The sequence below is a fragment of the Platalea leucorodia genome (assembly GCF_965183815.1).
Source record: "Platalea leucorodia genome assembly, chromosome: 3".
NCBI classification, from domain to species: Eukaryota; Metazoa; Chordata; class Aves; order Pelecaniformes; family Threskiornithidae; genus Platalea; species Platalea leucorodia.
The window spans coordinates 22,800,328-22,922,223 of NC_138825.1; the positions used below are offsets into that span (position 1 = coordinate 22,800,328).

Genomic DNA, 121,896 nt, shown 5'->3' on the forward strand with positions numbered 1-121,896 from the left:
ATTGTTCTGCTAGAAGGGGTAAGCTCATGCTGTAAAGAAAACCTGAAGATGGAACATCAATATATCACCTGGTGACGTGACAGGAAAGAATAAATAAAGTTTGGCAAGTCATGAGATCTGTACAGGGATAATATTTTTCCAGCAGTCTATGCGATGCAAAACCAAAATCAGAAGGGAATATGTAGTTATTTCAGAAACATGGATTCAGAAAAAAATATTGTCAGATAGCTGAAAGAGAAAGTGTATTGTCTTGCTCAGTTTCTAAGTGGGAGCCTGGATTCCTCCCACCCAACTCCAGGTACCAGATTGTCTTTGCTTTCTTCATAGCTAGGAGAGAGACAGAGGCATCTCTTGAGGGTGGCTTGGCCCCGCTAACTCCCGACTCCTCTGCTGGACCCTGCCGCTAGGTGGGAAGTTCTCAGGAAGGCCTCTCCACACTGAAATGCATCTCCAAGCAGCCGACGCTTTAAGACCCTCACTGGAAATGAAACCAGTCTGTTGAGATGATTCAGAGAATGGTTATTTAAGTTGTGCCTCAAGGACCAGTAAAAATTAAACTCACCATCAGAAAAGCAGAAACGCAGTTTCTAAAGTACAGTTCTAAGACTTTTCTTCCCCCAGCGAGAAAAGAGGGCAGAATATATTGCAGTATAATGTACTTGCAGTGCCTGTCTGTGGATATGTAAAGCTCTACTTTCTCTCCCAGGTCATCATTAGAAACCCTCCAGTTGGTATTGAAAGAGCTGGGTGCTTTCTGGATTTGCAGGGAGCAGAGAAGTGTATTTGGGAGAATTTGTAAGGCTACAGGTTGCATAATACGGGCGGCCTCTGTCACCAGTTTTATTATACATTTTTCTTAGGGTTCAGCAAGTGAATTAAAATGCTGTAAAGTAAGGAAAGCACATAAAACCTTAAACCAGTAAACGCCTGATCCTCTGTCCATTGAAAATGATGGCAAAACTTCCACCGACACATGGGGCTGGCAAATGCACAGTAAAACAAAGAGTGGTGTGCTTGTGGACAGCCCACAAGCAGCACACGGGAGAGGGAGGTCTCTTCCAAGATCCCAGCCAAGAGAGTTGCATTTCCAGTAATACCAAAACACCTAAACAGGAAGGGGAGCAAAGCAAAGCTCCCTGAAACGTTCAGCCAAGGGTGATCCGAGCTCCAGTAACAGCAACAGAGCCCTGACAGGTGAGCAACAGCAACTCTATTCAAATGTGGTTTTAAAGCATATTTATACTTTATCAGTGATTTAAGATCTTAACTTTTGTATTTATTTAAAAAGCAGCAGCACTGTCAAGCAGCTGACAGTAAGAGTAAAATGCAGCTTTACTTCTTGAACATCTGGAAAAGGATAGGGGTAGAAGAATAGTTTGCTGACAACTGTAGAGCTAGCACAGATTTAGGACCCAGTGTTGCCAAATGCAAAGCGTCTCAAGGCAAGAGTGAAGGATCCTCAGCTGGATCTGTCCTCCGGGATGCAGCAAAGGACATCAGTCCCTCAAATTAATGATTCCCTTTCCTGGAAACCTACACTTTGTTATATTTATGGGAGCTTAAAGTTCATGCACAGTCCTAAGACAGACTAGAGAGCTCATGCTGAATTCTTTTATGTGTGAGAAGTTTATGAGTTTTGTAAGATGGACAAAAATGGGCAGAGTTCAGTTCATTTGCATTGAAGTCCCTTATAGACACAGTGCTCATGTATCCACACAGATGTCCTAGTGAGCAGGTACACGGCAGCAGACTGCATCAGGACTTCTTGGCTGTGGACTTCAGCTGGAACAGGTCTCGCAGCAAAAGTGCTACGTTTCCAGTGCCCCATTTTTGTACATAAATAACATGGTAACAAAAACAGGGATGCTCCTGTGTGGAAAGTTTATCAGTCTAAACAGCTCACACAAAAAACAGAGCTCTGAAGAAGCAGCCACACAAATCCCTGCAGTATTGTTCAACAAAAACATCTTGAAGAAAAGAGAAAGGCAAAGATCATCTGTAGCACGCTGAGATCTCAAGTCAAATCCTACTCACCTTATTCAGGTGAAATGACTCTTCAGTTTCAGGTCTCACTCTTGGATATGCTGGGTGTATGGCTTCTTAGGGCTTACAAACCCTTCACTTTAACAGTTCAAAGAAGATAACTAAAAATGCCAGTGATTAAAGCTGTGTGTATTCAAATGAAGAGCTACTGAAATGTGGAACATGTCAGGAACCACAAAAAGAACACAAATAAGGAATGAGTCACTCTAAAAGCAATTTCCAGTGGAAATTGAGGGTGAAAATGTACCATATTGTGCTGTGAGTTTGACAAGTATAAATGAAAACTGAAGTGAAACCATGCAGGTTTGTTGTGCTCTCTGGATACGCGAGGCTCATTAAACTTTTCATTGTGTCCACAGATTACGTATGCCCTAGGTTAGCTTTTTTTTGGTTTGCTTTGTTTTTCCCAGAAGGTGCAAGGAGAGTTCAATAACAATCTAAATCACTCTTTGTCTAGTCTTTGTACAGAGTCTGCTATGCAAAGTTACTTATTCCAGCATAGGCAGGAATTAGCATTGGTTTTTAATGACTTAAAATGCCAGATCTATAATGCAAGCGGCTGAACCCATAGGCTGCAGTGTTTTAAACTCCTTTCCAGGCCTTGCCCACTGTGCTATACCTATGCACACATTTTCCTTACATCCCCCAAAGACCACTTCTGTTTGGGAGAGTGCATCAGCACAGGCTAACATGTTTTTATAAGCAGGGAAGAGGGAGGTCGTAACATGTCTATGCTTTGGAGAGAACATCAACTACTGTAGGTGCTGCACTTGCACATATAGAAAGAATTTACAGACTAAAGTAGCAATGCAAAAAAACAGAGCAAGGGGGCGGAAAGGACTGTGATAAATCATCCGATTTAATCCCTACCCTAAGGCAGGATCGGCTACTATGTTATTTCTGGGCAATATTTGTCCAACTTGTCCTTAAAGATCTCCAATAGCAAAGCCTCTCCTCATGCCTGCACAACCTGGTCCAGCTTCTCCCCCTCTTTGTCACTCAGAAAGGTTTTCCCAATGTCTAACCTGGACAAGCTCTGCCGCTCAGCTACCCACAAACTGAGTGCTGCCGTACATACGGGTCTGCTCAAATCCTATCTGTTTATGAGGGCAGACTGCTTAGGCTGCAGTAAAATTAGGAAGATAGGATGCCTCGCAGAGAAGCCATTCCTGTTCCAGCAGGCAGCATTAAATCCTGGATGAGCCTTTTGCCCTCCTCCTCGAAGGAGCGAAATGCAATTTTGCCTCCATTGCAGAGCAGCTGTGGATCAGCCCTGGCTACCTGCAATGATAACACACCATTATCACCAGCCTTCGCTTCAGACAAGGAGACAACTACAACCCGTACCTCAAGGGAAGAGGAGCTAAAGGTGTCTCTACCTCACAAAGCCAAGCACAGGACAAAAACACTCCCTCTAGCACCAACCCAAGCTCCTCACAGCACAGCCAAGCACCAAGCAGAGACAGTCCTCAGCAGGATTCATGTGTTACCTCCATTCTGGATTCAACCTAGCAAAGCCCTGGGTGCCAGCCTTCACCCACTGCTGCCATGGAGTCCCTTGGCCCGCAACCACCATGGGGCTTCCAGACCTGGGTTACGTGCGGTCTGCCTGCCGGGGGCTCCGGGACGCCGCAGGCTCACTGCGCACGCTCTGCGCGGCACGCACGGGCTCCTGCCTGCCTCTGAGAAACGCCTGGCAGCCCTCCCGGAGCCACCGCTTTCTGACTGCGAAATGCTGGCAGCAGCCCACTGTCATTATCAGAGCATTTCACCTCTCGTGTTTCACTCTGCTCCTCTCCGAGAAAGAGAGGACGATTATCCATTCCCCTTGGGGTTTGTAAGAAGCCCGAAGCCTGCCAGGTGCTGAAATAACACGCCCGAGGTGCTGCAAGCCCTTCACGAGGTGGCCACCAGAGTATTTTATAAGTGACTCCTGGCTCTAATTCAGAAGCAGTTTCCTGCTCTGCCAGTTGGCTGCAGAAACAACACTCAACAACATTTTCACGAGCTTGTTACCACCGAGATAAAAAAACAAGAGAGACTGGAGACTCTCGGTGCCCTCCACCACCTACCAGTGCCACCTCCGTGTCACACAGCGACAGCAGCACTGCCGGGCAGCAATGCGAAGCAGGCCAGTGCCCGGGGCTGAGCCGCAGCACCCTGGTGCTCGGAGGAGGGATTTCCCTAGTGCTCTTCCAAAATGTAGTGGAAGTGCACCGTTGTTTTTTTTTTTTTGTAACACACGAAGAGTGCTTTTTTCCATTTGTTCTGATCCATCAAAAGGATGTTAAAAGAATGATGTTAAAAATACTGAATTTCTGGCCAAAAGGAAGGCATATGAGAAGGAAAACCATTTCCAAGAATCTGTGTTCTGGAAAACAGGAGCTCCCTCTCCCCTGCTCGCCAGTATCGCACACCCCAGGAATGCCATTATCACAGCACCCTCACTCAGGGTGTGCTGCCCAGTCATTACATGCCCATGTGTTCACAGAGAGCTTCTTGGTTATTTCAGCTATTCACGTGTCAATTCAGCAATTGTAGGTTACAACAGATAAATCCCACCCTAACTTTAGAAAAGACTCCCTGAAACAACTGCTTTGTTCAATGAAGCATCATTTCTGCGATGTCACTTATGCCTGCCTTGAAAGGGGCTCCCGGGGATTTCCTTTCCAGCTGATTGTTTTCCCACTTATTTAGTCCCTGTTGCACAATTTGCAAGGGCATCTTAAAGCAGAGAAGCAGCTTACAAGATTTTGCCTAACGTAGTTATTCCTTCTCAGAGCCTGACAGCGTGCACAGCACTTTCAAGAAGCTGATCTGCACGAAACCTTCATGTGTTTATTGTCACCCTTGTGTTCCTGCCTGGCTTGGGCTTGTCCCATGCAACCGATGGAAGGCTCCCTAAAGCACAGGCTGCTGTTCAGCCATGCCACTGGCAGGGACTGGATCCAGCCACAGATGTAACCGAAACAAAAATAATCATGCACAAAACTTCACTTGGGACAGGTTTGAAAAGAGAATCTCGGTCAGTTATTTATTTCTTGGCACTGCTGATTGCCAAGACTTTTAATTTCAATATGGGGTGAAGATTCAAAACAGAGAAGCAGAACTCCTGACACCAATGGGATTAGACATGAATACATTCACTCTAACCCAATAAGACTGGGATGTCCTATATCCCAAATTGATTTTGCATCTTTCTTTCTCAGTATATCATCTTCAAGAGGTTAGATATTTGGCATGCATCTACGGAAAAGCCAGCTGATAACATTAATCAAAAGCTTCTGCGACAGTACAGGCACAATCAACATGTAGGAAAGCGTATCACACTGGAAAAAACCACATGTCCCAGCACAGTGCACCTAAGAGATCACTTGGAGAAGACAGATAGCGAAAGATTTACTGAAGTTGCAAAACCAAGATAAGCAACATTATTCTCCAGAGAAGGCCAGAACAGCCTTCAGCAGAGTACCTCCCAGTCACAGCAAAAGCTAAAGCAGACTACGTGCTGCAGTTGGTCACTAACACACACACAAGGCTGGTTTCCAGTTCCACTGGATACCTCAGGGGATGCCACTGATGCCATCCAGCACGCAGAGGCTTATTTTATAAGGCTGCATAGATGCGCACACATCGGAGCTGCCATCGGCTCCGCGGCACGGGGGAGGCTGCAGGGTCAGTTCCCCACCTCCCTGCGCAGTTCCCTCACAGAGGCTGCTGGTGCAGTTGGTGAAAACCCTGGCTCACCCCAGCCTTACAGACACCCTATAAAGTGCATATACCTCCGATGCAGCCAGGTGCACCCCACCACGTGCTGCAGATTAGTGTTTTCAGGATGGGGCTGCCTTTATGACCATGCACCGGTCTCTCTAGGAACCTGCTGAGCACACTGGGGTAAAATGTGGAAGCACAGGAGCAACGTCGAGGGTACTGCGTTCTCACAGAACTTGCCCTTATGCAGCAGAAACATTATCCCCTGGGCCTTGACAAACAAAAATCCCAAACTATTTATCATTCTAATGAATTATGATAGTTGTTCTCCCTTTCTTTTCCCTGACTTGACTACACACTAAGGTGAGCAGAGAGTCCCAATGCCATCCCATCACCTGCTTCCCATCCAGCTGCACTACACCCCAAAAGGCTACACAAGCACCTGGACTAAGAGCCACTGTAGGTCTAGGAAAGATGTTCATCCTGGAAAAAAGGTGACCAAGTACCCAAATACACTAAGGCATGCACCATCTGTATGATAGAGAGGGACTTAAAGTGCAGCAGGGAGCATCAAGGCTGGACATTTAGAAAAAGCTCCCTCTAAGGTCCCTTACATAAGGTCATTTTCCAGTCACTAAAGATGGAGAAAGAAAGGAGAAAGAAAACTAAGCCAAAAATAAATAAATAAATAAATAAATAAGATAATTTTCAAAGGTTCAAAAGTTAATTATCACAACTTCATCTAGGGCTGGGACACTACATACCATCTTGCTTTATTCCACTGATGCCAGGAGACTTTTAGTTCAGAGGACACACCAAAAGTGATGCCTCCCTTTTTCAGTGGAAACCTGCCAGGGAAGAAAACAAATCCATGCATGCATCTGTAATAGGTTGTGGTGAGCATGAAACAAGAATAGCAAGCCAGGGAACCTTCACATTTTGCAGGAATGGAGCTTCCATTCCCTTACACAAGTTAAATATGTAATTCAAAAGGATTTTCTCATGAGAAAAAGTAAGCAATCAGGAATGGAAATAAAGTGGTCAGAGCCAATTATCTTGCCAACTTGGGATGCCTTCAGACATTTGTTTGGGGCAGGGGAACCTCACAAAACAAAATATTTGAGTATAAATGCAAACCACACCATTTTGAAACAAAGGTTGATTTCTTATACATTCAAGGATAAATATGCATACGTATGTACATATATATACACATAGACACACACACTCTTACAATAAACAGCTGACTACTGCACAAGTTGAAGAGTGAAGGAAATGCAATGTCCATATTGTACTACACCGTAACGGAAGCGAGAAAGGACAGGAGGAATTGAATTGATTGCAAATGCATTTGTATTCTGTGATTTTTGTGGAGAATTTCAGGACTTTGTAATTTTGGGGAGACTAAACATTGACACTCCACAAATAAACTTTAAAAAAACCCAAAGCATTATCTGAAATCTATTATAAATACTGCACAATCATTTTTTTTTTAAAGAATAAGCTTAGTATAAGTGTGGTTATATTCAGACTCGCCTGTGGGCATGCTTCCCCCTCTTTTAAATTTACATATCTTCATGTCTTCTAATCCAGCTCCAAATCCACTTTGACAGCTCCCTCTAGATGAATAGATAAAATACACTGACCTCTCCTACTCAAATTAACTGAGGATATATTAAATAGCATTTGTGGGAGACCCCTTCAGAATGGGCATGCCAGAGACACATACTTTATCCAAACCTACTCCATTTAAAAAGGGCAAACGATCCCGGGGGGACTGGGGAGGGCAGGAACTATCTGTGATGCTAATAGCTTTAAATATAGTCTATTTTCTTCAAATGTAGCTGGCATCCAATGTATTTATGTACATAGAAAGTTCAGTGGGGTAGGAACAGCTATTTTTGGGTTGCAAAAAGGTCAGAGGAATGCAAGACAAGCACTGGCGCTCCAAGGCTCTTGTAAGAATGCTAAACTTGACAGGGCTTTTTAGGAAAACACATTTTTAGTGAAGAAATGCTGGCAGATGGCTCCATAGTGATTGCACATATTAAGTAAAGGACTGCACTTGTTGATCAGCAATACAGCTTTTCTACTGCTTGGAGCTGAGGTGTTGGGAATCTTTTTCAAAACAAACAAAAAAAAATCCCAGGGTTTTTTTCAGTTTTAGGGTTTGGGGGGGGTTTGTTTGTTTGTTTTCTTTTTTTGGGGGGGGAGTGTGTTTCTTTTAAAGTTAAGTGGAATCATATTTTAACATACCTGGGCAAATAAAGAAGTGGTAATTTTCTATTGCCCTCTTGAAAAGCAAATAAAAAAAAAAAAAAGCTTTAATGGCAGTGAATTACATAGTCAAGTTAAGTAACTAAGGCTTTGCGTGGAAATGAGATACCATGGGAAGAGGTGTGTACCAGGCTGCCCCTTTTTAGGTCAGAGTATAGTTGGAGTTCAGCCTCCTGCCCCTCTGGAGGAAACCTGCTGTCCAAAGCAGCCCCAGCTGGGACCTGCCTTGCACGCACCCTGCCCGCAGCTCCCGTGGCGTCTGGGTCTGAGAAGCTCTCAGGCAGGGCCACGGACACCGAGGCCCCAGAGTATTTCCAGCAGCACCAGAGCTGCAGGCACGCTTTGGAAGCACAGTGCTTCAGGCACGCTGCTACCTCTAACCTCTCTGGGTGCGGGAGCTAACGAGAATATTTAGCCATGCCATCCATGTTTGTGATTTCTCTGCAGTTGGTAGGTGAAACAGAATAAAGAGGGGAAAAGCACGCTAAGCTTTTAATTTACTCTAGCAGCTTTCCATTGCCTGCTGCACTGCCTGCGTTCCCTTGGGTCCAGCTGCATGTTCAGGTTAAAGAAATCTGATGGACTTTGCTCTTGCTGGCAATCTTAAAATAAGTACACGTTGCTTATGTCTTCATGGATGCACAACACTGACTCCAGCACTGCTGCCACCACTTCCAAAGATAGACTCCACGAGGCTGAGCGGAGTCCAGAAGAGAAACCAAGCCAGGTTCTCAGCAGCGCCACAGAAGCCCCAGCAAGCTGTTCAACCTGTATCTGCTCTCAGCATCCTCCAAGGGGCTGATAAATCACAGTGGCTTCCTGGAGCACAGCAGCTCCCAGAACAGGTCCTCCCAGAAGGCACAGCCAACATTGTCACCCTACTTAGCAGAAGACGAGTCTTGCAATGAGGGAGATCCCAGCTGACCACTTACACCGGTGTTTTGGTCACACATCATCGTAGTTTGCCCACGTAGAGAGTAGTTACACATAGGGTTGCATACAAGTGAGGTTCAGCATAGACCTTCTGCTCCATCAGACACGGTGCCCAAGAGCCTTCTCTTTTTTGAATTGGTTGTCGAAGGGCTCAAGTTGCATGCCCTTCCATTTCAAGTAAACACAGCCTTTTCCTACAACCACTTCCAGGGCTGAGCAGATACTTTTCGTGGAAGTCTGAAAGGATCAGATATTTTTCCAGACTTTTTACAACTAAGTTTAGATTGATGGATCTATTTGGCTTCCTGGTGCCCTTCCAGGATTAATTACATAGCAACCCTCACACCTCCAATTCGGATGTTTGTGACTCACATTTCTGAACACACGAACATGAGCTGGAAGAGAGTTAGTTCTGTTAAAGGCCATGCAGCCTGGGATGCAGTAAACCATTATCAGACAGCTTTAGGTCTATTATTCAGAAATAAAGAAATAAAGCAGAGCTGAGGGAAATGAAACTTCATGTCACCTGTCTCTTGAGCTCATTGGAAAGGGGTTGGTATTCTGCTCTACCTTCCATAAACCCGAGGAATGGAGAGTTAATATTGACCACCAAACTGCACAACTGTAAACACAGTGGAAGATACATATTTTGAGGAGCTCAGTCTTTACCTTTGAAAGGATCTAGGACATAGGTGGTACTCTTGATCTCTCCCATGATCTTCTTGTAGTCCAACTATTACTGTGGCTTTTGATCTTTTACTAAAAATCTAAAGTTTTCGAAGCATAACATGAAGTGCCCTGTGGCCCATGGTATGTGAAGACAGATGAAGCAGGTATTCTCCAAGTCTGAATTTAATGTCTATTGCTTTGTTTTCTGCAGTTAGTTAGAGAAGACTGCACTCTGTGACCCAGCTGGCTTCTTTCAGTCCTGCACTTCTATGAGTGAAACCTTGATAAAATCAAGTAAAGAGGTTTAGCCATCACCTTTTACTTACACCAAGGTGATATAGGTAGGTTTGTCAAAAATAACTGTCCATAAGTTAGTGCATATAATTGTGCCTGCTATGACTGAAGAATCATCATCCTTCATAATCTCTGGAAGACAAACCTCAATTAACAGTGAATGCAGACGGTTTTTGGAGTTCAACAGCAAAGAGGGCATGAGGGTTAGTACATCAATGAAGCACAATAATTGTTTCACTGTGCTTATTATCTAGCCCCTAAAGAAAGCGAGGTCAGCTGGTAAACAAGCAGTGATAAGCTGTCAGAGCAATTTTGTGCACTACAGGAGATACGATTCTTCTCTACAACACTGATCCTGGAGGAAAGCGAAATTTCAGTCAGCTAGGTACCTAGGGCATCATGGTCCAAGAACAAAGGGGAGATGCTTTAGCCTTATGTAGGGTCAGAAAAATGAGAGAGGTTCCCACCCAAACTCTTCACAACAATGTACCACAGCCTTCTCTGTGTCTATGGTCTGCACAGGTAGAAGATAGTCTCTACCTGCTGTTTAGCTCAGGCTACAATTACTTGTGTTGTGATTTCCTGAAGTTAACGTGATGAGCTGTTGCCCATTGGGGAACGCGGCATTCCTCAGGCCAGGCTACAAGTGGCTGTGACTGATATCAGAAGTTGATGCTACCCCACAACTAAGGCTCATTCTCAATCCATCTGCACAGAAATGCCTTGAGAACATCCAGCCACCCAGTTCCCTGCCTTGATTCACAGCGCCATCTCTTGCAGCTCCAGCCCTAACACACACCCTCTACAGACCTGAGCCTTGCTCGCCTCCTTTCCTCTTCCAGCCATTCCTGTTCCCTGGTCTGCCTGACCAAGCAAACTGCCACTTGCCACGCTGACACCATCCTTCCCTTCGCCGTAGATGGGCACCTCCTCAGCTCTCTTTGCTTCATGGCTTCATGCCAGTCTCAGCTGTGGCAGATGATACTCACCTTCACCACAAGCTCAGTCCAAGCTTCATTGCTAGGCTTGACTGCCCACATCCTGGCTGTAACAATCCCGGGCATGCATTTACCAGCTCAGGAGCCAAGAGGTATTAACCCCTGCTTCACCAGCACTGACCAGTATCGCGTGCTCCCACGCAACACGATGCAGTCACGCAGCAGCATCCAGCACTCCTCTCTCCGCTGTGGGCATCTTCTTCACACACTGCCCAGGAAGCAGCCTGGCTAGCAGGCAGGCATGGCACTCTTTCAAGATACTTGAAAAGGAACACGAGTAAATAAAAGTGAAGAAAATCAGAAGTACATCTATAGGTGAAAACCCTTGTCTCACACCAGGAAAACCAATACAAGTGAAGATTCTGGCTCCAGAATCCAAATATTGTCTCGTTGAGTAAGCAGATTTGTTTCAGAAGAGGCCCAGTCTCAGAAACCCTTACTGACTTCACCAGTGTCTCTGGGTAAAACACAGAAATAATTACTAGTAACAGGGACATTCTAAATAGAGATTGTTAACATTAACACAATGGCTATGTAGAATATGTAAAACCAGGAACCTTTATGAGGCATGAATGCTGCCTCTCCTCCAGCTGAAGAATGATATGCGTGGTTTCGATGCCTGCATTGTTTTTTAAGAACCTTCTTTCCAAAAGAAACAAAGACTTTGCAAGTGTAGTCCTCAGCCCTGCAGCTGCCAAGTACAGGGAATTTCTTATGGATCTCAAAATGAGAATAAGGCAATTTAAGGTCCTAGAACAGACCACAAACGAACACCCTGTGGCAGCCCTTTTCGAAACCTTAGCCATTTCGAGTGCGAAGGGCCAGGAATCTCTTTTCTTCTTAGGGAGAAGTGGAGCAATGCCTTTGGAAGGTTTTTTTTCTCCTTAAGATGAAGAAGCACGGATCTTTCTCTTGTTTTGGGGGAGCAGTCATGTACCCACCTCAAATCTTAACAACCAGGAAATTTCTGCCTGCAAGAACTGTCCTTCTCTCACACAATCTTCTGCAAGAATTATGTTGGTGCAGTAAGTGCTGTAAAACAAGTTTTGGCTTTCAGAGACCTGGAATAGGAAACATGACCTTGTGTTGACTTGAGTGTACTAAACTTTCCTATTTTCAAACCCATTTTTCCCTATTTTCATATGTCTGTGGAAAAAAAAAAGATAGTCTGTAAACATCTTTTTCATCATCTAGATCATACGGGTCATAAAATTCAGTCTGAAGACCACTTACATCTGATGGTTCTGCTCTCTTACATTTATAGCTTCCTCTGGTTAACTGCATATTTTCTGAAACTCAGAGGTAAGATTAAAAAAAAAAATCATCACTGTTAATTATATATGACATCCTGGAAACAGCAGCAGAAGTTAAATAGCGAAACAGAAAACAAAGAAAAAGGAAGATTCACAAATTTTACACCTTACAAGAGTTTGGATTCAACAGAAGTTTATACTTTGATTTCTTCCTCTAGAGTTAAAAAAAGCAATTAACATTTTTATGTACATAATTTTAAAAAGTGTTTTATGATTAACACATTTTCAGTCGATTTCCTAAATGGCTTCAGCAAAATCAAATACAATTCCGACAGTTACAGCAGTTCAACATTTATTTCAAGATATTTATATTGTAATGTTCATAAGTTATGCTCTCCACTTCCCAGAATGGCCCTCTTTCATCACATAATTGATTTAAGTGTCATTTGTGAAATGTGTTGTACTCAGGTGCATACCTGTTTTAGCATTCCAGCCAAATTCTCCTACGGGGCTTTTACACAGATAAGGCATTTTCTTAACAGGAATGTAGATGCAGTTTCTCATTGGAAAGACAGCCCCGTTTCCAAATTAGCCCAATCAATGATAGCCTAATGAGAAGCAACATGATCTATACCACACAATGTGTGTTATGTAAATCCTAATGTGCTGCTAAAAGAACGGTGAAAAAATACGTTTGGCTAGAGGCAAAAATTCAGCTCTCTTTCCTTCTGCTTCTTTGACTTAATGAAGAGACACACACTTAACTAATTGCTCTGGCATGCCAGCAGGCTGTCTTTGCTTAATACATTAGGAATTCCACAAGGTTTCAGCTGCTAATATTAAGGATCTTCAAAATATGCTTTTTAAAAGCGAACCTCAGGATTACTTTCCTTTTTAAAAGATGCTTTTTCTCTCACTTCCTCCCACTAGTTGCTGCATCAGGCATAACAACACACAAATACGTAACGTGCAGTCCAAACTGGGCACTTGTCTGTCACAGGAAAACTTAATATTTACAGAGAACTTGGCTAACGAAAAGGATATTTGGAGCAACTCCTGAGTTCACAAACAATAGAAAACTGCCTTCCCTATATGTCTGCTTCAGGCTCGCCACATATATCCATCTGAATTTGCTCAAAGGCACGATGGCTCTTCATTTCACAGGTCTGAGTTGTGATCATGCAGCAAAATTCCAGTTTCATATTCACAACAGAAAACAGAGAATCTAAACACCAAATTGGGTCATGATTTGTCCTTCTTCACACTTAATTAGATTCCTCTTTTTGCCTAGTTCAACACTCATTCTAGATCTAGTAATCCGTAACAAAGCAACACGCAGCAAAGCATTTGAAAGATGGCTGGATTTTGTCTTGGAGTCCACTTTTTTTTTTTTTTAAATAATCATATAATATTTAAAGAAAAGATACTACTGCCATCATCCAACTAGTTTCCTCCCCTAACTGTTTTATGCAGTATAAAATATAGCGGAAAATATAACTATCAGCTTCATATAAATGGCTGACACTTTCGTTAGAATAGGGGCAGGGGTGGGGGGCAACCAGAGATCCAAGTGCGTAACCAGTAAGGATGTTAACATGCTCAGTCCAAAACTGCAGCTTCCCAAACATCTGCTTAGCAGCCTACCTTTCTGTAGTCAGAGATTCACTGAGCCAGAGAGGAACTGTGCATGAACACAGGGCCCTACAATATTGGCCTGGACGTCAGCTGGAACAGTGCAGGCTCAGAATCAGATCACTCCCAACAGCTTTTCTTCCCCTCCAACGTGCGTAAAGTCTCTGATCCAGTGAACACTTAATTCTTTTAGTCAAACTGGAAGTTCTACTGATACATTAGCAAGTGCATCACTGCTCTACAGCCTAGCTGTTAGGTATGCCTCACAGGAGAAAAAATTGATGGTTCAAACTCTTATCAAGCAGAGGTCATAAACTAAACGAACCCCGCAGTCTTACACATCACTAACCAGTGTTCCCACCTCTAGATCTGAGTAGCATTTAGTCAGCTCACAACCCTTCTCTTTCTGATATTGCTCCAATCTTGAAAGACAGCAGCAATCTTCAAGAAACGACTGCAGGATAAGAAACACTGCAAGAAAGTACTTCCAGACATAGACAGGGTGAGATGCTAAGGACCAAAGAACGGTGGAATCTAAGACAGAGCCTTGCCATCTGCACTCCCTGTTCACCTGTAAAGGCAGCTCTGTGACCAATATACTTTATGTTTGGCATGACTGTTTTTGTGATTCTTTACAGGCACTGAATGTATCTAATAAATGATGCAAAGCCCTTGTACATAATTTTGGATTCCAATACTGAGCTTGGCATCAAATTTTAGGAGGTGTGATACTCACAGTAGTGCTGTGAAGTCTGTCTTGGATTAGAGATTCTTCTATCACAGCCTCCAGAAGAACTAAAGATGTGATTGCTACAGGCATGCTAGTAGATGACATGATTTTAAATGACTGGCACTTCATAGCCTCAAAGACCCCCCTGCACCTTACAAAGGAACATAGCACAGAAAATATTGCAAGGAATAAGAAAAAAGTTATGCTGGTGACCGTGTTCATGGGAAAACAATTTGCGTATCAAAGTGAAAAGGCATCTTCTCATCAAAGTCTCTCTCATTACTGGACCATCTTGTACACAGGGTCTCCAACTTGAATCGTTCCAGTTTTGTCAACAGCAAAGTATCTTCCAAAGAGAGGGCTGGATTTGTATATGTGTCGCTCAGACGGATCACATAAGCGGTAACTGCAAAGAGAGAGCACTTCTTTAGAATCAGTGATAGCAAATTCTAAACATCAAAACTGCAGTGATGAGAGAGGATATATGAATAGTGATGCCTTGTTTTGGTCACCATACTAGACTAAAAACTAAATAAATATTACAATTAAGAGAACCAAGCAGTTGAAATAGAGAAAAAAAGCCTGATTGTATTCACACGTCCATGTATAAAACTCATACAAAAGACTTTATAAAAAGAAATGCCAAAGTTGCAAAGTTAGACCTTTAAATACTTTAAATACCTGTTACCCCAGGCATTCACCCTAGCAGAGATGAAAGAGACAGGGAATGTAAAGTTTGCAAGAAAGAAGAGAGAACTTCCTGAATTTTCTTACCATACAGAATTGCAGAAAGTAGAACGGAAGCCAATATACACAGACCTTTACACTGCATTATGTCCCACACATACTTCAAACCACTTTTAAAACACTAGTCTAACATCTGTTGGGATCTAGCCTAAATCCACTCTCACAGCCTAAGCAGCACTGGTATTTTTACAACCTTTTCAATGTTTCCAGGGGCTCCTTCCTGTCCAGGACCCCAGTGTCTGGGTTAACAGTTGTTAAAATACACCTGCAATGACAGACAGTGCCAAATCAATAACGGCTTCTCATTATAAATCTCTATACATCTATATAAAATAACAGTCTCAGATGTTTACCTGGCACAACACACTGTCCCTTTCATCTCCACATCGCCAATAAGAATCTCCTCCCAGGTGTCCTGAGGGAAGGTAAACATTATGCAGAGATTAGTCATATCCACATGCAACCATTTTTCCAGGAGTGGCACAGTCATTCCTAGAAGAAGCGCTACCATTCCAGATGATCACCTTTACTTGCATCTTCAAAATAAGTACAATTATATTATGGTACTATTTTAATGAAAAACCCTACAGTCACTGCATTCATCCAATTCAGGACCCACTAGTAATTGTATCTGGAAAGAAAGATACACAAGTAATAAATCCCGTTCTGCAGCATGCACTTGTCCAAACCTAAAGCAAGCTTATTCTTACTGTACGTGTGATAATCTCATCTGTGACCTCTGGTAAGTCACCATTTTTGCAGAAAGGAAATTTTTAGTAGAAAAAAGTTTTCACTTCTCATCTACACAAGCTTCCTATTGCAATCCTTCTTGGAAGACAAAAACCCATTCCCATTTTAGGAACTTCTTAGATTTGGGAAATTATCAGATCTATCCAGAGCAAATTATTTGGAAAAAATGGCAACATGACATAGAAACACTTAAAAGCCACCATCACCAGTTCACCTCATCACCAGATACCTTCCTAGATTGTTTTTTGAACTACCAGAATATTGTCAGAGATGCAGTGATAAACTGCAGTATTGCAAGGGTTGGTTTTACTCTTGTGCCAAAGGCTAGAAAACATCACACTGTCAATTTACAAATTGTTCATTTGTATCACTAATTGATGAATTATTGCATGCATAGCTTTCCCTACTTTATACTTAAAGATGAGCTTTCAGTAGCAGCCTGTCATTTAAACACACTTATTTTATCCTTTGCCAAGCTAAGTAAGCATTCACAGACCTGTCTCCTCCCTCAATGTTTCACATGCACTGATGTGAGCAGAAACTGTATCTCTCTGGAATCCAGTTGTAAAAATCACAGAATAGCAGCTTTCCTCATCCTTGTAGGCACCATCACACAAGGAAATTGAGTTACAAAGAAACATAACCACGGCTCCAAAAATACATTTAAGAGAGTTATTTTACCTCCTCAAAAGCACTGCAATCTGTCACAAGAATATTTGGCCTGAAGTTCTCTATCTTAACTTTCTTTTCCATCCTGGAATTTAGATCTTCCAGTGAAGCTTCTGAGAGGATCAAGACTGGGCTACAGTCAGGATAGGCAACCTACATAAACAAACACAAACAAATCCTAAGGCCACTGTAACAGCACAGGAGCAAAGTTACTGAACAGCAAAAGGACAGATATGTTGGAACCAGTGGTCACATATTAGCCTGACTGTTAGGCTGCTGCATTTGGGTTTTCATTCTCCTGGAAGCAGGTTAACAAGCAAAATAACATGCCCTTTCCTATTTCAGTAACCTCAGCAAGTCTCATTTGTTTAAATTGTAAAATCAAACTTCCATCTACAGAATTAAACCAAAATTATATAAGCTACCACAACTTCTTACAAAATAATACTGTATGCATGTCCCAGACATGTATTTGAGGTGTTACAGATGGAATTAAACTTAAAATGTTTTACTGATACACTAAGTTATGAAAGGTACTTAAGACATTTATGGAACTGCTGAACTTACCTGGTTAACAATAATCAACTAACTGGATTTTTCTATATAATAAACCTATCTTATCACAACACCAGAGGGAGTTTCACATACAGAACAGCAATACTAAATTGCAACTGTCCATTCGTCAGTCTAAGTTTGCCTGGAAGTGGGAAGGCTGCCATTTTAGCAAACAGGGCCAATGAACAGTCTTAAAAGAAAACTCCTATATAGGCTAGTTCCTCATTAAAAAAAAAAAAAAAAAAAAGAGAAATTTTGGCAAGAATTTTAGTGTATAGCCCTCCTCCTGCCCTTCTTTTGTATTATCCTTCCCCCGCCCTTGTACATGCCTTTACAACCAGAAGAAGATGAGTGCTGAAGTAACTATACGAACAATTCTGCCCTCTTTTCATGCTAGGATTCCTGAACGTCATCCCTCCTATTCTGACAACCCTTTTGCTGAAACCTGGTCTTCTGTATTGGTCTCTGTGTCCTTACATAATAAATGCATATGTATAAAAGTCCATAATTGAATATACCTTATTCTCTTTGTGCAACAACAAGCAAAACACTGATGCCCTATAGATAATAACGTCACATCAGTAAGGCAAGGTACTCACAATCTGCATTTACTTAAAAAGCTTACACGGATCAGGTACAGTTCAAACTGTCCTCACGAGAGAGAGTTGTTCAGACAAAAAGAAGGGCATCAACGGCTCCAACGATATGAAGACGTCCGAGCACAGCATCTCCTTTCCCTGCCTGCATTAACTTTCTCTAATATCACACCTTCAAGCCTCTTCCCACAGAAATAGATGAAACCTCTGTAACCTTCTTTGGATTTTAATACCTAAGCCCACAACTATAGAGCCCTGGGTTAAGCATCGTTCCTTTAAACAAAATACAAGGTAACATAACCCGTATCAGTACACTCCTAGACCTAACAAGGGACAGGGAACAGAGGTTTTCTACGGAACACAGATTACACCATCAAAACATCTTTAAAAACGTAACTTTCTTCTGTTCACTGAGGCACAAAAGGAATGCTATTCTGCAATGTAGTAGTTCCTCTTCAAATATCAGTATCAGACCCTTTAGCTGTGAATGGTCAATAGCTTAGAACAGACTTAAAATAACATTTAAGCAAGTCACTTCATCATCAAAAAGGAGAATATTCATGTGGTTTAAGTACATGACCACACACCTTGTTCAACTGGGCTTAATCACCAATGACGGAATGGGCATGTTTGGGTGAGTGGGTGGGAAATGGTTAAAAGAATGTACTTCTGAGAAAAAGAACATTCATTTACCTCATCTGTGGTTCGGAAAAGGTTTATTATGTCCTTTGACTTTCTTGGCACCATGGAGGGCTCAAAGTGCACCAGTCGATATGGCTCCGAGTTCAGGAAAGTGGTGATCCACTGAGCCACTTCATCTCCACAGTCCCTGCCTTGGATATCCAGTCCAAACACCCTGACAGATCACAAGACACACCAGCAAGTTAGTTGGAAAGCCGAAGGCTCAAGCATGCTTATTATTCAAAGGCAAACAACTTGTTTTAAAGTAGTAGCAAGATATAGTAAACAAACTGCCTGAATTATAACGAGGTGGAAGTTGGTTTCTGAATTTGACGCAAGGATCATTCCCAGCGCGCACTCTCCTTATGGTCACCTTGTTTTGGAAGCTAAGTAATATGGACATGGCTGGACGATATCAGCTGGTGAAAGAATGAGCCATGAAATAGCCTTTAGGTGCCCAGAGCTAGCTGTCACATCAATGACCAGTAACAAACCTACCCGTTTGCCATACTTTCAAGCAAAAAAACAGTCTACTCTTGCATTTGCATGTGACTGCAACACCAAAAGATTTGCCCAGAAATCAACTGAAAGGTAATTAATTTCAGAAAATGAATGATAGTTTGAAAGGATGTGGTTAGTTACTGCAATTGGCATTTACAAATGTTATTAATTGTTAATGTCCCCAATTGTTACGGAAGCTTTCCTTCAGATTTTAGTGCTCTGAAAGTTTAGCCAGAGCTGAGTGAAACTCAAGCTCAAACTTAAGACACTGAGCTATTCTATAGGCTAAGAGAAGTTAAAAATTTATAATGGAAGCAAAGTCCACGGCGCATAAAAAGTCACTGGCAGCGGAATACAAACAAGTTTACACAAGAAACACTTTCCTGGCAAGAAAAAGTAAACCTCATTCTTCCAATAAACTTCAACACCAGTCATTAATCGTTTCACCATTCAAAGTAGCAATTTTGATCCAAATACACTGCAGTTTCTTCTACCTCTACAACCATACCCGGGACAGCTTAAAGCATAGAGATACCCAGGCAGTCCACCTAGCCTGAGCCCAGCTCCTAGGAGCCCTCCTTTACGCATCTGGGGGAGAGATGAGCCATCAGGGTGCTGTCAGCAACATTCCTGCTCTGTTTGCTGGGACCCCTCTATCAACTCTGCAGCATAGGCTGGGACTAAATGCCATTGCCCCATACAGCATTCAGCTGCCTTTCTCTTCCCTCCATTCTCTCAGTCCCTGTGTGCCTTCTGGCTGGCCTAACAGAGGTGAGGGTCTTACAGCTTCCAACACTACTGTTTTCCACCCACAAAGCAGATCTATCCTAAGCACTTGGTGGTATAGGGATCCACGGAATACATCATGCAATTTAAGTATCACAACACATACAGACAAAGGGCACAAATGACGAACACAGAGGCTTCTTAACCAGAGGACTGTAAAAACCCTCTAGCATATTATTTGCACAAACAGAAACTGTGCCTACACAATGGCTTCGGTCCTACATTCGGCTCCCCAAAACACAAGATTTTTAAATACCCAAGTAAGATCTGGAACTGGACTCAGCTATTTTAAAGATTAGCATCTGCACAGCCTTTTGCAGCCAGACGCACTGTTGCATCGCCTTAGCTCCAAACTACGGGGCACAAGCCAGCACCAATATGAAGGCATCGTGCTCGCCCAGTGGCAGAATAAATACAAGTCTGCGCAGAGGGCTTTGCCAGCAGAGCGTACCGTGCAGTAAGACAGCTACTCCCACGCTCAAGCTGGAAGGGAAGAATCTAGAGCAAAAGCCACATCTTCATTTGCCTGAATACAGTACTATTGCCAAACCTCATTCTTACGAATGGCTGAATGGATCAGAAAGAATCAGCCTTGAGCTGGCAAACGGCAAATTGTTTAAGCACAGCAGAGTCATACAAAACCTCAGGATTCTTCCTGAGAAGTACACGGCAACTATGGGTATTGCTAATTTCACAACCTATGACACCACCTACAATACCAGGCAACTTGGTAATTTTTAAAGTCCATTTACATGCATCTAACTTTTGCTTATTTGCACTCCCAAATTCTAGCAGTTTTAAAGCCAGAGAGTGCAATACTTTATTAAGGCAAAGAAAGACAAAAATGAAGAGAAGAACAAATCACTGAGATCTAAAATTGGAAAATCCAAGGTATTTTTTCATTACTGAAATGTATTTAGTCTATTTAAATATGTTTGTAATGGCACAACAAATTTTAGAAAAATAACATCTTGAAAACTGCATGTTTTTGTAGCGTGTGTGTCATTGGCTAACATATACACATTATAGACAGATTTTTGAAAGACTGTCCTATTTCTCCATGAGAAATGCTATCATCTGTAACTTGCACCTGCCTTGTATAAACAGAGATACTGAGCTATGCTGATCAAGGGTTTCCACAGCAACAGATTTATGCTAAAAGCTAGCGAATGCAGTTCCTTTACAGCACTCTTTTAGTTTTAATCATAGCAGCTGGTATCAACCTTCTTTGCTATCCAAAGGAAAATCACTTATCAGTGCTTATCTCTGTAGGGGCTAACACCATTTACAGTTACTAAATAGTCTTACGTATTAATTGACATTTTAGCAGAGAAAAGGTTTTCTGCTTCCCCCTGGCAATTTTCCAGCACGGATTTCAATACATGGATAAAAACCCTTTTGAGATAGCACCTACAGGGAATGACCTGCTCTCTGGGGATGCCTGTCTTTCCCCTGTGACCATCAAGCGAGCCTCAGGCAACCAGGTTTTTAATTTAGGCACCTCAGTTAAATGCCTACAGACAGGGGTGAGGGAATCTAAACTCCAACATCTCGCCAATTCCAAATGGCCAGTGTGTATCCAAAAATGTCGACGCCTATACTAGTGGAGACCAAGAAATACCAATATGCATGACTGAGGCTCTGAGATGCAATTGCTCACCCAAGCAAAAATGAAAACACTAGAAGTAAACACAAATGAGTAAACATGACAGTCTATGAAGACTGAAGATCACAGGTCATTTGGCAGATGTATAATGTAGGTTTCTTGAATACTGTGTCATCTTTTCCTGAGATTCGTTTTCACCAGTGTTTAGCAGATTAAAACTGGAGCTTTTGTTATGACAATCAATCCTGGCCTCCTGTGTAACACACAGCGGAGAATTTCACAGAATGGTTTGGGTTGGAAGGGACCTTTAAAGATCATCTAGTCCAACCCCCCTGCCATAGGCAGGGACATCTTCCACTACATCAGGTTGTTCAAAGCCCTGCCAATCTGGCCTTGAACACTTCCAATGATGGAGCATCCGCAATTTCTCTGGGCAACCCATTCCAGTGTCTCACCACCCTCATCATAAAAAATGTCTTCCTTATGTCTAATAAGGACATCTTCCTAATAAGGAAGACATTTTTTTCCACCCTCCTTCCTGAAAGGAGGCTGTAGTGAGGTGGGGGTCGGTCTCTTCTCCCTAGTAACAAGTGATAGAACAAGAGGAAATGGCCTCAAGCTATGCCAGGGGAGGTTTAAGTTGGATACTAGGAAAAACTTCTTCCCCGAGAGGGTGGTGAAGCATTGGAACAGGCTGCCCAGGGAAGTGGTTGAGTCTCCATCCCTGGAGGTATTTAAAGAACAGATAGATACGGTGCTCGAAGACATGGTATAGATGGACTTGGCAGTGCTGCGTTAACGGTTGGACTCGATGATCTTAAGGGTCTTTTCCAACCTTGATGACTCTATGATTCTATGATTCTATAATCTAAACCTACCCTCTTTTAGTTTAAAACCATCGCCCCTTGCCCTGTCACTACAGACCCTGGTCTGAAGTCTCTCTCCATTATGCAGATGGGGAAACTGACCCGCACAGAATAGGGGCAGAGACACCCGACTTTTACCCTCCAATTTCTGCATAAGAAAACGCAAACTATCACACGGTCTTGAAAAGCAAAACATGGACATGAGAGGCAGTATTTAGAGAGAAGGGAGGGAAACCCCCCCTTCTTCAGTACCTGCAGTTCTGCACGGGATTTTTCCTTGGGAGCTTTATAGGCAAGCACAGCTTCTCCATTTCTGGGGCTTCCAAGGTCAAGTGCCCATTTTCACAGCTGACAGAAATGAGGACGAGCCGTGGCTCCTGGCGAGCTGTAACCATGTGCCCATCTTCCTTGGTCACCAGCCAAAACCTGTGGCGTGACGGGGGACAGAAACGCGTTGAACAACGTTCAGGGCCGGCGCCGGGGGCCGGGTACTCCCGCAGCACAACAGGTGCCTCTTCACAGGCGCTGAAGGAAACCTCCAACAAACGTGGAGGCCCGGCAGCGCGGCCTGCCCCCGCCTCGGCCTCGCCCCGCTCCCCAGCCCGCCCCCGCCGTACCTGTCCCGCAGCTCCCCGCTCCGCAGCCCCATCGGCGTCACCTGCGCCCGCCGCACCGCCACCCCCCGGCACGACTTCACCGGGTAGACGAAGAGCTTCAACACCGTCCCCACCCGCTGCAAGCGGCGGCGGCGGCGGTTCTCCGCCGCCCGCCGCCGCCCGCCGCCCCACCGCCAGGCCCCCAGCAGGCCGCCCAGCGCCAGCAGCGCCGCCGCCCCCCACAGCCAGCCCGGCCGCGCCGCCCGCAGCGACAGGCCCAGCGCTCCGCTCATGGCGACCGAGCCCCCGCGGAGCTGGCGGCGGCGCGGCGCCTGACGGGGCCGGGGCCGGGGCCGGGGGCGGGCCGAGGGCCGGCGGCCGCCCCCCTCCGGCCCCCCGCGCCTGGCGCCTCCCGGGCCTCGCTGCGGGCGGCCTGCCGGGGCTTCCCGGGCACCGGCCCGCTGCCCCCGGCCGAGGCCGCCGCGGGGCCAAGACCTTCGGTGGAAGAAAGAGTGAAAAGATTTGAGTGCACGCTGCCGCGGTCCCTCTTGACGAAATACAGGCAGTAAATGCGTTTCTTTTAATATCTGGGCTTTTATTAAAAACAATGTTGCAGGAATAGCATGAACTGCGTAGAAATACGTGAGTACGTGAAATGCAGCTGTTCGGGTTAACTACTGATCAGCAGAGCCTTGTGCTGCTGCTGGGCTGTGTGGGAGGCACGTGCAGAGGCGGCCTGCCACCTGTGCACCTTCCGCATCCCTTGAAACCCCTTCTTACACTACTTTACTGAGCAAATTGGGGTTTTTTATGAGATAAGTTACCTGCCTTGCGTCCGTGGCATGGGGATCTTCTGAAGGTTGCTTCCTTTCCATCCTGCTCCGTCACACTGTCTGGCCTCAAGATCACGGGAGTCCCCGTAAGCCTCCCAGGACGCCCGGGAGGACACGGAGCTGTACCGAAGCGCTGCAGATTTCCTCCTCCGTTCACCAGTACAGCCCTCCCCTCCTGCTCCCACTCGTAACCCTAAACGGCCAGTCTGAAATGAGGCAGAACTGGTGCGCTTGAGATGGGACTGACGCAGGGAAGGCTGGAGGGGTATCTCCGGCAGGGCCGATCTCCTCACACGCGGGCTTGCTTTGCTCCATTGCTTCTGGCAGCTGTGGCAGCTGCCTGGCAGCAAGCCTGAATCCACCACACGCCGTCCCGCGGCAGCACAGGCGGGTTGTGACCGCTTATCCACGGTGAGACGCCCCATCTTCCATACCCCTGGGACCGCCCGATTGCGCCAGGTAAATCATAGATGCTAAATTGCTTGGTTTGGTTTGACCAGACCTCCCCCACCACCTTCAAATCGCTGACCCACTGAGTCAAAAATAATTACTTGTGATGACTTTTATGATGCTGCCACAGACACGAGAGAAGAGCCAGCCCTGCTGAGCAGACTGAGAGCACTTGTGCGCTGTCAGTTAATCTTCTCATTTGACATGGAGTCAATATTTTGTAATTTAATTGAATTCACACAGAGATCTTTAATCTGCAACCACACCCACAGGAGCAGAAGAATGCTGTAAGGGGAACCAGACACCTAATGTATTAGCAAATGTTCAACAAAAGTGCAATGACTGTCTAATTAGTAAGCACTGTTTGATAAGCATGAATCAAAACAATTTAACATAGTACTAAAGGGAAAAAAACACAAAAACGCAAACTAGTTTTCAAATCTTAACAATAAAAGCAATGCATCAAATGAAATAAATAAATGAAAAAAAGTTAATATTTATGCTGGCTACAAGTTTTTCAAAAAGCAAAGGCATTCCTAATGAACATTGCTGCTTATTTTCACAAGCTTAAGGCAAAAATGAGTAACTATCTTCTGTGATTTCTTGAGCACTGGTAGTATTCTCCACTGTGCAAACCACAAAATGCAGAAAGCTTTCGCCCTCCGGACTTCAGTCTAAGAGACATCAAAATGACAGGATTTGGAATAAGGGAAAATATTTTTGGACGATTTACTGCTTGCTCCCTTCTTCAGGGTGCCAGAAAAAAACAGGTCTGGAATGTATATATACACTTACCAACATGAGAATTTGGAGCGGTATGGACCTATATAGTGTGGTGGTGTTGCAAATAGCTACAGCTCCTCCCTAGTTACACATTATGGGCAGCACAATGGTGTACAAACCCAGCATCTTTCTGTTTGAAGGATTTGTTAACTAAATTCAGAAATAACTAGCCTTTGCTAGTGATTGCATATTAATTTAGAGACAAAATGATTTCTAAATCCAAGAAGGACCTTAAACTTTCATTCCCTAAATCTACCAGCCTGGAGCCTAAGGAGATTTTGTTCAGACCAGCCCTGAAAAGCAGCTGTTATGTTCAGCCCTGGCTCTTCTTGAAGACTATGGCATGAAGGAGCTTAAAGGGAATAACAGAAGGCGGCAGCATCTGCATAATCTCTCCTCTCCTGCTGTGGTACAAGGAATGTAAAATTAGAAATAGCTGCAGAGAGCATGGTTGTGGCTTAACATTTCAGGTCTAAGACTGCAGCCTTTGAGAAAAGCCTTCATCACCCATACACCAGGCGCCTCTCAAAAAGCCTCCAGTAAATAGCTTGACCAGCAGGTTTGTTTAATCCTCCATCCCAGGCACACCTGTGCTTACTTAGGAGCCACCAACTCCTTCTGCTATAAAGCAATGTGAATAGAGCCATTCAGACAAAATGTAGGTACTGCTCTTGTTACACTCCACAGCCTCTTGTACAACAGGACTGTATTTGCTGTAGCCAGAGTAGGCATGGTAAACCTGCACTTGAAAGGAAATAACCGTGTTTTCAATTGCTTATAACTGCATCAAACTTCAGGACAGTTGTGCTGAAATTCTGCACCAGGTTCTTGCCTCAGGCTCCTTAAAATGTGTCTGATCAGGTGAAGGATTTGCAGTGTCAGTCCCACAGCAAACCGGGGCTGGGCTCTCTTGGTCATGAAAGCGGGTGATGCTGGCATATCTTGAAAAAGCATGGTGTCAGCTCAGAAGCATCCACGTGACAAATTTTCAGGTGGAGCAAATTTTATGGAAAAAGTAATAACATATCTGCCTTCAGATGCAGTGGGCAATTGGAGATAATTCTGCTAGAGGTAAACCTAGACTCTCTTGTAGCAGCAGCTCAATCAGAGGTCTAAGATGAATGACGAGGAAAAAGTTGAAGAATTTTACTTGTTTCTACTAAAAAAAAGACAAGTGACTGTGGATCTTGTAGGTCTTCAGTATGTGCACAGTGCACTGTACTTCAGAAAGGCATAAAATACTGCACTGAGGGGGTGATTTGGATGGACATTACAAAAAAAAAAACCCAGTGACAAAGACAGCAAGATGCTGGCCTAGATTTGGTGACAGGGTGTTAGGACGGAGGTAAATGTAGGCTGGGCTTGTCTCAGTGAACGAATAGGGTTAAATGCCCACATGAGGGATATGCCAGTTATTTTTCCAGTGACTGTCTGATAATTCAGCAAAAGGCAGGAATGAGGGGATGACACAGCCGAGTATGCAATCCTCCTATGCTGATTTCAACAAGATATGATAAAAATTATATTACATCCACCCCCACCCCCCAAATTATATCCTTCTTCCAAACTTAGAACAAACAATAAATTCAAAAGATTCCTTCATAGAGAGGAGGGGAGGATAAAAGCATTGCTCTTTCCTCTTACAATTTTCAAGGAAATCGGAGTTTAGTGAGTCATGCACTAGAAATGAGCTCAGTGAAATTCATGTACGGAAAAATCTCAGGCAAATAATTGGCAATGACAGAATTAAAAATAGAGACATTAATGATAGATGCCTTTTAATGGAGCCAGAGCAATGAGATAAAGGGATCTTTTTTGTGATGCTTTCCTACATAGGGAATCATAAATACATAAAAAGCTGGGCAGGTCGGTAGGCTACTTCGTTCACTGGCCAGTCATATAGGAAGATGAATTGAAAAGTGTCTTTTTCCTTCAGTCAAATGTTAAACTTCAGTGTCTCTAAATTCACCAGGACAATACAGAAATGGTTATTCCAGGCTAATGTTCGGCCCAGTATTAACTAATGCAGGCTAATGATGTTACAAGTTCTCCCCGTGTTCCATAATTGCAATTCTCCAGGTGAATATAGTATTAGTCAGGCAGCTTTAGGAATTTGAATAGGCAGGGTACAGCTGCATGTCACCTGGGAGAGCAGGTAAGGACTGAAGGAGAGGCGTTACTGGGGAGCAGTGCATTTATTCTACAGAAGGAGGAGGAACACACTTGTGCAGCTATGGTTCAGCAGCCATCACAGGGGAGGATGGGATTCACCAAGGGCAGGAAAGTCCCCACCCTAATTGAGGCACAGCTGAAAAAGCAATCTGATGCTAGCGTAGTGTCTCAGGAAAGGAAGGAGCAAGGATTGCTTCATGGGCAGCAGAAGTAGGGGAATACAGAAAGCATCAGGAGGCAAGCACAGACGGCATGCTGGAGCTGGGCTCCAAGGCAGCTCCTGGGAGGGTGGTTCCAGTCTGCTGACCGCCGTTCCTGCTGCATTTGAAATTACACATCCTGCCTTAAGCAGTTGTGATCTCTCCAGCAGAGGACGAGATTCAGAAAGAAGAAGTAGCGGTGGCTCATCCCCTCTCCTCCAGTGAGGCATCCCAAATGAATGTTTTCAAGGCACAGCAAGAACCTCAGGGCAAAGTGTAATGCATTTTTAGGTGTTGAAGGAAAAAAAACCAACCAAACAAGAACCATGTTCCTATGGCTTTGCGTTTGAGACGCTTGCAAACAGGAGGCTCAGGATTCACCTGGGTAGAAAACACTGGTCTGCGGAGACACACGTTACACTGCTGGGACCCAGCACCCTGACGATGGGCCTGGACAAACCAGGAGGCCAGCCAGGGGAAGGGAGGGCAGGAAAGCCCTGCAGGAGATGAGACAGGACAAAGAGGCAGGCTGACAAGGCTGGAAATCCGTTTTTTTCCCAGGAGATGGCACTAAAGGACAATTGCCTTTCAGCCGGCACCGTGCAATGCAGCGGAAACTTCGCTGGGGGCCAAACGGTTCCTCAGGCAGTTTGCACTGCCATCTCCACCAGTCGCTCCTTGTTATCAGAAGCAAAGCTTTATTCTTAGCATCTGTGCTTTTAGCAGGGGTGAGGATATCTGCCTTTTACAGCTCCATGCAGTTGGTAAATGTAAGCTTTCTGCTGATCCTGGCAGGATCCCACTCATAGCCTCAGAAAGTCACCCAGGCTGGAAGGACCCCAGGAGGTCAGAGCTCACAGCAGGGTCAATGCTGAATTCACACCGGGTTGCTCTGCTCTTTGATGCCTTGAAAGCCTCCAGGGACAGAGACTCCCCAGCCTCCCGAGGCAACCTCTTCCCATGCTTAATTATCATATTAGTGATTTTTTTTCTCCCCTTATATCCAGCTGGAACTCCCCAGTTTCAATTTATGACCATTGCCCCTTGCTGTCTGGCTGTAGACCTCAGTAGCCTGACTCCATCTTGTTGGCAACCCCTTCTTAGGTATTGAAAGGCTGCTGTCAGGTCCCTCCTAAGTCTGCCTTCCTCCAGCTGAAGAAGCCCAGAGCCCTGAGCCTCTCCTTGCAGATGATGCAGGATTCAGAAAGGAGCACCACCCTCTCTGAGCTCAGGCTCAACTTCACCCCAAAACAGGCCTGGCAGCCTGATACTATTTCCTACAAGGAGAAGAAAGGGGAGAATTTTATTCCTTTAATTTAATTATGTCCATTAATCTACAAGCTCTTTAGGCTCTCTACTGCTCCTTGAAGAAAAAGGATTTCCAAAGCACACTCTGTACAGGTAATTGCAGCAACTTGCTACACATTTTAGGATCAGTTTTGTCTCAAAGAGGCCAGTGGCTAGCTAACAAGGGACTCAGGATACGGAAAAAAAGACAACTGGTTTTACAGCAACCCAACACAAAACCTGCTCCCCTTGCCAGGCTTACAGACAGGCAGAGGACAGAAAGGTTGTTCATCCCTGAAGCAAACCTTGGCCCGGGACTGGCAAAGCCCTGGGAGCACCCAAGTGACGTGGTGTGGTGCGGTATGGCTCTCCTCAGCTACAGCACTTCAAAAGCAAGCTGGGCAAGGGTGCTTCCTTGCTGCTCATGTGGCAGGACAAAGGACAATAGCTGTGCATCCTCTGCCATTTCCTCAGAGCCTACGGTAAGCCAGAGTAGTAATTAAATGCTCTGGCAAAACCAGCAGAAATAAGCTTTATTCTGCTCCGTGACTCATTGAGCAGGCACTAGGAATAGCCAGGGATTTAATTTAAAGGTGACTTGCCAGGCTGTCAGATTAGTGGAGTTCATTCCTGGGAGAAGCTTGGACGAGTTGATTACTTCTTGCCACTCTTGCATGTATTCAGCTTCCCGAACTTATTTATCCTGCCATTTGTTATAAAACATGGTGAAAGGTGGGTAGAAATCTGAAGGGAACCAGATAGCACAGTAGCACACCACTGAAAAAAAACAAAAAACTGTGAGGTGAAATGATGGGTAGAGGTGCCAAGCAAGTGCCTGAAGGGAGGAATGCATTTTTTCCAGCTCAAACGTCAAATCAAATCTTCCCTGTGTACCCGCTGTACCGTAATATCCACCCCATCCCACCTTTCTCTATGAGAGGGTCAAACGTCTGGTTTGTTCCTCAAAGGAACCAGGAGATAAGCTGCAGACAAGCCCATTTTAATAAAAGAGCCTGCCTGCGCCCGTGGGTTGAAAGCTGTCCCTGCTGGGGCGGCTCCTCCAAGGCCAGCCTCGCCAAGAGCACATAAAGCCCGTGCAGAAGCCGAGAGTTAATCCTGGACTGCCCTCCTGGCTTGGCACGCAGTCAGGGCTGCCCTGCAGAGCCCAGCCTCCCTCACCGTCGCCGCCATCTCGCTCTGCTCTGAGTGACTTGCAGACTTCCAATGCCACAGCTCTGCCTCAGATGGAGGCTGGCATTTCTTGTCAGCTGAGCAGACAACCTGCCACCCAATGCCGAGTGGGTCGGGGAATATTTCCTCTTGTCTCTCGTGGCACCGAGACATTTAGCAACAGCGCTGCAGGATCTGCCCTGCCCCACCTGTTTCCATTGTAGACCTGGCACAGCAGCAGGGATGCTGCCACGATTGACAACAACTACAGCCCTCTGCCATCCACCCCACTGAAAAATGAACCTCACTCCCCAGATTCAGATTTCCTAGATGCTGCTGTGTCAGCTGGACTGGTGAAGAAAGTAGCAAACCCTCAGGACAAGGCTTGGCCTCACAAATTTGCTCCACCAGCTGAGGAGTGAATTACTGCTCAGGGAAAACTGATAAGCAGCACTAATTGGTAGCCTCGGTGAGAACCATCAGTTCATTCCGAGCAAGGAAAATAGGCTGGCATGAATCACCAGCTGTTTTATAGCAACAGCAGAGGTTACTTGCTTACTTTCTCTTTCTTCTTTCTTTCTTTGTTTTTGGTCTATTTTAGAAACACCGTTCAGCAGAAGCTGACTCGCCAATATGCATCAAGCTTTTCTTTTCTCAGGCTCACATAGAAAGAGCACTTACATATCATTCTGGTTCTGTATGGATGGCAATCAGGTTATTCCCTTAAAGTTGCACCAGGTGAGCAGAGACTATAGGTCAGCAGGCAAAAGTCAGTGGCAACCACTGCGCTGAGTGGTTCCACAAGCTAAAGTTCATGTTTACCTTTGTGGAAAGTCCCTGCACTGCATGGGTTGGACCCTGGATGTTGTAAGGAGGGATCAGCCTTGCTATTCAGAGGACACATGGACAAATAGATGGACACTCATTTCACACAGAAAAATGGAGACAGAAATCCCCCCTGCATTGCTTTAGTAATTAAAAAAAAAAAAAAAAAAGCTCTAATGATTCACACTGTAAAAGCACTGTTAAACAGAGTAGTGTAACAAAATTCAAAGTTAATCCCAAAATATGCAAGCTGGTGTGGCATGTGAGCCCCCGGACCCTGTACACTCGGTCTTGCACAAACAACATTAAAGGATGACTCATGGAGGTATTTAAAAGACATGTAGACGTGGCGCTCAGGGACACGGTGGACTTGGTCGTATTAGGTTAACGGTTGGACTTGATGATCTTAAGCGTCTTTTCCAACCTGAATGATTCTATGATTCTGTGTGGGTGTTAGGACAGCCCCGTTCTTACTGCGGAAGACACAGCAGCTATCAATACCCTCTGGCATGGTGGTGGGGCAGATCGGAGGGACAGGTCTGTCCCCACAAGGAAGCTCAAGAGAAACAACTAAAGGGCATGAAATCAATGAGCAAAATCCCTTTGTGGCTCTTCCTACCCCAGCTCGTGCAGCCTTAGATCCTCTACAGCCTCATCTCCACACCTTGCCTCTCCTGAGCATTTCCATGCAGTCTGGGCTACAACCGCATCCTTCTGGAAGAGCGCTGAGGCCACGGGCAGAACAAAACAGGGAAGTTTACACTGCAGCTTCCCCTCGCTGCTTGGCCACCGCTGAGAAACGCCTCCTTTGTGCGCTTACTTATGTGTGTAGGTAAACACGTGACATGAATCACGTTACTTTTATTTACAGTCTAATTAGAAAAGAGCATTAAAAAAAATCCACCTTTGTTTCATTTGCTACATTTAACAGAAATACAGTCTGGTTTGCTAAGACGTGGAAACCCCTTCATTCAAAAAAAGGCAAAGAAAGCAAATGAACAGCATTTTTTTCCAGAAAGCAAGTCACCTCCTTGATTACAAAAACACCATCAAAACCAGAAAGATCTATAACGCAGAGAAAGCGCTAGCAGGGAAGTCCTTTACTGCTACCACAAAAGACTGATACAAAAAAACCCAAACAAAACCAAAACCCACAGAATTTTGAAGGCACGTAAACCCCCTTGTTCCTTTGTCATCAATACAAGATTTATATCCCTGGAGGTGCGACACGGAAGCTGCTCCAACCGCACCGCTGAGCTGAGCCATCTGACGTGGACATTCTCTAGCTACAGCTTCCACATACAGAAACGAAGATGGAGCTGGCAGGTTATTTGGCCCCATTCTTATACAAGAATTCTTGGTTGTACATTCTTATACCAAACGCTGTATGTAGTTTTTTTCAGATGCAGCTGGTAATCCATTTTCTTTTCTGATGAACACCACAGAACTGGGTGTTCTTCCAGCCCCAGCTTCCAGAATCAGGTATGGCAGATAAAAACTCCCTTCTCAGTAAGACAAGTATATGCAGGTTTCACAGCAGCAGAGGAAAAGTTTAAAATATTCATCACAGTGAACCTTTAATGCCCCAAAATCGGAAGACAAACACACCTCATTTTCTTTCTGGATTTTTAAATCAGTCTTAAGATTTAAAGGCCCATGATTTCCAGTGTCTGAGATGAACAACAGCGATGCAGCAAATCTCACCATGTCTCAGACTGCAGTCCGTTTATATCTGAGTATATTTTTAAGTATATTCATAATCTGAACCCTCTTGGGGTGAGGGGAAAGGACACCAGAAAACCAAAGACTACCTTTTCCTGATCCCTCGTGACCTGTTTCCTCCACTGCTTTGACAATTCCTCTCAGTAGCCAGACTCAGAACTCCACCTCCCTAGCTGCACCCCCCATCTTCTACTTCCCTTCATTTCTCTCTCCCTCATCTACTTGCTTTTCCATCTGTCCTTGGCTCCTTTCCACACACAGCCCAAAGCTTCAGAAAACCAACTCATGTCCGAAAACAAACTTCAGCTCCATTAGTCAAAGATTATTTCCTCGTCCTTGCGTTTCTTCAACCCGATCTGATTTTATAAAGCGCTGGAAGTCTTTGCAGAGAAGAGCACTCAGTCCGGAGGAAGGGGCTGGCGAAGGTGTTCGGGGCTGGGACCGTGTGTACAAGAGGTTTCTCAAACGCGGGTCTCAGATTTAATCCTAAGAAAGCAGCAATGGCCTCGCGTCCTCCCCGGCTGGGTGCGCGGAGCCACGCTAGCGGACGAAGGATGCCACCTGAGCTGCCACCCCAAAGGGAGCGGAATAGGCCATCGCTAATCCTTGCAGGCCGACCACCAAGTAGCGGCATCCCTTCTGCAGAGCTTTGCCGACGTTCTGCGGAGAGAGACGGGAGAAGGGGATAAAAAAGAAAAGGAGAGGTGATAGAAAGTACCTTCACATACAATCGCTCCGACAGCCAACGCCACCAACCCAGAAAATGAACTTCTCCCACAGCTAATGAGGGCTCGAGTGTGGAACAACATTTTGCCATCTATTTTTCTACAGAAATACACACCCACAGAGTACAGTTAACCTGAATGGATGCAGCCTCCACAGGAAGCCAGGCTTTTACGTGGGCTTCTATTCAAGAATAAAATTAGTTTAAATTCACACCTAGCTTGTAGAGGTATGTGTTTCCCATACATGCATGTTCTAAGTATGTCAGTAACCTTAAAAGCACATAACCTGTTAAAACTGGTGCTGAACAAGAAGGCAGTAAATCACGGAGAACACTTTTATGAAAATTTCATTGTTTTTTCTCAAAACAAGATTTTTTTTTTATCAAAATAAGAATGTTTTGACCCACTTTCACGTCTGTACATGTTTAAGAACTCATCTGTGTACTGCATGAGAGATAACTTGCTACAGGTTATTTAAACTAAAAACCTTAATCTAATTTTAATTTCACTCTTGATAGTTTTTGCTCATATGGCTGGTCATGACTGGGAAATCAATACAAGGTGGTTAGTTTGGGAGGAATATCAGAATTAGCTGTTAGTAACATTTTATGGTTGTGTGCGACTAAATCAAAATCATTTCTTGTAATATGGAAAACACTGAAACGGGATATATTTTCAAATATAATGAAATTGGTGAAATCCAGTCAATATCTATTATATTCCTAGGATTTCTTAAAGCTGGATTACAGTGGTACTGGCACATGAAAACATTCAGCTGTCATGATGCCACCGCATAGCTGAATTTCGCTGTATTTACTCCTATGGAAACTTACTCAAAGGGAGTTAAGACGGCAAAATAAAAAGGCAGCTGAAAGCCAGGGATAAAGCCTGGGGATGGAGGAGGAAACACAGGCCCCTCCCTTCCCACATCTGCCCTGTCCCACGGGCAACTTCTTTCCTCCTCCCTGCACCGTAGGGGGGTTACCTACCCGGACCTCACCAGCGCTTTCACGAGTGGTCCTTACTGCCAGAGCTAAACTGGCAAACCTTCCCCGTGGGGATGCTGGCTGGCCAATACAAAAGGGAATATGCAGCGTTCAAGAACTACCCTGTGCTCTAAACGCTATTGTAAGCGCCCTTATACCAACAGCACATAGAGCAATAGCACATCAGCAAATTTATGAACGGCTGCGACGTGACCATGCTGGCAAAACAGCTCTGTATACATCAAGCCTACGCTGGAAGCTCTTCGGACTTGAGACTGCTTCATACAGCACGAGTTGACTGTGACTTGGAAATCACACTGTTGGAAACTCAAAGTATCAAATCCATCAGGAAAGAATGAAGTATTCTATTCATCTCTTTATGAAACAGTAGCATTTGTGAGGCAGGTCATGACCCTGCTGTCATCCATAAATTCTGTGAATTTCAAAATTAAGTAACTTTGCCAAGGTAACTGGCATTTTGCGAATGTCAGACATCGCAAGCATATCCTTAACAAAATCATCTTTTTTTTTTGAAGAATGCCCTAGAAAGTCAGGTCTCATACTGACATCTGTAATCTCTCCGGTAGGAAAAGATTCCAGCCAGGTTCTTCCTGCTACCACAGAAACTAATTTTTGCTACAAATATACGAGACATACCTAAGCTGTATTTAAGTGACACGAACAACAGAAGAATAACCACATTGTTCCAAACAGCACTTTTGTAATTAAAGGCACCCGCCCTCCGGGGGAGGCAAAAAAAAATGATCACCAGGCTGCAGGACTTGTGACTTTCCACACAGGAAAGGAAAAGAACAATTTTGAGCCAAAACAGTCGTTACACAATGAAGAACATGTTGCATTTTTTCTTTAACTCATACCGGTGGCTTTCGGGGGACACCTCGAAGGTAAACTGGCAAACGAGCGCACTGGAGGTATTTTATTACCCTTTCTTTGGGTCACTTAAGCAGAAGAGAATAAAAAGCAGGCCAATTAACTGGAAGTGTTAAGAAGCGGTGTCAAAACAATGACGGCGAGGGAATCGCAGGCCAAAGCCAGGCAAAGCCCCCGCCGCACGGGGCAGCTTCGCGTCCCCTCCGCTCCGCGGCGGCAGATTTCGCCCCTTCGCCCCGGGCGCGGGCGGGCGCCGCGCCCTCCCCCGCGGGGCCGGCTCCTCCCGGCAAGGCGCGAGCACGGCGGCGGGCTGGCCCCCGCCTCGGGGCCGAGCACCGGCGCCTACAACGCCCGAGGGACACGGGGGGCTGCCCGGAGCCCCTCGGAGAAGCCGGTGCCCGCAGATCCTCGCCCCGGGGCCCCCGCTCCGGCTGCCCCGGGAGCGCTCTGCCCTCACCTTGCCGTACTTCTTCAGCCGCTTCCCGTAGGGCCGCTTGCCGGCGGCCGGCGGCGGCCGCAGCGGCTCGTAGGAGTCGGGCAGGAGGGCGAAGCGCACCTTCCTGGAGGCAGCGCCCTCCTCCTCCGCCGCCGCCGCCGCCGCCGGCCGCCGGGGCCCTGCGCTGCCCCCAGCCGCCGCCTCCTCCTCCTCCTCGCCGGGCAGGATGGAGACCCGGTCGTCGCCGGGCCCGCGGCGGGAGTACCTGCCCCTGGCCTTGGCGCCCAGCCGCGCACCCACCGTCATGGTGCCGCCGGGCACCGACCCGTCTGCGCGGAGCTGCGGCCGCTTCCTCCGCCCCCGCCGCGCCGCAGGTGTGGCCGGAGGCGGCCGCTGCCCCCTCCCCGGGGCGGGACGGCGGAGGGAAGAGGCGACCCCGCCGCCGCGGGAGCCGCGCCCGCCGACACCGGCCCGGGGCAGCCGGCTGAGGGCTGGCGGGGCCGGCGGCGTGAGGCACCGGCCGCGGCACCCCCGGCCCCGCCGCGGCAGCGGTGAGGAAAGCCGTGTCTCGCCGTGCTGGGGAGTTGCGGGGGGAAGCCCGGGACTCGCCCCCCGTCAGCGCGGGAGAGGGGAACCCCGCCGTCGGTAGCGGTGGGACGGGGGAGGCAGCCCCCGCACTGCGCCCGGGCGGCGGCGGCCTCCCCGCAAAAGACGGAAAAGGTTCCTTCCCCAGCGCCGCTCGCACCGCTCCGCGCCGGCAGCGGCGCGGGGAGATCGCACTCTCCTGCCGTCCAAAAAAAAAAAAAAAAGCCAAACTCCCTGGTAATCCCTCCATTATAGGTGTTCCTACCTACAGCCTCGGGTGAACGGCATCTCCGGCGTACAGGGCTCCGTTCCGCTACCCCCGGCCAAGGGGAAAGTACCAAAACCTTCATCTGAAGGCACGGTTTCTCAGTGTTTTTCGCCCAGATGCAGGGGGAGGCCGAGCGCCTCGTGCCCCTGCCGCTGGCTGGGCTGCAGGTCAATGGTCGCGCTTCCTAAGCAGCGCTCGTGTACCGGGGGCAGATCAAGAAAAGCAAAACTGTATAGGGAGCATCGATACCATTTATTAAACCAGCTGGTATATTTCTCGACATTTGATACATACACAAATACTTTGGACAAGGAGATGAAATAAGGGGACAGACTAATCCTTTACTGCGGATTTTTCTTACTGAGGAACAAAGCCTTGAACCTGTGTCTCCCCGAGATGCGCCCGTAACGTTCAGCAAGTAAATCCTGCACCTGGCGTAGTTCTCTGCCCCAGGGACGTGGTTTCGCCATCGTCGCAGCTGCAGCCAGAAAGCCGTGTCACGGACGGCTTGGCCAGTCCTCTGAAGGGTGAAAGATGTGAGCCAAGTCTCAGGTCTGTCGCTGCGGCAAAAGTGCTCTATTCCTTCCCCTATTTTATGTTACAGGTGTCACCACTCCTGCTACCATCGTCAGGTCTTTAATCTAAATCTCCAGAAGGCTGAGGTGGAGACCTAAAGCCAGGACAGGATTTCACGCTCCAAGTACCGGCCCCAATGGACACCTACCACAGACACGCGTGGCCCTCGGAGCTCCTCCGGCTGCGGCAGGGCCCTGAGCCGCCCGGTTCTCTCCACCGCCGGGAGCCGGGTGCTGAACTCGCCTACACCCTGCAGGTGCGGGTACGTCCTGAACGCTGCAGAGACAGCGAAACAGAGCAGCACCATTGGTCCTGTCCCACCTACCTGTTTTAACAACAATCACATGGCCTCAAGCTGCACCAGGGGAAGTTTAGGCTGGATATTAGGAAAAACTTCGTCACCGAAAGGGTGGTCAGGCACTGGAACAGGCTGCCCAGGGACGTGGTTGAGTGCCCATCCCTGGAGGTATTTAAAAGACGGGTAGACCTGGTGCTCGAGGACATGGTTTGGTGGTGGACTTGGCAGTGATAGGTTAACGGTTGGACTTGATGATCTTAAGGGTCTTTTCCAACCTTAACGATTCTATGATTCTATGTCAGGGAGCCTGAAGCAGCAAGGTATAGGAGTTAAATTTTGCATGCTCCGATACATTGCTGTAGATTTTCATGTGATACTTTCTTAGATAGTTTAAGGGATGAAGTAATTGCTTGATGCTGATGAAGTAGTAGCGCCAAGAAATAAAATATCAATAACCTGTAAGTGGCTGTTGAATGGGATCTTTCATCTTGTTAACCTCAATCCACCTTGAAAAATTTTAAACAAATAAGAATGCACTAAATGTTTTTCTGGGGCTTTGAAAAGTGTTTATGTCTACGTTTTCTATTTACAGCTCCATTACTAAATGTATACTTTGCCCCTAAATGAGAAGTACAAAGATAGTGAAAGATAATCTGCCTTCTCAAAAGGGGCAGGCCTTTCCCCACAGGCTGGGTTTGTACCTCACCAGTTGGTTTCATTTTCCAGAGTTCATCTACAGAAACCTTGGAGAACACATCACTCAGTTGAGATTTACTGTCTCCGTTTGCGTGGCGGCAGGGGAGCCACAACACGTTCTGAGATTGAGAGGCCCAAGGTACCTCTTAGGTGTACGACACTGGGTATCAAAAGTCTCAATTTTAGCATCACCTGTATGACGGTAATAATGCCACTTGGTTCTCGTACATTGTAACTATATGGCATTAATGACATCACTTGGTTCTCGAGCATTATTTTTCATCCACAGAAGCAGGAGCGAATGTTTATAGTCCTTTCATTGACCTATAAACATTTTAATGTTTTAAACTGGACTGCATGAAAAGGGGTCTATTTAGTTTGGAAGTGTCTGTATACCTTAAACAAAGAAAAACAAAAAAACCAACCCCAACCCAAACCAGCAGAACCGTGCCGTAGTCTAACTGTTCACCCCCCGCCCACCTGAAACACCCCCTAGAAATGCTGCCAAGAAATTACAATCAAATACGCAAGCCCTCTGAAGGTCTGAGACATCCCTGTCCCTTCCTGGAGCTGTGGAACACGATGTGCCATTTGACCCTCTTTCGGATTTCTCAAGTTAAGGCTGTGCTGATAAAATGCCACGCTGATCCCCTCCCACGTGAAAGTCAAGCTGCATTTTGGATCCAAATGTTCTTAACCCACGCTTACCTGAGGAGTAACTTATACGTAACAGGTACATAACAAGGCAACTGTTGAGGGACTCAAACAGGCACTGAGGATTCAGTATGCAACATCTTACTGATTTCCATACTGAGTACACTCCGCTTGCTAATACAACCAGCGGTTCTGAAAGCCTCTTTCTTGGATCTTCCCATCTTATTCCTGCCAGGAACAGGAGATTTGGAAAGCCAAACGCTGTGTTTGGGTGCAGCTACACCTTTCGCACTCGGATTGTGCCCTCGCTGAAGCGCTCGGTGCGTTTGCTACAGAGCGCACGAGGTGGTTCACAGCTCATCTTCCAACAAGGCAAAAGGAGGGTTTGGGAATCAGGGCAATTTCACACTGCTGGCAGCTACTGGAAGTAATACCATTTGCAAACTGTCCGTACATAGAAACATTAAATTGGCACTTTGGGGTGCCGTGTTTCATGGGAGAGTTGAACTAAAATTTGTAACCTCTGTCCTCCTGAAATGCTGCCTGTGCTTTGCGGAACATTAATACATCTCTGGTTACACGAAGTGCTGAAAGCCAGCGACAACCTAGGGCAGAGTTAGCCATGTAAAAACAGGGCCTGCAAAGCGGGAAGCTAGCGTAAGTAACTTAATCTACCATCTCACAGCATGACCTGTATTTTTTCCACCGAAGCTTCTGAAAAGGCAAAGGGTTTTGTTTCATGACTAAGTTCATATGTGATCTTGGATTAACATCACGGTTACGTTCCAGTGGTGTATTTTCAAGGATAACTGAACAGTCATGGACACATACAGGTAAATTGAGCAGACACACCCCCCCTCCCCCCCGACCCCGAGGCTGATTTCAGGTGAATTTCTGGAAAAGCTCCTGGACATCCATTTCTAAGTGCTAAACCATTGCTACTTTCTGGACAGCACAGGACCACAGAACCAATGCAATGCTAATCTTGAATTCACACAACATTGAAGATGAAACCTGTACAGCTTTAGACTATTCTACTACCTGCAGTAATTACTGCGCTTTTATAAAGGGCAAACAACAAGTATTTTAGTATGAGAACTGTTCAAGTAAGTTTTAATAGAGTGCACCAGTGAATCAAGATGACTTGCATCAGATTTTGTTTCAATGAACATCAGATAAAAAAAAGAAAAGGGGCTACAGTTCTTTCTTTCCAAACACCACCCTTTTTCTAAGGCAACAATACACGTCCATTTCCGAACATAACTGTTACAGAGGAAAGCTACATCACAGTACAGTATGTAAAGTCCATCTCAGTCAAGAAGCCATTAGAGAATGGCACATTTACTACACTTACAGCCTTCTAACTTAGGGTTACAGAGTTTACCACAGCTTTTTTTTTAGTTTTTATTTTTTAAAGTGACAATTTCTTAATGAACTTTCTATTCTTCACAAGAGTGTGCAGATGGGGCCCATATGTTGATATTACAGTAATTACGACATTAAATAACATTGCACAACCAACCTCTATGGTTAATTCAGTACAAAATAACAAGTATTAAAATGTACCAGTACTAGTGGTTTTACATAGTTATAATCATTAATTATGAAGGAAAAAAATGTGGGTTTTTTTTTTTTTTCTTTTCTTTTCCGTAGGCAAGTGCCTAATTACAAAGCTGCACATTACAGGCATAATGATGTGGAATAAATACAAGAAATCTGGTAAAATATTAAACACAAACAGGTTACATGGGAACAAACTGTACAACCACAAAAGCATAAATCAACAATTTATCATTATAAACAATGTATGTTTAGCTGTAAAATATTATGTGGAATTGCATGTACTCTTTGGAGGCACATGTTCCAAAAGCCAAGCTAATTCCTGAGGTGGTATTATTAACGTATACAATTGGTCAACACTTCAGATTACCTTGTGCTATTAAACAGTCCCAATATTAATATATTTCCATAAAATGGAATTTATAGTATTCTGAAGGCAGCAAACAAGTGATATTTTACACCATGATATTCAAATGAAATAGTTGCGGTTCTCCATTTTGGTGCTACATTTGTTAATGGGCCATGGGAGTAAGCACTGTAATTTGCAGACAGAACATCACTTACGCCTGGTTTCTGTTCCCCCACAGCTCTGAGCTGGCCCAAGGCAAGAACAAAGTTTTTAAACGGTAAGTGCCAACACTGTAAACATGTATTTTTTTTTTTTTTTCCCCAACTAAACACTGTCCAATAACAAGGATAAGAGCCAAAGATAAGCAGAACAGTCTCGTGTAGAACAAAAGCCGATTATTCATCGACTTTTGGTTCAAATCATGAACAATCTTTAAATAATTAAAAATGGTCATGCTACAGTTGTGAAAACTATTTTTGTGCATTTGACTCAGGACACAAGTTTTTTTAAAAAACGCATGATAGAGGTAAGACTTATAAAAACCACCAAAAATGTAAATGATAGGGAAGAACTTTTCCAACTGAAAGCATCAAACATACATTTCTGTGCAGAAATCTAGACAACTATACAAGATCTGAATTTAAGCAGTCATCTTTTTATTATACAACTCTATGAACATAAAATGAACAGAATGCTCTATATACTTACCTGTACATGTGAACATAACTTCTTTAGCTACAGTTATTTAATATAGGTCATACTGGATTTAACTTTACAATTCTGAATAACTATGTATAACCTTATTGCAATAAGGGCAATTTCTACATGGGGAGTTTCACAGGCCAATCACGTTAGGCGTAACCAGTACATTCAAAGTGTAGATCATGTATGAATCTTCCCTGATCCCAAAAAATTTAGGTTCTCTTTACAGCTTAAGCTCGTTTGCTATCTTGGATGCAATGTTCTTAAATGCGATAGAAGTCCCGGATATTCTCTTGAAACGAACTCCATTGAGCGACAATCGTGGCAGTTTGCAGACTTCCATCTCCCACTGAACAAGGCTATCTTGTCGTGCATCACCATGAACACAGAAGAGCAAAAACCTCTCTTTTTGTTCGTAATCACAGTTATTAGCGTCTAACACTTTCCGAATCTCTCTCATCATATCGTTCGGGTCCATAGAACTAGTGGTCTTCATACTCCACGTGAACCGCAAGGAGCGTGGCTTCGAATCTTTGCTATCCTCCTTCTCCCTGTCTTTTGGCTCCCCAGAAGCACTCCTGGAAGAAGTGACATACAGAACAGTCAAAAATAAAAGCAGTATAGCCGAAAGACAGAAGAGAAATACAGTTCTAGGACAGGGGTTTCTAAACTGCGACTGACACACCACTAGTCACACGCAAGCTAATTCAAAGAGTTAGATGGATACTGTGGGAACAGTTGTGCACCATCTCCTACACTCGTGCACGCTTCGGCACAGCACTGGGAGCTGCTACCAGCACTGGTGCAGCTCCCAGCGGTGGCACACAAGCAAAGCAAGTTTGGAAACCCCTGCTCTAAAACTTTCTGATGACAACATGTGCAATGGTAACTGCAGCAGACACACGTTACTCCATACTGCTCCAAAGAAAGTGGAATCTATGTAAAAGCATGACTGAAGTTCTGCTGATTTCATGATCTGGAGCATGCCATACACCAACAAAACTGAAGTTGAGGGACACAATCCTGAAGCATAAATCATACTGTAAAAGCAGCAGAGGAAGAAACCCCACCCTGCGATTCAAAAGTCTTCAGTTAATTCCCTCCCCTCTTTTCCGCCTTTCCCGCTTTTGCATTTGTTATGTATTTTTGACCTCTCTCTGTGTAAAAAGACCTTATAATAACATGCTTTATTTTAACTGATGAAGCAGAATTTTGTGCTGTAATACGGTCGTAAACAGCTTGTTTGTCAACCAATTGAGTACAGAGCCAGCAGCTTTTTCACCAAAGAAACAGTGACATGTAGACACCAAGTATTTTAGTTGATAAAATGACTCGGACAAAGTTTCAAGGGAGTAGTTTCCAATGAATGTTCTTACTCTAATGCTTCCTTACTGAATAGATTACTTACTCCATTCTAGAAAGCATTTTGAGAAACAGCACTAATTATTTTAAAGTAGTTCCACAGCCAACTATTTGTGTTCTTGTCCCAGGTACTTAAGACGCCTGATGCCTCCCCATCCATCACTGGGGAAAGGTGCTGTTCTCATTTCGATAATCTATAAACTGTCACTATTCAGAGAGGAGTCAAAACAAGCATTTTTAAATTCACTTTCAGTGTGTTCCCCAGAGAACCACATCGATATTAAGGGATAGAGCATGGCAGGGATAAGATCTCAAACAACTTTTAGCCCAAAACAGACACTGTAGGATGACAAAAAGTAGAGGAAGCTAGAGAATGAAAGCAAGAGCTGAAAGCAACTTCACACTTCATTTCATTTGAACATTTGATTACTCTTTTCCCTTTCCATGTCAAGAATTTGACAGCTAACAGACTTTGAATTGAAAAGAGCTAACGTACATAAAATGCATTATGTATTAAACAATGTATCCTGTTAAGAATGTGCTGCTTTTTTTTTTTTTTAAATAAAGGCTTTCTGTTTTGAAAACTAAGTTGATACTTTCTGTACGTAACCAGTTTAGAATGCAAACTACAATGCCTGTTCATTAGAGAGCATAAAAATAAAAAGTTATGCACTGTGCTAAGCACACCAAAGATGCAGAACCAAATGCTGAAACATGGCAAAAGAGCAGATATACTGGAAAACGAGCATATGAAGGAATGCTTTATTACTAACAAAGCATCTACAGATTTGTGTACAGCAGTTGCCATACAAATTCAATATTTAGCAGTCACCAGCCTTTTTGTCTGAATGTCACTTATTTTATTCTCAGAGCAAAGTGACATTCATTTCTCAGGGACTGGAAGGTGTTTACTTCTGGCAAACAGCAGCTTTAGTAATGAACACAGTATGTAACTATAGTAAAAATTTAATATATACACACGGGCACACACAAAGTATACTACATTTTCCACTGAAACCAAAAGTAAACACCATTAAATATTTATAAGCCAAAACATGATTTTAAGTGCCTAAATGATTGGTTAACTCCTACCCTGGGCTTTATTATTCAAAGGAATATGCTTAAATAAAGTTTTATATTAAATACTTCGCAGGAAAGCAAAAATGAGGGATAAAGGACCTCACCAAAACCCCCTCCCCCCCCAATAAAAAACATTTTTGAAATGCAGATTACTTAAGCACTATTCTATTTTACATCCTGATTAAAAATCTTTAAGAAATCACTTAAACCTTGATGCGAAAGACCTAGGAGCGAAGTATTAATAGTGGCTCCTCACCTTGAGGTGTCAGTTCTGCCACTGGCTTCGCCTTCACTTGGATCCCTCAAAACAAAGTTAAGGTTGAGATTCAATGATAAAGGTGAAAAATAAAAGTTAAGAAAACCTACATCTAGAACAATGTTAAATAGCTACCGAACAAAAAAAAAAAAATCAGTAATGTCAAGCCTAATACTGTTTAATAGTATTTTTTCACAGCTGTAATTTTAATTCCCGTTTATGATACCTTAACTTCTTTCAGCTCTGACATGTAATTGTTTAAAGTTTTTTTTTTAAACTGATGGTAAAATTAACATGTTCTCAACCGACTGCAGACAGAGCAATGGCCACATGTAATTCCAGCAAGCACAGAGGAGCAGTCGATCAAGGTGGTCCGGGGGGCTCCACTCTGCACCCTTCTGGGCCAGGCCTTTAGACCTCAGTCCTGAAAGCACCGAGGTACATGCCCATGCTTAAGCACACTCAAGTAATTAAAGATAAGACGTGCCTAAGAGTTTGCAATACCAAATGTTTGGAGCCCAGTTCAGAAAGGTTACTTCAACATCTGCTTAACGTTAAGCAAATCAGCTGTTACATTGACTTCGGCAAGATTACTGGTGAACTTGAGGTTAAATATATATTTTTTATCTTGTTGAATTAGAGCTGTACTTTACCAAGGAACTGTTTTGTATTATGCCTTTTTAGTCTGAAGCAACTTGAAAAATATCCAGAAATTGTATAAGCCACCCAGGTACGTTCCTAGTGCTGCTGTACAAACATTTTAGCACCCAATTTCAATTAGCTAATTAATTTAATACCTTCAAAACACAAATACTTTAGTAACTAACATCAGAGAAGTATCATCTGACATAAACCATTGATTAAAAAATACTTCAATACCCTATTCATTAAGCATTCTCATTATGCATTTATTTTATATACTTACCAGAAAAGGCATTTACCTTTGCCAAAAGATAGTAAAAAAAGTCTTTCATGACACCTTCTAGTCAAAGTATGCTTTAAACCATTATTTCCTGAACAGTACAGAAGTTAAAAGGCATGCAGTTACGTGATCCAACTAGAAGAGCAAAAAACCCCCCTGAACCTCCACCCATGTAATCCCAGCCACTAAAAATCTCAAACAACCCAAAGTTTAAAAAAATAAAAACACAACAAAACACCAACAAACACATGCCCCCCAGCAACAAAACAAACAAACAAAAGCCCTACAAGGCCTTCACTATAGGAAAATGTATTTTTAGCAGTATAAAACATAATAGGATATTGTATAAAAAAGTTCTATTGTAAAGATAATTTTAAAAAACATCAATTTACAATATGTTAATTCTAAATACACAATGTACAATATTATTTTAATATTGTAGTTTAACATAATGAAAATATTAATTCTTCGATCTGACTCTCCAAAAAAATTCAAGATACCATTCCTTGCAAATAACAGTGAGCTATAAAGCAAAAAACCAGCCTGTGCTCTTGAAATCGGTTAGTTACTTAACAGAAAATACCTTTCTTCCCATTTGGAATTCTACACTGACACACCTGACTACGCTCTAACTTTTTTTTTTTTTTCTTTTTAAAACCAGAGATCAAACTCTCTCCCCCCAACTATGTAAGTGCTGGAGATACGAATAATGGAGGATCATAGTCATGTATCTTCAGGTTTCTGAAAAAAGAAAAGCATTCACATACTTTTTTTTTTTTTTTTAGGTCATCACAGGAGGTATTACTTAGACAGACACTGATGCACTATCAGCTCACCAGGTTAAATCCATTTTATGAGGAACATAACTGCATTTCTAGCTTTCTCTCTTCTTTTCCCTTGTAATACCACCTTACGCAATTCATATTTTACTTACAAATTTGCAACTATTAGCTTAACCTAACTTTGATTTTTTTTTTTTTTTTTTTTACACACAAATCCGAGAATTCACTATGTAACAGCATAATTCTGCAAAGAAAATAGAGGTTTCCAAGATATAATTCTGTTGTAAAACTGACAATAATGCAGTATGGACACATCCATAAGTAGGCTTAAGAATTATAGGTAAATCACTGTCAGAAAGAGGCAAACTGATAATTAAGTCCCCTTTTGGGAAAGCTATTGTGACTGTTGAGTCAACAGTCATTTGATTTTAAGCAGCGTATCTGAAAGTCTTTGCCAGCACCTCTCCTCACAGTATTACTACTGTTAGCATCATCACAGGAATAAACGTAGGTCCAGGGTGTGTGGGTTTTCTTCTTTCAGAATCCTGAACTTACATTTGAAGAAGCTGGTAACATAATATGAGAGGCTGCATGATACTGAAATATTAGTATATCCAGACTTCTGCCCACTTCTAAGCTTCTCATTTATTCACAGACTTAAGAATTCCCTGAAATAATGTTATACCTATTCCCTCTAAGCACAGCAATAAAATCGTTGTAAATATAGTCCTTGCAACGAACTGCACCCAGTTAAAATACTGTTAACATTAAGCAATGACTTATTTTTAAGTCACTGCTTCCAGTATTTAAGTTCATTTGATTTAAACTCAATTGTAGCATCTTTGTATTTTAGCTGAAAAGCATGAGCAAAAAAAATTTTGAGTAGCGTTCTCTTGCTCCTTTAAGACAAAGAAGCAGAATAGCTGGTCAAACATAAGGGTTACAATATACACAGAGAAGTAAAACAAGGCAGGTTCTGGAAGGAACACACAAACAAGCAGCATTCTAACTAAATTTACATTTACTTCAAACTTAAAACTAGAAATTCTCAATGACTTCGCAATTATGGCCCTACTTATAGGCTGGGCTTTTTTTTTTTTTTCTCTTAAAAATCGAGGTACTAACCTGCGAACAAACTTGGAAGTTATCTTGCTTATTATACCAGTTGATGTCCCTCTTCTAGCATGTGCAAAAGCACCGGTTTCATGTGATGGTGAGGCGGGCGGTCCATTGTAAGTGGCATTACGCCGCTCCCTTAGCTGCTCACCATGGAAAGTGCTTCGACTTGAACTCCCCCGAGGAAAGCGGGTTCGGTCTGGAGTGGTAGTGCTAATACTATGAGCAGATGGGGAAGCAGCAGGCACTCTTTGAGTTGCACTGCTGGGAAAACAGAAGCATAAATAAAGACTATGCTAGAAACCCTCCTACACGACAACCATTTCTCAAAGATAGGAAAAAACCCCCGCTCTTGATTCTTTTTTTTTTTTTTTTTTAAAAACCTGAATCCACTACTGATTTGCTTTTATGATTCATACTTAGAAATAATCAAGAGATATTTTCATTGTAAAATCAAATTATTTCAAGTATTAAGAGCAGTTAAAAAAGTATACACAGATGATAGGACAAAAGGTAGAAAAGTCTGTAGTAAGATCTGAAAGTGTTCCCAGCCCTCTTCTGGAAAAATATGTTCATCAAAACCTTTAACACACAAACACTCCAAAAACTTAACAGATATTTCTTAAGAAGTAATCATCTGGCACAAATAATAAATGTATAAAGCTATCTGGGCAGTTAATAGTAAGAGCAACTATACTATGCTGCTTTTAGACAGAAATGAGCCTAGCAATCTACAAAACCAAGAGGTTAGCATTTCAGTATTTCATTTGAATGGTGGTCTGTGCTGCACGGTCCTTTCTAAATTAGTTAAATTCTTAAGTTTTCCAGAAGCTTCCAGAGGGAGGCAGTCAAGGAACTTCTTTAACTGTATGCAAACATGTGAGATGAACAAAGTCAGGCTTAAATCATCTGTAATACCCACACTACTTGAGTAAGCTACTGTTAGAATGCAACATGACAGTTTTGAATAGATTACAAACATATTGAAGCATATCATGAACTGAACAACAACATTTTTAAAGTGCACAGCATTAAAGAAACAATAATCAATTTATTACCTTGGTCGGTAAGCTTCAGTGCCATCTTTGATGGTTGGCAGTGTAACTTTTATAGGGTGTCCAGAGGCAGACATGGACTTTTGATGTCGAGGCCGTGTTGATACAGCAGAAGCTACAGTAGAGCCTGCAGAAGATGTGCTACTCGCAGACATTTCTGTTAGGCTTTTACCATGGCAGCAAGGCAGGAGGGATGGACGAATGAAAAGGGAAAAGAAAAGTTAGTGTAAAACCCTATAGAAAACAGGGAAAACAACAACTAATTTTCTTTTATAACATGGCAAGTGCTGTTTAAATAACCAGAAGACTGAGTGACCAGGCTGCCTTAGTCAGCTAAAATACAGAATTCTGAGAAAATTATATTCATCCATAAATCAAGTCACCACATATGTTAAATTAGGCCTTTCCACTCCTCCCAAGATTAAAGCTTACACACACATTATTCAAAGTAATGAAGAAAGACTACAAAGAGTACATGGAAATAGTGAAAAACACTGAAAAAGAAATTTGCCAAAGACTTAAATAGATTGATTAAATAGACTCTCTTTGTGTGAAATGAATACCCTTATTTTCAGTTAAAACTCAAACACCTAAAACTTGGAACATTTGGAACTGTTGTCATATTATCACTTGGAAGTGACTGTGTTTTTAAAGTACCAAGTTGTACTTCTCCTCTGGACTTTTCCGTAGTGTTTTAAGGGAAAGGTAGCTCCATCAGAAAGCCCCGAGCTCTGGAAGAGAAGGTCAACAGGCAGCAACCACTCAACAGCCACGAAAGCAGTTCTGAATTATTTTTTCCCCTTATTTACCAAAAAGGTTGCCATTTTTGAACTTTTGGTAAGTGGTCAAAATATTCTCAGGAGGGGAGAAAAATTCCCTTCCATTCTGATTAAGTTCTTCCAAATGTTTTCAGCCATTGAACAGTTAGAGGTGTTATATCACTAAGGAACAATGAAGACAAACAAAACAGCCTCCTGTCTATATTTCTAATCATTTTGTTTTCTACCATGGTAACACCTTGGAATGTTATGTATTTGGAATTACTTGTACCTTATTACATGGCTACTACACTTCTTCAGCAACAAAAAAAATTGTATTCATTTCTGAAAGACATCTTCAATACCTTCGAGAATGTCAATATGCCATAAAATGCCTCTAACAGTGACGGCATTGCAATTTCAAAAAAATCCTCTGGTTATCAGTACCTGGGGCTGCCATGCTGGATGTCTTCCAAAAGATAAAATCCCTACAGGCACATGATAACCAAAACTCCTCAACCTGCCTTCAAATAAGCACTGAAAAGTGAAATAAAATTTTGAAAAGCTGTAAAAGCTCACTCAGGAGCTTACCTCTCTGACAGAGACATGATGTAAAAGCCTGCCCACGACCCCAGGAAGAAGGCAGTGCTCCCCCCAGGCGAGGGGAGGCTTCTTCCTGAGCCTGGCAGAGCAGCACCTGCTGCGGACAAAATGGTTTGCTCTGCTTCAAGCAAAAATATTCTCCTCCTGTACCAGGTCTCTATCCCAGCCACTGCTAGGCTAGGCCAACCCTTTCAAGATACAGTTCCTTCCACCGATACTTTTATTTCTGCTTTGCCTAAATGGCAAGGAAGGGATGAAAGTAGCGGCAAAACTACCGTGTTATTAATTTTTAAAACAAAAGTCAAATGACTTAAGCCAAACTACAGCTTTGCCTCTACAAGCATAAATGAAATTGCATTAATAATGTATTAGCAACAACAGGCCCAAAGCTAAATAAAATCTGTAGCAAAGAGGTAAAGATTTTGGATGAATAATCCAATGACACAAGATGTTCAGCTACACCAAATCCAAACTGAACTGCAACACGATGTATGGTAGGAAAGGCAAAAATACAACTCAAAAGAAAATTCTCGTCCTTAATTTTTCAGAACATGCTCAAAGAATTGAGCATATTCATTGCACTGATGAAAGGAATAGGGATTAAGAGTCGGCTGTCTTTTCAGTACTATTAATCTATTTTAGTATATATTTTAACCCTAAACAACCTGTGTTATCTTTCTTTTTAAAAAAGGATTGTTACAAAAGTTGTTCAAATATTTTAAATATATAATATTTTAAATGGTACAAAAAAAATTTGGAAAGACACTTTCGAAAACACCCATCTAATAATTTGAAATTAATATTGAAAATTAGTTTTGTGCTTTTTAACATACCTCCTTAAAGCAATTTAAATAGCTGTACTTTACATGTTCCATAGTTCATCATTTAAATATAGATCCACAGCCACTTTTCCTATTTCCAAAATTAAATGCATCATTACTAGATTATGTTATTTCATGCTAGGGATTTTTTGGTTCATTTTACCTTAACCATTTTATTTAAATAGCTTAAAAAAATCAGAGTAGGATCTATTGCTTTAAACTAGAAAAATCCAGGTTTTTTTACTCTCTATTAAAGCCAATGCTTTATTTTTCAGTCAGGTACAGGGGTAAACTAACACCAAGGATGAACAAAGAACATACTTCTTAAAAAGTAATTGTGGCAATGTTAAATACAATAGTATTTAACAAAACACACTAAACCGAGTGTAATTATTATCCCACATACAGATACAAATTGGTTACCATCACTACTAAAATATTATTTAGGCCAAAAAATGGTATCAAAAAGGATTGACGAGTCTTAACAATTTCAACTTTTTGAGTGATTACTAGGAGAAATGAAAAAGGATCAGGCTACGCTGTTAGGGCAATCCATCTGAAGTTCTCGACAGTTGAACTGCCTACTTAGTTGTGAGCATAGTTACTCTGTGTTGGAAGACACCCCTTAGTAATAAATGTGATTCCATAAAAAGAGGCAAAGGCAGATATACACATTTAGTTCTAAGTTTCATCACAAACATAGAAACTGCAGTGGAAGACAAGATGAAAACATATAGTCGGACTTTATGTATTTCACACCATGCTTCGTAACAGTACTGATTAATTGCATAACCTACTTCTTCTATGCCTCAGTTCTTGTAGCAAGAAAAGTTGAAGCATACCTGTTGTCCTTCCCATTCTGTATCGCAGAATAGCGATCTGAAGAACGTTCACAAACGTAAGTGTTCCTCCTTGTCATTCCACTACCAGAAAATACATTATTCTAGAAGAAAATTAAGACTAAAATTAAATTAAATACTTTATTCTACTATATATTATGTTGTACAAAAATGTAAGCATTGGAAGCAAATCAAAATAGAGTTTCAGCTGTTTATATATATTCTTAATGTCTTCAAATGAACTAGGTTAATCTGTTGACACAAATCATTTATATCATTAGCTATTTTTTTCCAATAGCTCATTCACCATCTCATTACTGTACCGCTGAGAGTACGCTAAAAGTGGAGAAATTTAATTTTGCTGACACTTGTTTTACTAAGTATTATTATCCAATTCCCACATACTATGTTACTGAATTATTTGGCTTTGGGATCAAAAGAACGAACTGGAATCCCAGAGAACACAGCTATCTGGCAGGCTGAAAGGCTTCCCTGTGCAGATTAAGTTGCCAACTAGAGCTCCAGCCTTACAGTTTGTTGCCCCCGTCAGAGGAGTTTTCAAGAGAAAAATGAAAAGATTATCGATCTGCGTCAGTCAACCCAGAAATTATGATGCAGATAACATGCCAAGTAGGTCTTGGAGCAATGAATACTGATGGAACTTTCTGTTACTAATTTCAGTTTGCACACGCTTCATAAAATACCTGCAAACGTGCTCTTCCTCCCCCTGCCATGCACAGATTAGCTGCTCAAGATTTCCTTTCAGTACATGACGTACCAGTCTCAGTTTTTAATACAGTGCATATTGAATTTGGGGTGGGAGAGGTTTGCAGAGTGCTAACATTACATATTGATGCATGTTGACAAAAGATTTCAAATACACTAAATTCAGGGTACTGTAGGACATCATGAACTCTGCAAGATTTACTGTGTGTTTAGGTCTCCCTCATCTACAGCTTTTCGGCATTAGTATCACCCTGCAGAGACTACTGAATAAACTGTTTCAAACCCAATTTGTAAGGAAGATTAATGACTGCAGTAACTGTTTTTGAAATTAAACTCTTGTAAGTTAGGCTAATATGACTGAAGGTGATAAATGTTTTTAAGAAATTCTGCCTTCTCTAACAATGTTACCCTCAAAGTTACACAAAAGTATTTTAAAATTGTGCACATTAAATTAGCTTTGTTCATTTTAAATGTTTGAGTTTTAAAAAACTTAACTTTTTTTCTGTGTAAGCTGCTCAACCTGAACTGTTGTTGCAATATCAGACACCGCTATTCCTTTATTGTGCCTATCACAAAGCCTTTCGAAGTCCCCAAAAGAGTAACAGAGCTAAAAATGTACAAATACTGAAGTTGCCATTAGCAAGTAAATAAATTTCTCATTCTTCATAGCAAAGATACTCCATTTAATTAGTTCTCACAAAGCAGAGAAATGCTTTTGACATTTCAGCGTGTACCATACATGACTGTAATCAGCTTTGGGGCAATATAGTTTTGGGAAAGCTCAGATATGAAATCTAATCTTAGAAGACTCAGTGCATGCAATCCACACAGCCATAATTTCAAAGACTCTTGCAGGGGGGAGGAACGCTATTTAAAATTTGAAAAAAAAAAAAAAAAAAAAAAAAAAGTTTAAAGCATCTGCAGATATATTGCAGACACAGCCTGCAGAACATTAAGAGTTAAATGAACTTCAGCATTTATTTTGTTTAAAGAGAATTCCAGCAGAAACACGAATCATCTATCATCTTCCCAGAATATCCAAGATGGGAGCCAGCACATAGAATCCCAAAGGACAATGAGAATTCCTGCTGCTCATCTACTGTTTTAAAAGATGGCCAGAATTTTTGTATTTAATACAGCACATCTCTTAAATAGCAAAAAGTATGCTTGAATCTTAAATTACGATTCATGTGTATTCCCCCCCCCCCAAACTCTTGCTCCTAAGTAGCTGTTTAAACACCATAAAATACTTTTTCATTGTGTATCGTAAAACCTGATACCACTGCACATGAACTTCCACAAGGCAACGTAGATGCTTTCATATTAGGAGAGACAGACTCTCCTATTTGGAACAAAGCTGTCTGAGGCAGTAATATGATAGTGGTTTACAAAACTACAAATGATATCATAACAGAAGAACTAGCAAATTAATAATTTCTTAACATAAGAACCAGGTTGTAACTCATAACATGAACAGGCACATACACCAGGGAATAAGTGCGTTGTTCCCCCTCACCTCACCCCATTTCTGAAGTCCAAAATGAAGTGGTTTCAGAAAGCTAAAAGACAAATTCACAGAGGAAAAAAAAGTTCATGAGGGATATCATGTAGGATCATTCAGATGAAATCTCCACTTCAAGAAGTCCCTTGACTTCCCTGTAGATATTACAAGCATTAGAAACCAGAAAAAGAGCACTCCATGTTAGCTCTGTTCTTATGTTCTTTCATGTCCACTATTTGTCTTGACGGATCTTCACTTTGCCCAAATGCAGACATTCTCGTGCTTACTGTTATGTTAGTGTTAGAAAAAGTAAAGTTGTGGGGGGAAGGGAAAGGTTTATTTTAAAAGACATCCACTGTAGCCTATTTCTGTCTGCCAGTAAAAGTTACCAGAAATAGACTTAGCGGCTTATTCAGTAACCATTATGTCTATAGTAACCTTATGCTGCAGATTTTGTTTAAATAGGGAAAAACAAATATAACAAGCCAAAAGCTCACACACTCACACTGGGAACTGTAGTTGATTTCTTTCTTTCTGGACCCACAAGTGGACTTGCAGCCATCTCTCCTTTGGATCCCACTGTAGTGCTGCTAAGTTTGCGTGAGACATCTTTGTCCCAGTCTTCTTTCTGTTCACTTTCCACACTATTTGCCTGAGCCCTTTTTGTGTATGACACAGCAGGAGGAATTGAGGGACCAACTGCCAAATAAAAACAGTATTAATAATACCTAAAAATAATCACTGCATTTTTCTTGGCCAAAATAGTCTAAATATAATTCTCCGAGTCCAAAAAAAGCATTTGAACAAGTATGACTGCAAACTCAGCACATGTACCAACCTATTAAATTGAGCTTTGACAGCCTACGTTCTTTTTACCCACTCTCTCTTCATTACCAATTTGCAGTTCAGAATTAGTTTCCATTTCATATCAATATGTAAAACCTAGAAGAGTATTGTAATTCTCCTTTCAAACCCATGTAATTTATGCAATATTATGAAAAAAGGAATTAGAGGATACTTTTCAAATTACTTTTTTTAGTACTTTTTTTGCCGCATATCTTTTCTTCTAAACACTATGAAAGATCTTTTTCTCCTGAAAACCCTAGAACTACTTTGTTTAAAAGCATGTTTGTACTTGGAAAAATTACAGTTCTTCCCCCCTCATCATTCTTTAAAATGCTTTGGGGCAAATCCTCCATCAATAGAATTTTTACATTCCCTTGAAATAAAATTACATCAGCTGATGATCTTCAGACTATTGGTTACTTTTTTTGGAAAAAAACACCACCACACTAACATGGGGAGAATAGTATTGGGGGAAAAAAATTAGAAAGAACAATGTAAATTAGGCAGAGAAAAGGGCCAAAATTTTAGAAATATTTCTAGTCATTTGATAGTTCTCTTTTGGGGGGGGGCGGAAATCACCTTTCATTTAATGTTTTAAATACGCACTCCTTTTTGATGTAATCACTTTCACCTGAAAATGTTTCCTGAATACTTGGTAAAATTGTTGTCTCCTGGAAACAGTTTGGCCCCAACTCCAAATGCACTGATAAACATAATGGTTTGCAGCCTTTGAGTTTATCCAGACCAATATTTTGCCATTACTTCCTAAACAGGAAACATCCTCAAGTTCTTATTTAGTGAGTCAACCAAGTAACAAGTCCAAAAAATTAAATCTGCAAATTACATTGACCCAGATTTATGATAGAAGCGTTCATACAAATAAAAGCATCACAGCAGAGCACGATATGATACACAACAAATGCACAGAGTGGTGGACCTGCCAGGTTCACAAAACACTGCACATTCAGACTTAAATTGTGTTTGTTACTTTACTTGTTGGAATGTCATCCCCACCATGATCACTGAACCGCCGTTGTTTCTGATTAGTTGATATACTCCGCTGGACCTTCAGGTGAGCAGGAGACTGCACAGAACTGTTGTTGAGGTCACTGCTAGGACGAGATCTTTGACCCAAGTTGCTGCTGGACAAGGACTCGCCTCCTTCAAACTACAAGAAAAACAGTTTTTCAAAGCATAAACAAAATTCAACATTACTGGTACTTTTATGGCATAATAAAGTGAAGAGTTCCAATCAAAGGCATTTTTTAAAAATTTAAAATTGTATCCAGAGTTTAATTTTCTTCAAGATTAATTTTATCACTTCATCTGTGTTTAATGTGCCTTAAAACCACAGAGCTAAAGCTAAGAAGTTAATGAATGCTCAAAATAAAATTAGAAGAATCTTGACACTAACAAAAACTGTGCTATTTTAAAACCTAAGCCAAAGAAAGAAAGTCTCCCCCGCCTTTTTTTTTTTTTTTTTTTTTTTTTTTTTTAAGCTTAAAGAGCATTTATAGCTTCAGAACAATTTCAAAATGCATTGGATTGAGTCAGAAGAGCTAAAAAAGCAAGTACCACTGACTCAAGGATTGTTTATGGCCTTCAACACATCTTTATAAGGTATGTAACTCAGCCACTGGTTTGTTGATATCCAAGAAGCATAAGTTGTAAGTAAGAGCAGTGGAAAAGACGAATACCCTCTTCCAAGCAGTTTAAGTCAAAATCATTTTAGACAGATTCCCTCCATGCTCTGCCATCACAAGGGAATTCTGGTTCAGAGATGTTGTGGGAAAATGCACTCAAGGATGCACATATCAGATCCACACTATCTTAGAAATGAAGTAAGACCAATGAAGCAGCAGGAAAAAAATTCCTTCAAAAAGAAAGCCTTGGTCTCGGCTTGATTTCTTGAAAATCCCTGTGGTCCCAAAAGATCTACAGATCCCTCTAGTTCCAAAACAGTCAAAAGATTTTCCATTACAAATTTATTAATGACTACGATGCAATTATTTATTAAATAGTAAAATAGACTATAATATAGTATATGAGTGAGAACGGATGTGTACGTTTCTGAGAAATAAAGGATGTCACATCTTAGTGGGCAGAAGAGTAATTGCTCTAGTCAAATTAACTATTTCAGATTTTAACTGTAAACACACATGACAGGAAGAAGACTCAGCACTCAAAAGCCATGCTACTTCAGATTAACAGCTAGCTTTTTAAAAAAGCAGTTCAATGTATTTACAAGCAAATGTGAAAATACTATATTCCATCTATTTCTTCATATGAGAACTAACAAGATATCCAAGAAGATATGAAAAGGGAAAAACGTTAATAAGTTATCGATTACAATTTTTTAAAAAAGATGTTATAAAATAGTTCATAAAAACATTGACAACCAGAATATTCAACCCAGCCACATATAAAGGCCAAAACAGAAGCTGTAAATTAGGTAGCACTTACTTCAGGTGGTTTTCTACCTAGAAGCAGATAGGTAGCCATAACTTCATCGTACTTTTGGTTTACTAAAGATTCATGGATTTCTTCTCTTGAAAAGCCCATTGTGACCATAATGTCTAAAAGTAAAAAGAGCTAGATACATTAGCAGAATAAGTGCTTGGGTTTACTGACACCTTAAGAACAATGAAAATAGAAAAAACCCTTATAATTTAACAGGTAACTAGGATTCAACTCAACCAGCATAATCTTTGCTGTGCGAAATCAAAAAGGCTACAACTCCCTTCTTTCATTGTTATTTTCTTCTGGAAAACTCAACTATGTCATTCAACATAGTTCAACATTATTCAATATTAAATTTTATTCAACAAACAAATAAAACACTGGCAAATAGAAACTATGAATAGCTACAGGGCCAACACAGTATCTTTCTCTGACCACGGCGGATAAAAATTGTTGCCCTCATAACAAAATCTGTTTCCTTCTCCCTGTTGAATTCTGTAATCTTATTTGTGTTTTGATGTGCTTGTAGATTCATGTCAGCTCAGTGAAGTCACAACAGTAGTTATAAGGAGGACATTGTAATGAAATTTCTCATTTAAATAAAAAGAAAACATTTTACTTGTACAATGAGATTGTATCTCAAATTTGATAAGAGTCTAGTTTGACTTACAAGATAAAATTGCTTATGTCATCAGATGCAACATCCTTGTAAAAGTCTTACCTATTCTCTTGGTGTCATTAAAATCTGGTTCAGGCTCAGTATACGGCTTTAGTTCTTCTTCTTCATGGCCAACATTCATCCACCGATCCTTCATAATTTGCTAAGGAAAGAAATGAGCTTTTGGTCAATATGCCATTTACCATACCTGATTAAATCTGTGCTAGATGGTCTGGGGAAAAACAACTTAAAATTCATAATAATCTGAATGCTGCTCTTTCCCTTCCACCTTTTCCCCTCACATCATACAGTTTCTTCTTTTCGTTCTTTTGTTTCCATTAGTTCATTCTCCCCTACTATTTAGCCTTTACAATACACGCCCCCCCCCAAATACCAGAAAAAATACTGAGAGAAAAAACCTGCACTTCCAACACACAAAAATCTTTCATTTTGTACCCTTCGCTTCCACCATCTCTTAATCTTGTCTTGCTGAGTGCCTGACACTCGTGCCCTAATCTTGGTTAAGATCCCTAGATATTGCTAGCAATACCAGCTCTATCACAATATAAAACTCCTTCAAACAACAACAAAGGAAGTGTTGAGAAACTAAGGATTATTTCAGGAGCGTGCCAATGCATCCTACAGTCATTTGTTTCAAGATTGTGATGCCAACTGGTCATTTTTTCCTATGGATCTTCTCACTGCACTTGACCTAAATATGTTCACAGTTTGGCTGGAAGGAGAAATGCCTCTTAACTCTCTCTATGCCATGCAGGTATTTACTTTAAGAATTTCTCCTGCATTCTTTGGAAAATTTCCTTCTGCTGTGGCCTGGATCTTTTACATGCCTGAAAGATTGATCACCTGGAATCCCTAACCACCACCACAGTTTCTCCTTAAGGACATATTAATCCTTTTTAAAACAGCTAAAAACATTTTCCCTCCTACAGCAACAGGCACACATGCCTCTTCAGGGACAGATGCTAATATTGCTCACTAGATTGACAGAAGAGTGAAACAAGTGCCAGCAAGTCAAGTTTCCCACAGGCTCCAAATATGCCTTGCAAACACCGAATTAAGTTATATCTCACAAAGAGCAAAAGACTCAATTTTCCATTGATATAACCAAATTCTTTTTATGTGGTGCTGCTGCCAAATTACAGACCCAAATAGCTGCATCCTTACAAGAACAATACAGAGCTTTGTACTTGAGCCAGTTAACATTTTGCTGACAATAAGACTTAAAGATTTCTTCAAAGTTCTGCCACAGAACAGATTTTTTTTTTTTTTTGGCTTTTGAGGGGGATAAAGGGGAAGGGATTGTGAACACATATTGCTATATTGCATTTCTGGCACACAGTAGACTTTGGTTACATATTCGTAGCCTTGCAGTAACATGACAGACTCCCCAAAGAGTACTATGCAGTATCTGCAATTACAATTTTTTAAAGATACCGTTAATTAAATCTAAAGTTTAAGCATGATGAGGTGTTTGGATGACAGGAATCACACTGCTCAAATCTGACCTCCCCTTCTCGATCCTTCTTGCATTAATAGGCAAACCCAACAATTCCCACTTACAGTTTTTCATGTCCTTCAGTAGGTGGATCTATAGTTCAATGTAATCTGCTCTAGGTTTCCATCTGTTAAATATCTAAACTTTTGCTAGCTTCTGTCTTTTAAATACATGATCTCACAGGCATACTGTGTTATTGTACAACTCTTAAAACAGGCTCTTACAATCAAGCATTTTGAAGTGACACCCATGATCCAATTCCAGGATCAATATTACATCTGTGTAAGTTCAGCTGGGCTTCCAGTCAGCTGACTGAAGAGCAGCTGCCTCGGTCAGGGTATTTACAGATCTGACCCAAACTGTGTTTCTTAAAGATCAACCCAAACCAAATTTCAACCAACTAGATACTATTCATGAGGTTTCCCTCAATTTTCAGGAAAACTATCTAATAAAAATCTAGCCTGGCTCAAGACCTGCCTGGCTCAAAATTATTTGCTTTATTACTCTTTGTAAGCATAAATCTGCTCTGTGGGAATTTCACACAGTGTTGCTTTGCAAAGAACTGGGAGGGGAGGAGGAATTTGTTAAAATCCTGTTAGAGAGATTCACATATTTTCTGACAATGCTTTTTTCCCCATCTCCTCCTGCAAAGATTTACTGTTTTACAACAACATTCTCTTGCTTCTAAAATGATTTCTCTCTGCTGCAACCATGAAAAAGTCTAGATGAACCACTTTAATAAAAATGTGCTGGGTCCTTACCAGAGGAAAAGCGCTAAGCCTAATCCATATGGTGCTGATCCTGTGTCAGTCTCAGCTTTGATGCTAATGTCACTGACAAACATCCTATTGGATGGTCTGGGAAAAACATGCATGGGAACTGAGCGGGTGTATTGCTGGGACTGTGCAAATACTTAAAAGACAAAGCACAAACAAAAATCCTCCCCACCTAAGATGACACTGTCTTCCCACTTTTAGAAACTTCTAATATATTCTAATATATATATATATACACACACACACACACACTTTCATTCTAAATATGTATTTTTAGAAGTGCTCAGACAGAAGAAATAGTTTCTTTCCAAACCATATACCATAGCTTTCTAATTCAATAAGCGTGATTTCAGGAACATTCATTTTAAGAAAGTTTGTGATGTCTGTCTCCCTCAGATTACCATACTGATCAATGCCTGTTATCATCAGTATTTTGATACTGGCTCAAGACCCCCTATCACACCTAACATTTACTTGCTCTCTTCCATACAATCTGACAACTACGCTGTGCCAGCAAGGCTGCTATCCAACACTGCTCTCCAGGGACAGGAAGGAATTTTAGAAGAACTGGATAACACTACAATATCTAGAATGAAAGTGAAATTAGATCTGAAGAGAAACTGCTGAAAATCCAGAGGAAAGTTCAATAAAAGGAAAATCTGTTTTCCTAAAACTTAAACACAACACAGGGAAAAAGTGAGCTTTCACCATCTTCGAGTGACTACGCTCTTATCACTATTCCTCTAGACAGTAATAAATACAAAATAATTAATGAATATCAGCAAAGTAGAAGCCACCATTCACTAGTCTCTTCAGCACAGATTTTATTCAAGTTAAAACTATTTACAACAAGTCACAAACCAGCATCAGCTTGAAATAAGTTGCATGCAGACAGAGCTCAATAAACGCATGCTTCCTTGCACAGGTAGCATCCACGCCAGGAAGCATAAGTCGTGCCACTACAAATAAAAAGCTGCTTAAATGGGATTTATTCTCTGGAACACCATCCACTGCTGCACAAGTATGCACAGAAAGATGAAACAAAGGTCACTGGTGATTAACTCATGCAAATACTATTTTAAAACCATTCTATTTATCTTCTGCTCTACTTTCGGCTCTAGGGTAAGTACATGTTATTTTAAAAAGTCTCTCTTCATTAAAGAATTCACAAAATAGGCCAGAGCAACATTTAGAGTGAACTCTACACAAAATATTTGTTAAATATCAGCTCCAGAGTTATCCAGCAAGTACATGTCAATACAGCAAACTTTAACAAAACAGCCCCTTAAAAACACTGAGCCTTTCTGACATCTTACAAATTATGCACAGATATTCTCTGCATCCCATGAAGAGAAAACCTAATTTACTAAACAAAAAAAACAAAACAAAACAAAAAAATCATAACTCAGTAGAAATCCTCAAAACAGATTTTAGCTGAGGGACACAACAGATAATATTACATATGTTAATTTTCCAGCTATTCAGAAACAAAGCTACCAGAAGGGGGAAAAGAAAGGACTGAACAGAAATAACTAGCAATTATTAGCTTATCATTCAAAGAGTTCTTAGTGCTTATCTGTATTATGGCACTAAAACAAACAAAAAACCCACACAGTTTTCCGTCACAGTTATTATTCTTGTATATATCTTTTCTAAGAAGTCATGCTGGAAATGGTAAGTTGAGTCAAAAATGCTAATGGTACTGCCTGCTGCTGTTTTTGTTTTTCTGGAAAAAACAAAACAAAAAAACCACAACCCCACCAACTAAACCCTCCAACTACAATCTTGTCCTGCTTTCTACACATTTTGAACTAGCTCCATTATCTGACCAAAACAAGTGGGAGCAGTTTGCACTTTGAAATGCCCTTAAATGATAGTCTTTAGGCAGCTACAATTAAGGTCAGACTTTCATTCATTAACACTTTATTTTCAAGCTGCACTCTTTTTTTTTTTTTTTTTTTTACTTTTGGGCCCTTAAAACAGGAAGAAAGTACCTATCATGAAAAATAAAGAAGTCTTTAGCAATTATTGTATTTTATTCTTTCTTAATCTGAAAACCCTGTTTTCCCCAGGATGAAATTACTTACTTCCAAGCTGCCTCGTTTTATTGGATTCAGTACTAGTAGCTTCTTAAGTAGATTTTCACAGTCTGTGGACATATAGAACGGAATGCGGTACTTCCCCCTCAGTACTCGCTCCCTCAGTTCCTTTAAAATAAGGTTTTAAAAGGTGAGCCTACTAATGACATAGAAGATTTGAAGAGAGTAAAAGCCAAGCTTTCGTATTGTAACTGTACCTTTAAATTCTGACCATCAAATGGCAACGATCCGCTTACTAGTGTGTACAAAATGACCCCAAGGCTCCACACATCCACTTCAGGACCATCGTATTTCTTTCCTTGGAAAAGTTCAGGAGCAGCATAAGGCGGGCTTCCACAAAACGTGTCCAGTTTATTACCAACTGTAAATTCATTACTAAAACCAAAGTCTGCAATTTTAATGTTCATGTCTGCATCAAGTAGAAGGTTTTCTGCCTAAGAGAAAAATAAGAGAGGAAAAGGACAATTTAGATGTCAGAATTAAATCAATGTATTACAGTGTATCATTTATCAATAAATGCAAAAATGTTTCTTTTTCTAAAACAGTTCACCATCTGTACCTGTCTTGCAGAACAAAAGAAACAAATCCCCCTGAATACATTCCAAAGATTGAAAATGGACTGTGTTTACTCAGGGAAATATAACTGTTTAAAAAGCAGGTAAACAGACTTGAAAGTCGGCTAGTGAATTAAGTATGAAGATTTTCTTTTCTGGAAGAAATAACTTAGTTCAGCTTTAGACTGAAGTATCTAGACATCTCAGAATAGCAGTTTCAGCTTTTGACAGGTTCATGCCAACTTCTGATGCCAAGGAGCGTAAATCTAATCCCAGGCATCAGCTACCATTTTGGTGGGGTAAATGTTAAAAGGGATTTAAGAAAGAAGATCTCTTCTGCTTACAAGATGAAACACTTCAAGCTATGTGCTGTATCTTAGCGCTCTGTACCAAAAAATTCTCTGCCCTTTGTTATTAGTGTTTGCTTCAGCAATAATACCACCAAGGTGTTTAACACTCAAGTATTACATTGTGTATGAAAAAATGCATGTATTATACATCTAAGAATATTAATGCCTGTGCAGCGATCATCACGTGAATGCAATGCATCACATAGACATAGATGCAAGTATTCAGGAACCTGGAGAGTCAGTAAACAGTGTCTTATACTTAGTATCACAGGTAGGTCAGAAGATTAAAAGAGTGAGGTTAGAGAAATACTAATGCATTACTGGAAAAAAAATAAAGTGCATTTCTCAAAATGCAAGGATGCTGTGCAAGGATGCAGCCGAAGTGGGCAACGTTTACTCATCTAACTGGGTCCCTGCTCCTGATCTGCGTATCAGCAACACCGGAGCTGAGCAGTGCAGGAATCCTTCTTTTTCAACAGGGGGACAAACACTAGCCAGAGCAGAGGATTCACCTAACTGCCAAACATCAGTTTTGTAGCAAACACAGACATCTCTCATCAGATGCTATGCTCAGAATTGAGCCCAGAAAACAAAAAAAGTCTTAGTTTAGGATCAGAGAAGCAGCAATCAATTTATTAGTTGCTTTGATTAAAAGGGTAAACATGATTTTGCTTGGGTTTGTTTGTTTGTTGGTTTTGTTTTGTTTTTAGTAATTTCACTTGCACTCAATGAGCAGGAGACAATTAAATACCAGTATTATCAAGCCAATAGCTGCGCAGTAGAATTTAGCCTTTATCAGCAGTAAAATACAGCCCATTTTTACAAACTAACTATCCTGGAAAATATTTCATTTTCCCAATTCATGACCTGTAATCTCAGCTGGTTCCAGCTGATGTCCCTGCAGACAGACTCACAGAGATATTTTTCAGATCTGACAGCCTTCTGTATTACTGCACAAAGACTTCATTTTCCTTGTGGTCAAAACATTACTGTCAGTGCAGCTGCTCTGTGATTACAATAGTCCTCCTAGTTCAACACTACTCTGCTACCCAAGTACCCCACGCTTTTAGGTTTCTTACTTCAAACAAAAACACCAAAAAACCCTTTTTAATATGCCAAATAGAAAGACTATGCTCTTGTTGGTTACATGTTCAGAGCAAAAAGTATTAACAGTCACTGAAAAGGTAAGATGAGTTTTGTGCATCACAGGATGAGCAAAGTTGGAATTGGTTATAGCCCTTTCTACACAAGCTGTTTATAATCAGAGAAAATTAAAAGGAGACAGTTTAAGTACCCACAGGCCTTGCACTCCCTCCTCTTCTGCCAGAACAGCCTGGACAACCTTGCGCGTTTTCTTAGAAGTCTTCCTAGTTTAGTCTGAAGTAACTTATATTCGATGGAGTTTACCCTTTCTGTTACTAAAGCCACAAAGGCTAATCAAAAATCTCCAAAGTGGTGCCAGACCTCTGCCTTGCAGCACTAACAGTGTCAATTGGTCAGCATGCTCATACCATGGAGAAAGTCAACAGAAGCAGAGGTGAATGCAGACACAACTTTAAAGTTGCTTCTTCCTTCTCTGCAGCTCCATGAGAAGAGTTTTAAGTGAGACAGAGATGACACATAACGTTTGGAAAGGAGAGACGAAGTGAGAACACCTCCTCAAAGCCATATATTCAGCCTTTTTTTCTTTGGGGAATGTATTTTTCATTGGCTAGGCTGACTGGCTCTCAATCACACCTAACACCGAACTTTTCAAACGAGTCTAGCACAACTTCATCCAAGAGAAGACAGAGAGAGAAAAGCAAACAAAGAAATTATTTTGGAGCCTGCCTGCCTTGCAAATAGGAAGGAGATCAGCAGCAGGCGACTTGTGACAGATGGTAAAAGGCATCCCGCGTGAACGCTGCAAAGCAGTTTTGGATAGTCCTGTGAGCAATGCAGTGAGCTGTATGCATGCTATGGAACGAAGAAATGAATGAGGGGTGGAGGATGTAATGGGCTGTGGGAGAAAGAGCGAGATGCAGGATGGTAAATAACCGCAGGGGCTAATGCAGTAAGACTCAGTGGTACAGCTGGGCTGAGCAAGTCAGTGCCAGGTAAGCACGAGGAGATGGCTGGCTCCCTACTCCCAGCCCAGTATAGGGCTGAGACAACCAGTGAAAGCAGCTTGTCCAGCCAAGCCAATAGGTCCCTAGGTGAAGCCTTCTGGAAAGCTCAACAACAGTGGCTGCAGTAAGCTCCAGGGAGCTTGAGAAAACATTCACGGGCTCCAAACCACCACGCAAGATGGGGAGGAATTTTTTTTTTTTTTTAATCAAGATTTCAGTGAGATCCAGCCCTTTCCTTCCTTGCATTCTTACTTCAGAGTGCTGGCCAGGCACCTCCATCATCAGATGACAATGGTCCTGGGGCAGGGAGGACTCAGCAGAAAAGGATGTATTATCCAGCACTGTATGCACATGCAGGAGCTGGCAGATTGACAGGTATTAGGGAATAGATTTGTAAGAAAGAGGTTGAGAGCATGTTGCAGTGTATTATAAGAAAGTTAAGACAAAAGATACTGGTGAAAAACAACCTAACAGATTATTAAACCTCAGCTTTTCACAAGTATTTAGATGCATTAGTAAAAAAGAACCTACACGAGTGTTTTCTTTGTAAATGTACAAAGATATCACAGCAAGAACACAAGCCAACTTTTAAGCGGGTGAAGACCTTGTGTCCAAGTCACATGATATCTAAACTTGGCACGAAGGCAACCTCAGACTGAAGGTTTAGGTTGCACCTGCAATTGCTGAACTCTTTAACACGGTCTGGTATGTTTATACAGATAGATTACTAGAAAGCATCAAAAAAAAAGGAAGTTCGACTAACTTCTGTTTACTTTCGATTTATTTTTCTGCCTGAATTGAACACTAGAGTACAAACCAGAAGTTCAAATGGATTAAAAACTTAACAGTATTTCTTCTGAATCGCTAAGAAAAGACTGCTTTATGTATCTTGCAATACATTTTAACTGAAAATATTTTAATTAAGTAGTGCTGACTGGTATCATTGAGCTTCTGTGGCTTCACTGTGTAGACATCTGCATGCCAGCAGGTAGAATTCTTTGGAGAGCTTGTCTTTTTCTTAAAGCCAAAACTGGAATGAAAGTAACACATGTTCTATTCTTCTCTCTCCCCTGTTCCAACAGGCAAGCTACATTATTTTTGTGCTTCAGAAAATTGAGAATAAAATACAAGTGATCGATTCCTCATTTACATGTTTGAGGCATTCAGAGACAGCGGCAAGGACAAGTATATAGAATGAAATTAAGTCTATACTGTCAACCAGCAAAATGAAAAATAAGTAACAGCCTACCTTAAGATCACGATGAACTATGCATTTCTGATGACAGTACTGCACAGCAGATACAATCTGAAACACCAAGGTGATTAGTAAAACATTTTATTTCAATCTCAGTATAAGTTTTCATATATAATTTAGTAATTTTGGCTCCTGATATGATTTAGTAGAACATAAGAAATTAATAAGTACAGCTTTCATTGTAGAAAATATTCATGTAAGTTTCATTAAAGCTCAAATACTAAAAAGTCCCTAAAAGCAGCTCATTTTCTTATTAAAAGAAGTTTAATACATACTCCTCAAGGTAATAGGTGAAACATCTATTTTAAATGCACATCACCCAATAGCAATAACTATAAACGGAAATTATTTCACCCCGCAACCCAGTAGCTGGATGTACCATCTCAGATTTTATCTTCTGAAATATTTGCAGCATACCTCTGCAATTCATCCCTAACAGAATAGTTAATTCGACATTTTCATATACAACTTTTACATATATATAAAACAAAAACCAAGTCTGAAACAGTAAGTTAAAAGCTGTTTCTTTACGTGTTAATTATATACCCTAATTCTGAAAAATACCAAATTTTGTTTATTTATCTAATTAAAGCTTTTCACAAAATAATCACTAAAAACGGTAAGAAAAAGATGAGAAAGTTTGTAATAACAATATAAAAACCTGTTACAGAATACTCTTTGTACAAAACAATGTGACATGACACAGCAATACATGTCATCATATCAACATCTCCAGATAAAACATCTGTTAAATTCTACAATATTCAGAAAAAGATTAAAACCTCAAGTGAGTCACAATAAAAAGATGTGGCTCTTAGGAACATCCACTAAAAAAGAATGTAAAACAGTCTTACTATTTTTAGATAGTACGTAGGAAGCAGATATTTTTCTCTTCAGGGATTTTTTCCACTCCAGCTTTAATAAACATTATCACAACAATGAATATTTTTTTAAAGTAAAAGAATTATGCTCACACTCACGTCTATCTGAAAACACCATAAATAGAAACAAAAGAAAGAGTGAATGTTAATTTCATACCTGCCTGAATTTTGCACGAGCCTCTTTCTCTTTCATTCTTCCATGTGCAACTAGGTAGTCAAACACTTCTCCTGGTCACGACAAGGACAAAACATCAGTCCTATTGGCCAGGTTTTATTTTTGACTGTCATGCACAATCAAATCATGCTTGAAAACACCGCTCCTCCTCCCCCCGCCCCGGCCTTTTGAAGGGAATAGAAATAGAAGCAGCCAGGAAAAATTCCTTTTTACTTTTTGCACTGGATTTCAATTTTCAGACATTTAATAGTCAAGAAATATAAAAATGGAACCCTTCATACTAAGGCTTCTTCAATTATTAAAATAAATTTACTTAAAAAACACTGTAAAACAAAAAAAATATTACTTTAATAATGAAAAACATTCACATCGCAATCACTGGGAAACAGGCAACTTATGTACCAGGTTTGTTTCACATATCTCTAGTAGCTTCACTTAACAGTATCTGTATTACTTCTGCTTTTTCCTTCTTGTTCTCTTTCTAATAAAGCTGCTCAAATGCCTTTCAGATCCTCATCTTTGCACTGTCTGAGGAGCAGCCTTTCCTAGCTGGTAGGAAATCCAGCCCTGTGCTGGATTCCCTTCCCACATTCAAACGCTAAGCGGCTTCTCAAGCAGGCGCCCACTATCCCTCACGCTCTTTATGATCCTGCTGGTCCCCTTTCCTGTGTTCCTTATTCCCATCCCCTGGACCTGCCTCTCCAAGTGCTTTGGCACACATTTTCAAGATAAAACGAGGCACCCGTGCTTGCCTAAGTATAACAGATAAATACCGAGTCAAGTTTTTGCCAGAATTAGCACCAGATTATCTCCCGATATTCCGGCAGAAACCTCAGAACGGTAACTACCCTTAAGCACAAACCCAATAGGTGAACGTGATGCAAGCAAGAAAGTCTGCCCTGGGAGGTCTGCTAGGACTGTTGTGAAGGCCAGATTGGAATAACCCATTAACCATAAAATCCTTAAATCTTTCCTAGGCAGGCAACCAGCATGGCTTCCCGTATTTCAGTTTATCCTTAAAGCAGAATTAAGAATCCACTTACCCCCGCTGGCATATTCCATTACCAAATACAATGTCTTTTCAGTTTCAATAACTTCAAATAATTTTACTGCAAGAAAAATGAATGAGAGAGAGATTGCAGCAGGGAGCAAAAGCACAGCACAAAAAAAAAAAAATTATACTCATGAAGTGAGTATAATTTATGGCCAGTGATAACACTAAACCATACAAAAACTTTACATCCTTTAGGTTAGCATTCTTTTGAGGTGAAAAAGGCAAAATTAATTTCTAAATCACGTTTGAGAAGAAAGCATATTAATTCACAATTTTCTCAGAAGTTTATGCACACTGTACAAACAAGTTCATGCTGAAATTAGTGTTTAATTTGACACAGACACCTTTAAGATCATACAAACCTTCCCTGTTTCTCTAGTAAACTGCTCCCAGTTAGAAATCTGAGATTCTGACCAACTAAAAACCGAGCAGACACCAGAAACGTTAAGTCTGGAAGACTTTCCTCAGATTGTAATAGTAGCCACTTGTTTAAAACAAACACACCCCCACCGCCACCCCCAAGAAAACAAAAAACAGCAGAAGCTAAGAATGCTGGAAAAGCAACAAACAATTCAAGGGATGAGAAGGGAGTGCCTAGCATGTAATAACTTGTACGCCTTGTCCATACCTTGTATGCAACAAGCCCTCTGGCCGATTCAGGACCATTAACTGTCTCTGGAACAAGACTGTCCAGCCCTCCTCAGCCAGAAGAATTGTCATCACAAAGTAGGGCCCTGAAGCTGTGGGGTAGGTGAAAGAACTAAAGCAGAAAGGGAAAATTACATACTTTGTAATTCTAATTTTCTGGAAATATCAGTCGGTGGGAGTGTTTCCTAGACTGAACTAATGGAGTTTTGCTACCTTCACCTAAGAAGCTCACGCTTTTTGGCCTCAAGAGTAATTTCAATGGACAGAGGGGAGCTGGGGCCCTCAGACTGGAGCGCTCAGCATCTCCTACTTTGTGTTAAGGCTTTCTTGGACTGAGCAGTTTATCTCCTCAGAGCAAAACTCTTGTTTCAAGCAGAGTCAATACAGGAGGTGAGACAATGAAGCATTTACTGAATGCTCACTGTCCTATTATCTCAAAAAAGTTTAACGAACAAAAGCATAGCTGTAAAGTACATTCAAATAAAGCCAAAGAGAGTAAAATGTAAACAGTGTAATGAAAAAAAGTTTACAGAAATGCAGGGCTCCTACCAATATTGGGATGATTCAGTATCTTCATTATTCGTACTTCTCGAAACAGCTGTCAAGGAAGCAAGACAATTTTCTTAAAGCGTGCTTATTAGGGAAAAGTTATTCAAGATATGCAATTTTAGATGGTAAAAAGGAGCAGCATAAGCCACAGAAAATAGCAGTAGCATAAAATACAGATGAATATAGTGCAGTGAACGCCAGAAAACGTAATCTACATCTTGTATGTTATATAACTACATATCAAAACCAGACTAAGTTTTAAGCTTTATACGAACAGATACAGGTAAGTTTTATAGCCCTTTCCGGAGTTTCACAGTGACCAAAACCAACAGATTATTCACACAAGTTTTTTTATCTCTTTGTTCCGATTTCTTTGGTGACTGGCAAGCTCAGCTAACTACCCTGCATACATATAGAACTGTGGGTGCAAATACAAGGTGTAGTACTACATAAACGTTGAAGACACAAATGTTAAAATGGAATTAGATAACAGGAATCCTGACGTCCCCCAGTCCTGCCGCTCCACAGAGGTGAAGCGGGTGAGTTCACTTTTCTCACAACTACCAAATCTTACACTGGGTCACAAACAGTGATGTCCCCTCTCCCCTCCCCAAGGCCTGAAGGTTTATAATTGGTGAAAGTCTGGTTTATGATCCTGAGTCACATAATTAAAAACAACTCATAGCCCTAAGTGTATACACTGAAGACAGTGGTGGTTTTACATTTTTATTCTTTTTTAAACCAGAAACAAGAAGTTTTAACTCAAATTTCTAGCATTCATGTGTTTATTGATTAAACAAGAGGTGAAGCAAGACTAGGGGCTCAAACGGAAGAAGCCAAACGAAATCCAAAATGACTACATAGTTGTGTTACTCTGTACTTGAGGCTGTCAATATGGATAAGTTTGCACTGTTTTACTTCAAGTGAACAGCATATCCCCACTGTTAAATCTATTTACTGTGCTCTGCACTCTTTAGTCCCGTATTGAACTGAAGTAGGATGCTGAAATGAAGGAAGAAAAGCTCACTGGCTTCAGCATAATGCTTAGCTGTTTTGGAAACATCTTAGCCCTACAGTCCTCCTTATAGAGAAACCTGGCTCAACACAGAAGTGTGTTGTTGCTGTTTTGCTTGTCTGATGTCTCAGAGGACATATCTCCCTCCATTTTCAAAATTAGTCCCATTTGTTCAGATGCTACCTGCACAAAAGAGTATAGTGATGCAAGCCAGAGACTGAATACCTCCTCAAAGAGTAGCTCTTTAGCTTCTTTTTTATGATGGCTGAGGCTACAAGTTAAGAGAAATTAAAATTCTTTTGCTTAGACACCACTGATTTTTTTTACTCCATTTGTGCAACTTAGTAATAACATTTCTAAAATTCTGCATTTATTCTACACGTTAAGACTATAGAGCAACATCTTTTTGAAATTCAGCTTTTGATCAGCTAATATAATTGCAGTTCTATGTTCACATTATTTAAGTATTTCAAGCTAGTTACTATCCACTTGCCTTATAATTGCCATTAAAACAATTTCAGAAGGAAGCAAAAACTATAAAAGCATTTCTCTGAGGAAACATGAACAGTATGATGCAGTTTGCTTGTGTTCAAAATGTAACACATGGGTATGTAATACTATGCACTAGAATTAACTTTAGCAAATATTCTTGTTTCCTCATAAAGCCAGTTATTCCCATGAAAAAACATCATACCAGGCTGTTTGCTGTGCATTTTTTGTTTTTCTAAGTATCTGAATTTGCTGCTCAAGAAAAAGTTTCTCAGCTAAATCAATATTAATTAGTCAGAAGCTAACAAGTCTAAATCAATAGATGGTACAGCTTCAGAAGAGCTTCTAAGCAGGTATGTGGAAAACTGCAATTGCTGCCAGAAGACTGGAAAGATATTTCATAACTTGACAGTATTAATGCTGGTATAAAAATTACAGCAATGAACACATGTCTTCATAAGCAGGATTAAAATATCAGACTTCTAAAAATAAAATAATTTCAAATCTAGAAAAAAAGATCATTAAAAGACAATTTTACACGCAATGTGAAGCATATAGTAATTGCAAAAAAAAAGTGCATAATTTTATTCAATATTCTCACAGGATTTAGAGGTTTACTAATTGGTTTAAGATTCAAATTGATTTCACAGTGACATGAAATTTTGTTCCACATAATATGTAATGTTTTCTTCCATAAACGAAAAAGCCTATCAGGAAACGGACGTAAAAGTCTGTTTTCCTCAAGACAGAACATTACTGACCTCTAGCCCGATGCAGATTCTTTGTTATATGAAAGCAATATTTACTTGCTCCGTTTCTGAATAGAAGACATCACCAAGACCCAAAGTATGGGCTTAGGTTTATTCCATACAAATGCCAATAAAATTTTTTACAACATCTTGTATTATATATCCTGTTGAATAGACATTTTTCAGAAAACTGAAGCATATGTTCTCATACAAAAGCAGGTACACAGTCATGGTACTCACCATGAGTATCTCAAGAGGAAGTAGTTAGTCTCAACCTTTTGAAAGCAAGCAGCTATTCTAAGGCAAATTCTAAATTAACTCAACAGTCACAAGGTGAATCTGGGTATTTTCTTGCTGGTTAGTGGCTCCGAGGTGGTCGCCTTCTTTGTTTGGGCATTTTGACTCAAAGGTACTTTTAATGTTGGTTGAAATGCATTTGCATGCTTAGAGCAAGAACTGGACAAGGCTGAAGCAGCTGAAGTTATCTTAGGTGATGCTCATCCACACAAATCACGTCAAGCATAAGCTGAATGGAAACTGGCTATTTTATTTTACAGACAGGATGCTGTCAGCCTCCCTACAAATGTTATGAGAGCAGGGAAAGAGAAATCAGCAGAGTAAGAATTGAAAGAATAGTTGAAATCTTGGAATCTACCTGCAGGTACCTGCTGACTAAATGGCTTGCTATGAGAAAAGATTAAAAAACCCTAAATGGTTGTACTCCCTACAAAACTCTCCGAACTGCCTGCCCACTACTGAAACTACAGTACACAAGGTTGCCTTCTTCATGGGCAGATCCACTTTCCTCTGAGAGTTCGTGGTTTGCACTTGTTACCGGCTTCTGACAAGTTTCCAGCAGTTGTCTACCTGGAAACTGACATTTTCAGACCTTTTTCTGAAGTAACTCAGGTATAGACACCTTGCAAATTACGCAGATGCAACGTACGTATTTGCTATGTAACTAAGTCAAGCAGCTTTGCTAAAGCTGCTTAGCGTGACAGATACCTTCCAACCCAGGAAGGCTGGAAGAAAGAAATTGTTTGAAAGGCTGAAAGAACTGAAATAATGGAACAGCACTGTGTAGAGACTACAAACACAGCCAGACTACACCTTGTGTAGTTCCTGGCCCATACGGTCCAAGGGGATGCGTACGGGTCTCAAATGCAGAGTGGGGAGAAAGAGCAGGGAACCTTATTTCACTACAGATGTTCAAAACAGCAGAGGGGGAGTGGGATGGAAGTTGGGCAAATGAACAGTTCTCTGGAGTCCTGGTGTACATTCAGGATTTTATTTGGTCCAGTATAAATAAATGCATGTTTATACAAATTAAGAAAATGCCAACGTTCACTCCTCCAATGTTCCCTCACAAGACAGAAACAATCTAGAAAATCTCTGGACAATGGATAACACTTGAATTAAAAAAAAAGCATTAACAGTAAGTATTAGGGTACATTATTTTAAATTGCATTTCTGCATTCTGTGCAGCACTACTTTGGGATAAATCTTTTTTCCCCCTCCACTTTCCCCTTGCAGAAGTATGCTGGTCATTAACACTACTTACGTCAATACCGATGTATTTACAAATAGAAATATCTTTAAACAGTAGCCACTACACCCCTCAATAACATCCAGGATACTTCTGTATGCAAAGGAAGAGATGTATTAGAGCAACAAGACCATAGTTATTTCCTAGAAAGCCAAGTTTGTTAATGTTATAGAAACCTGGATAGAACAGTGAGATTAGTTCTCCTTTTGCGACAAGGTGAGCTGCGGGATTATACAATGATCCATTTCACTGATAAAAAATAGCGCTTTCAGAATTCACACACACCTTTATTTTTTCTTGAGCAGCAGTGTACTGCTCTCTCAGAAGGTGTAAGTGCTCCCTGACTTCTCTCCCCCATCCCCACCACACACTTATAGGACCACTCTTCATTCTTAACAAAGTGCTACCGTTCAAAAAAGCTCTTGAACAAGCTTCTTGCAAATGGGTGGTAACCTCAATAGCTTCATTTATAGTAGAGGACAGCCGGCACCATACTCAATTTGTAGAACTCGTACCTATGGAAAAGGCACAAGGCTTGAAAAGTTGATTACTGCTTTTCCAGTTTCATTTTTCAGGGCACAGACTGCAGAAAGTACAAGGATCTTCTGTCACACCATTGCTAACACTTCTACTTGCTGTCAGGTTGACAGCTACGTTTATGATTTACCATTTTAAGCCACTACAATCAAATTAAAAATCTCCAGTTAACCAAGGCTTTTTCTTGCTTTGAAAGATGTGCTTCAATGCTTCGCTAGTCTCTAAATCATTACTGAGAAGGGATGTTGCAAAAAAGCATAGCTTTCAATAGGTAACATTGAAATTGTTCCAAATCTTCTACTACTTCTTTACTTCTCTTCTGCTTTTCTTAACAACAGAAAGAACTTAAGTTTGAGGCTTTAGATATGTTTAAAGAATAAAAAGAAGCCCTAAAAAGGGAAAATCTGAAATGCCACTTGCTAATCAAACCTATTAAGAAAAAAAGCACCTTCTGCTCCACTAGCAGTTTGCAGAAGAGCAACAGAATTCTATTTCAGAATCATCCCTAGTGAAGCCAGTACAAGACGACACTTTCACTGTAGCAGACATGCAGAAAATAGAACAGCTATTTTGATATAAATTCTAGTTATGATGAAACCCAAATACTTACATTTGGGAACAAATTACAATCATGCTAGTGGAAAAAGCTAAGTCAGTACAAGATGTTACTATCAAGACAGCAAGTTCACAGAAAAGCCAGCTCTGTCTTCTAAATGGGTGCTCACTGAGTAAGATGGGAACCACATACTGAACAAACTGAAAACAAAATAAAAGACAGCGCCCTTAATTCAACATTGTTTATCTATTTAAAGAGGTAGAGGTCCTGAAGCAAAAAGTATATTGTAAAACTGAAGACCATCACACTGCATACACAAAGACGCAAAATTAAAAATCCACAAGGTCAGCTTCCTTTGGTCATCTCTCCCGGTTTAAGTTAAAATAACTATGCCTACAGAGTACCCTGTCCGTACTATAGGGCATAAATAACATTGGAGAGTGGCAAAGAACAAACTAAACACTTTCTCCGCTTTCATACCCGTGACTAACTACAGACCCAGCTTGTATGACACTGCCAGCAACTGAAGTATATGCGCAAATATTTCCATTTACAAAAACGGAACAGCACATGAGAAGCTATGATGCCTTAATTCATTTTACTTAAATTAGGTCAGTAGCAAATACTAAAGCAAAACCTACTTGCACTTGGTATCCTTTATATTATACTGAGTGAAAAAGGAAAGGCAGAGGGTCATTCACAAGACCAAAGATCACTACATATTTGTCTTATTTGATTAATAATTTGTGTCAAAAATGATTGAAGGCCTAAAAGTTTTGCTGATCTACACAGAATCTACCAGCTCTGAAGTTCTAGACACTGTCCTCTCGACTATGCTGATTTAGATGGGTTCAAACTCAGGAGTGGTATTTTTGTTGCAGAAACTTACTACAGTATCTCTCTGCAAACTTTCATTAGAAAAGTATCTGTTCCTACTAAAACAGTACTACTATCACTGCTTCCCTTTCCCAACATTACCTCTTAAAGAAAAATTAACTACTTAACAGTCCTACAGTACAACCGTACTGTACAACCCTGATGATAAAATTATAAAAAAGATCACATTACAGTCACATTATATAGCAAAGAATCACAAACTGAGTTCAGTGCAGAAAGAAAAATAAAGATGACTGTGAAACATGGAGATTTCTTAGAACAAGATTTTTTTAATAAAATTTACAATACACAAATGACATACCAAAATACTAACAGAAATAATTCTAAGCATGCTGATGAACTACCCTCCCACCCCTATTTGCTTTAAAAAAATTACAGTCGTTTGAGTGACTGTGCAAAAACTGTGCTTAAGCTTATTTAAAAGCTTTCAGGGAATCAATATTCAATTTCACTCAAAGTTCTCAGAAAATTGTAGCAAGCCGAAGACTTTAAGAGCTTCAAAAAAAAAAAAAAAAAGGTTGTTTTTTTTTTCCCCTGAAAATTACAACCAAGATGTTAGAAGGAAAAATTTGTACTAACAAATTATCACAGTTTCCAGTACAAACAGAAGCAGCATGGGATATTTCTAGAAGTTATTGAAGAAGAATGGAATTGTGGTTAAATCACTAAATCTAACTTCAGTCTTTACTTCTGCTATAAACTGCTGCTAACTGTATCTAGAAATGTTTCTCTTGTTATCAGCTTCCCACTCAAAAAACAAGTAACAGCAGCAATGTCCTATTATATGAATATTTTGTGCACTACTTGTGCAGTGTGACAGCATCTTGTATAGGCTATAAAATTTTCATTTATGCTTGGAATAATTTTTTTAACCAATTATTGAATATTTTTGCGTGAAATAGAACTTATTTATCATTAAAGCAATTATCCCAGAAGTAAGTTTCTCATGCTTAGTTTTCCAGAAAGTTTTAATATTTTTTACCCTCTCACTGCTCAACAATGAGACAAACTCATCTAGCTGTCCAAGTGTAAATAGCAAGCTAGGTAGGAAACAAGCTACATGAGCAGCACAGGATTTCCCCAATATGTGCTGTCACGTACTGCCTCTGTGGGTCTCTCTTCACTAGCTCAAATATTAGCAAAGAGATTTGCATAATATAGGATATACAACTTAAGGATAGCAAAGCTTTTGCATGGACTCTGCACAGCAGGTTGAATTAAAAAAAAAAATCCTGAAGAACCTATACTCAAACAAAAATACTACAGAAGAGAAATTAAAGCACATAAAGAATTAAAAGCAAATCAAAGAAAAAACGAAATTAGAGCAAAGTTGTTTATAACTCCCCATAACCAAAGTTACATAATAAAATAAATGTAACAGCAGCCAGAGATAAAAGAACAGCAATAAGCCCTAGCCTCTCTCTCTCATGCTACAGCTACAGACAGCAGCAGTCTAGTATTTGTAAACAAAAAATATCCCAAGTTTTTATAACGGGCAACCTCCAGTAGGACTATACAACACTTCTGTGCTTCAGCCAAAACCAAACACATGCATAGTTAACTAGTAAAAAAACCCCAAACCAAGCAAAAATCCCCAGGGTTTTGTTAAAACACTTATCACAATGGTTATGAAGGACTTCTGAATTTCTATCTACTGGCACAAACAAACAAGAACATTCTGATTATGTTCAGTCACAGAAAGTAATTGCCAAAGGTCCCTTGAGTTTAACAAATATTTTATTAAAGTTGAAAGAATATAAAACCAAAGGTGAATAAAAAACATTAAAGCCATAAAAATTGGTACTCTTGTAAGTCCAGAAAAGACAGTTACTACATTAAAGAAAAATCCAAGAAAAATACTACCCTTTACATCATTACATCTTGATTTAGTATGTAGACAAACTACTTGTGTACCTAATTAGATACAAATTTTGCCAGCAAGGAGTAAAGCTGGAGGAGGAAGGAAGAGCAAAGAAGGAATGCTTAGATAGGAAACACATAGAGCAACTGCCCTCAGACAAATGGCACATGCACGTTATAGCAAAGACAGTAGGATACCACTGTCTTCCAAGGTCATACATAAACAAAGACATTTAGTAGGATAAAGGGATCAAATATTTTTGTCAAGTAAATAAACATCCCAGATCAACTGTTTATAGAATTTCAGATGTTATGGTATATTCTTACCTTTTGCAGACTAGTAGGATTTAGCTGAGTTTTATCTATTATTTTCACAGCAACCTTGAGAAGAAACAAACAACCGTGGATTATTAAACTCAGAAAAACGTTTGAACAAAAATATATTGCACCTCTGTGACCAAAAGCACACATGTGCCTATAAGACATGCATATATGCCTGCTTTTATGCGTTTCATCAAGCAAAATTTCTCACCTATTAGGATCTACCAGCAGGAGCTTACAACTTGGCCACCAGATGGTACCACCAAGTAATCACTTCTATATTTCTGTCAGTGTTTGGACAGAACAATGTTATCCTGTCCACTGTAAACCAGGCCTTCCAAACACAGGATCTATCTATCAATACATTTCAATATCAAGGACCTACCTATCTATCAAGAGATTATCAGTATCAATGAAATCTATCAGTAGATTTCTCTTCGGTTTTGGAAGTGCTTGGGGATGAATGGACCCCCTCCCAGCCCCAAAATAGCCATTGATGTGCCACAAACTTTTTGATCTCTTCACCAAGAAGTTACATTTTAAAAAAAAAAAAAAAAAGGGGTGAGTGGTTAGAGGGAGAAAACTCGGGCACCTCAGGTAACTTCTGTTATATCCTGAAACGGCCTCTTTGCATCTTCCTTTATGATGACAAAAAAAATACACTTCGGAAGAGAAAGGTAAAAGAATAGCAGAAATACTTATTGTAAATATAGCCAAAGAGAATATAAAACACAGTCAGCCTTTTTATTTTTTTAAAGGCTTACCTCTCTTCCAGTAAGCACATGCCTTGCCAGTTTCACTTTGGCAAAATTTCCTTTTCCTATTGTTTTCAGTAAGCGATAATTTCCAATGTGAGGATGCTCTTCATTGGTAGACGTAATGGAGTTTCTACATCGGGGGATGTTTTGTCTGCTACTTGACTTGATAGGCTGGACATGTGGTTCAGTGTATCCATCCACAGAGGTATGCTGGAAAGCAGACAAAATAGTTGGGAATTTAGCTACTCGGATTTTAGACAGTTGCAGCAGAATAGACTAAAAGCATAAAAAGGTGTAGAGGGGAGTAATTTATTTATTTTTACAGTATAACTGATAACTTTGGATGGTAGCTTAAGCAGAATATGCTGTCTTTGGGCAGAGTTTGATGCATGTCAAGAACACAAGTCTGCAGAAAGATTTTACCAGCTCCAAAAGTAAAACTAGAGACACCTAGGCAGTAATCAACAAACCATTACAGACTTTTTTTTAATATGAAACTATGCCAAACTACACACTACACCACTACATTGCAAATAAACTTGCCTAATCATAACCAAATTTAGTCTTTCAAAAATACACAGTACAAAAAAATATTTGTATTTTGGCACATTTGGAAACAAGGTTCCACCCTATTTTTCTCTTAACTTTCTTCACCTCAAATAACATTATGAGAAAAATATTTTTTCAAGTAAGCTTTGTTCCCCAAACCTGTTTGCATCTTTTTGTAAGTCACAGTTCTCATTCAAATAATGAACAATCTACATCTTTTTTTTAAAAATAATAATCTATTCTTGAACAGAAAACTCCATGATATCTCATAAGTATATTTGAAATCTCAAAAAGTCTGAAGAACTAAGAGGATGTTATTTTTAATGCATGCCAACACATCATCCCACATTAAATGTTAGTCACTGAAACCCGCAGTGCTTCTGTAGTCTTTAACTTCCAAGTATATAAGGGGCAAGATACAGATGGGGCTTGGAAATGTTCCAAGAAGAAACCAAAATAACAGAATATGCCAAAGGGGTGTTAAGTGTTTCAGTATTTCAAATGCTTTCTAACATTAGTGGCAGATGGGTACAAATGTTTACCAGGTAAAATTTAGACTCTAATCTTTTAAGTTACAGATTTTAAGGCAGGCAAATACTGTAGGTAGAAATAGTGTCTTCTCAGACCAGTTTTTAGATTTTGTAACAGAAAGGCATGCTTACTCCCAGCTCACTCAGTTCCTGCTAAGCATAAAGCACCAACAAAACTCAAGACACCTTAATATTTTCCCATTATTCACTGCTTCAATCAAAAAGTGGGTATCTCGATATCTTTGTACTCTGAAAGCAGAGTCAGAAGGCAGCAGGTTTCACTGTTTCTCCCAATACCCAACCTAATGTTGGTCTATGCTGATCTCACCTGTCATTCCTTATGCAAGTCATTATTTTCTTACACAAAACGGAATTTAAAGCAGTGCTTCCAACTTCAGTGTACATTTATTATAGACTGAAGTCAATCCCCTCCTGTAAACACCCAGGCTTACAGATAGTCCCACTGAGCCAAGTGGAGTTATTTCGGGACATAAGCACTAGTAGAATTGGGAAAACTAGCAAACAGCTGCAACACAACCGGAAAAAAACAAGGAGTATACCACAACCAGAATGTTCTTCCCAAATGCAGTACAACTCTGCTTACATCACCTCCAGCATTATTAATTATTCACTATGGCCAGGAGAACAGTACTAAATATAATTTTCTGTTTGTCTTTTCATTAACTGAGTCTCTCTGCAAAATACTACTATACCCCCACTGCTAGACTGTTTTCCAAATTACTGCAGAACCAAGCAAGCCAGGCATGTTTAGATTCTGTATATCAGACAAACTTATTCAACCATGAAATAACACGCTAACAATAGTATTTATCCTTTAGAAGCACATAATTAAAATACTTTCTGTGGACTTGGAAAGAAAGGATCAGGACGACAGCTCCAAGCAAAGAGGCTTTGAAACACTCCTTCAACATCGGACACTAGTCCTACATGTGATAAACCAGAGCCCAAATAAAAGTCTCGCGTAAGAAAACACCCCGCAAGATCAGTATTTGTATGGTGTTAATAATGAATATTATAGCCGTGCCTAGAACTCCATCCAGAGCTACAGCACTATGCTATACAAGCAGGTTTTAAAAGTCTTTGAGCCTATTTATGCACACAATTAGGTCTTCACTACTTGAAATACAATGCCTACCAGAAGCATTAGCAACCCTAATATCAATTACCAATTTCATACGCTTCACAGGATTAACCTACTTCCAGTAGGTACTTGAAGGGATCTTTTAGATAAGCAGTTGGATAGGCAAGCAAAACTAATGCCATAGGCAAAGCAAAAGATGACTTCACAGGATAGATCATTTTAATGCAGATTTAACAGGGAAATCAATTATTTAATCATAATGACAATATAATGCAGAACCAATCTGAAGAGGGGAAAAAAAAAGTAGCAAAGTAGCAAGGTTCATGGTCATGACTATTCTGGACTTTGGTCTTTTTGTGACAGAAAAACTAAGCCCCTCTGGATAGTTTCTTAATTATTCCCTCTTCGGTAGATTATCTTCAGAGTCAACCCTTCTCAAGCACTGTATTGCTAGCTGGTTGAGGGAGGTGATTGTCCTGCTCCAGTCTGCACTGGTGTGGCCTCATCTTGAGTACTGTGTGCAGTTTTGGGCGCCACATTACAAAAAAAAGGATACAAAGCTACTAGAGAGTGTCCAGAGGAGAGCCACAAAGATGGTCAAGGGTTTAGAGGGGAAGCCATATGAGGAGTGGCTGAAGTCACTTGGTCTGTTCAGCCTGGAGAAGAGGAGACTGAGGGGAGCCTCATCTCAGTCTACAGCTTCCTCACAAGGGAAGGAGGAGGGGCAGGCACCCATCTCTTCTCCCTGGTGACCAATGATAGAACCCGAGGGAACATCAGGAAGATATGCTGGGGAGGTTTAGGTTGGACGTCAGGAAAAGGTTCTTCACCCAGAGGGTGGTGGAGCACTGGAACAGGCTCCCCAGGGAGGCAGTCACGGCGCCAAGCCTGACAATATTGAAGAAGCATTTGGACAATGCCCTCAGACATATGGTGGGAATTTTGGGGTTGTCCTATGCAGGGACAGGAGTTGGACTCGATGGCCCTTGTGGGTCCCTGCCATCTCAGGACATTCTATGATTCTCCCCAGCTATGCCCAAGGATGACAGAAAACATGCCTAAATAAGGTCAAGTTTCTTAGTTTGAGAGACACATATATACATATAATTTCTGAATTTGAACAGCACTGAATGAAATTCACATTATTGTTCTTAAATCGTGCAATTGGCCTCTCTCTTGCACATAAACAGCTTGCTATTATTGGAAAGCACAGAGGAATTTAAACTAGAAACTCATCAACTTCTAGAAATCAGCATTCAACAAAATCAAAACATGACAAGGTTAAGATGTTGGAAAAAAAAAAAAAAAGTTAAGTTCAGTCAAATAACAGTATCGCAGTGATTATTTCCAAACAATGCTAAAGCTGAATTCCACAGAAGCATGCAATAACCACACTGCCTAGAAAGACAAGCTATGTAGTTTTAAGATCTTTCTGGTCCATTACAATACATTCATTCATTATGCATCAGCTACTATGTGGCTATTTAAAAATGCCATTTCAGAAGAACAATCTCTAAATTCTGAGAAATTTTTCAGGGTGCTGGAAACAAGGGGGCTGTAAAAACCAACACTCTCCTTGAAGTTCACTGCCATCTAAAAAACAATTCCAGCTAACAACCTGCATTTCCTACCCAGGATTTTAATTAGGGATCCTGATATTTCTCTAGATACCTTGATAATATATCCTGGGTTTTATATATATATATATATATATATATATACACACACACACACATATATACACACACACATATATATAATGTAGTGGGAAACACTACCCTTACTAGTACATCATAAACATGACTCCCTGTATGTTCAATTCATGTCAGTGTTAAATAAAACATCTAGACCTCAACACAAAATTAGATGTTTCTTAAAATAAAATGCAATTTTAAACAAAAAAGGTGCAGCAGTAACAAAAGTTTAGAGCTGAAACAGTATATTAGAGCAGCCATTTAGGTATTTCGCACATTAGTCAAGTGTTTAAAAAACAAACAAACAAACAAGAAAAAAACATACAAAACAAAACCCACCACCTTTTCAGAAATCTCAGAAAAGTAATTCTAGCATTCAATTTTAGATCACAACTGAAGAGAGCTCAATTAACACTTATTACTCCTAACTAGGTTTGTTTCTGATGTGTTCCATTAGAATTATTACAGAAAGTCAATGGCACTAAAATTACATGAGAGTTAACCTGACCCATCGCTTCCCCAAGACTCAAAGCTATCGTTTTCCATGTTTACCCAAGGCAGCTTTGCAAAAGCAAGATGACACGATGCCCAGACATGTTATCTTTGAGAAAGTGCAGAAGAACTAACCCCACCAGGTAGATACAGAGTGTGTGCTCCACTACTTTACTCATTCAGCATCCTTTAGCCACTTAGCTAGCCACTGGGGTAGTATTCTCACTGCTTATATACTGTAATTAAACTTACATCATCATACATATTAACTGCTCTTACAGCTTAGTCTTCAAAAAGTCCCCAAAACTATTCCAGACACCAAACCACAGTCTTTCTCAATCAAACAACCGTGAAGGCCTCTGTAGTCCTTCTGAGTAATGGGGTAACTTCCACACATTGATCTGCCTGTAAATACACCTCACTTGATTAAGTAAACGTCTTAGTCCTGAATTTTCCCCTTCTTGAATTACTGCAAGGCAAATTCCTTGGTACAGCCAGCCCATGGAAGCAAAGTATGCACACATGGTGCTAGAAAAGGCACATCATCACATTTCCTCTATCAATATTATCTCCCGTTCTGAACTTAAGTTTCTTGCAGCCAATTTTTATATTCATAACACCAAGCATTTTCAAGCATGTGCCATACATATGAGCATTTGTAACAGCTGTCATATTTTGCAAGGTAATCAAAACAGCTAGCCCAGACAAAGGGAGTCTGAAGGGTTTAGAAGACAGTCTTCTAAATGGCTCTGATCTGAAACAGCTTTGATTCACAATATAGGGAAAGGAAAGGAGAGAAAGATGAAAAGTAACGTCCTGGATGTCCAGCTGCTTTTGTGTTTTAACTGCTTGCTGTCTGTAACTACTCCTTTAGGACCTAGGAGCTGCTAGCAAACCACCTCAAGCAAGTCTTTTGCTGAAGTAACAAACAAAACTAGAAGAGCCCACTTTCTGGAAAGATCTTGGTAAACCTCAATGTAGAAACCAACAGAGATGTTCAGACCAGCTTCTTCTACAACACATATCAAGAGTACCCAGAGGTCCACCCAGGTTTACAGGTATGAAGCGTGGTGCAACTCTGCACAAGATGACAGTACCTGATCCATCAGCTAGTGCCAGAAGAAGGGCATTCACTCCTCTTACAGCTACCCCTCACATCTGCACAAAACCACAGCTCACTCTTGCCACGTGCACCCGTCACATCACACTACAATTACAAAAGCACCTCTGATCTCAATTAAAACATTAATATAGCACTATCTACTCTAATTTTTCATACCTCTCAAACATGTAAGAAAGTGCTTTGGACGGGACAATTAAAAAGACTGAATGTGTGTGTATGCACACATGATTCTTTTCATAATTTCTTATCAGCAATTAAATGCATTGAGAATGCATGATAGAAACTTTATTATTAAAAAAACCTGAAACCCAAAGCAGTCAACCTACGCCACTGAAACAGGAGAATATGTAGGACTCAGCTCAGAAAAAAACAAGAAAGAAAGAAACAAAAGAACACAGTGAGGCAAACAGTATATACAGATTTTAAATCAGATACCAATGCATGGCAGAAACAGAAGAGAATCAAAATTGTGAAAAGTTTGTCCTTAACTTGTACCCATACCCTGAGCCTGCTCACACAGGCTTTCCAGAAGCGCACAAAGAAAATAAACACATGAATGTGCATCTTTCTGTTTACATCAGATTTACATTATATGTAGGAATTCCAGACATGAACTTTTGAAAGAGCTTGAAGCTATCAGCAATAAGAAACAATGATTTTGAATACAGCTGGCCTCAGTCAAGCACATAGAAACATTTCTTTAACTGATGCTGTAACTCTGAAGAGCATTTTATAGAAAACTTAAAAAAAAAAACCCATCCAAACTATAAGCATGGAGTTCAATATATAGCATCAAGTGAGATACTAAACAAAATAACTTCTCCTTACTCTTTTTTTGTATCTCATTCCTTTTCTTCCCAATTGTAATATTCTGTATTTCAAAAAAACAACTTCAAAGCTAATAGTAAAACTTTTCTATTGCAAGGTTAAGTACAATCCCTTAATGTCATTACACAATAAAGACTCCTTTCTAAAAGCATACCTATATGCTGGTAATAGGTAAACTTATGGTGAGCATTGAGAAAATCTTATCCTGTGCTTGTTACTATGATATTTAATCCCTTAGAAATTTTGGTGGGTTTTTTTGGTTTTGTTTGGGTTTTTTTGTTTGTTTGTTTTTTAAGTGCTCAACATAGCTTTGCCAGACATATCAGAAAAAAGGTTGCCAACTTCAAGACAGAATTGTTTCTCTAATCACAAACTGCACAGGATGTCATGTTTACAACTCCATACTTGAAGCCATCCAGGATAGAACACAGCGCACCATCTACCAGGGCAGCGCCATACGCAGCTAACCGATGGATTTCAAAAGTGCATACACAAGGTTCTTCAGAATATGTGTGATCTTCATAACACTAAACTGTCATAAACCCTGTCCATGTCACAGTAAGCTTGCTCCCAGGTTTGTTTTTTTGTTGGGTTTTTTTGTTTGTTTGTTTGTTTTCTTTTAAGCACAATAGTAATGCCATATGGAAGGGTGGAGTTCATTATCACATGGAATCACAGATACTTTTTATTTAAAGGATTTTAAAAAAAAAATAATGCACCAGTCCTCCCCTGAGAAGTCAGTCAAAACATTTCAGAAAAACAAATACCTTCATAGCATTAAATCAGGTCTTGTAACCCAAACTCGGCTAACACGCTTCCTCCTCTCCCCGGCCCGAAGCCCTCAGCCGGGCCAGGCGCGCAGGTGCAGCAGAACAGGACCTTCCTGCCTTTGTTCCATTTCACTCAGAATTGGCGCAGTTATTTCAACCTGGCACTTTCCTTCCTGACTCATCCCAAACACACAAACAAGATTTTCCAGGGCTAATTCAGGACAGTCAGCCCGTATCATCTCCATTAATTGCTACAACAAAACTGAACCCTCCCTGTAGCCCTGGTGAAAATTGAGACAAGCCAGCTAAAAGCTGCTGCAGTAAACCACAGGTGGAACCGAGGGGAGGAAAAAAAAAAAATTGGTTCTCCTGAAATCCTCTTAGGTTTACTCATTTTTATTTGTCATTTGGTGTAGAACTAGAAGCTAAAGTCAATGCTAACAAGCAGAAGAGTAAAACATTTCCTATCTTGTCAAAACAAATGGCTAACATCCCTCACCCCTGAAACCTAACACGAACCTGCGTTTTTGAAGAAAAGCACTTATGGTAGGGGGAAGGAAGGAGAAAGCTATTCCTGCTGTAGCCTCCTGGACACATTTAAACGCTGCCCTTCAGACAGACAGAGTTCTTTCAACATTTCTTGCCAGCCACTGCTCTTTCCTCAGGAGGTGATCAGTTTAACCTTGCCAGTCTTTTTTGACTTATTTCATGAGATCTTCAAAGCTGCCAGCACAGAGCTCCCGGTGAGCATTGCCAGCTCACCCAGGACATCTTGCCAGCACCCAGAGACGCAGGCAGCTACAGGGCACTGCTGCTGAATGCCATGGCACTCACAGTTTGCTCAAAAACCCTCAGTAAAACAAAAAGAAAACAAAATGCTAATGTTGATTGTTAACTGAACCAACCAAACAAGAACAGGAACACACCCAGAAAGCGAAACTTCTGGCAAAGGAAACTGGCAGGAGTTTTTATTGCAGTTATAAATGATGCAGCCAGGTCATTTTTCAGCCGGCCTGATGAAAGGCAAGAGAAGAGAGACATGAAACAACTTACAGTTCAGGATCATGTCAGGCACATGGAGCTTCTCAAGAGTTTGCAGGACTACAAGAAATGGAAAATGCTTTAATATCGAACGTCAAAACTGAGGGGAAAGGGCTGTTTCTACAGTCTAGAGACTACAATCTGGAAACCTGAGGCTTTTCTCCAGACGAGGAGAACGGCAGCAAGAGGAAAAGTTTACTCACAAAAGAGCAACCAGATTATAGAGCTAAGTTTCTCTGATACTCACGATCAAACAACCAGTCTTCTGGGCCAGATGAGGTTTCTTCTACAGAAGGAAAACATACGCACAGCTAATTGGGACCAGGCTCTGAATCCCAACTCATTCTTTCTCTCAAAGGTTATGAAATGGGAATTTTTCCTTGCCCATTGCATACCTAAAACAACTCTGGAAGAGTCCACATGTGGCATGATGGCCGCTGAAGCCGACCCGTGGCTGCTTACATGCCTGCACCCACTTATAACTGCACTACCACCGGTGCAGCGGGATGGAGAGCCAACACAGGGAGCCAAGCCGGACAAAACCTAGCAACTCTCTCCCTGAGCACGTGCACCCCCAGACAGCTTCTCAAGCATCAGCGCAGGCTCAAGGAGAAAGGGGAACACCCAGCCCAGGGAAGATGGGGCCACAGCAGCTCCATGTTAAGGTCTCGTGGAACCACACTGACAGGACAGGAACGACATGGAAAAGAAAACTGATCGCACCACTTTTCTTGATAATCCAGAGGCAAATTGACACCAGTAGTGAAACTTTAGCTAGGAGATACTTATTCCCATTCCACAACAAGGTAGAAAACCAGAAGAACTGGGGGAAAAAAACCCCAAAACCCCCCCCACAAACAAATAAGTAGACTTGCTTATTTGTGTTGTTTACCTGCACTGGCTGTGTGAGACAGAAGAGCACACAATGAGAGCTTAAGAAACTACCCTTTAGGAGTGACATGCATGGGCAAAGCACCCTTAACATTTCTGCCACATGAAAGGGAAAATTAAGTTACTCCTTTAGCAAGCTGGACAGCATTTCTAAAGTCTTTACATCCCCATTACTGGATTCATCCAATGGATCCAATGATAAATCCCTCAAGACAGATCACCATCTTATTTTGAAGACTATTTTACCTCAAGGTCTTATTAACTTTCTGAAGTAAAATCTGCTTCTAGAAAGTGATAAGATGACCAATTAAAATATCCAACCTGATAGCAATACATACTAATTGATGCACGCATGTCCTAGAAAAGAAATTGTAAGGCAATGCAGGACTCTGATGTTTCAGGATCATGCCAAGCTACGTTTCAAATGAAGTTACCCAATATTCAGAAGGATTTTGCAATATTCTTTTGAGACATACCTTTCAGGGATCTTAAAAGTCTAATTTAAAGGGTATGGAGACTCATCTTAATGTTTCCCTTTATACAATACAGTACACAACACAAACGTATCTAAAAGTAGTTGGGCAACCAGTTCATGTTGAGAATTAGAAGACGAAAAAATTGCATGGACCTACAGCAGATTAATAGGGCCTCATACCCTTGCACAGGAGCTGCAGCCTTCAGGGGAGGGGCAGGGAATCCTTCCTGACCTAGAGAGCACTTTCATGGCCTCTTGCACTAGAGCATACTAGCTTAGTTTCTTCAACTTCAAGGCTTGATAATATTTTCTGGTCCATCTCTCTGCAGCAAGACCTTCTGATGTCATTAACAAAGTCTTGCCTCAGAGGACAGAGGTGCAGAGCGCCTACTGAACCCCATCTGCCAAGGAGATGCAGTTTTAATATTTAAGCCAGGATTTCATCAGACTCAGCATTCTGCAGAAATATTTTTCATATGCATTGATACAAAGGTTAACTTTCTGAGGAATAATGCATATTTTGGCACAGGAAAACCAGCCGCCTTCCTAAGAGGAAGGACCACCTTAGATGGCATAGGACACTTCTACCAACAAGCCTGCACTCAAGCAGCATTGTTAAAATGGTTTTGTCTACCAAGAACAGTTGAGCAGAGTCTGATCTGACAGTAGGAGCTGCAGATAAAGTTAGAAGGACACCACTAAACTTAGCTGAAAGTGTAAACCATGTTTTACATATAGAGCAAGATTATGACGATGTATCCAAGCCAGCAGGTGTAGTGGCACATGGTGAACTCAAAGAAAAAAAAAAAAAACCAAAGCAAAATGAAGACAGTCTTTTGCTCAGTGCTCCCTGCCCTGTTTTTCATGTAAGTGTTAATTAACAGATCAAATAAAATGTCCTCTGTTGGGCTGTAGTAACTATTTACCTTTACGTGGATAATGCTACACCACATTTCAACTTAGCAAATATATTCCCAACCTTGCACAGATTTATGCTTAACTTTAAGCTGTCCAAACACTGTATGCCCCTTGGACCAGCTCATATCTTATGATCAAAGAGCGCGCTGTACACAGAGCTCAGACTACAATCTCCTCGGAGCCCCTTGTTTCTAAACCCATACAACCACCTATTTTAACCTTTGGGCTTCAATTATTTATGAACACAAATGACCACAGTTTAGCACTTTAGAAATATATGCAACTAGGAAGCTAAATTGAAAAAAATAGAAAAAAGCAAACAGCAGCAATATTCTATGTAACAGATTAAAAAAAAAATTTCCTCATATGCTTTAAACAGGCAGATACAGTAATACAGTAGATTGTGAATACTGACAATCACACATATACTGCAGATATCTGTCAATATACTGAATCCAAACCATAAACAGAAATCATGTGTGAGAATAGCTGAGATGTAAAAGCCAAGCACAAGAAAAAGAATGAACATAACACATGAAATAGTCCATGTTACATAAGTCAGGAAAGGAAGTGAAAGATAAAACATCACAGGACGCAAAGAAAATATTAAAAACAATAGATGCTGGATTTACCCAGCCCATTAAAATAAAATGATAAGAAAATGTGGAAGAAACAATGTACATATATATATATATATAGGTAAAGCTTAAGAACACAAGCCAAAGAACCTACGATTAAAGGCTTGAACAAAACCTGATATATATTCAATATGAATAGAGTCATTAAATCAAGCAGTCAATCCAACAATAAGAAAAAAGTACAAAAAAAGAAGTATGACTTTTTTCTCCAGTCCTTGACAATCAGTGGGTGAGGAATCCCAGTTCCCCAGCTATGGTCTTTAGACACTACCCCAGCCTGCAGGCTGTCAAAGTCAGGCATTTCCAGACTTCTTTACCTAGATGGTGAGGCACAGCAAATAACGAGGAGCAGCAACGGTGGCCTCCAGCTCACCATTAGCAGTGACAACTCTTGGTTCTGTCCTGAGCTGGACATCGAAACAGTCTGGATAACATTAGAGCAATGTGTCTTACAGTCTGGAAATCCCCAATTGAGGTGGCTTTACCTAATTAGATGCCGTCTCATATTAAAACAGGAATTAATTTTATTCAGTCTTAAGGAAGGGAAAGTCAGGAAAGCAGAGAAATCATGGGAACCCAAGGACAACGTCAGCAGGTGACAGGAACTAACAATCTCCCTACCAGCCATTGGGAATCTGTCCTCAAAACCTTAAAGGAGAGTCATCCTTATGCAGATTTCAAATGGACATCACTGAATTATTCCAAGTCTTAGGAAGGGTCAGATAGCAGTGTTATGTTCTCTTCCACCATCGGGCTGCCAGGGGTCCCTCTCCCACCCACAGTCCTAAGATGCTCCTTGCCTCTTAAGAGATGAGGAAAGCCACAGCACTGTATGAGACACGACCACACATTCCCTTATGCAATGTTGCGATCCCTAAATTATCACAGGCTCACTGGGAACTCCATCTGTAATTTTTTTTCCTTAATTTACCAAACTAACTAGAACCCTTCCAGTCCCAGGGGATGAGAACTATTGCATTAAATACCTTTCTCGTTTCACCAAGCAGCTAACAAAAAAATCTATTAATTTTCTACCATCTTCCTAACACCCAATAAGGGACCTGAAATCAGGCACAACTTTCTACCCTTTCTCAAAAATTATCTTATAAAATTATTAACTCCAATATATGATAACTGTACTACCTGCCAATATACTTGAGTCTCCCAGTTTGCTTCCTTCTTTTTTCTGTTTGTCACCCACTGAGCTAGTCTTAGAAATACCTTCAATTAAATCAAGACAATATTAGGAAAATGGCTCATGCACCATTAATATTTCACTTTATGATAACAACTGTAGTCTAATAGTCAAGTGCTATATTTAATTCAGCTTCTTCAGATTAGGAATTACTATGTGAAGGGAATGAAAAGAAGCAGATGGATACGGGAGTCCAGTTTGTCTCTTCTATGCTACTCCAGAAGGCTTGACACCGCTCACTTTGAAAATAATTCTATTTAAACAGAGTATTACACACCACTAGGAAATGTACAAAATAATAACAATAATCATCAATATTTTATCTTGTAGTATTTAGAAAACATCAAATTTGATTTTTATATGAGCGCTATACTTCTGCAATCACTGGATAAACAAGAATAGCTTTCTTAAAAAGGACCTTTAAATGCAGTTTTTATTTTATCAGCCTACTTTGCTTTGCACAGGTTGAGGGATTAGATTTCCCTTAGCCTGCCTACAAACACTGCTGTAGGCATATATTCTCTAATAACAATTATGCCTTCCATTGGCTAATTCCAGCATCTGTGTTAGATCGACCGTCATTACTCATCCCAACTTTCTGTAGGTAAGATTTCTCTGGACTATGCAGCAGATGGAGCAAGAGTTTCATTGTGAAGGGGTTTCATAAATTTTCTTTGTTCATGTGCATCTTATATCCATCACTGGAAGAAAGAACTCTAAAAAGCAGCCAGCCTTGTTCATTTAATATCAAATTAAGAAAATCAAATTTGAAAAGCTATTATACGTAGGTATGCCTGGTAAATACTACTCAGAGACAGTATTATTAATATTTTCTGTATACATCTCATTGTATTGAATGATTACAATTGTTATTCCTTCTGGAGTCTGATCTTAAGGAAAAAATACTATTTTAGTCCTTCACCAAGTAATGACATTTTCCTGATTTTTTTTGACCACTGGTAGACAGTCCTTACTGTAATAATTGCATGGGGAAGAAAATCTGATTACTGTTGGAAAAAAATTACTAAATAAAAACCCAAATGCTTTAAAGAATTCTATTACCTTCAATCGATAATATTATCTGGAATAGAGATATGAGTAAATACATTACACATGTAATCCATTTGTGGAAAACAACCATATCCTCTGTAAGAGCTCAACGTAGCATTTAACAGGCTAAGGTAATTTCCATGGCAAAAATCAGACTCTTAATGCGTGAGATTCTCTGAATTTTTGAGCTATGCCTCTGCTTATTTTAGGTAATGACAGAAACATCTAAGAATTAAAAAGATACTTTTATACAACCGAAGCCAAGCATGCATTCTCAAAAGGAATTTCAGAGGTTTACTGTTTAAGCACAAGTAAGTTACAGTGCTGCTACACGTACTGCAGTATGCCCCACACTTCACTTCCCTAACTCTGCAATTCTTGCACACTAAATTCCACATGTACCTGCTGAGTTTACGACGAAAATCTCTCTCTACAAATGACATTAAAAAATTGTATGTCCTTTCTAACTAATCATTGTAAAGCTTTGGTTACTCTCTGCTGTTATCTGGAAGAAGAAAGCACAGTAACTTTACTAGGGGGGAGGGAAAGAAATGCAGAGTGAGGAAAATATAGTCTAACCGATGAGTATTTAAAGTTATAACAATCCTTTTTGCTCATAATGTCAAGAAGAACCCCCAAAACAGAAACAATTCCCCCCAACCCACTCACAGCAAAGCATTTCTTCATTCCCTTTAGCTTTATAATTCAGATTATTCCCGTACTAAAATGCTCCTTGGGATTCACACAAAAGGATATTACTTGAAGGACAAACAGGAGCCACAACTACGTAGCTTTAGTAAAGCCATGTATTGGTTTTGCTTATGTCATTAAATGAGCAAAACTGGAAAAGGTCCCAGAAAGACTGAGAAGCATAAGGAAGTTGGCAACAAGTACGCAAGCTCAAGCACAAAAGCACGTTAGTAAGCAAAATGTAGGGGAAAACAAGGTTGGGACGGCAAGAACGTGATAAGATAGGAAAGTACAGGTATTGAATGGCCAGCAACTTAATGAACATGGGTAAATGGAATCTCAGAAAGATGGATATTGGGAAGTAAGTAAGGATAAAGCTGCTGTGACAGCAGGTTATAGACTATCACCAAGTTTAAAATTAAATTGGTCAAATATTTGAGGGATTACATAAGAAAAATGGTCTATGTAATAACCTTTAACATTAAGATTACAAATAAATGGCCTTTTCCCCTCTGAAAAAGAGGGCTGCCTGGAGACAAGTAAAAGATGTTTTACTTTATTTTTCTTTTACTTTCTTCCTAAGTATTGGGTTAATATGGAAAAGATATGAACCAACAGTAGGGAAAGGAGGAAGCCGGGAGGAAAGCTTCCAAGAGAGCTGAAAATAGCACTCTATCGTAGTGACTAAGGCTGTGCCTCCACTTACAAGAAGGTGCATGTTTTACTGCATCATGAGTAAGGCGTGGGTCCTCCTACAGAAGCACAGCGGAGCAGAGGCACTACAGGCTTTACCACGAGGTTAGCCTTGGGCAGGAGCCTTTACAGCAAGCCCTGCTAGAGCCTAATCTATCCAAATCTAATTTATTTTCTCCAACCACATCTGTCTAATGAAAGATATCGCTTCTCCCTAACAACCTTGCCTAATTTTGTCTCTGCTTGAGATTTTAAAAGTTATCATGCACTACTATTACTTTATAATACAAAAACAATTAGACTTTGTCACCAGTAATATCACTATCTGCTCTTGCAAAAGACTGCCATGAGCTATCCAGTAATTCTGTGTGTTCAGCTATGTGAACATCGATGTACTACACAAGTGCTTTCATCAGAGGTGAAATACAGTTCTTATTATCCAAGCTGTCCATATCACAACTATGTATTTTCAAATACAATTCTGCAACACAACTGGACAAAGCTCCTCATGTGGAATCAATTAAAATGTATCATAAGTTTGGATATCATTCTCCGCTCTGATTAACATCTCTTATTTTGCTACTTTTGTGAATTCTACAGGCCACGCATTTAAATGTAAAACAGGATTATTATTCTACTTGCTGCCAACACACCATTAGGGTCACGGTGAACAAGGCAGATACTGATCTGAAGTCACGAACGTGTTTCATTCTTTCCTCAGTGTAACTCAAACTATGTTTATCAGTCCTTACCTACGAAATCATTAGGACTATGAACACACATATCACATTATTATACTTACTGGGCATTCAAAATTACTGAACAATTTAAAGAATGTTTTACTGCTCATTTTTTTCCTGCAGGTGCTTCTTTAGATTTTGTACACAGCTTAGAAATTCAAACAATGAAACTGGCTAAAGCTTATTGTAACCAAAAGTCCTCTTTCTGATATGTTACCAGTCTTTTAAAGAATGCAGGTGTGAAGAAAAATAATCCTTCTTTTCAAAACATGTTGTATTATTGTATTATGAATGTAGGTTTCTATAACATGGCTTACATTTTTATAAAATGTTGCAAACTTGAAACAGTTTGCACACAAAGGGTCAGGAGTCATTGGTACTGAGCACTTGTATCTTGAACAGCTCAGCAGGAGTCTTTACAAAGTCATCTTGACTGTAAGCCACGTTAAAGCTAACCAAGTAAGTGGAGTGCAGGCCACTTCTCATTGTGACACCCACAGCCTACACCTAAGGTGTCCCACAAGCATAGGAACGGCAAGATAAAAAAAGGAAAATCACTTTTTACTGGATCCATATACAACAAACAACAGAGTACAAGAACTTGAAAACACAGACAATGCATTCATTCCAGCAGAAGAGAGCCTGCTTTCCACAATGATTTAAGCGATGTAAAGGGACTGTCAATCAGCTGTCCTGATAAGATGGAGAATTTTTGAGTGACACAATGATCTTCCATTCCACAGAGATGCACAGAAATCCTGCGCTTTTGGGTTTTACATAAATAGACTCTACTGATCAATCATTACAGCCTCAGCTGTGGCACTGCTCCATGAGCACGTCCTGTTCGTTGCTTTAAAGGTTAATCGTAGCCCCGCTGAATTTAACTGTGCAGACGCCTTCCTACAACTGTGAACATGTCTTTCAGCATAAGTCGGTGTTTTCTTTGAAAGTATACATAAAGAAATCCCTGACAAAATGCTCATCTAAAAAAAACCAAAAAAAAACCAAACCCCAAAACAAAACCCAAAACCCACAACAAAAGCCAAGCCACCAAACTTTTTTTTCAACTGGCATCTCAGTTCAAAAAGAAGCGGGATTATGATAAGCACAGAGAGTACTTCCCAAGGCTTCTGCCTTAAACTATTGTACCAAGATAGCTATAGAGTGTTTGGTCATTACTTAGAAAAAATAAGATGAAACAAGTGCAGGGAAACCTGCCTTAAGAACAAGGACCATCTTCTCCTCCTGGAATTTTTAACTTCAGATTTGCTAGGATGCTCACCAAAACTGTCTAAGCTGCATCATCACATACATCTATGAAGTCTTAAACTGACCTTGAGATCTCAACAATCCTTTGATTTTACTATTTGACTATGTAATTCACAGAAAAAAAAGGAGAAATTTTCTTTCTTAGATGAAATACAGCTGTCCCAATGTAAAGCTCCGTTTAGCACTGAGCAGAGAGAACACACAAAAAATGTTAATTTAGAATGTGAGAAAAGTAGAAAAATGTTAACAATTAAACAGGCTTGGTAGTTGATGTGGAGAAAGCTTATAATTAAAACTCAGATTCAGTTGCATTATATTCATTACACTGAACGATGCGAATGTTTCGATGGAACTTTCCTGCTTTCATAGCTGTTTTCAGAAACATTCAACTGTGGAGAACATTTCTTCTTAATTTACGACTACCTAGAGGGGAGTAAACATTCAAGAATGAAGACCCAGAAAAAAATGGGAGGTCATAAAAAATTTTTTTTGGCGATTCTGAAATTCCAGAGAGATTGGGAAAAAAAAAAAAAAAAAAAGACCAACAAAAAAAAAGCCAACATAAAAGCAAGCATTGCATTTCCAACAACAAAAAAATTAATAGATTGTATAATGACCACAACACAAATAAACTAAGTTTGAAACACCTCACTGTCTTCAGCAACTTACAAGTATTATGTTTAACCTGGAGGGCAGCACAAATGTATACTTTTTTTTTTTTTTTTTAAAAAAGGGGGGTTGAAGCTACTAAAAGATAATTAGATTAAACAGAAGCAATAAAATGCTTTCTCTCTGATATCACAACATTTGAAAAGTTTGCTCAAACTCTCAAATTGTTAGTAGGCCAATTTGTAAGAAATCCGTCTTAGGGCTTTAGTTGCACCATAGATTTCTAGCTCCACATTAATAGTAAAATCATCTCTCCTTTTTAAAGAATAGTTTCTCAATGAATCTGCACTACTGGAAAACTGTTTAAAGTTCTCTCTCAAACATCAGTAAGATATTAAGACTAGGTCTCTGCTAAATTCTGAGAACAAGAAAAAAAACCTCTGTAAGTGCAAATACAAATCACTGATCAAGAACATAATTTTACAGAAAACACTGTATCTGCACGTACAAGAAAAATGAAATTACTACTTCTTCTGTGTTTAAACTATTGATATCAACTAGAAGTTAGCAGGAGCTCCCTCTGCTAAACAACAGGAATTGTGATGGTAGAAACTTACCACATTTATAGTAGAAACATTAATTTCCAAATATAATTGGGTGCCATGGGAAAAAAAAAAAAAAATCCTCCCTTTACTGATGATTAAAACATTTTAAGTGCAGAGATAGAAAATTTAAAAAACTATATTAATATAAACAGTAAGTCTGCATGATCAGAAAAATATGATGGTAGAGACCCCACTGATAACAAGGCTCCATGGAACATAATCTTCTTGTTCTAGTTCAGCGTTTAACTCCACTGACCATGTAAGTACAGTTTTCAGAACGCCAACCACAAACAATCTAACTTTATGTTTACCTATGAAGTAGGAAATGAAACAAGTAGTACAATCAAACTGCATTAACTCTTTCTGAACTTCATATACTCTTTTACAATGCCTAGAAAGAACACTGAGGCACTAAGCTACATTTTCACTGGTTTGTTCCAAAATATTTATCTTTACAGAAGGAAAATGAAACTAAACATCTATATCACCTGTCCCATGACTCTCTATGATTCACACGGAAGGTTAACTTCAAAATGGATAACATACTTCATAATAAAATGAACCTTGCTCTCTCTGTGCATAATGCTATAGCTAAACGTATGTTTTACCTCACAACATAGGAGCTTGCCCAAGACCTGAACCAAAAGAAAAAAAAAAAAGTCTGCATAGAGAAAACACAAACCTTCAAAATAAGATTAGGAGAATATACCATGTTCTTACCATTCAAACAAACATACGACCTAATGGTGTAATTATGATCAAGGAAAATAATCTTACAAGGAAAAAACACAGACATTCTCCACTTTGCTAAAGCCCATCTCCTGTGGATAAGAAAGATACAGCTGTACTCTTGAACCCATAAGGCTTGGAAACTAGGCCATTCTTCTGCTTAAGGCACTGAACGGAAGAATTCTTGTCAGATACTTTCTCCCACGCCCCCTCTGTCCAAATCAAAACCATGTGTTCTTATTGTGCAAAAGCAAATCCAGAAGGAAAAAAAACAGAAAGAAATTAAACATGGTATAATTATTACTACCCCAACCTGACCACTCCATTCCATCCTCTTATCTCTTGCCCTGTTCATTTTTTTTTCCTCTTTAAAATGCAGCTGTCTACTTGCCTCCACTACCAGAAAGTCCTCCTTAACCACACTCACTTTAGCTGGCATCCGAGATATTCTTCTCTCGCTGGCCTGCAAATGGGTGTGCGTGTGTCAAAATTATAATTATTTGTATGATAATGAAGCAAATCACATGATCATAGGTCACTGTATTATCCTTCCTTAAAAATCCCTCTACCATGACATTTCTTAATCATTCTCATATGGCGCTGGCTAGGTAAGACAAACCACAATTTCCACATTCCTCCTCAACTCTGGCCAGTGTTATCATCAAGCACTCCTGCCTTGTTTGTTCCTTCTTCCGCCGTAAACATGCAAGATCTCTGCAGCAGAATTAACCAACTTTCATGTGTCTGAAAAGTACAAAGCAAAATAATACCTTAAAACTTAGCTAGATGGATGACACCACAACACAAATAAATAGTAATACCTTATAGTAAGGTTAAGCTGAACTTACTATAGGGGAAAAAAAAAAAAAAAGTATTCTTGTGCCAGACTAAGAGGCCCTTATGTCAGAAAAGCCAAACTACAGCATTCTAATTTTTATTAATTTTATTAAAGCAAGTAGTATACAGCCGACTGTCAAATCGCCGAGTCTTTTCTTATACAGACCTCCCCAAAAACATTTAAGAGAATATATTACTGACGTATTTCTTTTCTTTTGCCTTAATTCAGGAAAACCATTCCCCAATTTAATGACATGATACAATACAATACACCATGAAGGGAAAAACATAAAAGCCCCTCTTTCCTCAATTAATACCAACTCAATGAAAACAAAAGAGCAACTCTAGCTCAAAGCTTTTGATTCCTGTCCTTCTCCTCCTCTAGCCCCAGCAGAGATGGGAAGCTCAGTTCACCCAAACTAACCCCAACTGCAAGTGTTTCAATGCACTGAAACATTACTTATGGCAGCTTACACAAAATGTATCAAAAGGAAGCTGTAAATAGTTACATGTACAAAATCAAAACACAGGAAAATTATTATTTTGAATACTACTCTTACCAGATTTAAGTGCGGGGTAATAGGCATGAAAATAATCTTTACTGTACTGCCTCCACCCACTTAATTTCCCCAAGCTTCCCAATAAACTGTTCAATAGCAATAGTGTTTGACAATCATTTTCTATCTTGTTTCCTTAAACATAGCTTTCATGAAAGAGAAATAACATTTCCAATGAAAAATATTTACGGACATATGCTAGAAAAGTTAAACATAGCACTGGGAGACACACAGAAGAGCGAAAAGGGGAAAAAAAAAAAAAGGGGGTGTGAATTTCTCTAATGCAAACCTATCAGTTATCCACATACTGACTGTTTTCACAACCACTGTTTCCCTCCACCTGTTGTTTGTCCATTGTCGGCGGTCCCTGTACCTTTCACTCCAGCTTTCTGATAAGACCTTATCAAGTAATCTGCTACACGATCTTATCCCTTCAAGACTATTTTCAAAGGGCGCTGTGGGATAAAAGGCACAAAGAATTACGGAAATATGCATGTTTTTCACGCACCCCACCAGGAACTCCCATAATTCCTCAAGGAATGTATATTCTTATGACAGGTGCTATATCCAATTATCACAATATTTTTTTTTTCAAATGACAGAACACGTGCTTGCATACTCACTGAGAAAAGCATAGGTTGCTTTTTTAAATACGTACTATTTTAAAGAGCACTGAAAGCAGCTGCCAAGATACTGGGGGTGGCAGTGGTAGGGTAGTTCCCCATGATTTCATGCAACGACCTCACGCCATGTGCAAAGCACAGCTGGACGCGTACGTAGGTTTGTACTCAGAACCATCAATCAGCTCTCTCTGGGATACAGAGCTACAGCCTGTCCCTTGAGAGCCACACAATGGAGCAACATTGCCGAGATGGCCACGCGTATGAGATGGAAGAAAAGAGTACTCTCCCGTAGATCACCATTAGCTGCAGAACTCGGGGCAGCTTCACTAATATATGTGTACTCAGGAACTGGAAATATGCACTACAAAGATGGATTTATTTACCAGGCCCAAACCACTCCTACTTACGCTGCTCTTCAACTCCTCACTCTGTCCAATCACTTCTCGCTTCAGTTGCAACTTCTTATACCCTAGTTACCCGGAGCCTACCAGCTAAACTTTGTGCATCAAGACCCATCAGCACAAATGCTTTGCCAGTCCATTAGCGTTTATTAGCAGGAGAAAGCACATTAAAAGTAAATTAAGAGTCTCGCTTCACACTGACAGTGTCCATTTTAAACCAAGGAATGCTGTTCGGGAAATCAGCAACAGACCACCTCCTTCTTCATCCCACGTTTGCCCCTTCAGCAAAAGGTCTTAGGTAAGGGAGACCACGGGTACCAGAGAGGGCTTCCCGAGGCTCCCCCGCAGACAGAAGTGACAACCTCCTCGAGATCTCTGCTCCAAAACCCAGCAGACACCATACTAATGGCAGTATTAGAATTACTTTGTGCAGATTTGGGAACTTACTACTGCATGGCTCTTTACTGTTTATCTGACTGGAAGATTACATTCATTAGTATCAGGTTACAGACTTATGCCAAGATTTTCAGGAGCAAATGTGCAATTTTGAGTATTTTGATATCCTGCACAAACCCGTTTTAGATAGCCACTGCACTCTCTGAAATAAACAAATAATCCTTACCTATATCTAGGTGTCAAAATAGAGCATTCAAAAGTAGCATAATATTTTCTAAATGAACTACCAACACTTTAATTGAAGTTTTCATTCTATAGAATTTGATGACGTCTGAGAATATTTCCATTTGCCTTGTGTAAATGCAGTTTGCAAGTCTTATGTACTATATTGCTGGATATATGCATAAATATTTCTTATCTCTTCCTGTCATCTATTCCTCATCTACATTCCTATATACATTTGAAATGGAGACTCATAAGCAGCATGTATCACTCAAACCTGGACTTTGTAATTTAATTAAATCTAAAGTTTCAAAGGGCTTGCTTTCATTCTAACACTAATACAGGACTCATCAGTCCATGAAGAGTAAGGACAGACCAAATGCATCTACTTGCTTTAAGCTTTAACTAGTAACCACAGTGATATTGCTATATCAATTAAACTTCCACTGAGCGACTGACACTAAAAGCTCATTATAATAAGATCGCAAGCTAGGGGTTTACTACTTTAACTATATTATCTCATTTCTGTTACCCTTGTCTTCCAAATCCTCTTCTCATATTCACTTTTCACTTCACATAATTCAGTAACCTGTTCAGCAGACACTGCTGCTTTGGCTGGTACAGTAACAAACGTTATGAGCTCCTACTGTTGGCCAGAACCTCTATGGATTGATGCAATATAAATAAGCACCTTCCTCAACCCATTTCAACCCACCAGGCCATCTTCCTTCGTTTCTTACTGATCACTGTCTACCCAGCAAGAAGGTGGGTGCAACTGCATGCGTTAAATTTTGTATGATTCCTTTTTCTGTCCTGCGCCTTCTGCCACCTCCCCAAAGGCAACTGATGATATCTAGCACACATTCCAAACATACCTCTTTTAGTATTGGTCCCCTGACCTAAGACGAAAATTTCACACCTCCCATACTAGTGCCTATTTAAATAATCACTACTGACGGACAGGACCAGACATGGTCCAGGATTTTAAGATTTCTCAGGTACACCGTGTACCATAACTGAGACAGGTTATTTTCTGTGGGAAGACCACCACAATGGGGAACAACTCTATGCTTCTACTCCATCAAGTCCGGGCGGAGCAGAGGAAGAGCGCAAAGATGTTTAAAGAGAGCACAAAGGAAGATACAAACAATCAACTCGGGAGGTACCAAGGACATGACGACAGACAGCCTCTTGCAGACGCAGCACAAAGCAAAACAGAGGAAGGAATACAACAGCAACGCCGGGGACCATCTTCGAGGTGCAAACCAAACAAAGAGCAAGTACGGCTGAATCCCACCGGGCGAGACGGGGACGAGTGCCAGGCAGTTAGAGAGACCACGAGTGGGTGCCCTGGCCCTGGCCCAGGCGTGCCCGGCCTGGGGGACGCGCGAAGGCAGGGCGGCCCGGCCCGGCCTGCAGCCCGCGGGGACAGAGGCCTCTCCCCGCCGGGGGACCGAAGCCAACGGCCCCTGTGCGCCTACAGCCGCCGGCTCCAGCCAAGTACAAATAAGGGCGGCCCGGCCCGGCCCGGCCCAACAACGCGTTGGAAGGGGCTGCCCGGCCGCCGTGCGGGCGGCAGCCGCCCACCGACCCTGCGGGAGGCCCGGGGCCGCGGGCGGGCTGGGGCGACGTGGAGCCCGGCGCGCCGGACCCGCCCCGGCAGCGCCGCATGGAGGAGCCTGAGGCGCGGGCAGGCGGCGGTGCCGGCCCGGCCCGCCGGGCGAGGGGACGGCCGCGGCCCGCCCGCCCCTCGGGCACCTGGCCTGGGCGGCGGGACAGGCCGGGCCGCCGCCAGGTGCCGGGGGGAGGCGGCTGCGGAGGGGGCGGCGGGCGGGGGAAGGGGGGCGGCGGAGGGAGGCCCGGCGCGGCACTCACGTTCTCCGTGTCCCGCTCGTTGACGGTGGGCAGCGGCGTCCGAGTGGACATCTTGTGGGCCGCGGCGGCGCCGCGCCCGGCGCGCTGAGGGGAAGGCCGCCCGCTCTCCTAGGCCGCGGCGGAGGCCGCCGGCTGCCCCCGCCGGCAGCCGGGCGCACACGGCGGGACGCGGGCCTCCTGCCGGCCCCGCTAGGCGCCCGGCGCCATGGCCTCGCCCGCCCGGCCGACCCTCCGCCCGCCGTGCTCCCGCCCGCCTCGCCGCCGCCGGGCTCCGCGCAGCTCGGCCGCCGGCTCCTCCTCCCTCCTGCCCGCTCAGGTGAGCGGCCGGCAGCGCAGGGGGGCCGCGGCGCCTCCTCGCAGCATCCGGCGGCGGCACCGACTCCTCCTCCCGCCGCCGCTGCCCCGCGCTCCCTTCCCCGTCTCTCCCCTCCCCTCCTCCTCCCCGCCCCCGCCCCGCCGCGCTGGGCCCGGCCCCGCCGGCCAGGCTCCGCCGCCCCGCGCCGCAGGAAGCGCCGGGCGGTGCGGGCGGGCGCGGCAAGCGCGGGCGGGCGGGGGGCCTCTGCCGGCGCCACCGTCCCTCCCGCCGCGGCACCCGTCACGGGTGGCGCCGGGCCCTGCCGGGGTGGCGGCCGGGCGGGAGGGCGCGCCGGGCCCCGGCCCGAGGTGGAGTGGGCCGGGGCAGGTGTGCTGCTTCGTGGGGGAGGCCCGGGGGTGGGAGGGCCCCGGGAGGAGGCCAGCGGGGCTCGGGGAGTCAGCCGCCTGCGGAGCCCCCTGCCCGAGGGACGCGGGACGGGGCCCACGGGGGTGCTGGGCCTCCCTGCAGCCCGGCGAGTGGGTTGCCGCAGGGACTCGCCCATTGCCAGGAGTCGGCCTTGGAAAGGGCGGTGGGGCAGCCCTGCCCGCCTCCCGCACGGCTCCGAGTCCACAAGTCACAGACTTTCTGGGAGGCTCGTAAAACCCTGTGTCAGCATCGGTGTAAACCCAGCCGCTTATTTGTGCGCCTGAGCCAGCCAGCCTCCTTCACCCACTTGAAGCTGAAATCGGATCAACAAGACTCTGTGCGATGCTTCTATCTGCTCGTGTCCGACCGGCACGCAGTCCGCGAGCACTTAACCAATGACCTCATGTACTTAAAATTAGAACCATACACGCATTTTTGTCTTTGAGAAGTTACTAGTGTTTACATGACAGCAGCTTTTGCTATAAAACCAGCCAAACCCTTCACCAAATTCTAAAAATGATCTGTAAAAATAAAAAAAACAACCCCCTCTGCACCAAAACCAAAAGAAAAACAATGTGCCTGAATTTCCGTTGCAATATTTTGGCAGATTTTTGTAGATCAAGCTGTAAACATCTGCATAAATGCTGTAAATATCTGCATAAATGCTGTAAACACAATCCTTGCTCTGAAAGACCTTCCTTATGAAAAATACTTCGGGAAGCACTTGATGGGTTGTATGTCTATCTCCAGGAAGCTCTTATGTGCTTGGGCATGGATTGTTATTTATTATCTATATTTATAGGTTATATATATATATATATGTGCCTATATTTATAGGTAAACACACTAAATAGAGTATATTTAGGTCTGGCTGTGTTAGTTCTGGTGTGATTCAAGGGGTGCCCCCAGCTCCTCAGCGCTGGTCAGCCAACAGCAGAGTTTTCCAGATGTTTGGGAAAAGAGCTCTTCCTCTGCAGCCGATGCAGGCACAGGCAGAGAACATCCCCGCGCTGTACGCGCAGTGAGACTGGACTCGCTCTTTGCACGTTCAGCATCGTGTTGCTCTGAGCATGCGTGATTTGTCTGTCTGGAATGATAGAGGTTCCCAGCTAGTCCTCAGCCCAAAGCCTCCCAAATCCTTGCAAGGGCCTCTGCGAGCTCCTAGCTCTCTGCTCACGTAGCTGGCACTACCAACCACAAGGGAAATTTCAGGGTCCTGCATTTTTCCGGGAACAAAATAATCCAAGATTGGGTTTACTCGGTGTAAACAGCCATGGTCTAGCCAGCATGCCAAAACAAGTTTGTTGACAAACTGGATATTAACCCAGTTTGGTTGCTTAGCTCATCAAAATGCATTCACTTTTATCCCAAATGAGAACAAGGCTGTGTCTAGGGCTCTGCGTGGGGCCTGACTCTGCAACCCTTACTTGGTCAAGACTCCCACTGACGCAAGTCCGTCGTGGTATGGATTTGTGTACGCGCTTGTGGTCAGAGAAGAAAGGAGTGTAAACTCGAATGTCTTCTAAATGTGTTTAATGGCACCACTGACTAAGGGAAAGCTTAGAAAGACTTCCTGCCTTAGAATTTGAATGTGTTTTGGTCAGTAATTCGTAGGAAAATGTTGGTTCATCAGAAATTAAAAGTGTAATAATATTATAATTCTTGTTATCTGAAGATCTGCTTTGCAGTTGTTTTGGCCATGGTTGTTACTGTTATCATCTTTTTTCACATTAATAAGTCACTCATTCATTTAATAGCTCGGTTTAATTTTGTTTGGTTATTACTACAGGCCTCTCGTCTCCCCCGAGTGAGAACATGCAGGGACAACAACTGAGGAGCTGTGTGGAAGAGAAGGTGACCACAGAGATGGTCCCGTCGTCCCCCAGCCGCTCTCCAAAGAGACAAAAAAGAAGATGGGCAATGGGCTGAGCGCAAAAATGGCCTGGAAAAAGGGTGCTCCAGACTGTCTGAGACCTGCACTAAAATATGCAGAAAGTTATTGCTGCTTCACGCAGCGTTAAGGCCTGCTTTGTGCCCAGCGTGAGTCACAGAGCACAAGTAGGGCTCAGATGGCCGCAGCAGCGGTGCTGCGGAGGGGTGCAAACAGCAGGCAGCGAGGGGAAGGCTGTCATTTTGGGAAGGCAGGAGCGTTTTGCTTGGGATCCATGTTTTGAAGGGCTGGAGGAAGCCTTGGCTTCTCACATCAGAAGTGAAAAGGACAGACTTGTGTCAATAGAAAGCTCTGGGTAGTGGTTGTGATCTTTCACCCCGAGCTCTGAGAAACCTGCAGGGGCCCCTGCTCGAGCCTGTGTGAGTACCTGGTTGTTTTCTTCCTGACTGGTTGTTCAGGCAAAGACAGAGGATGCAGAGCACAAGACTCAAGCTCTTACACCATTATTATTCTGAAATGCGCTCATTCTCTGCATTTTTGCCAGAAATGACATGTTTATTTATGACTAGACGACTTTGTTTAGTGAGGAAACTAAGGTGTCAGTCAGCTTTGTAGGCACTTGTCCCTCCCAAGGGGAGCTCCAGCAGTGAGTCAGCTGCAGCTTCCCGGCACGCAGGCAGGACAGACTCGTTGCTTTGTGCCTTGTAGAAGCCAAGCCCATGTTCCTCCTCGTCCACGAAGCCAGCTGGCTGGTGCTTAGGCCCACTTTTCTTTTTGTTTGCAGGGATGTGCTGGATGGGAGCAGCGCAGCCAGGCAAGCACAGAAATCCCAGTCCCTCCAGCCTGGCAGAAGGACAGCTTCCCAGCTCCAGCGCTCCCTCCGGACCCACCTCGGATGGTCTGCGGTTCATTTAGTGACTGGCTTGAACTTCAGTGCTGGAAGGGTGGATGTTCCACCACCTTAACAGTAACTGAATCTCATCCACAACTGCAGTAGCGATTTCAGACACTAACTTGAATGAAACCCTTTCGCACAATTTTCAAATTTAATTCTCAACAGCAAAAGGGTGAGAGGTTCAGAAATAATGCAGGAACAGGTGGCCACTGAGATGCAAATAAAACTGAACAAAGTCTTGGTCTTTATTGCCTTTCATTGCACGAGGACATCTACTATATTGTGGAAAATTAAATGAAAGACCTGGAAAATATGTAAGAGTTATACACCTCCAGCTGCATGTCATAAGACTGCAATAGCATTAAGGACTCCTGAGGTCATTACAAACTACAGATACAGGGCCCCACGGATTATTTACTTTCATGAGGGACACAGGACAATATTATATGTACTCTGAATATACATAGACCTTGTAAATATATTATTAGTTACAGTCAAGATTCCAATTTTGCCATAAGAATCATTAGGAAGTACAGTCTTGGTGAAAAGTTAAATAACATATAATTTGCTCCAAATACTTTAAGCCTCCAAACAAATGAGCATTTTTTTTTTTTTCATTTTAATAGGAACACATACCTCTTGTGAATACTCTTATCATGTATATGCAAACAAAGGTTTAAATACATTTAACAGGCAGAATTTGTCTCAAGGACAGTTGTGCTGAAATTTGCCCCTAAACGTAGTTAAGTTTGTGTCTTCACATCTTCTGGGTAACTGTTATAGTTTCGATGCCATTATGAGGAACTGCCATAAGAATGCCCATGTAAGAACTTCATATGAAAACAGCAAATAAAAGGAGCATTTGTCACTGATCAGCCTGGATCTCTGGGAGGAGTAGAATAAAATCATAGTAAAACTTAGTAGTTAGAGAGCTTTCTTGCACATCCCTAAGGCCTCTAAAATGGTATCAGCAAATCTATTTCACAGAAGGAAGACCACCTGAAGAAGAGCTGCACCTTTCAGGAGTGAGCCCTGGCAGCACCTCTAAAATATGTGAGTTGCCAATGGTCTGAAGAAGCTAGTAAGGACATTTGCTCTGTCCCTGGGCATGCCTCCGATGGCCTGAAAAAACAGAAGGGTGTTATAAACTGGTCATACATTGCTAAAGATCTCTGTACCGGCTCTTAATAACCATCGCCAAAAATAACTTGTTTCAATTGTTTCCTTTGGCTTTGATATCTCATCTTTCTTTTGCCGCCCCCAGTCTCTATCAGCCACAGCCAACTTCTTCCCACATCTGAAGAGTTTCAGAAAGGAAACTAGCAAGCCGCTGTAGCACTGAGGTAGAACCACAATGAAACCTGGGGCAATGGCAACTGCATGAATTTCAGCCCTTGTTTTCATTCGCTGCAGTCTTTTTTTGACTGTTGTGGCTTTCAATAGTGGTTTCAAACTTGCTTTTTAAAACTCTCATTTTCTTTCTTTCCTTTTTGAGCTTGAGTTTAGATTAAGTATATTGGCAGAGGAGGTAAGGCTTGAATCATCTTCATGCATTAGCACCGACAATATCTTTTTTGATATTCATTTTTTTGGAGATATTAACATTCTTAGAAAAGACTGTATTAGAGAGTAATAACAATGAAAACATAGTGTAACATGTTGGAAATATCTGTAACGTAAGGCAATATCTTGGTATCCCTTTTATCTGGAAATATTTGTTATGAAAGCATGTTAAAGAGTAAAACAACTATTTAAAGCAGGTACATGATTCCTGTCACAGCTGTATCTCAGCCTATCACATAAGACATAACGCACCAGTGCATTAGACCTGGGAAGCTTCCCTAGCTGTTGCTCAGCTGCGGATCTGAGGAGCGGAGGGACTAAATGGTCTGTCCAGGAACAGAGAGGAAGCCAGGGACAAAGGAGACAGCAGACTCCCTCTAAATAGTCCTTTGGGACCCTCCGGGTACAGATTTAAAACCAGCTTTAGATAACCCCAGGAGATGGGGCAGGATGGCAGAAAGCCTGCAACAAGAGGCCTGGTGATCTGCCATTGATCTTCAGAGGGCCATCAGAGACCAGAGTGGGGGAAGAGTTGGGAAAGGCAATTAACCTAAGTGGTCACAGATGTTCTCACTCTACATCTGCCCTCTTCAGACTTCAGTGGTGTGGTTTCTGTGGAAACAGAAACTCTGTGCTAAATGGAGCTGCTATCCCTGGCAGGATCTCATTTTTCCAACGATGTATTCTACAGTAGCTCAACAAGAGCTTGTTGATGCAGAAAGGTGCAAAGCTATCCTGCAGAAGCATTACATATTCCGATCCAAACGAGAACAGCTTTTGATGCAGGAATAATTTCAGGTTTTGATATGAGTTAATCCAATAAATGATTCTATAACAGGGAAGCCCCTATGTAATCCCCAGTGAGTGTGCAGTCAGTTCCAGTAGGCTTTCCTCTCCCCCATTTTAAGGTGACCAAGGAAAGGAAGATTTGAGCTGAACTCCTGACTGCAAGATTTAAGCATGTGTGTGTGTCTGTGTGAGTGAATATTTTTTTACTTATTTAGGACAACTTTTATTTCATATTTTTATAATGTCTTTTTGGTTAAGATACCTTGTTGAGTGGACTGGGTTTCATTTTTTACTGAGTCATTCTACCACTTTAGAGGCTTAAAATGGCTTGGGATGTTGGGTAATTTTTTTTTTTTCATCTCCCCCTCAACCGCCCCCCCCCAAAAAATGCAGTCTCCCTGTTTTGTTTTTTGCTGACTGCACGGAACTGGCAGAATAGCCTTAAAGATAATTGACAAAATGACAGGATAGAATAAAAAGTTGGAAAGGAAGGTCTGACACAGGCATTCCTGGACTTTTCAACAGTTAAACCACAATGGCCTGTTCAAATGAACACATTACTCCCACAAGAGAAAGTAAATTTTATCCCTCCCAGAATTTGCATGCAGAATACAATGGCAAACAACCACTTACTGCTGTGAGTCGTACTGACCATATCTTACAGCAGACTGAAGACTAAGGCTGAATCCGTCCCACCTTCTCTGAGGTTATCAGGAGGAAAGAAAGGCCATCTGGACCTCCTGTAACAGCCACTGAGCCGGAGCTGGCAATAACCTTGGCTGCAATAGCTTCAGCAATGGATTTAAGAGAGGACAGATTCTAGAGGTCTCCTTTAAAGAGTCCTAAAAAGGTGTAAAATGACCAGATGAGAATGATAGGCAGCAGGGTTCACTTTGTGTTGACTAAATGACTGCACAAAACCAACACCCCAAAGTCAGGTGCAGGGAGAGGAAAGAGGACCTTACTCTGAGTTACCTCGTCACCCTGAGATGCGATAACTGACCGTATGGGGCCGTAGTCTGCCACCAGTACCATCGTCTTGCAAAACCACATCATCTTGCTTTCCCAGCCTCTGAAGGGAGGGTGGCTGGAAACAGAGAGGAGAACACGGCAAACAAGAAAAGAAGCACGTTGTAGGATTTTACTTTTTAAGTTAGCCAGAGAAGTACGAAACAATGTCAACCCGATTTCCAGAATGTGCTAAAAATAAACCAAAGGGTTTATTTTTAGATGTACCAAGCTATCCAATAACAGCTCAGCTTTATGGCATGTAGGAATAGGATCCAGATTCTGATTTTGGTTATAATGCTGGGAGTTTTCCATTGGCTTCAAAGATAATTAGTAGTTTCACCAAAGTAATTTGATCAGAATTTGGCTATAGATCTATTGTTCCTTGATGTCATGCACTTACACATAAGTTTTAGTGGAAAAATAATTATTAAAAAATACCAGAAGCAACACACTGATCTACCTCACAGCTTATTTTGAGGTTTAAATGATTTTAAGTGTTTTGAGAATGAATGGTGCTATACATATGCTCAGCATTATTATGTATTATATAAATGCATAACATCAGGCATGCTATTTTCATCTTTGCCTACAGCACGATAATGACATATCTGCAGTGGGATGAAATGCAATGCTATATTTATATAAAGGTTATGGATTATGTTTGTATTTCATGTTGTTAGGTGATATGCTGCTTGTTATATCTAAGTCACTGTTCAAATTTGTCAGGGGTTAATCATGGCCAGTCGTTCCTATCTGACACCTGGTATGCTTCTGTTGCTAGAAGAAAAATTTTTCCCCTCTGTAACTCATCAACTTAGTTTAGAGCCAGTGAAAATGCTCTGTGATGATGCCAGTGCTTACAGGGGTGGAAGAAAATGCCAGTCTTTATTCTGAGATAACCTATTCAAAACTCAGCTAAGCAGTGTTGGTGATAGTGATGTAAAATGAATTAAGGACATATAGCTAAAATACTGTAAAGTCCAGCACCTTTTAGGAGCACTAAAAAGCTAACTAAAATATCTGAGAATAAGTTTAGCAAGCTAATGGTTTACTTAAGATAATAGTTCCTTTTTTTATGGAGATCTGATATGATTGCAATGAAGTATGGGACAGAAGAGCTCACTGGAGTACCAAAACATTTTCCAGTAAGGTTTGCAAGTCTAGCTTTATGAATACTGAAGTTTATTTCCGTTGCAAAAAATGTACACAGATTTTTCAGGTTAGATTTGTGTCTCAAGCCTAACTTTTGGCACTGTTCCTGCATTGCCAGTATTTTCCCTGCAGAAGTACACTAAAAATCCACCGGATCAAATCTTAAGGCCTTCTGGTCAGTTTTTATTGAGCTCTTACTAGAAACACAACTCGCAGTAGTTCAAATCCTGATGGATAAAAAGCAGCTGAGCACGCACCCTTCCCTCTAATTTCCATAGCAGTTGTTGCTGAGTAAGGCCTGGATGCAGCTCCTGCTCCTGCGTCAGGACTGCTGACACAAACAAGTGGGAGGAAGATCAAGCTCCGGTGAGGACGGACCTCAGGAGCTGGTCCATTCTGCTTTCACACGGATGGGAGTGTCACAGTGCGCTTTCCTGCCTAATCAGCCTCAACACGGCCTTGCACAACTCAGCCTGTTTTAAGCTTTTAACCAGGGTGTAGGAGTTCAGAAAAAAAAAAAAAAAACACCTCCCTTCCCTGAAGAAAAATGTAATTGCAAAAATTTGTTTTGATGTAGCATGTACAGTAAACTTGAATCACTGAAAGTAAACCACACATTTGTGCAAGTATTTTTTCTTTCCCTAATTTTCATTCCTAGTTAGCTATTCATTTTATTTACCTCCTCGAGAAAACATGCTAGAGACTGGATCCAGCTCCCAGTGAGGCTCATGGTGGAGCTCCCAAGGCCATAATCCCTGGGGCTGTAAGACAGCTCCTCTCTGTTGACCCCGCTGGGGCTATCCCAGTATATACCAGCAGACAATCTGGTCCCCATCATCGTTAATGCAGACAGTCCTCTGTGTGACTCATCTTATGGGCCAAAGCAAATATTAATGCACAGTAATAATATCAAAATAGTGCATGGTGATAGGTTCCACTCTCATTGTAATTGTGTTACTAATTACAAGTGCTACTTACTCTTTATAACACTCATTTGTTTTAATACTCTGAGAGAGATCGGGAGCCAAGTGTGTTTAAGGCTTCATACAAACAAAAGCCTTGATGTTACAACATGATCTGCACTAGAAGCCATGCATATATGCAACTTCAGTGTCAAGATCACGGTCCTCGCAACCTCTCTAGACCTCTGCGGAAGCCAACCCAGAAGCTGCAAATTTATTCTTCTGTTAACAGGCTCAGAATATGGATCTCGGATATTATTACCAGTACGTAGCATGCCAAGAGGTGAAAGACAAATGGAAGAGCAGTCTAAAATTCAACTGATGCAATAAATGGGCATAGTGAATAGCAGGGCGAGAATGGCATACCAAGGGACAAAGCCAAGAAAATGATTGTTCAGTTTAGGGAAGACGGTCAAACAAAATTGACTAATATTTAACAATCACGTACTCACTGTAGAGTCATTTATTGTAACCAGCAATAAGAAAAGCACCAATGAATGGCTAGAGAAATGTACTGATTGGGCCCCTTAATATAGATTCAAAACAATGCCATCAATGAATATGGGAATTCCTTGACAAGAGGAAAAGGGATATAATCCTATCTCTGGTACTTATACAGCTTCTTTTACCATGGCATCTGAGCATCTTTTTCATAATAGGCCTCATATTCCATGCAGTTGGGAAGCTTTAGAGCAGGCCCACAGCAGCAGGCATCCCTGAGAGGGGGGCAAGCTGCCAGGGATGGCACAGCCAGGGTGCGTTGTCCTAACCTAATCCCTACCTCCTACTAGTACAGCTGCTGGTACCATCACCTAGTAGCAGCTCTTCAAGCCTCCCCCATCCCATCCCATCCCATCCCATCCCATCCCATCCCATCCTGTCTCATCCCATTCCACCCTGTCTCATGCCATCCCATCCCATCCCATCCCATCCCATCCCATCCCATCCCATCCCATCCCATCCCATCCCATCCTTATTTTCACGTTTGCACTTGGTTTCTCTGCAGCAGGACTATGCCGCAATCTCAGCTTTCTTTCCCTCTGTTCCCAGCAGCATGGGAGATACAGGAGAGAAGGCTGGGAATGCTGCTTCTCAGGGGAAAGAGCCGTTGCTTTTTGGAGAGGGAAAGAAAGTAAACTCTTACTCTTCCTATCCCCATGTACATTTCCCTGATCTTACCAGTCCTTCTCCCTTCAGACCTGCTCAGTGCAACTACAAAATTCACCTTTACCCATATGTTTTGGGATTCTTGGGAAATCTTATGCCGTTCATACTAATGGGAACTGAAGCATGGAAAGAATAAACAAGGCTATCCAGAAAGTCTACAGTAGAGAGAGACCCAAAAAATGAATCTTCTCACATGCAGGCTGTTACCCTAGCTACCGAGACTTTCTTTTTGTGGAGCCTTATTTTCTACGTGTTAATCCAGGCTTCTCTTTTCTTTTTCTCATATTTGTGGGTCTTAAGTTCAATAAGAAAGTGGTTTTGCTTCCTCTGACGATGTTGATCAACAGAATTTCACTTGCAAGCATATCTAGGTAGCGAGAAAGTTTTGCAAATATTTGTGCAAATGTTCATCCAGTTCATAAACTGCATGATTTGACCATCTTGAAACCTTCCTATGGTTTCGAGAATCGTGCAGACAGGGATTAAAAACGGTGCCATCTGACAAGTCAGGCCAAACTATAGGCAGCTGGTATTCTAAGCAATCATCCTAATGCATAGTTCATGAGTGAGCCATTGGCTGCAATATATTTGTGGTAGTCATTTATCAAATAATAATGAGCACCGAAGGCTAGATCCTATAAATGGATGAATGGGGCCAATTCCTGCACCTTGGTAAGAGGAATGTGTCTCGAGGCCCATGTTTATGGAGATACAAATTTGTTCTTTGCACTCTTACCAATAATAAGACTAAAGGAATGCAATTTTTGTTGTTAATACTTTGCTTAACGTTAGTCTAGGGAAAGGTTGTTAGTATTCTATAGCTATCTCATCAGTCTCAAGGGACATGTCATATACATTAAAGGGCACAAATCAATAATTAACATAAAACCCTCCTAACCCTAAAGTCAAATATTAACATCTTCCCTTCTTTCTTTTTTTCTTTTTTTCTTTTCTTCTTTTTTTTTTTTTTTTTTGGCTTCTGGCAAATTCCTAAAGAACCCAAGGCTGAGAGTGCTAGAATATTGCCCAGAGATGACAAAAATAATGAGATTGCCAAATTTCAAGCATATAAGTCCACAGTAAGCTCAAAAGTTTAGTATGGAGGGAAGTGCTTTATGATGTGTTGGAATCCTGCAGGATGCTCTAATCAAGAGAAGGTTCAATACCTGGTACCTATAAAACAATAAATTTTTGGGACTAAAATTTTCTGGAATAAAGATGCTTCTTTCTAAAAGTCTGTAAAAAATAATAATTGATATTTTATAGAAATAATTCCATTGATATAATCCTTAAAATATGCTTATTTAATTATATTCAAAATTAAATATTGCTAAATGTTTCCAAAACTGAGTTATGAACCTGTGCATAAATCCTTGTAGCAAAAGCTCTGTTTTCATCTTGCAGCATTAACATTTAGAGCATTTTAAAAAGTGCAATAGTGCCACATGTTCAAAGCAATTCCAAATTCCAATTAAAGGGTAACATCATGTTAAACAGTTATAAAGTTAAATATATGTGCATAATTTATTAGATATAGGCATAGTTTTTTTTCAAATTTCTATGCACATCTGAAAATGGTACCTATCGCCATATATTTATGCCTCTATGTATAATAAACTGCACACCTATAGATACACTAGATACAGGCATACAGATAGTTCAGATACATTCCCAAGGCATCTTCAATTACTAATATTTTTGTCAGTGGGAAGGAACGTGATCTTTCATAACAATGAAGTAATTGTTTATTTTCTCCTTGCCATTTTGTTGCAGGAATTAGACATTTTGGGTTACTTATTACCATGAGATAATTCCTGCCGGTCTGCTGAAGGCACAAGCAAGGCAAAGTGTTTCCTAATTCCCAGAAGGCATGTGGTATCTCATGGTAACACACACACGCATTGCGGTGTGACATTTCTTCTTCATACAGGTAAATGGACCATACTGTATCCAGGATACAGCTTTGTACTTCCATTAAAATCTCACTTGTATTTCCCTGCTTGCAAAATACATTATCAAGCTGTATAGTACAAAATAAAATTTCGTGGAGCGCTTGTACCACTGCAATTTTAATAAAATCCAGAGAAAGACTAAACAGAAACATACAACTGCTGAAAAGCTAAAGGGCTGACATTTCGGTGAAAGTTGCTGTCTTCAGTCTTGTGTGTATGGGAAAGGATATTGATAATCTCATGCTACTGATGGGCAACAGTGTGTGGATAGCTGTCTTAAAACATATTGTGAATATAATGGAAACATATTATTGCTAAATGTTTTCATGGTATTGCTGTCAGGGCCTGACTACAACAAGGTTTCCTAACTTCGGTCAGCAAATCAGACGAAGAGCCTTCTGCAAGTCTTCTCCCTGGCTGCTCGTATTTCTCAATATTCTCAGTCAGGAATGCATCCAGGACGCATCCCAACTTTCAGATGGCTTCTTGTAGTGGCGGTTATGCAGTTAGTCGCTTAGAAAGATGGACAAGTCTGTGCAGTGGGCAGCCCTCTTGCATCATGTCAACCGTGCCCGGGGCCAGCTGACTTATTTTTCCACACATTGGTTTACTCTGAGGCAGAGATTCTCCATGCTGCTAACATCTGCTCAAGGGAGATGTAAAATTTCCCTTTTAGGAGGTGTAGGAGAAGGCAAAAAGGGAAGGCATCTGTCTGTGACAAGCCCCCAAATCCATTATTAATTTCTGATTGCAGCGTATTTTTCTCAGTTCCCCATAGCAGAGTCTCATTCCACTACTCTCGGCTCTTTACCTGAGTTTAAAGTCCACTGAGATCAATATACAATGAACGTGGACATGAGAGGACAGACTAATGATGGAAGAGAGAGAGGACAATGAAAATAGCCTACTAATTATTGCACTTGGGGATTTCCTCCAGAAACTAAAGTCCTTCCAGATTCCCTCTAGAAAGGAATTTCCAGCCACTGGGCACATCCTCTTTGTGTCAATAATTTGTTGTATACTGACAATGAGGCAATACAGCCCTTTCTTTATGTACAGCTAGCTATTACACTTGCAGATAAAGTCACGCATATCATATTATAAATGTGATCTTTACACCCCGAGCTCTTCTGTGTTACAGAATTATTGACGGAGGAATCTCCTTCCTCTATTAAGCAGGGACTTGGATACAGGAAAATTCTTCATGGGAAACTCCCATATACCGTAAAAATGATCGTGAACCTGGTTATCTTCTAAATATGGTCATAAATCATCTTTTCCTTTTTCTTAGTAAAAATCCCCCTGATTAGTTTGGGACATTAACAGGCAAATTTTTTGGCAATGGCTTTTGGTGCTTCAAATGCTTTCCTTCAAGAAAAAGGAAGAAAAGGCATTTGGGTTGGAGAGAACTGGAGAGGCACGCTGACTCGAACACAGTTAGCTGCAGTAGCAAGACCAACATGAAAAACGGATTTTTTTGCTTGTGGTTTTCTTTTTCCCCAAAGTTGTCTGTGGAATTAGCTCCCCTACAGATGTATTTCTCCAGATGACAGCCTCTGCTTTGCATCTGTTACATAGAGAGCTGAACATGGGCTCTGAAGTTTGAAACTGGATTTCCAGTCAGTCAGAGTTCAAGGAAGACTTGGGATTTTGGCTTGGTTTCATAGCTAATTACATGGCATAAAATCCCCGCTATCTTGAAGTCAATGGCACAAATCCCACTGGTTTCAGTAGGGCAAGAATGTCACCCCTTGCAGTTTAGAGGTTAACTACAAAAAAGAAAACAACTATAATTCTGACCATACAGTAATTATATCATCTTTATTCATGCCCATGCCTGTCATGCTTTTAGTCTACTGGATCTATCTGTTTCCCATAATATATATTTATAAAGGTTTCCCTGCCTGCCTCTTTCTGGAGTTCCTGTGATCTGTTCAAGGGGTGTGATCTTCAAATCCAGACACAGAAAGACCCCTAGGAAGTGCATAAGCTTGTGATAAAATGCTGATAGCATTCTGGCACTTAATTTCCAAATTCCAATGGAGTCACAAGACAGATTCCATTTATTTTAATTGTCTCTACATCAGTTCCTTTTAGTGCTTGAGGACTACTGGACAGCATCAGATGAGATGTGCCAGAAGTGTTCGTCAGACCAAATTGGCAATAATCTTCTGTGTAGCTATAATTGTTTTGTTTTTTTTTTTTTTTCATCAGCACATCTTCCTCAAATATTCCTGGCCATATATGGTGTGAACTTTTTGCCTTTATTCAGGAATTTCCTTTTCAATTTCTCTTTTTCTTAAGGCAGCCTGTACTAGGACAACATGAAAAAATTCTGGAGCGTGATCCAGTCCCTTGCATTCATAACTGGTATACAGATGGTTCTGTGAGCCTCAGGCAGCGGAGGAATATCATCACATTTATAGAGTTTTAGTGATAACTCAGATAGTTACTCCAAAACATCATATGCTACACCAGTATTTTGCACCAGTTGAGTAATGTGGAGTGTTCTGCCAAGGCTCCTCGGTGTGCTTTTTCACAGCTGTGATGCTGTCAGCCCAAAGACAATGCTTGCAGTGAGGAGCCCAGCGCTCCCACAGACGCTCAGCTGTCCCGAGGCTGGATCTCAGCCAAAAGGATCCTGAAACATTTTCCATGGGCTATATCCTAATGTATATTTCCTGTGCATTCATGCAATTCTTTCTAATGGGAGGATGGTTTGCAGGATAGCTGCTGGACTGGCTTATAGTCTGCTCTGGAAGTGCATAAGGCAGAGGTCGCCGCTGTAGAACTAACATTGCCTTATTTTCTATGACAGCTATGAGTTTATACATAGATATTGCATTGCATTATTTTGTTTGCTCAAACCTCATTAAACTATGTGGAGTTTAAATATACCCAAGCCACAATGCTGGTTTATAACATCCTTCTGTGGTGACCACTGTGTTGATGTAGCTGTGACCTTGTTTGATTGAATGGCATGGTGTTCTGGGAAGACAGCCCCTGGTGTGATGATGATATGACCCTTGGTTCTGTAGCCGGTGGTTTCCCTGGCAGCACGCCATGGGATGGCCACCACAAAGTATAGGGGCTGGGGGCTTGGAAATTAATGTCCCTGTTTCTGCTCTAGGTATTGGTTATGATGAACCTGGGCAAGTACTTCAGCAGAGCATTTATCTGCAACAGCTCTACTCAGTGCAGCACCACTTTGGGTGCAGTGGTGGGTGCAGCAGGGTACAGATGCCATCCTGGGGTCACCAACGAGAGCGACTATTCCACAGGAGAGCTAAAAGCTCCACTCATGCCTGCATCAGCAGCAGGCACACACACAGAGCTCCTCTCCAGTTGCCCCTCCAGGCTGCTAATGGCTGTAGCAAACCAGTTTTGCAATGACTGATCAACTGTGGAAGCTGTTGTTGCATGGGCATTTGTGATTTTGTGAGAAGGTTGCTGCTGTATCACTTAATAAGACATTGCAACGCATAGGAGTTTATTAGTGGCACTGCATTTCAAACAGTTTAGACTGAAGTCCTTACTGACAGACAAATGGGCTTTATCAAATACCTTTAGCAGGTGACACATTAATCCTTTGATTACTAATAATAACATAAAAATAAGATGATCACACAAAATTAAATATCAGACTTCAAGTCACAGGTTCCTTCTTTGGTGAACAGGTTATTTATGCAAACCTAGATTCATTTCACACCCTTCAAGCAAAGACATCATCAGTGAGAATGGTTATTTCTTAATGGATTTTGACATATGTCAGTTCAGTGCCCCATACCATTATAGAAGAGACACCTTGCCTTATGCTTCTCTGCTTTCTAAAACTTTGTACCTGTTGGTGGGACAGGGGAAATCAGTGGTCGAATTCTGAACCATGTGTTTGCAGGCTGCTATGAATATACGCTGAAATAGCTGAAGTTGGTAGCAATGCCTGTGGAAAAGCTGATGTTTCTTAGCATCATGTGTCCATCATGCTAAGTGCCTGAGGGGTTTTGCACATTTGTGAGTGTAAGAGAAAGATGCTGAAGGACTGTGGGGAACAGGAGGTCAAGAGATCCTCTGGACATATGTAAGCCAAAGTGGGTATGTTGGCAAGCTGCCTCGCGTGGTCGGGGAAACAGGAGCAGGGAGGCTTTATCCTCCCATTCAGAGACCAGAAAATAGTTGGAGGGAAGGAATGTCGTGTAACCAAGAATATGTGTTTGCGTTTACTCAGAGTTAACAGCATGGAAGGATATTATGCTATTTATAAGTGGTATTGCAATGAAATTTTGCAACTGAGTGGTATCAGAATAAGTTTATTTTGTGATAAATAATAACAGAACATAAATGTAAAAATATAGGTAACACATTGTTTCTTGTTTCAACAAGCACCTGGTGAACTGACCTTTTGGTAATTAGGTGGGTAAGTAATAAAGCAAGCAGATGGTGTAAGTTAATTGAATACAAATCAGGACCTCCACTGGAAAGTGCTACAGGTCTGCAAACCACAGACCACAGGTTAAGAATGACCAATGTAGGTAATGCATTTGTTCTTGTCCATCTTCTGGGGGGTGGGATTGCACATTGCATGCTGTGGGAGGGCCCTCCAGTTACCCCTGAATGGTGTATCTTCTCCAGAGTGCAGTACTCCGGGATGCAGTCATTAGCACCGATCACAAAAGAAGTGAATCCGTGACATTCCTCCCCTGCAATGCCTGTGTCAGGGCTCTTTCCAGGGCAATGAGCTCCATTTCAGTCCTCTGAGGATTCTCTGGGAAATGCTTTAGGGCCTTCTGTTGGGTTAGGTCCAGTAGTTGCTGGAACAGATCCCTCTCTCGCTCCTTTTTCTTTTTGAACCACATGTTGGCCAATCCGTCTGTGTGCACTACCTCCTGCTTCAGGGGAGCCGTGGCATCAAAAAGCCTTAAGCAGATTTTAAAAAAAGGGGAAGGGGTTTAAAATTATACTTTCTTAATATCAGTCCTCATGCTAAATGCAACAAAACTGCTCCCTTAACACTACCCCATCTTCAGTTCACGCTCTGGAGCCCAGACCAGGCAGTAAAGTGTAATCCAAATAGTTTTTGCTTGCTGTAGGTCCTCATGTAGCAAAGATGAGATGCTTTGGAATATGGCAAGACAGGGGGCAATTAGCTGGGAGGGGCTGTGGTGGCTCGTGTAAACAGAGGACATCGGTCAGCAGGTTAGCAATTCCGTTGTACCCCCGGTTCTCTTTGTACAGGAGGATATTACAGCCTCAGGAATCAGAAAGAGCCTTGCAAGGGTCTTGTGCAAGAGAAAGGACTTTGTCACGATGGTGGCCCAGTGGCTTCAGTATTCCTCTCTGTGCTGGGCTCTTGTGCAATTTTCAGCCCTGCTGGTTTGTGCAGCGTTGGCTGCTTTCATAAATCTCCTGATTGAATCCCAATGCATACACAAGATCAAAGGAGCTTGCAGTGGGTTTTATGCTGTTTGTTTGGCTGTCTCCAGTGCCTGCGCTGCAGCCTTGGGTGCTTTGCAAATAGATAACCACCATGTAACATTCAGAGCCTCTGCCTGCAATACTTGCAAAAAGGTGGTCCAGCTTGTCCCTGGGTAATTCGCCTGGAGGTCTCTAGCTTTGCCTTGGTAGGGCAGCCAGCATCGGGTATTCATTATTCCCTATTTGTCTTGAAAATGTTCTCTAAAGGTGTCTGCATTCTGGTGGGTCTTCTGAGAGAGACCACAAAGGTGTCTATGAGTGCCAGTAAAACCTTATCTCTCAGAAAAGGCACACTATGGCATAGTTGCTACAGTGCTGGTAGTTACTCTTCTTTAAAATGTCAAACAGTAGCAAATTCACACATAATATTTTAACCTGGGGTCTTTATAGACCTCAAAACTAGCCCCATATGAAGTACTGACCCCAAATCCTCTAGCTCCTAATCTAAACCTAGCCTGGGAAACTTGGCAACTCCCAGCCCTAATGACAGCTTGCCAACACTTACATACCATGGAGCTGCGTGGTGTGAGGTGGCAGTGACCGTGGCTTATATTTGAGCCCACGAGTTGCTGCAACAGTTGTAGGAAGTGGAGGTACGGAGGATGTGTTTCTAAGTATAGAAATTCTGCAAGACCATTAAGATTTGCTTTCTTTTGCTAAATCGTTCCTGACGGTAACTTTCTTATAAACCTTGCATGCTCTGCTAGTTTTTTTCTTTACCTCTGAAAATCTATTTCAAACTCTAAGGCATTGCAATACAATTCAACTTTGCTCCTTACCACCCTTGCAGGACCGCAATCTATCATTTCGTATCGCTGCTTGTGACGGTCCCTAGCCATACACAGCAATTTTGTATTCCACACTTCTGTTAAAAGAGCAACTAGTTCTGATTTCTTCAGACTGAATATTTGCACGTTTATAGCAGCCTGCTCCCTGCCTCTCTGTGAGAAAATACAGGTTCTGTAATCTTCTATACAGCTATTCACAAGCTGAGTGTTGTCTGGAGACTTAAAGCTACATGATCAATGCAAGCATCTCCTATTCCAATCCGAAAGGCAGAACTTTGCTGTTTTGTTAAAATCACAAACGAGCTGTATACACTACGCTTTCCCTTAAAATCACTCATGCAGCTCCACTGCGTAAGTTATAGGGAGATAGATTGGTGTGGGCTGGTAATGAGGTTTCTACCACCATGTCAGCCAGCCTTGTCAGCACCAGTGGCCTATTTTGCATTCTCAAGCTGGAAGCCATAGTATACCAGTACATAGGAACACCTAATTACATTTTAGCATCCGTAAAGGGGACATTTCGATCTCTTCTGCAAAAATGAACTCTGATTATCATTTGATGAAGTAATTTGATGAACATACCGAGTTATGGGAACAAAAAATATTGCAGCAATTGTCTTTTGCCAGATGATTAATACAGTGGAAGAGGGTTAATTAGGAAGTTGAACAAATCACAGAAATATATGTCGTAGAAACATAATTTTCAGGTGTTGTTGATCTCTTCCAACAGCATTGTGTAGACAATTTTAACAGAAGAAATTAAGACAAATATAAGCAGTTACTGATAGAGGTGAGGAACATATCAGTCTCTTAAAAATACCACTGACTGACTTCTCATTCCAGAGACTCCACATAGATCATTCCCTGGATAGTGTTATGAATCATTTGCCCATCCCAACATTTTGTTCGAACAACAACTCTACTAGTCATCTGATTTGTCAGACAACTGGATGAAATTTCTCCTCTGCATCTCACTTCGTGCCCCTAGGGCTGAGAAAATGGATTGATTTTAAAATGGGACCTATCGTGCCAAATTTCCTGAGCACTTCAAATGAATACTCTTGCTCGGTCATGACTAATGCCTTCTCAGATTCTGAGAACATGTCCGTGGCTTGCGTGCTCTCCTTTTGGTTGAATAACAAAGAACCTCCATTCATAAAGAGATCTTTCAAGAAACTTCTTGTAAATCAATCACTGACAACTGCATAGTCAGTCTTCTTGGTCTTGTCAGTTTTTAATTAAAAAGTTACGCCAACAAGTGATGACAGACATGAGCAGCACAACGTTCTTCAAAACGTCCAAATACATCTGAAGGTGAGCACGCAGGACAAGTTACAGTCCCACTCAACAGAATACCAGCTGAAAATGACCTGCCATGTAGAAATAAAAAACAAATATTGAAAGACAGATTTTTTTCTAGTTCTTTGTGATTTGTGAATACCTGAAATGTGCTCTGTAACTTGCTGCCCTAATCCAGGCTTAGATGTAGCCCCAGAATAAACAAGGTGACTGTACTTACTCTTGCATCATTTGACTGCATGACATCGACATTCATTTGATGGTGCTAGCTTGCAAGGAGTGATGATGGCTCTGTGTTTCCGTCCATATATTCTCCTACAAAGCACTTTACTGTTTGGATTTTAAATTAATTAACATGTTGGAGGAAGGAACCTACTGATTTGAGGCTTGTGAAATCTTCTTCTGTCCCTAGACTCATAACCCATGTAGTTCTCTGCTTGGTCAGGAAGCAGAGATTAAGGAAATTGGACCAGATTCACAAGAAAACTTGAGGCTCATTTGGAGACATTTTTTATCTTTGACCCCAAATATGAAAGTTTACGTTTTTATCATTCAGTTAGTTAACTCAGGATTACCCAAGATACAGGGTATCTAAGATTACCCAAGATATACTGAGGATTTGTAGAAGTCCCTTGAAAGGGCTTTTGTTTCTACATTATCAAGTAGTTCAGGCCGGCAACTTCAGAATTACCCACTGGTTTTGTTTTTGTTTTGTTTATGTCAAGAGGTGCTTCATACAGCTTAATACCAATGTTATTATTTTGCTTTGATAATTCAATGTCTTAAGAAAATGCCATGGTTTTGTCTCTTTTCATCTTTCCATTCTTTGTAGCAATGTCTGAGAGTAAAGTAACTGGAAGAGAGTGGAACAAAAAAAGATCGGTTTTCTCAACTTTATTTTATCCCAACACATTGCATAGCTTTTACTTTCTCACTTTTTATGGTGTTTCACCTGCATTGCCAGCTAGGGCTCAGTTCTACACATGGATCCAGCAGTATTGACTACTGCAGTTATGTGGTATTGTATTCTCTGAACCCTGTTTTCCTTGCCTTCTGAGTACACAAGGCAGATCATGGCCTTAAAATTTAATTTTCTGCCTATTCTTTCATTGCAAGAAGATCCTTTTAGACTGTGCAAGTTTCCAGCAGCGTT

General features: G+C 41.3%; 3 protein-coding genes across 7 annotated transcripts; all 3 read right to left on the reverse strand.

Moving 5' to 3' along the window:
- Positions 1-12,397: 12,397 nt before the first annotated feature.
- On the reverse strand, positions 12,398-23,186 carry LOC309587742 (mitochondrial amidoxime reducing component 2-like; the record flags this gene model as incomplete). Its single annotated transcript, XM_082306185.1, has 7 exons — positions 12,398-14,946; positions 15,481-15,552; positions 15,641-15,702; positions 16,719-16,859; positions 18,551-18,713; positions 22,550-22,723; positions 22,915-23,186. The coding sequence occupies 7 exons, from the start codon at positions 23,184-23,186 to the stop codon at positions 14,820-14,822; spliced, it is 1,011 nt and encodes a 336-aa protein (XP_082162311.1). The 3' UTR covers positions 12,398-14,819.
- Positions 23,187-31,433: 8,247 nt separating this feature from the next.
- LOC309587489 (required for drug-induced death protein 1) lies at positions 31,434-35,690 on the reverse strand. Its single transcript, XM_082305666.1, has 2 exons — positions 35,395-35,690; positions 31,434-32,995 (listed from the first exon to the last, which is right to left on the reverse strand). Exons 1-2 carry the CDS (start codon positions 35,677-35,679, stop codon positions 32,876-32,878), a joined length of 405 nt encoding a protein of 134 aa, XP_082161792.1. The 5' UTR covers positions 35,680-35,690; the 3' UTR covers positions 31,434-32,875.
- A 3,889-nt stretch (positions 35,691-39,579) lies between these two features.
- MARK1 (microtubule affinity regulating kinase 1) lies at positions 39,580-101,412 on the reverse strand. Of its 5 annotated transcripts, none has more exons than XM_082307473.1 (18): positions 101,082-101,412; positions 77,546-77,749; positions 76,788-76,841; positions 68,812-68,860; positions 67,604-67,669; positions 66,543-66,613; positions 65,499-65,555; positions 61,435-61,671; positions 61,226-61,345; positions 56,910-57,009; positions 56,192-56,304; positions 54,743-54,896; positions 53,388-53,581; positions 50,659-50,759; positions 47,638-47,799; positions 46,589-46,840; positions 43,760-43,804; positions 39,580-41,639 (listed from the first exon to the last, which is right to left on the reverse strand). In XM_082307473.1, exons 1-18 carry the CDS (start codon positions 101,130-101,132, stop codon positions 41,285-41,287), a joined length of 2,385 nt encoding a protein of 794 aa, XP_082163599.1. In that variant the 5' UTR covers positions 101,133-101,412; the 3' UTR covers positions 39,580-41,284. The 5 variants fall into 5 exon arrangements, with proteins under 5 accessions (XP_082163599.1, XP_082163598.1, XP_082163597.1 ...); XM_082307472.1 differs by having other exon boundaries at positions 46,589-46,843; XM_082307471.1 differs by having other exon boundaries at positions 54,722-54,896.
- Between the last annotated feature and the right edge of the window lie 20,484 nt (positions 101,413-121,896).

What these genes read in the sequence shown, in the direction of transcription:
- LOC309587489 (XM_082305666.1), bottom strand. Translation starts at nt 35,679, where the DNA reads ATGACGGTGGGTGCGCGGCTGGGCGCCAAGGCCAGGGGCAGGTACTCC. An exon ending in GGCTGAAGAAGTACGGCAAG is followed by an intron (nt 32,996 to 35,394) that starts GTGAGGGCAGAG and finishes CTCTCTCCGCAG; the next exon opens with AACGTCGGCAAAGCTCTGCA.
- MARK1 (XM_082307470.1), bottom strand. Translation starts at nt 101,132, where the DNA reads ATGTCCACTCGGACGCCGCTGCCCACCGTCAACGAGCGGGACACGGAG. An exon ending in AATGGAATATGCCAGCGGGG is followed by an intron (nt 66,614 to 67,603) that starts GTAAGTGGATTC and finishes TGTCGTGACCAG; the next exon opens with GAGAAGTGTTTGACTACCTA. An exon ending in CTCGTGCAAAATTCAGGCAG is followed by an intron (nt 65,556 to 66,542) that starts GTATGAAATTAA and finishes TTGGTGTTTCAG; the next exon opens with ATTGTATCTGCTGTGCAGTA.